This window comes from Impatiens glandulifera, chromosome 9 (genome assembly GCF_907164915.1).
Source record: "Impatiens glandulifera chromosome 9, dImpGla2.1, whole genome shotgun sequence".
Taxonomy (NCBI): Eukaryota; Viridiplantae; Streptophyta; class Magnoliopsida; order Ericales; family Balsaminaceae; genus Impatiens; species Impatiens glandulifera.
In genome coordinates this window covers 32,988,667-33,109,234 of record NC_061870.1, presented here as the reverse complement: position 1 = coordinate 33,109,234, position 120,568 = coordinate 32,988,667, and the positions used below count along the sequence as shown (strand labels likewise).

General features: G+C 34.2%; 25 protein-coding genes across 29 annotated transcripts; 15 read left to right on the top strand and 10 right to left on the bottom strand.

Annotated features, from left to right (window-relative positions):
• The first annotated feature begins 1,837 nt into the window (after positions 1-1,837).
• Positions 1,838-15,618, top strand: LOC124916645. The gene is made up of 2 exons (XM_047457389.1): positions 1,838-2,574; positions 15,490-15,618. The coding sequence occupies exons 1-2, from the start codon at positions 1,873-1,875 to the stop codon at positions 15,616-15,618; spliced, it is 831 nt and encodes a 276-aa protein (XP_047313345.1). The 5' UTR covers positions 1,838-1,872.
• Positions 15,619-17,177: 1,559 nt separating this feature from the next.
• Positions 17,178-18,287, top strand: LOC124916294 (rust resistance kinase Lr10-like). The gene has a single exon (XM_047457019.1). The coding sequence runs from the start codon at positions 17,178-17,180 to the stop codon at positions 18,285-18,287; it is 1,110 nt and encodes a 369-aa protein (XP_047312975.1).
• Positions 18,288-21,783: 3,496 nt separating this feature from the next.
• On the bottom strand, positions 21,784-27,647 carry LOC124914296 (DNA ligase 1-like). Its single transcript, XM_047454810.1, has 5 exons — positions 27,190-27,647; positions 24,944-25,457; positions 23,636-24,841; positions 22,847-22,963; positions 21,784-22,691 (listed from the first exon to the last, which is right to left on the bottom strand). The coding sequence occupies exons 2-5, from the start codon at positions 25,439-25,441 to the stop codon at positions 22,011-22,013; spliced, it is 2,502 nt and encodes an 833-aa protein (XP_047310766.1). The 5' UTR covers positions 25,442-25,457; positions 27,190-27,647; the 3' UTR covers positions 21,784-22,010.
• A 1,072-nt stretch (positions 27,648-28,719) lies between these two features.
• Positions 28,720-30,370, bottom strand: LOC124916293 (RHOMBOID-like protein 1; the record flags this gene model as incomplete). The annotated part of the gene is made up of 6 exons (XM_047457018.1): positions 28,720-29,008; positions 29,091-29,217; positions 29,309-29,565; positions 29,640-29,803; positions 29,884-30,047; positions 30,129-30,370. Coding segments are annotated over 6 exons (1,083 nt in total), but the record flags the coding sequence as incomplete, so codon positions are not given.
• An 877-nt stretch (positions 30,371-31,247) lies between these two features.
• Positions 31,248-33,035, bottom strand: LOC124915473 (respirasome Complex Assembly Factor 1-like). Its single transcript, XM_047456194.1, has 4 exons — positions 32,604-33,035; positions 31,981-32,084; positions 31,657-31,786; positions 31,248-31,568 (listed from the first exon to the last, which is right to left on the bottom strand). Exons 1-4 carry the CDS (start codon positions 32,709-32,711, stop codon positions 31,530-31,532), a joined length of 381 nt encoding a protein of 126 aa, XP_047312150.1. The 5' UTR covers positions 32,712-33,035; the 3' UTR covers positions 31,248-31,529.
• Positions 33,036-39,002: 5,967 nt separating this feature from the next.
• Positions 39,003-42,980, top strand: LOC124914344 (telomere repeat-binding protein 2-like). 2 transcript variants are annotated; one of them, XM_047454871.1, is made up of 10 exons: positions 39,003-39,196; positions 40,100-40,243; positions 40,322-41,012; positions 41,104-41,283; positions 41,349-41,411; positions 41,498-41,577; positions 41,781-42,031; positions 42,133-42,423; positions 42,504-42,567; positions 42,646-42,980. In XM_047454871.1, exons 2-10 carry the CDS (start codon positions 40,163-40,165, stop codon positions 42,826-42,828), a joined length of 1,884 nt encoding a protein of 627 aa, XP_047310827.1. In that variant the 5' UTR covers positions 39,003-39,196; positions 40,100-40,162; the 3' UTR covers positions 42,829-42,980. The 2 variants fall into 2 exon arrangements, with proteins under 2 accessions (XP_047310827.1, XP_047310826.1); XM_047454870.1 differs by having other exon boundaries at positions 39,004-39,196; positions 40,140-40,243.
• A 556-nt stretch (positions 42,981-43,536) lies between these two features.
• LOC124916292 (scarecrow-like protein 30) lies at positions 43,537-45,123 on the top strand. Its single transcript, XM_047457017.1, has one exon. The coding sequence runs from the start codon at positions 43,537-43,539 to the stop codon at positions 45,121-45,123; it is 1,587 nt and encodes a 528-aa protein (XP_047312973.1).
• A 1,525-nt stretch (positions 45,124-46,648) lies between these two features.
• LOC124916291 (scarecrow-like protein 14) lies at positions 46,649-48,250 on the top strand. Its single transcript, XM_047457016.1, has one exon. The coding sequence runs from the start codon at positions 46,649-46,651 to the stop codon at positions 48,248-48,250; it is 1,602 nt and encodes a 533-aa protein (XP_047312972.1).
• A 1,248-nt stretch (positions 48,251-49,498) lies between these two features.
• On the top strand, positions 49,499-51,560 carry LOC124913766 (scarecrow-like protein 14). Its single transcript, XM_047454181.1, has 2 exons — positions 49,499-49,522; positions 49,739-51,560. Exon 2 carries the CDS (start codon positions 49,743-49,745, stop codon positions 51,339-51,341), a length of 1,599 nt encoding a protein of 532 aa, XP_047310137.1. The 5' UTR covers positions 49,499-49,522; positions 49,739-49,742; the 3' UTR covers positions 51,342-51,560.
• Positions 51,561-52,792: 1,232 nt separating this feature from the next.
• LOC124916290 (scarecrow-like protein 30) lies at positions 52,793-54,360 on the top strand. The gene is made up of 2 exons (XM_047457014.1): positions 52,793-53,501; positions 53,642-54,360. Exons 1-2 carry the CDS (start codon positions 52,793-52,795, stop codon positions 54,358-54,360), a joined length of 1,428 nt encoding a protein of 475 aa, XP_047312970.1.
• A 737-nt stretch (positions 54,361-55,097) lies between these two features.
• On the bottom strand, positions 55,098-58,518 carry LOC124916473 (F-box/kelch-repeat protein At3g23880-like). 2 transcript variants are annotated; one of them, XM_047457189.1, is made up of 2 exons: positions 57,244-58,518; positions 55,098-55,672 (listed from the first exon to the last, which is right to left on the bottom strand). In XM_047457189.1, the coding sequence occupies exon 1, from the start codon at positions 58,424-58,426 to the stop codon at positions 57,257-57,259; it is 1,170 nt and encodes a 389-aa protein (XP_047313145.1). In that variant the 5' UTR covers positions 58,427-58,518; the 3' UTR covers positions 55,098-55,672; positions 57,244-57,256. The 2 variants fall into 2 exon arrangements, with proteins under 2 accessions (XP_047313145.1, XP_047313144.1); XM_047457188.1 differs by lacking the exon at positions 55,098-55,672 and adding an exon at positions 56,093-56,223.
• On the top strand, positions 55,224-56,957 carry LOC124916289 (scarecrow-like protein 14). Its single transcript, XM_047457013.1, has one exon. The coding sequence runs from the start codon at positions 55,224-55,226 to the stop codon at positions 56,955-56,957; it is 1,734 nt and encodes a 577-aa protein (XP_047312969.1).
• Positions 58,519-66,176: 7,658 nt separating the features above from the next.
• Positions 66,177-68,867, top strand: LOC124914095 (scarecrow-like protein 11). Its single transcript, XM_047454572.1, has 2 exons — positions 66,177-66,301; positions 66,442-68,867. Exons 1-2 carry the CDS (start codon positions 66,256-66,258, stop codon positions 68,547-68,549), a joined length of 2,154 nt encoding a protein of 717 aa, XP_047310528.1. The 5' UTR covers positions 66,177-66,255; the 3' UTR covers positions 68,550-68,867.
• A 952-nt stretch (positions 68,868-69,819) lies between these two features.
• LOC124915580 (scarecrow-like protein 14) lies at positions 69,820-71,705 on the top strand. Its single transcript, XM_047456330.1, has one exon. It carries the CDS (start codon positions 69,884-69,886, stop codon positions 71,564-71,566), a length of 1,683 nt encoding a protein of 560 aa, XP_047312286.1. The 5' UTR covers positions 69,820-69,883; the 3' UTR covers positions 71,567-71,705.
• LOC124915581 lies at positions 71,451-72,959 on the bottom strand. The gene is made up of 5 exons (XM_047456332.1): positions 72,731-72,959; positions 72,496-72,611; positions 72,219-72,303; positions 72,051-72,133; positions 71,451-71,944 (listed from the first exon to the last, which is right to left on the bottom strand). The coding sequence occupies exons 1-5, from the start codon at positions 72,770-72,772 to the stop codon at positions 71,719-71,721; spliced, it is 552 nt and encodes a 183-aa protein (XP_047312288.1). The 5' UTR covers positions 72,773-72,959; the 3' UTR covers positions 71,451-71,718.
• Positions 72,960-73,270: 311 nt separating this feature from the next.
• On the bottom strand, positions 73,271-75,272 carry LOC124914735. The gene is made up of 9 exons (XM_047455336.1): positions 75,170-75,272; positions 74,775-74,848; positions 74,634-74,699; positions 74,447-74,541; positions 74,324-74,361; positions 74,165-74,252; positions 73,833-74,090; positions 73,612-73,677; positions 73,271-73,529 (listed from the first exon to the last, which is right to left on the bottom strand). The coding sequence occupies exons 2-9, from the start codon at positions 74,830-74,832 to the stop codon at positions 73,377-73,379; spliced, it is 822 nt and encodes a 273-aa protein (XP_047311292.1). The 5' UTR covers positions 74,833-74,848; positions 75,170-75,272; the 3' UTR covers positions 73,271-73,376.
• A 561-nt stretch (positions 75,273-75,833) lies between these two features.
• Positions 75,834-80,759, bottom strand: LOC124913758 (ATP-dependent zinc metalloprotease FTSH 10, mitochondrial-like). Its single transcript, XM_047454171.1, has 8 exons — positions 80,598-80,759; positions 80,271-80,517; positions 80,115-80,186; positions 79,196-79,329; positions 78,255-78,749; positions 76,987-77,754; positions 76,633-76,860; positions 75,834-76,544 (listed from the first exon to the last, which is right to left on the bottom strand). The coding sequence occupies exons 1-8, from the start codon at positions 80,646-80,648 to the stop codon at positions 76,089-76,091; spliced, it is 2,451 nt and encodes an 816-aa protein (XP_047310127.1). The 5' UTR covers positions 80,649-80,759; the 3' UTR covers positions 75,834-76,088.
• Positions 80,760-86,162: 5,403 nt separating this feature from the next.
• LOC124915651 (small polypeptide DEVIL 13-like) lies at positions 86,163-86,957 on the top strand. Its single transcript, XM_047456407.1, has one exon. The coding sequence runs from the start codon at positions 86,451-86,453 to the stop codon at positions 86,877-86,879; it is 429 nt and encodes a 142-aa protein (XP_047312363.1). The 5' UTR covers positions 86,163-86,450; the 3' UTR covers positions 86,880-86,957.
• Positions 86,958-89,099: 2,142 nt separating this feature from the next.
• Positions 89,100-90,743, bottom strand: LOC124914705 (E3 ubiquitin-protein ligase RDUF1-like). Its single transcript, XM_047455304.1, has one exon. It carries the CDS (start codon positions 90,534-90,536, stop codon positions 89,421-89,423), a length of 1,116 nt encoding a protein of 371 aa, XP_047311260.1. The 5' UTR covers positions 90,537-90,743; the 3' UTR covers positions 89,100-89,420.
• An 830-nt stretch (positions 90,744-91,573) lies between these two features.
• Positions 91,574-92,310, top strand: LOC124916564. The gene has a single exon (XM_047457296.1). The coding sequence runs from the start codon at positions 91,612-91,614 to the stop codon at positions 92,032-92,034; it is 423 nt and encodes a 140-aa protein (XP_047313252.1). The 5' UTR covers positions 91,574-91,611; the 3' UTR covers positions 92,035-92,310.
• Positions 92,311-92,743: 433 nt separating this feature from the next.
• On the bottom strand, positions 92,744-94,818 carry LOC124915549 (rRNA methyltransferase 1, mitochondrial). The gene is made up of 2 exons (XM_047456289.1): positions 94,631-94,818; positions 92,744-94,496 (listed from the first exon to the last, which is right to left on the bottom strand). The coding sequence occupies exon 2, from the start codon at positions 94,485-94,487 to the stop codon at positions 92,886-92,888; it is 1,602 nt and encodes a 533-aa protein (XP_047312245.1). The 5' UTR covers positions 94,488-94,496; positions 94,631-94,818; the 3' UTR covers positions 92,744-92,885.
• Positions 94,819-96,597: 1,779 nt separating this feature from the next.
• Positions 96,598-98,083, top strand: LOC124914627 (transcription factor PCL1-like). Its single transcript, XM_047455218.1, has 2 exons — positions 96,598-97,688; positions 97,832-98,083. Exon 1 carries the CDS (start codon positions 96,740-96,742, stop codon positions 97,652-97,654), a length of 915 nt encoding a protein of 304 aa, XP_047311174.1. The 5' UTR covers positions 96,598-96,739; the 3' UTR covers positions 97,655-97,688; positions 97,832-98,083.
• A 905-nt stretch (positions 98,084-98,988) lies between these two features.
• Positions 98,989-101,460, top strand: LOC124913823 (pentatricopeptide repeat-containing protein At1g11290, chloroplastic-like). Its single transcript, XM_047454242.1, has one exon. The coding sequence runs from the start codon at positions 99,209-99,211 to the stop codon at positions 101,102-101,104; it is 1,896 nt and encodes a 631-aa protein (XP_047310198.1). The 5' UTR covers positions 98,989-99,208; the 3' UTR covers positions 101,105-101,460.
• LOC124913824 (D-xylose-proton symporter-like 3, chloroplastic) lies at positions 101,171-105,006 on the bottom strand. Its single transcript, XM_047454243.1, has 13 exons — positions 104,658-105,006; positions 104,486-104,565; positions 103,896-103,974; positions 103,748-103,807; positions 103,597-103,663; positions 103,382-103,506; positions 103,201-103,302; positions 102,750-103,127; positions 102,605-102,652; positions 102,454-102,516; positions 102,261-102,341; positions 102,064-102,162; positions 101,171-101,778 (listed from the first exon to the last, which is right to left on the bottom strand). Exons 1-13 carry the CDS (start codon positions 104,889-104,891, stop codon positions 101,599-101,601), a joined length of 1,596 nt encoding a protein of 531 aa, XP_047310199.1. The 5' UTR covers positions 104,892-105,006; the 3' UTR covers positions 101,171-101,598.
• Positions 105,007-114,345: 9,339 nt separating this feature from the next.
• Positions 114,346-119,851, top strand: LOC124913929 (serine/arginine repetitive matrix protein 1-like). 3 transcript variants are annotated; one of them, XM_047454370.1, is made up of 13 exons: positions 114,346-114,571; positions 114,746-114,835; positions 115,540-115,662; positions 115,953-116,120; positions 116,208-116,294; positions 116,432-116,553; positions 117,113-117,169; positions 117,263-118,042; positions 118,118-118,324; positions 118,410-118,487; positions 118,570-118,731; positions 118,825-119,501; positions 119,621-119,851. In XM_047454370.1, exons 1-12 carry the CDS (start codon positions 114,551-114,553, stop codon positions 119,480-119,482), a joined length of 2,553 nt encoding a protein of 850 aa, XP_047310326.1. In that variant the 5' UTR covers positions 114,346-114,550; the 3' UTR covers positions 119,483-119,501; positions 119,621-119,851. The 3 variants fall into 3 exon arrangements, with proteins under 3 accessions (XP_047310326.1, XP_047310325.1, XP_047310324.1); XM_047454369.1 differs by having other exon boundaries at positions 119,618-119,851; XM_047454368.1 differs by having other exon boundaries at positions 118,825-119,851.
• The last annotated feature ends 717 nt before the right edge of the window (positions 119,852-120,568 follow it).

Here is a 120,568-nt window from a genome sequence, read left to right as displayed (position 1 = left end):
ATGTAAGCATGAGGGCCTTACAGATGTCATTGGACTTTTTTTTTTATCAAATCATTCAAGATAATAAATATTTATTACACTGTCGTCAATCTTTCAAACTTCACTTACGCAATGCCAACGAACTCGCAAATTAGATAGCATACTATTGTCGAGATTATTTTTTCATTGTCATTTTTCTTTGGTTTACCGCACCTTTAAATGATTAAAATAAATTACATTTTGATCTCTCCCTTTTGAGAGGACAAAGGGTTTGAGGGTTTGGTAACAGGAGATTCAGCCGCTCAATCCCGTTCTCACTCAAAAGAGTCCTATCAAATAAACACAAATTCATATTTAGGTAACAACTAGAAATATTTTCAAAATCATATATCAATTGGTCATTTTTAGTTGTTGATGCATGTAACAAATTTTGGCTAAATTAGTTCTGAAAGTAAATGGCAAAAATAGAATATAAAACCAAACACTACTCCCCTCTCAGTCTCCAATTGGTCCCATTTTCATTGTAGGGGCAAAACTTGACATGATTATTATACATTAAATTATTTCGTGAAACCAATTAAAAAGAAATGTTAGTGTAAGTGAAAATGTTCAGATCAAACTTTAGACTTTCGAGAGCATGTAAGGAACGTCGGAACGATCAGTGCAACTTAAAAACTCCTCAAATAGCCAAACAGGAGGGGTCATCCATTTTTTTTAAAAAAAATAGAAAATAATTTACATTATTGAAACGCGTTTTGTTTTTATAAATTTGGTTCAATTCGGTGTTTGGTTACACGTAAGATAGGGTATCGGTGCTATCTCTCACGTGTAGCCGAAGTCTTTACTTAAACCCTTAACCATAATTGCGTCTGACTGTTAATATTTTTCATTATTTAATTCAGTTCGAGAAATTTGACGAAATGACCCTAAAAAGAGGAGTAAATGAGCCGGTGATCAACGCATAAGCTGCTGACCACTTTATACTTTTTTGACGAAATTACCCCTGATCACCGGCTCATTTACCCTTATTACGAGGATCATTTCGTCAAATTTCCCAACATGTCTATAAGTTCATCCCATCCCAAAATATTAGATATTTCTATAAGATTTTTTTATTATTTAAAATATATAATCATACAATTATCGAGGATAGAAAAATAAAATAATTAAAATTGCTAAGTCCATGTAACGTACGGGATCTGAAAATAAAAACCTGAAGAAAAGCACACAAATAAAATTAGAAATTAAGATTTAGGTCCAAACTGATATTATTTTAACACTTTGTCGTAAAGATGGCAATTTGAAACCGCTATGAGAAAATCGAACCGAATTGTCTTGTTTGGGACGGTTTTCCCCAAAATCGAACGGAAATGAAACAAGAATGATATTTGTGTCCCTCACCCCGCCCCGCCTCGATCTCACCCGAACACTATAAATATAATTAAAATATTTATTTATAATAATATAAATTTTTAATATATTATAATATATATTATATTAAAAAATTTAATTATATAATTTTATTTTTATTTTTAAATATTTTATTAACGATGTCCTACCAAAATTTTTTAAACGAAGAAAACCAAACCGAATATGGCGGGAATGATATTAAAAACATTCTCGAAAATAAAAATAGTAGAAAATAAATACATCCCGACTCTCGAGTCCAGTTACCCTCCCACTTCCGATAGAGGAGCTCAAGCTTCTTATTAATTAAAAAAATCTAAGCAAAGCATTTTTGCCTTTGTCCTTGTATTGCACATTAGTTGCCAAGTTTGATTCCAACTTTTAGCCTAGTTGACCATGGCATTGACCTGGTTGACTAGACATTTTTGGAAGAAGAAAATTCAAGTTTGGAGGCTGGGTGTATCATGATTTCGTGGGAAGCCAAAAATGAAGGTTTCAATTGCAATAATCTTGAGCTCTTCTTCAGTACTGATCATCATCATCATCGAACTGATCTCTGCTGGTTCAGCAGCAGGCAAGCAAAACGAAATAGTTAACATCTACCAGCGGTGCGAACAATTCTCTTGCGGCAACATAAGCTTCCCCTTCCCCTTCTCAAACTCCGACACCTTCGGCACTACCGGTCAGTACAGCTGCGGCCTTCCTCTATTCAAGATCTACTGCGATCAGTCCGACTTGCCCAAGGTCGAATTGTCTGGCAACCTCTATGAAATCAAGGACATCTTCACCGACCCTGACAGGCTCCTAACCGTCTTCGATCAACGCTTCACCGAGAGCGTTGAATCGGGATCATGCAATGACATCAGAAATTTAAGTATACCGCTTGGGGGGACCCACACTGGGCTCACCTTCGCCAGCGGAGTCGTCAATCTAACCATCTTTGAATGTCCACTCAGGACCGCCGTCGATGGAATTGCGGGGAGTTTCAAATGCAATGAGGGAAGTTGGGCTTATGTATGGAATTCGACGCAACTTGGACCGGCGGTACCTAAAACGCCAGACGGTTGCCAACATGCGTTTTTTCCTGTTTCTGGTGCGAGCTTGCCTAAGATTAGATTTGGCGGCAATCAATCGACATGGCTTTCGAGTGTTTTGAGGGAGGGGTTTGTGCTGCAATGGCAGAATCTGCCGGAATGGGGAAATTTGATGAAATGGCCCCCATAACAGGGGAAATTCCAAAAAGGGCCCCCGCCCACTAAAGTTGGCAAAAAGGGCCCTTTCGCCCTGCGAAATGTCGGAAATACCCCTTCCGCGCCATTTCTTACGCTCAAAGACGCGAATTACCAATCTCGCGATTCATCTAAATCGCGGTGATTAACTCACGCGATTTAGATGAATCGCGAGATTGGTAATTCGCGTTTTTAAATGTACGCGATTTACCATGCACGCGATTTAATCTAAATCGCGGTGATGAACTCACGCGATTCAGATTAAATCGCGTCCATGGTAAATCGCGTCTTTAGTCTTATATATAATTTTCACGCCCTAATTTTAAACAAAACCTCCCCGATTCTCCCTCCCACTCCGACTGCGGCCGACATCCATCAAGATCATCGTTCCTCAACATCAGCGTTCCTCAACATCATTGTTCCTCAACATCATCGTTCCTCAACATCATCGGGATCCTTCCAACATCATCGTTCTTCAACATCATCAGGTCAGTTTAGGGCTTAGGGTTTAGACTTAGGTTTTGATGTATATTTACCGTTTATATTCATGTATATGGATGTATTTAGGGTTAAAGGTTTGTTTTTGATGTATATTATGCCGTTTCCTATGTATATCGAAGTTTTTGGGTTTAGGGTTAGGTTTTGATGTATATTTACCGTTTATATTCATGGATATTGGTGTATTTAGGGGTAAAGGTTTGGTTTTGATGTATATTATGCCGTTTCCTATGTATATCGAAGTATTTGGGTTTAGGGTTAGGTTTCGATGTATATTCTGCCATTTATATGGATGTATTTAGGTTTAGGGTTTGGTTTTGATGTATATTATGCTGTTTATAATGGATATTGATGTATTTAGGTTTATGGTTAGGTTTTGATGTATATTTTGCCATTTATATTGATAGATATTATAGTATTTATGTTTAGGGTTAGGTTTCGATGTATATTCTGCCATTCATATTCATGGATATTGTTGTATTTAGGGTTTAAGGTTTGGTTTTCCTATATATACTGATTGATTGTTGATTTTCAATTACATGAATATTGTATGGTTAGCTATTGATGTATATTCTGCTGTTTATAATGATGGATATTGTAGTATTTAGATCAGGAGCTGCCGTGTGGTTTTCTCAGTTCGTTCAACAAAATGGTATGTATTAAAATGGATTTTAATAAAATTGTTTTCTCAGTTCGTTCAACTCTTTTTTTTTTATAATATGCAGGCAACAAACACTGTTATGACCTTATGTCCCAATCAATTATCACCTGAAAATAATGTATGTTCTATTCTCTCTACTATGTCCATATTAACTAGTTTTGTATGTAATAACCATTATATTATTGTTTTACACAGTTGTTGATAGTTGAATTTGCTCGCACTTTTGGTGCAAGGGTGTCTCCGAAGTGGAGAGAAGATGTAACTCATGTTATTGCTTACACTGATCCCAATGGTGCATGCGGCCGAACTCAAAAAGTATTGAAGGCAATTCTGAACGGGAAATGGGTCCTTACTATTGATTGTGAGTCTCTGTTAACAAGATTATTTTCATACATATGTCTGTTAAATTAGATTAAAAATTATTTTCATACACATTTGTTTAGGGATAAAATCATCATTGGAAACAGAAAACTGTGTTGATGAGGAACCTTATGAGGTTAAACATGATAATCATGGAGCCCAAGGTGGTCCTAGAAAAGGCAGACTTCTGTTGTTGAATAATGTGAGTTTGGTATTATTCCTCCTATCTGTACTTTTTCTTTTTTTGCATGATAACTGAAATTATCTTCTTTGTTGGTTTTTCAGCGTTCGAAACTGTTCGACGGTTACATTTTTATATTTGTAGGGAATTTCAACACACTTTACAAACAGGATCTCATTGAGTTAATAGTTGCTGGAGGTGGTACTATTAAAGAATCGGATAATCCAGATTATCCATTTGCTGAGCCAAGGGATGCGAAAACTATAATAGTATACTTCGAGATAGACAGCAGGTATCGATCAATTGAAGAAAAGGATTTTGATGTTCTCCCCGACAATTGGCTTTTTGAGACAGCGGCTGCTTTGTCAAGCATATTGGATGAACATGTTGTTCCTCATACAAAGTTGCTTCAATCTGTTGCTGCTTGTGATTTGCAGCATTTGCTTACTTAATTTGGAGTTGTTTAGACTTACTGTTCTTCTTCTATTTATGGCTTATTTTTGATACTTATGATATTTATGGTTTATAACAATACTTAATTTTGATATTTATGATTTATGGTGGTTTATATTACTGAATATTCTTCTATTTATGCTTTATTACTTATGTTAACAATATCATAACTTATCCTCATAACTCACGTGTATTGTGTATAATCAAACAACAAGGAACAATGTTGTTATTCACGCATATTCACCACATAACTCAAACAACAAGGAACAAGGAACAATGTTGCTATTCACGTGTTTCATCTAAAACGCGTGAATAAACTCACGCGTTTTAGATGAAACGCGTGAATGCATTTCACATTAAAACGCGTGAGTTTATTCACGTGTTTTAGATGAAACACGTGAATGCATTTCACAATAAAACGCGTGAGTTTATTCACGTGTTTTAGATGAAACACGTGAATAACAATTCACGTCTTTCATCGTATATATTATTTTTGTGCCCTAATTTATAACAAAACCACGAATCCTTAATTTCCCCTTCTCTCTTCTCTCGCTTTCGCCACTCCGACTCGACCCTCCCCTGAAGAACTCGACCACGAGCAGCAGCAGCGGACGACTACGACGACACCACGATACCCTGAACAACCCGACCACGAGCAGCAGCAGCTTACCCACTACTCTTCGTTCTCGAAATGGGTATGTTTATGTAATATTTAAAATGCTATTCAAATTAAGTAAGGGTAATTTGTGGATGATTGAAATGAATTGTTTATCAATTACTAAGAGAGTAAGAGAGATGAAAGATTCAGATAGAAGAAATGAATTGAATTGAAAGGAAGAATAATATCTGAAATTGTTTATCATCAAACCCTAACCTGTACTTCTATGGCTTGTTTCTTATATATTGAACCTTGGCTTATTTATTAACAATGATGATAAATTTTGAACTTGATAGAGTATAAAGCTGGGTATATATATGGTTTTGGTATAAACAGTCTTTACTCAATCATATTTCTCTTTCAGTTAGTTCATTTACACTTAACAATTGTTATATGTTATTATTTGTTAGTACTGATAGACTTGATTTCATTAGAGTCTTGTAAGAAACAAAGTTTGTTCAATTTGAATACTTATTTGAAGATGTTATTTAGTTGGTGTCTATTTACTTGTATGTGTTGTACCCTTGACTAAATTCTCAATTTACCTATCATCATCCTATGGTTAACACAATAATTATACTAAATTTGGAGGCTTTTAAAATCCAACTTAGAATAACTACTTTTTTGAATTCTTGTGATGTTGTTGAACTGTTTTCAATTGCAGCTCAAGTACATGTACTTCTTTACTTTGATGGAGAGTGGAAAACTACGGACGATCTTACTCATTTTTCTGCAAAGTCAAACAGCGGTATGATTGTTCCCCAAAATTCTACTTATGCCCAATTAGTTGATCAAATTTATTCTGCTACCGATGTTGACAAATCTAGATATGATTTATTGCTTCAAGCCAAGTATAATGCTCCTGGCATGATTGCCAAATTTTCTTATATAACTGATATAAAAAAAGATGTGGATGTGGAGTTCTTTTTACATGAAGCAGTTTCAGTCCACAACCGCACTCCATTGTGTGTATCCTTAGTAGAGAAGTCACTACCAACTCAAGAAAGTGTAGCTGTTCCAGAAATTGATGACCCCGACGTCTTCCCGATGCAGCGTGAGGTTTTCTTTGAAAATGACATTGAAGATGAACATTTGCGTCTGAATGTGGGGGATGATGCTGATGATGATTGGGTTCCTATTACCCAACCTAGTAGTTCTGATTGGGTTCCTAGTACCAATCCAAATCCAAGCGGTTCTTGGATTCCTAGTACACAACAAAACAATGTTGTTGTTCGTACTCAACCAAGCTGCAGTGAATGGGTTGCTAGTAGCATACCAAGTAGTGAAAATCCTTTACATGAGGCAGTAAGTACCGGAATCGGATTGGAAGTCGGTTCTTTGTTTGAGAATAAAAAAGAACTTCAGCTGAGGTTATATAAATATGCCATGACTAATCATTTTGAATTCAAAGTGTTGAAGTCAAAAAAAGAACTTTGGGTTGTGAAATGTTTGGATAAGAATTGCAAGTGGAGACTGCGTGCTGTCAGAGTAAATTCCTCGGAAATGTTTGAGATTCGTAAATTCGTAAAAGATCATACCTGTTCAATTGTGACGAGGCAAGAGAATCAAAGGCCAGCACCAGCATGGGTGTTTGGGGAATGCATGAAGAGCAAGTACATGGACCATCACCATGACCACATGCCCAAGAAAATAATGGAAGACATACAGACTACTTATGGAATAAAGTTGTCTTATAATAAGGCTTGGCGGTCTAGAGAAAAGGCCCTAATGGCGGTGCGAGGAACTGTAGAAGATTCTTACGGTAAATTGCCATCATACCTGTACATGTTGGAGAAGAACAATCCGGGTACCATAACAGACATCCAGACGGATGAGCACGGTCATTTCAGGTATATGTTCATGTCCTTAGGCTGCTCAATTAGGGGTTTCAAAAACTGTTGTCGTCCAGTATTGTGCGTCGATGCCAGTTTTCTTAAGCACAAGGTTGGAGGTCAGCTATTGGTGGCGATAGCATTAGATGCGAATGAACAACTCTATCCTGTTGCATTCGGCGTTGTTGATTCTGAAAATAACAACTCCTGGACTTATTTCATGCAAAAACTTAGAGATGCAATTGGATTGGTTGATGATCTCGTGTTTGTATCTGATAGACACCCAAGCATCGCCAATGCCTTGTGTGCTGTTTTTCCAGAAGCTGACCACGGTGCGTGCACATATCATATCAAGATGAATATTATGGCCAAATTCAAAACCGATCACTGCCACGCCGAGTTTGGTTTGGCTTCTCAAGCATACACAATCTTGAAGTTTAATCAGCATTTTGACAAGATCAATGCTAAGGACCCTCGTATTGCTATGTATTTGGCAGATATTGGGTTTGAGAGATGGAGTCGTGCATTTTTTCCGGGTAAACGATACAATCAAATGACAAGTAATTACGCTGAGAGCTTCAATAGTCAAAGTAGGGAAGCTAGAAAGTATCCCATATCAATCTTAGCTGATTATTTAAGATTCACATTACAAGATTGGTTTAACAGTCGAAGAGAAAAAGCTTCCAATCACAATGAACGTTTATCTTTTTATTATGAAAAGTTCTTACGTGATCAAGCTGAGAAGGCCAGATTATATAACGTTCATCCACTTAACCGTTTCGAGTTTTATGTCCATGACGGTGAATCTGATTATAAAGTTGACTTGAGAGGAATGAGTTGTAGTTGTAGGGTATTTGATGTATCTGGTCTTCCTTGCACTCATGCCCTGGCTGCTTCACGTACCCATAGATTGGATGCCTATGAGTTCTGCTCAAGGTTTACTTTAGATTATTTGCTATTGAATTTATCTAACTAACTTTATTTCTCACATGTTCAATTGTTATGTTTCAGGTATTACTCAAGTGAAATGTGGGTCAATGCTTACGCGGAAACAATATATCCAGTTTGTCATGAAGAGTATTGGGATATTCCAGAACATATCAAGCAACGAGTGTGCCTTAAACCACCTGTTAAGGTTAAGAAAGGGCGTCCTCAAACAAAGCGTAGGTCATCCCAAGGTGAAATTCGTAAGGTGCCGAGAAGATGTAGCTCATGTGGTGGTCAGGGTCACAACAGGGCAACATGCAAATCAGTAATGCCTGCACCCTCTACTGCAAGAGCTGCAAGAGCATCATCATCTCAGCCGCCATCATCTCAGCCACAAACATGAATATTGTCTGTGCAATTTTGAATATTGTCTGTGCAATTTTGAATATTGTATACTGATTATTGTTGTTGGTTTTCGAATATTGTATGCTGATTGAAATTTGTATACTGATATTTCCATACAGGTTGGCCATACAGTGAGTGACTCACGCATATTTGCACAATGCTAATTCACGTGTATTGTAATGTAATTCACGTGTATAATTCACGTGTATTGTAATGTAATTCACGTGTATTGTAATATTACAATACGCGTGAGTTATATTGTAATACACGTGAGTTATGAATCACGCGTAATACAATACACGTGAATTATATTACAACCACGTGAATTATATACAATACACGTGAATTATACACGTGAATTACATTACAATACACGTGAATTTTATGATACCTATTACAACCACGTTAAATATATAAACACGTGAATTCAGTGTTTACAAAACAATATACAACAATAATTCAGTGTTTACAAAACATGTTACAACAATAATTCAGTGTTTACAAAACAATATACAACAATAATTCATTGTTTACAACTTCATGGCTCTAAAATCTGGTGGTACAACCTGACTGCCCACTTTTCTCTATATACTTGCATATTCTTTGATATGCAATTTTCTAGGCCAAGTTTAGCAGTCAGGTACTCTAAATACATTAATACAAAAACGCCACAGTCCCCACTCCATTCTGCTTTTGGTACTTCAGGGTGTGGGATTCTATGAAATCTAAAAGTTTCATTTATCATGTTAGGATACCTGGCCATTTCAACTTCAGACATTGCTTTATGAAGGAAGGGCGGCAACATCTCACAAATGGCTTTCAAGTATTTTCCTAATTCTTCATCATTGAAAATTGTCTGATCGCAATCATAAACATCAATTCTCCATTCTTGCAATCGAATAACACACAGTACCCAGTGTAGGTTGTTGAGGTTGAGGGGGAAGTAAATAACATCAACACTGCTCCAACCGGGCATATGTTTATCTTCTCTACCCCAGTGGTAGTTGTAAAAGACGTCAGAGAAAGTATGGCCATGTGGTTTTTCTGGATCAACCGAGTCAGCAACAAAGTCGTTATAGTATGAAGTAACCAAAGGGCCAAACTGGCAATCTAAGATGGTGAAATGCTCCGGGTACGACTTAGGGTAGGCGACTGCTCTTGCTCTTAGCAGACAAATTGCTGCATTCATCTCCACATCAGTTAGCCACTTATTTAACCTCAGAATTGTAGTGAAGAACTTAAGGTCTCCAGCACCATCAGGGAGTTGAACGTCTTTAAATGTAGCCCCTTTCGCAAATTCTTTCCTGAACTCTTTCCTCAGTTGCTCATTACAAGTCGACATAGGATCCACAACAATCGTCTTCTTTCTTGGCCGAGGGACGACATAGGGACTAAGTACAGCTTTCGACGCCGTCCTCTTTCTCTTAAATAGGATGTGGGATGCATCTTCCAGTACCACCACATCCTCATCTATCCGCTTGTCCTCCTTCTTCTCTACCTTCTTCTGCACAACGAAATGATCGTCCACCTTCTTCTGCACCACCCTCTTACCCCTCTGCACCCCCTTCCTACCCCTCTGCACCCCCTTCCTACCCCTCTGCACCCCCTTCCTACCCCTCTTCACAACGAAATCATCGTCCACCTACAAAGAAATCATTGAATTAGGCAACAAAAGTCTTCAATTAGTCCAAATGCAAGAATTGCATACCTCATCTTCATTATCCTCCACCCTCTGCACCACCCTCCTACCCCTCTGCACCCCCTTCCTACCCCTCTTCACAACGAAATCCTCTTCCACCTCCTCTTCAACCTTCTCTTCAACCTTCTCTTCAACCTTCTCTTCAACATCATCTTCATTGTCTTCCACCTGCTTCTCCACCTGCTTCTCCACCTGCTCCTCCACCTGCTCCTCCACCTTCTCCTCCAAATTCCCAACATTCTCCATTTCCTACAAAAACCAGAAAAGCCCTTCAATTAGTCCAAAGGCAAGAAATAGGTAAAGTGCGCGAATTGCACCAAATGCATGAAATGCATACCTCAGTATTGTGACAACCAACTTCAACTGTCTTCTCAATTTCCAACAAAAGCCCATCCTACAAAAACCAGAAAAGCCCTTCAATTAGTCCAAAGGCAAGAAATAGGTAAAGTGCGCGAATTGCACCAAATGCATGAAATGCATACCTCAGTATTGTGACAACCAACTTCAACTGTCTTCTCCATTTCCAACAAAATCCCATCCTACAAAAACCAGAAAAGCCATTCAATTAGTCCAAAGGCAAGAAATAGGCAAAGTGCGCGAATTGCACCAAATGCATGAAATGCATACCTCAGTATTGTGTTCCCCATCTTCAACTATCTTCTCCATTTCCAACAAAATCCCATCCTACAAAAACCAGAAAAGCCATTCAATTAGTCCAAAGGCAAGAAATAGGCAAAGTGCGCGAATTGCACCAAATGCATGAAATGCATACCTCAGTATTGTGTTCCCCATCTTCAACTATCTTCTCCATTTCCAACAAAATCCCATCCTACAAAAACCAGAAAAGCCATTCAATTAGTCCAAAGGCAAGAAATAGGCAAAGTGCGCGAATTGCACCAAATGCATGAAATGCATACCTCAGTATTGTGTTCCCCATCTTCAACTATCTTCTCCATTTCCAACAAAATCCCATCCTACAAAAACCAGAAAAGCCATTCAATTAGTCCAAAGGCAAGAAATAGGCAAAGTGCGCGAATTGCACCAAATGCATGAAATGCATACCTCAGTATTGTGTTCCCCATCTTCAACTATCTTCTCCATTTCCAACAACAGCCCATCCTACAAAAACCAGAAAAGCCATTCAATTAGTCAAAAGGCAAGAAATAGGCAAAGTGCGCGAATTGCACCAAATGCATGAAATGCATACCTCAGTATTGTGTTCCCCATCTTCAACTATCTTCTCCATTTCCAACAAAAGCCCATCCTACAAAAACCAGAAAAGCCATTCAATTAGTCCAAAGGCAAGAAATAGGCAAAGTGCGCGAATTGCACCAAATGCATGAAATGCATACCTCGAAATTTTCTTCCACATCTTCAACTGTCTGCTCTTCATTTTCATTGTCCTCCCCCTCCCCAACAGTGTTCTTCTCCAAGAGACCAACAATGTCTTTTTCCTGTCCATCCTACAAAAACCAGAAAAGCCCTTCAATTAGTCCAAATGAAAGAATTAGGAAAAGTGCGCGAATTGCACCAAATGCAAGAAATGCATACCTCGAAATTTTTTTCACCATCTTCAACTGTCTGCTCTTCATTGCCATTGTCCTCCCCCTCCCCAACAGTGGTTTTCTCCAAGAGACCAACAATGTCTTTTTCCTGTCCATCCTACAATAAACAGAAAAGCCCTTCAATTAGTCCAAATGCAAGAATTAGGAAAAGTGCGCGAATTGCACCAAATGCAAGAAATGCATACCTCGAAATTTTTTTCACCATCTTCAACTGTCTGCTCTTCATTGCCATTGTCCTCCCCCTCCCCAACAGTGGTTTTCTCCAAGAGACCAACAATGTCTTTTTCCTGTCCATCCTACAATAAACAGAAAAGCCCTTCAATTAGTCCAAAGGCAAGAATTAGGAAAAGTGCGCGAATTGCACCAAATGCAAGAAATGCATACCTCAGTATTTTTAACACCATCTTCAACTGTCTTCTCTTCGTTTTCATTGTCCTCCTCAACAATTTTTTTCTCCACAAGCCCAACATTGTCTTCCTCCTGTCCATCCTACCATAAACAGAAAAGCCTTCAATAAGTCGAAATGCAAGAAATGCACCAATTATACAAATGCAAGGAAATGCAAGAAATACATACCTCAACTTCATTATCCTCCACAAGCCCAACATTGTCTTTCTCCAAAATCAGCACATCATTGTCTTCCTCTTGTCCATCCTACAATAAACAGAAAAGCCTGTGCAATTAGTCGAAATGCAAGAAATGCACCAATTATCCAAATTCAAGGAAATACAAGAAATACATACCTCAACTTCATTCTCCTCCACAAGCACAGCATTGTCTTTCTCCAAAATCACCACATCATTGTCCTCAGTGTTCACCACATCATTCTCCCCTTGCTGTAGTTGCTTTAACATCCCTTTAATGAGAATTATGTCATCTCTCATTTCGGTTTTGATGAGCCTTATTTCATTTCTCATTTCAGTTTTGAAGAGAGTCAGTTCCTTTCTCATTACAGTTTTGAATTCATTTAGCTCCTTCGAAAGTTGATCCAATCTACATCTATCGTGGGGAGTTGTTGCTGTTGGAGTTGGGGGAGAGGATTCTTCGTCTTCGTCTTCTTCTTCTTCTTCGTCTTTTCTACTCGTGGCGCTCTCGACTGAATAAGAGCTGCTGGTGCTGGTGCTGGGGGTAGGGTTGCGGGTTCTTCTTCTTGTGGAAGTTTTGGCTTTGGCTGGAGTAATTTGCCTTTTCTTCCTCATGACAGTTTTTTTATGAGGAACTCCATCGTCAATATCTCCAAATTTCCTCTTTCTGCAGTCAAGATCAAAAAAGACATCATAAACATTACCTCCCATATCTTCAAAGTCATCCCCAGCATATAAGATCTTCTCTTCTTCAGACAATTCCATTTGCTTAACAATCGTGCCTTGCAGGGCAGTTTGAAGATCAGAGGCAGTGCTCTTCCTCTTTGATTTGTACTGTATTATTCTTGGGCAGACAGGATCTTCAGTTTGAAGCGTCGTTTTAATTGCAAGATTGGGGACAAAAGTTTGGATCACCTCATAAGTCCACACTTGTAAGGCTAGTGCGAACCCATATACGGTATAAGAAACATCGACATCTTTTTCTTTGTCTTTGTTCTTCTTCTTCCCCGAGGCGGCATCCTTCTTCTGCAGATACAGCGTCCTGTAGCGATCAAGGTCTCTGCTCAAACCCTTCATGGTTGCTCTAAAGGCCACCTTTCCCCATGGAAAATTGAGGAAGGTGTCGATGTCATCGACCATGCTGAAGAGTTTCATATTTATTATCCTCCTCGGGTCAAGGGCAAAGAGATAATGGGAAACAAGGTATACCAGCCCCAATTTCCATGCATCTTCCCTATCAGAGCAGGACAGGAATTTTGAATGAAGGTCTGCTATTCTAATAAGTGGAATACGTTTAAAATATTTAAGAACCAAAGTTGGAGATTCTTCAACCTGGTTGAAAATTGTTTGCTCATTAGGGAATCTCCCAAAATTGAGACCTGTAACCAATGCAAACTCCCTCATCCCGAAGCAGAGCTCTTCTCCATTCACAAGGAACTTCATCTCCATAGAATTTGAGCTGGACTTCCTGAGGAGCATGTGGTGTATAATCATTCCTGAGAAACGCAGTAACGGGTGCCCTTTGAATAAGAATCTGAATTGGGTTTCCTCTACCCTTTCAGTTAGATTCATCTTGGCAAACTTGGCAGCAATATTTCCCATATTGGTTTTCCAGGATACCCTCCCAGCAAACTCGGGTATTGTAGTGGACTCCATCTACAAAACAAGGAAGAAGATGGGATCACCATGATAATTAGCAAAACAAAATAAGTATTTAATTAAATAGTAAGACCAACAACAAAAATGGAACAGAATAAATCATGACAGAAAATAGTTTGGTCCAGTTCAATCATAGCATCTAGTGTATAGATGCACATATATATTCCCGAGTCATCCACTCATCAAAAAGGATTTTACAATCAATGTATTCAATATAAGAACACTCATCTAGATTCAGCCTCCAATTAAACATATTAACACTTGATCAACTTTTAGAAATGCATTCAATCAAGGTAAAAGTGAAAGATATATTTGCTTCCTATAGCAAGTGCAATATGGTCCAAGAAAGTGAACATACAGTGTGGATCATTTATGGCTTTTGATTCAGCACGGCAAATTAGGAGCACGTGTTGACTAAATTTCTTAATATAACATCGAAACCTGTCTCATTGGCATTCTAATAAGGTGCAGTAAAGCAGCAAAAGTTAAACCCTAACCCTAAATACCATTTCTTCAGAAGCACATAACAAACACGAAACCTGTCTCATTGCCATTCTATTAAGGTGCAGTAAAGCAGCAAAAGTTAAACCCTAACCCTAAATACCATTTCTTCACAAGCACATAACAAAAACGGAAATGTCATTTCTTAAACGAGAAATGAATGAATAAGCGTGAAATGCATGCATGCAGAATAAGAACACTGATACAATACTCGTCATATACCCTAAAAGCATTTACACACATAAACGAAACCAGAACCAAACCCTAAACCCTAAATACATCAATATAAATCAATATAAACGGAATAATACACATCAACACCTAACCCTAACTATTAAGCCCTAAACTCACCGGAATATGTCAAAAAGACGGTGGAAAGACGATGATGTCGAATAGACGGTGGAAAGTCGAAGATGTTGGACGAGGAACGATGTTGAGGAACGATGATCTTGATCGATGTTGAAGGAAGTCGGCAGTTGAGAAGACGTGGTTTTGGAAGTCGGAGTGGGAGGGAGAATCGGGGTGGTTTTGATTTAAATTAGGGCCGAAATATTATATATACGACTAAAGACGCGATTTACCATGGACGCGATTTAATCTAAATCGCGTGAGTTCATCACCGCGATTTAGATTAAATCGCGTGCATGGTAAATCGCGTACATTTAAAAACGCGAATTACTAATCACGCGTTTCATCTAAATCGCGGTGATGAACTCACGCGATTTAGATGAATCGCGTGATTGGTAATTCGCGTCTTTGAGCGTAAGAAATGGCGCCGAAGGGGTATTTCCGACATTTCGCGGGGCAAAAGGGCCCTTTTTGCCAACTTTAGTAGGCGGGGGCCCTTTTTGGAATTTCCCCTGTTATGGGGGCCATTTCATCAAATTTCCCCCGGAATGCACCAAATGTATTACGGACTTTGGTGGACGCTGTGTATACGATGCAACTTCTTCTACAAATAATAATAATAATAATAATAATAATATAGCCTGCTTCTGTGACTATGGCCTCTGTGGGTGAGTTTCTTTTCCCTCTCTTAAATCATAACTCAATTCAAAATCATAATTTAAAATTTGAAGTCTTATTTAAAGAGAAAATTTCAATTTATTACAAGTCATTCATGATGGTTTATATCAAATCAATTATCTTCATTTCATATGATAATTAGACTTGTTATATATATGTTGTACTTACTTGCAGGACAAAACCAAAATCAAAATCAAATACATGGAAGCTCATTATCATTATCATTTGTAGGTATCCATCTCTTCTCTTCCTGTTTGCTTATTAAAAAAAAACATAAAAGATAAAACCAACGAGTTTTAGTATTAAGCCAAAACAAATATTTGTCTTAACTAACGAAATTGAAAAAAAATAAAAATCTCACACACGGAATAAATGAAATGAGTACAACAATAAAAAAAAAAACTAAACAACCGAACTACCAAGAAATCATGAGTTTTCATCTCGCATTAAAATCACAAAGATGGGTGACTTCATTATAATCGATGCTTCAATTTTGACATAAACTCCAATTTTGTTCATTCTTGGGTATTCGTCTCCAAGTACGAAGGAAGGAATTGCAATAAAAAATAATGTTTTTCTAAACTTTATCAACATCGCATCTCACCCTAGAAAATGTCCTTGAGTTTCATTCCGCCGAAACATGGTAAATAATAGACGCAAAACAACATTTGAACTCATTTGTATAGAATTGACTATCCTTCGCTTTTATAATTACAACTTCCTTCATATCCATTCACTCTTTAGGAAAGTTGGAGTGAGTCATGGACTTAACAAATCTACTCCACAAATCCAAGAAAAAATGGCAGCACTCGAGTAAATGACTCAAAGTTTCCTTATTGCCATCACATAAAGGACACTTTGAATCAGGGATGTTCATGAAATGTTTAAGCCTATCACAAGTAAGAAGTCTTTCCCAAAAAGCCGGCCACATAATGAATTGGTGCCTCGGAATAATCTTGTGAGACCAAACAACATGATCGAATGTCTCCTTTGTACCGAATAGTATCCCAAGCCAAACTTGCAACGAACTTTCCATCATGTTCAACCATCCAACAATGAGAATTCCTACAATTATTAAATTGTGAGGCTAGAATAGATTCTATGATTCTCATACCTTATGGGATTCAATTCAAAAGGGTATTCCATTTTCCATTTATGATCTCAACTTGACAATTCCGCCTTATTCGAGCTCTTTCAAACTGTTCCTTAAGAACAATTAGTTTATGCTCAAACCAAGAATCGTGCCAGAATCATCTCTCATTTATATTTTGAACATCATCCTAGCATTTTACTTTAGCTTTTTGTTCAAAATTTTTATATTACCCTGTATCTTAATATAATAATAGTTCAGTGATTTTTAAATAAAAGTTTATATTCTGCCTTTTTTTTAATTCTCCAAAACTATTTGTTTTGAATTTATTTTTTCTTACATTAACTCTATTTTTTTTTTTGCTCTATATCATTGTCTGTAACTGTAAGGTATTGCTGCTGGAAGCATATTGACAATAGTATTTTTTTTACTACTCAATACTAAGAGAAGGAAAGCTCTGGTAATGTGGTGTTCAGCCTATTTCGGAAGAAAGAAACAAGCAAAAGTAGAAGTTAAGAGAAAGGCAAAGGAGTTCATAAAGACATATCAATCCAGCGTATTGAGAAGCTACACTTACAACGATTTGAATAAAATGACCGACGGATTCAAAGAGAAACTGGGAAAGGGGGGCTTTGGAAGTGTATTCAAAGGCACACTTCGAGATGGAACACCAATTGCTGTAAAGATGTTGAAAAACTATGTAGGAGATCATGACCGTAGTGATTTCCTAAACGAAATAACCACCATCAGCATGATTCGCCATTTCAACATCATTCGTCTTCTGGGATTTTCTTGGGATGGATCGAATCAAGCTCTCGTGTATGAATTCATGCCTAACGGATCAATTGGGGACTTGTTAGGTGGGTCTATCGGTCCAATAAGACAAAGAAAGCTGCTTGAAATTGCAACTGGAGTTGCACATGGGATTGAGTATTTACACATTGGTTGTGATGTGAGGATCTTGCATCTAGACATAAAGCCTCAAAACATATTGTTGGATCACAACTTCAGTCCTAAGATATCTGATTTCGGCCTGGCCATGACTTATTCAAGAAATCGGAGTGCCATAACCATGCCAGGGGGTGCTAAAGGGACTATAGGTTACATTGCTCCAGAGGTATTCATGAGGAACTTTGGTAAGCCCTCTGACAAATCTGATGTTTACAGTTTTGGAATGTTGCTGCTAGAAATGGCAGGTGCAAAGGACCGACCACTCGATCTTCAACAACAAGAGGGTAGTTCTAGCAATGACTACTTTCCGAATTGGGTATATGAGAAACTACTTATCATGGAGAATCATAAAGAGAATTTTGTTGAGCTTGATGAGGAAGAGGATATGATGATTAGGAAGAAGATTGCAATGGTTGGATTATGGTGTATTCAAATAAATCCAAGGCATAGACCATCTATGACAAGGGTTGTAGAAATGTTATTGGCCGATATGGAAGCCATTGAAATGCCACCCAAACCCATATCATTCTTTTCTTCTGGGCAGCAACCGTTGGAGTATGAAATTACTTCTTTTCAGAGCGAAGACAGCTCTTTGCCTCTTACTGGTATTGAAAATAATTAGTAATGTTATTCGTGATATTAGTTTTAAGAGATCAAAATGACACACGTTCAATTCTATCGGAAAAGAGTGTTTTAAATTTAAGCAGGAACATGGAGAGTGTATATTAATTCTCTTAATTCTAAATAAAAAATAATTAGTCATGGAATCATGAATAAATTGACCAGAATACCAAATAGGAAGGAATGCATTAATTAGTCATTGATCTCTTAGGGAAATGAAAATAAGTTACCATGTTAATAATAAACTAATTAAAAGATAATTTTGTTTCCAATGTTATTTCTATTGTAAATAATTTTTGTTTCAGATGAATTATTTATTATTAATTATAATAAAGAATTTATAAAATAATATTAATAAAATCAAAATAATAATAATTTAGATGTTAAATAATATGATAAATTAAAAAAAAATATAATTCTAATAAATAATATTTAAATATCGTATAAAAAAAATTTTAGGGTAATTTCAAAAACACCTCTTCTTATATCTTGAATATTACTAACTTGTGATCATTAATAAGTACATTACAATTAATATTTTTTAATCTAATTTAAATATTAATTATTATTAGAAGTATTTTTTTTAATTAGAGAAAGTAAGAGAATTATATATAGAATTTTATTCTATAATTAAAATTCTTAATTATAATTATTATAAGTGTATAGACATATAACTTAATTCTTTAACATTTTCAATTATATTTTTGTGTGGTTGTTTTAATTAATTTACAAAAATAAAGTATCACACATTTTCTTTTCAATAATTCAATTTATCAATTAAAATATTTAAAAAATTCAGCGAACTAATAGCATAACTCATTATAATAAATTTTTAAGAGATAAAAATCACTATTCTCAATCATAAGTTGAAGCCAAACAATTATAATTGTCACATATATGTTAGTTCTTAGATTCAAAAAAAAAAAAAAATTCTAAAACCTCTATCAAGAAAGCTCTATTTTTTTGTGTAGAAAAAAACTAACCTTATCTAATGTTGTAACTCTCATTTCAATTTAAGATAATTTAAATGAGAATTTAATTAAAAATATTTAATATTTTAATAATTTAACAAATTAAAAATTCAAATAACATATTAACCTAACTCAATAACATAACGAACAAAATCAAACACCATTTCATTCCCTCCTCATCCATCGTATCACTAAAATCATTAACTAAAATACTAAAATACTCTATATTTTAAATTATTATTTTTTATTTATATATATCAATACTCTTTAATATTTTTGACCCACTAAGGTAACATAGTGATGAGAGTTGACTTAAGAGATCAAAATGTTACGTGTTTGATTCTATCTGAAAGCGCTTTGAGTTTAAGCGGGGGGCCATTACTGTGGAGTGTCATACTAGTTCTCCTTCATTAAAAAATAATAATAATAAAAAATTAAAAAAAATACTTTTAAAATATTTTTACCAAAATTAATTATTATCTTCTCAAAATTATAAATCTATCCTTCTCTTTTTTTTCACTTCTAAATTTGTTATATCTTCTTTTAATAAAGAAGGATAATAAAGTATGGTCTCCCATTTGAACAGGATACATAAAGATTGTCGAGCCTTAATTACTGGAATTTCGTTTTGATGGGTCTATTCCAAATTTCAAATATATATATAAGACTTGTTACACATTTTACTATGCATTGACAAATGTACAATCCCTTTTCATATTATATTTTGGCAAAAGTGATAAAATAAAAATCAACAAGAAATGTAGCTGGCAAAAAAATGAGTAATCTAAATTTCTTTTGTACTGTTAAATTTTTTGATTAATTTTCACTTTAAAAAATATTTAATTAATTTTTTTTATATATATAAAGTAAATTTTATTTAAACAATTTTAAAATATAACTATAATTACATTAATAATTGTGACAAAATATTATTTTCTAAAATTGCTCTCTATATAAAAAAATAATAATAATATAAATAGATTTAAAATACGCATCAACCCATATTAAGAGTGTTTTAGTCGATTTTTAAACCCTAGACCGAGTTGAAATTTCAGAATTCTCTGCGACTATGGTTCTTTGTTAAGTCGATGTGAGTTCTCCTTCATATACGAGCTTTTATTTGTCATCGATCTCCAAATTCGGTACGAAATCTTGTATTATGTATTTTGTTTCTCTTTCCTTCTTAGTCCGTTTGATTTGTTGTTTACCTTCACTATCTTTCTTATCGTACTAAGTTAAAAATGTTTAGAAAATGTTCCTCGATTGTCTTTATCCTCCACTTAGGTAAGTTATTTTCACGATTCTTACCTAGAGATTGAACCAAAAATTTGCCCCTCACGATTTAGAATGTTCTTTTTGAGATATTTTCCATTCATTAATCGTTCGTGGAAGCAATTTGTAATTATAGTAAACCTAAGTTTGAATTACTTCAATTTTACTTGGTAACATGGTCTCATTGCATTTCTTAGCTACCCAATGTGCTGTTTGTTCTTGTTGTCCATGAAATGTCTTATCTAATTGGTAGACTCTGGTAGTCTAAATTACAAGTCTTTGATGTTCATTTCCTTGGCCATGGTTATTGCAAGTTCTATTAACAATATTTCTTTGTAATGTGCTGAAAATTATTAAAGGAAATGCCCAATTTGTTAAAGTTAATTGAGTGGCCTTCACATATAACCTACCAATAACCCACAACAACCTAGCTATCTATATATATAGAAAGAAGTCCTCCAAACAATGAGAATGATAGACCCTGGTTCAAACACTATATATGGAACACTCAATTCAAATCAGACTAATTTTCAAAAAAGAAAAAGAACACTTTGAAAGGGATACATGGGTGGGGGAGGCCTAGGGGGTGAATTTTGACTTTCTTTTCTTCCTTTTTTGCTAAGGGCTGGTTTGGATTGGCATCCCCATCCAATCATTCACATGGTTGATTGGATCCAGTTAAGAAAGAGTGATGGAGAGGATGACATATTTATTACGTAGCCATAGCTATAGAAGCATGTGGGACAGTCGGTAAGGTAAATTAATTACAAGGGAAACAGCTAGCATTTTGAAAAGAACATATATCCTAGAATGAATCCTTCTCCTAAGTCCTAGCTAATTTAAAGTGATTCACATGAATAAAGAAAGAATCAATACCTTAATTTAGCAAGAAGTCAGGCAGAGATAATGAAACTAATGTCATGACCTGTAGACTATCCATAAAACAAACACTGTTAATGAGTAAGCAACTTTACTACATGCAGAAAATGAAATTAGAGGAGGTCAAAAGTCACACTTATCAATAATAATCATTATGTTTCACTTCCAAGCAATGCTTCTTTCAAATTTCATCATCATTTATATGGGGGGTGTTGTGTGTGGGGAGGACATTCTCTGGCCAAGAGAAGAGTCTTTTTGTTGGGTATAAGTTGTTATTGAAAAGTGTGTTAATTAGATTAAAAAAAAGACATATTATTGATGGGGAATATTAGCCTAACCAATAAATAAAAAAGAAGGGGAATTTGCCAAGGAATATGTCAAAAGATCAAACAGAGACTGGTTATGACATAACAAAAGTTTTCTGAAAAGTTCCAAATCCATGCAACATTCACTTGGGCACTAACTACTGAACCCGCATTGTATGGGAATTCCAATGAAGGGGAAGAAGGAAGGACAAGACAAAGTACCCATGCAAAGTTATACCAATCTTGGTTGACCTATATTTGGAAGATCTAACAACTTTATTCCCCATCAAACCCAAATTAAAGTCTATAAAGATGTCTGTGACGACCATACTCAGATGATAGTGCCACAGGATGATGATGACGATGACGGTAATCATCAGATGGGAATGCAACAGCAGCAGCACCACCACCACCACCACGATAAACACCACGGTATTCTTCCTCGTAAGATTGTCTGGCTGGAGGAGGAGGATGAGGATTTGGCAGAGGAAGACGATGATTTCTTGGTTCATTGACTGCAGAATATTGAAGATGATGATGATACATAGGAAATACTACTTCCTGCCTGCTGTATGGCAAGTAGGATTCATGCCTAGCAATCTCCAAATCCGATCGTCTGCTATATCCGTGATCTTCAATCACTCTGTCCCGTCTATACATATCCAATTCTAGACTTGACGGAGCCAACAGTGGAGGAGGTGGATATCGGGCTACAGGTGGTGGTGGTGGTGACACGTACACCTCTCTTCCATACACAGCAGAACGCCCATCATACCCATGTTGATGGTGGTGGTTAGGACGTACTGCATGTCCTCGTCTCTCCTCATCTGGATACAGCTGTGACCTAATTCTTCGGTCTTGGTCTTGGTCTTGGTTTCGGTTTCCTCTTACTCTGTTTCTTTTAGGTTTGATGTCTCTTGCAAACTCAGACTTGGATTTTCTGCTTTTAGCTTGAAAAAGCTTGCACAAATTGTTCACCTATATGGTGCAGTAGTAGTAGTAGTGAGTAAGGAAGAATGTAATTACAGAAAACAAAATAATACTGACAGAGCAAATTTGGCAATTATTATAGAAAGAAACCTTCTAAAATGATACCAGCCAGATAGGTTAGGGGTAGGGGAATCAAAGCTCACCTGTTCAGAATTCAATTCACCACTGAATTTATTCTTATAATAATAGTTGTCTTTGATGACTTTTTTGAACTTTTCCTCCCCCAGAGGCTCGCAATCATGCTGAATTTTGAATCTGACCTACACAAATATTTATCCAATAAAAACAATTTGGTACCTTACTGTCAGCAAATCATGGAATGAACAAAGCTAAACTATAGTTATATTGCCACCTACGTAAAGCAAAAAAAATAATCACAGATCAGAAACTATGCAACTACTTCAACGTGGCGTGATAATTAAGTTGTTCAAGGAACACAAAGTTCAGTTTCAGGTCACGTGTTCAAGATTATGCTATGCAGATTTGTATTATTAGAAGCCACATTCAAGAGTATTTAATACAAACTTTTAACATTTCAAAAAAAGAAAAAGAATACTAATACTATTTACATTTCAACCATTGAACTAAACTAGCCTTCATATATACATGAAATTTCTGCAACCAAAAAAATGAAAACAGAGAGAATAGCAGTGTTTGGAACCACTACTTCTGATTTTCAGTAAGATTCCCATCAGCTAGTTTCAGCCTTACATATCATAGCTATCCTGGTTGTATTACTTCAGAACTTAAGCATGCACTTCTTTCATGATTCACTTGTCTTAACCAAAACAAAAGGACATGCCAAAAACAGAACATAAGATTCATATATACTAACCCCTGTAACTAAAGCTGATTTAGTTCTTTGGTAGCTTCTTTGACGAGCTACATAAATTAGACCATTGTTGAATAGCTAAACAAAGAAGGTGGTAAACCTGAGATGGAAATGCTGACTTGAAGGCTTTGGGTTCAATGTTGAAACCACCGGGTCCTGCAGCTTTATAAATACCATACATCACCCGCAGATCCAAGTCAAATAGAAAAAGCCTCATCCCTTTGTATATCTTCTGAACTATATCCTTCTTGCCTGCAGGCAATCCAAGAACCTTGTAGCTGTAGCAGTCTTTCTTCGTCTTTGAGCTGCACATAAATATCATCCCCATTTGCTTCGTTTTGCTTGATGTACCTGCTTTCTCGTCTACAACAAACTTACCTTTTGATATATTTTTCTTCTTTGACGAACCTGGCGTGTCTTCTGATTTTTTCTTTCCATTTGACACGTTCTTATTTTCTGACAATCCTGTCCCATCTTGAGCTTCATCCATTATTTTCTGATAAATATCATCATTTTTTGTTATATTGTTTTGGTTTGTGACCATATTCTTGACTAACGGATCTAATCCATCTTTTGCGTCACCTTTTCCCTTAGGTTTATTCTCCTTATTGGACGGTCCTGCATCATATCCAGCCTTAACAATCTTTTCTGCTGCAGTCCTCTTGGGGGGAGAAGATTCTTGCTTATCTTCATCTTTGGGAGATGGTTTATCTGAAACCTTCCTTTTCTTCCCAGATTCTGGTGTTTTAGGATTTGCCTTCGGAGTGGGTTTATTTCCAGTTTCAGTTCCCTTATTCACATTCTTCTTTCCAGATTCTTGCTTACCTTCATCTTTGGGAGATGGTTTATCTGAAACCTTCCTTTTCTTTCCAGATTCTGGTGTTTTAGGATTTGCCTTTGGAGTGGGTTTATTTCCAGTTTTAGTTCCCTTATTCTCATTCTTCCTTCCAGATTCTTGCTTACCTTCATCTTTTGGAGATGGTTTATCTGAAACCTTCCTTTTCTTTCCAGATTCTGGTGTTTTAGGATTTGCCTTCAGAGTGGGTTTATTTCCAGTTTTAGTTCCCTTGTTCTCATTCTTCTTTCTACAATTTCCCCCCAGCTTTTCATCCATCTTACTACCAACAACTACAACTGATTCTTTATCCCTTTTAACTAGTATGGTATTTTCCTCATCAACCTTTTTTTCAGAATTTACATTGACATCTTCTTCGTTAGCATCTCCAGATACTGTTTCTCCTTTGTCCTTTATTTGTGTAGAATTTTCGTCATGTTTACCCTCCTCCACCTCCTCATTCTCTTCAACCTCATCTACTTCTTCAGAGTTATTATATTTTGCCTCTTCTTCTGTTGGGCCTACATCAGAATTATTTGCATTCACTCCTTCCACCTCCTCATTCTCTTCAACCTCATCATTGTCCATGTCTTCAACCTCATCTACTTCTTCAGAATTATTATATTTTGCCTTTTCTTCTGTTGGACCTGCATCAGAATTATTTGCATTCACTCCTTCCACCTCCTTACTGTTTCCCTCAAGCTTGTCTACCACATCTGTTGCAGTTTTGTCAATTTCTTGCCCTTCGACAGCAGTTGTGACATTATTGGGAACTCTTTTTGCATCTTCTATTGTTGCAACTATATTACCATCTGGTCCATCCTTTTCTTCTACATTCTCACAGCTTTCTTTAAGCTTTTCTACCCCATCAATTGCTGTTTTATCGTTCTGTTTCGTTTCAACAACAGTTGTGACATGATTCACAGCCTCTTTTAAAACTCCAATGCTGTTTTCTCCTTCTATTGTAGTTGAATTGTTCTTTATAACATCACAGATTTCTTCCTGCAGTGTCACTACTTGATGTTCAGTTTCATTGCTTTCAGGAACAGTGACAGCTTCTCCAGCATCCATCTTTAAACAAAACCTTCTGCAGTATAAACACATCATAACTCTTAGAATCTGATTGGAGTTAGCAGTGTTCTGATAGCAGCAGAAACTTAGGATAGCTGAGATGAAAGGGGATTTTTTTTTGTGAAAAGATATAACTTATTTCATCATTCCACATTTACCCGAAGGTCACATATCCGTGGTGAAAACAACCCAACAAAAACATTCCAGTACAAGTCATGGCATGGTTTCTAATGAGTAAACGATTCTAGAACATCAAATGAGAAGCTACAAAATGAAAATTAGGTCCCATTAACACTCTAAAACTCTGTATTAGAAGAATTGATGTCAAATTTGGAGCTCGATTTTCTTTGCGGAGCTGTAACTTCTTTTTCCGCTCCCTTAATTTTCTTCGATTTATCTAGAATCTTGAAATTATGAATTGCAATCTTCACCATGTTCTTCTCCACCATCTTCGATAAGTTGATAACTCACTTGTCGTGGGCTCACCGAAGATAGAAAGAGAGAAAGTTGTAAAGGAATGTCTCGAGAATGAGTTGAATGAAAAGATAAGCTTTGATTCTTAGAATCACCCCTTGCTTTGATAAGGGAGGAACCGAGAAAGGAAGAAAAAAAAACGCACAAAAAAGTGCATACCAAAGATTATTTGTTGGGCTCGGTGACACTCAGGAAAGGCTGGCAAGTGGCAACACTGTGTCCTTTGTTCCCGTTTACAATACTTCAAGTATTTGGCCAACTAAATGTGTAATATTTACATTTTCGATTATTCTATAGTCTTTTAGTATTTTTGGTATACAAGAAATGAGAAAAAAGAAATGGATTTGAAGTGGAGTAGGGTCAAAGTTGACCCACATGGCGACGGATAAGGTCTTAAGAACAAGACCCAATCATTAAATTCCGAATGAGTGATGGATGTTCAGATGGATGTCTTAATAGATTTCTTCAAGTGTTGATGATCTTCAATCTCCTGGTGGATTCGTCCCTTGTCTCATATTTCTTCAAGTGAAGTTCTCCACATTTCAGGCTTGGATTGTCTCTCAGAACCCCCCCGAATGTACACTTCGGAGGAGGATGATTTTAGAGCCTAATTCTATATCAAAATCTCAAGTGTCTCAAAAGATATAATCTTAACATTTGTCAATTTAGGCATAATGAAAAGAAATTAAATGACTAGCTTGATGAGGTAATTAAAATAAAGCAATACCCTATAGAATAAATCCTAAAATCGAATTTCCATGTTAGTAGATTACTCAAATCATGGGCCCGATTCAGTTTCGATTTTATTTGTCATTTGAAATATAATACCTGACACGGGGATATCCCAAATGTTAGCGCAAATTGAAACCGGAATCAAACCTTTTTTTGGGCCAAAGACTAGGCCTCAGCCTAGTTTTAAAGGCTTTTTTTCTTTTATAAAGGAAAACAAAATATGAAGCTAATTGAGCTATCCTATATATGCAGACATCTCAAAATTATCTAGCCAATGCTGAAGCCAAAACTTGGCAACATTTCTAAACATACTGAATGATGATCGTGATTCGCTTCCCTATACCCAAAACGAAAGCAATTTCAGAGAAGAAAATATTTAGTAGAACTACTGTTTCACATAAATTAGACATAAACAGAATCAAATGACATTTTAGAAAATATTCCTTACATGAATTTCTAAATCGTTTACATCATTATCATGCGATTAGAATCAAAATCTACATTCAAGTTTGAATAATAAATATGAACATAGAGACTCATACCGGTTGAACTCTAACTGTTAGCCAGTGCCGATCTTCGCTTCTACTGCTGCTCCGATTGGGAGGTTAGATTTAGGCCGCCTAATTCCCCAGATTTCCCTCTCTGATCTCTCTCTTTTTTTTTTTGAATTCGGGATGGAGGCTCGATTTTGTTCTATACCTGCCCCAAAATTAAGCTCGATCTTCGTCAGCAGCTATTCATAGCCTCTTAAATTAGGGTTAGGGCGTGTTCAATCGAGGATAAGCGGGGGCAAAGGGGCAACATCTTGGGGATGTTTGTGGTCCCTTGTGTCGGTCGTGAGGTTGAGCAGCGGCTGCGGTCCAGGCGAATTCAGCAGCTTGTTCTCCTTGTTCAATCACGCGTCGCAGCAGCAAGTCGCGAGTCTCCCCTGATCGTCTCTCTTTGGTCCTTTCTTCCTCTTCGGTCGCGGATTCTGTTGATAACAAACTTTTAAGCCTCTTTTGCGTTTGATAGCCACACCGCACACCCGCCCTTCAGGTCGGGCCGGCTTCATTTGGAAGAAAATAAATAATAGCATAATTAATTATTATTATTATTTAATTCGATTTTTATTTCTATATTTTATTTTTATTTATAATTTGTTTTAAATTATTTGATTAGTCAAATTAATCCATGTAAAAGGTAAAAAAATAAATTAAAAAAATAGAATAATTTAATTTTTTTTAGCCTAAACAAAATTTATATGTTTTTTATCTCCATACAATTTAATTACTCTATTTATCTGTCAATGTCATTTATCGTTTTAATATGTTTGACAAACAAACTCATCAATGAATCAATCCAAAGCTTTAGAATTGCACCTCATAGTATCAAGTTTCTTATAGCCATCGTAATTTATGTTATAATTTCATTTTTTTTCTGTTTCAAAATAAGTTGTCACATTGGAAGAGAGATCGGGCCAAACTCATTTGGGCAGGAAAATAAATTAATAATAAGAAAGATCTTCCATTATTATTTTCTTTTGTAAATTTATACTCGTTTAATCTAATAGTAAGATAGGTGATAGGTGTATCCGATCTAATTATTTCATTTATTAAGAAAAATAAATCTTTTAAAGTAGAGAAATGAAATGGCAAAAAAAACAAGAGGTATAGAAAATGACGTATCATCTTTTTTATCGAATTTAAAAATTTAGAAATTCTCTCGAACATGTGGTGGGTACCCAATTGTCAATATTTTTAGAAAAATATAGGGAAAGCGAGTCTGAAATCGCGACTCGCACAACGAAGTCTTCGCTGTTATACAATAGGGATTTCGCCGACTAAAGGTCCTCTTTGTATAACAACGAGGTCCCTTTTGTATAAGAGGCAAATTCCTTTTGTATAACAACGAGATCCCTTTTGTATAACAGCGAAGAGAGAGGACCCTTCGCTGTGCGAGTCGCGATTTTTAGAGTAGTCATGTGTATCATTTCTCATATTTTTATCTATATCATTTATTTTTAACGTATATACCTTTTTCTTTTCCAAAGTGTTTATTTTATAGCTAAAATTGCAACGTTTTCTGCTTCTCTTTAAATATTGGACCATAATTAAGCATACAGAGGCAACATTAAGAATCAAGCAAGATATATATTAAAATTTTTGATTCATATACATGACATTCATATCTTTTTTTTGTGGTGGCATCTTGCTTGGGCATGTGTGACCGAGATGAAGAGGATTATTCTGATCAAGAACAAAGCTGAGAGCACAATTGGCCTAGTTCAGAAGAAGTGTTGTCTGGCAAGGGCCAATGATAAACCTTAGACCTCCCATTGCTTTTGCATTTTAAGGTAAGTTGTGTATCCGTAGTTATAGACTGCATGCATGCATATATATATATATATACATAAATTATCAAACACAACCATCAATATATAATATGAACTCGATGTTGTTACCTCGCAAAAATATTGTTCACGTTTGCAACTCCATATGGGGGTCGGGACGCAACTCAAGTAGTGGCACCAAGAACAATGGTCATTTCCATTAACTCCTCGAATAAGCAAATAGATCCCGCTTGCAAAGCTGTAATTAAATTGATCAGAAGAATCTTCGAATGAATAATCACATTTATATATGATAATAAACTATGAATTATGTGAGAGTACTTAATTACCCTGTAATTAGAAGCAATAGAGAAATAACAAGAAGTAGGAATTGATACTTCTTATATTTGGACTTGGCCTTGTTCTTGCCAAGAAAACCATCGTGTCTTTGCTTCTCATACGCATATTGTGGACGTAACAAGAAAACAAACCCGAGGAGAAAACCAGAGAAGAATCCCCCAAGATGTGCAAAGTTGTCCACATGAGGTAAGATCCCCACAGCTAGATTAATTATGATGATTGTAATTAGTGTCATCAATGCTGCCAACTGATCATATATTACACAAGTTAGTTATAAACTTATAAGCTAGCTAGTAATGAATTAAGAAATGCTAGCTCTACCTTATTAGCATATATTGTCCAATTTGTGAGGAGTTCGGAAAGCATTCCCCCGAGTAAACCAAACAAAGCACCAGAAGCCCCGACAGAGATAGTATCATGAACAAACAAAGCCGACAACAAGCTCCCACCAATTCCCGATATAATGTAGAGTAGCCCGACTTTCACTATACAAATAATCAATTCAAGATTTTATATATATATATATATATAACAATTAAGTATACTGGAAATTATAGCTACTTACAACAGCCAAACTCTTGCTCAAGTCGAATGCCAACAAAAACCAGACTAAACATATTAGCCATGACATGAAACACCCCGGCATGTAACCACATGCATGTCAACAGCCGCCATACTTCATGTTTCTTCACCACTCTTTGTACATCAAGAGCCCCCATAGACACCAACCTGCATTATTGAATTTCAGTACTCTTTTTCTCTAAAACTTACATATAGAACAACAAACTAAGTTCAATTAAACAAACTTACGTATCACTAGAAGGTCCAAGGAGGGGGTTCACCTTGAGGCTTTGGAAGGCGAAACGACCAAGGGTATTGACACCGATACAATGATTGGAACCATGAGTACTTGGACAGTCATTTATGTACATAGAGAAGATGAAGAGGCCAATGTTGGCCAGAACGAAACAGGGAATCAACCATGGGAAGTGTTTCTTGTACGGCTCATACATTTTTAAGCCGACAAGGAAACTTCTTTCCGGCGACAGATAGTTGTATGAAAATCAAATATCGTCGTCGTTCCCTTGTGCGGCGGAAACCCGGTCCCGTTAGAGGACGACGGTGGAGGAAGGAGACATTGATGCTGGACTTTGGAAGGGGATTCCTCTATTTTGGGTGGGTCAAAAAATGGATGGTCAATGATCAAGGGAAGAAACAGAGACTCTACTTATGCTATATTTAGAGAGAAGAGAGGCACATGCAATTTTTAGATACTTGAACTTTTTTGTAGTATTCTTTCATAAAATATATTCTTTGAATTACTTTATTTATTTGTTGGCATCAGGACGAAGACTTATTACTAAGTACTAACACCCAACAAATAGGACAACAAATTAAAGATATAAATAACAAAGATTTTATAGTATGAGCAAATGAGTACTATGTAGTATTAACCGAGTTTCTGGATCAGTTGACATGATTTGGAATATGGAATCCAACTTCTCTAGCTTGCTAAGGCCAAATGAACAAGACGTGGCTACTAGCTAGGGTATTTGTACAATAATCACCAAGTTACAAAATTTATATTTTATAGTTTGAGGAGAGACCAATAATTTAAATCACCTTTATCAGATAAAAGATGACAACTAAACGATGAAGCCCGTAAAATAATATTTCATTGCAAGTTATGATATGAACTATCATAAATTGTCCAAATGATGAACAAACTCAATAAGAGATACAATTATTAGTTGAATGAAAAATAAGTTATTTGAATTTTTATTTGTTTAGTTATTGTAATGTCTTTTTACATTCAACCTCCAAGTCAATGTCAAGTGTCAACACAGACAGAATCTAGATGTTCAAACCCGTTTGTGTTTTAATCTTATCATGCCGATTTCATGTTTTGATGTTTACATAACTTGCATATATCAAATAGAGAACAGATAGACTTATAAACTAGTCCAACAAGGAACTCTATGCCTCAAATATTGAAGTATAAACCTGAATATGTTTCAGAGAACAGGTAAAAGAGTGTCTACATAAAAAAAATAAAAATCTTCTGATTATTCTAAACTATGATGGAAGAAAAGAAGGTCTAAGCATTTTTCTCTTCCATGCTGTAGAGTGCAAAAAAAATTGAAGGTTCATAAGCTAGAGACACAATTAAAGCGCATCATCGCTGCTTTTAGGAAGATCCCCACTGGCTAATCAGAAATGTGCCAAGCTGTACACCAAGACCCAAACAAGCTAAGGAACACAAAATATAGTTTAAGTTAGCATTGGAATCACTGTCATTTGACTTAATGCAAAAGAGAAGTTTTCAATGTAGTAGTACCAGAAAGAGTGTAAAAGAAGCAAATATGCCTTCTTGTAGGAGAGTTCCATGACCGCCAAATTCTTCTTCATCGATCTTTAGCACCAACGCATAGTAACCATACACTATGCCAGAGGATATAACTAGGAATCTGGAAGAAGAATAAGAAGAAAATAAATACAGTTTACTACTAGTTTTGATCTGATCATTTTGATTTTTGATGTTGTCTATGATTAACAAGGAACATAACATGTCACTCGTTTTTACTCTTCCTTGGTTGGTTAAAATAGACAGCAAATTAAGAACAAATAATATATAGGAATAAAAGGATTTTTTTTAACTTACAGAATGATCCATAGTCCCCCAACTAATGGAATGGTACCCCACAACAATCCACATAGAATTGCCACTACTTGTCGAATCCAATGTAATACATCACCTAATTGATCCTGCACAAAACAAACAATTTGGTTATCCAATATAGTATTCAACTTCTATCATAATCATGATATCCATGTAAATGAACAGGCCATAATATATAATTCCAGGCCAGCAAGAGAACACAGTTTATGAGCCTGGATGAAATAACTAATGGTAGATTCAAAAACAATATTAAATTTCAGATCTTCCTTTTACATCATTGATTCTAAAAATTCAGTAAGGGTTTGTTATCCATAAAATTGAAAGCCATAGATATAATTAGCCAGACATAGCAGACGAATCAAATTTGTTATCCAGCAATAAGTTTTGCCTGAGTAATCAATCAATCTTTCGATGCAGATCAATGTCATAAAATCCAAAAATACCATGATAGGAGGGATTCTGCTACTAGGTAAAGATGTAAATTTGTGAAAGAAAGGAACATAAACTGAACAGACAGATGAATAAACCATTGTATAAACAAGTATGAGCATGGGATTTGCCAATAATGATTAATTATGGAGATAAAACTTTGTAAAAGACCGTACCTTGTCCCAAGAAGCTTCCGGATCGAACAATTTGGCGAACTTGAAAGGAGAGATATGATCGGTCTGATGTGGGTGCTGCTGTTGCTGCTTTGATTTCCTCCCTCTCATGATCGGAACTTGTAGTAGCGAGTGAAGTTGAAGCAAATCTCAGTTAACTGAATTGAGATGAATCTAAATAAGGGTTTGCATTCAAAAGCAGCGAACTTCTGAACGACACATTGAGTGAGGCAAATCCAATGGAGGGTAGAAAGGGAATCGTGGAGGTTTTGCGTAGAAAGTAGAGTTCGATTAAACAGGATGGAGACTGTGAGCCTAATCAGCCTAAGACTACGGTAGGCGATCAAATCAATAAAGTGAGATGCTTTGCTTCCTAGCTAGTTCTATATCCTAGCCTATTGTGGTTGTTGTCGTCCCAATTTGGACTCAGAAACCAGACCTAGAAGTTCCGTTTTATTGTCCGACTCAATCGGATACCGAGAGTAACCCCTTGTTCTGTTCGGGTTTTCGTTATTTTCAAATAAACATATAGGTATTAAATATTTAATACCTCTATGTTTAGATTTATTCAAATAATCCCTAATCAAATAAGCCTAAATTAATAACACGAATAAAATTATTATAATATATTATATATTTTAAAAACAATGAAAATAAATATATTTGTATTTTTAATTATATGATCATTTAAATATTATTCTAACCGAATTGTGAATAACATATGTTAAACCTACATCAACAAAACACAATTCTAACCATTTATTAAACTTACGACAATAACAAAATCTTCATTCCATTTGAATGATTACGATAGTTTCATATGTGGATGAAAACTTGAATATATATGTTAACAAAATTAAAAAAAATGAAATATTGTGTTATTCTAATTCAGTGAGTAACTTATTATAAGTAAAACGTGACTAACAATAAGCTTAGGTGAAAATACCAAATTATTTAGTTAATACTAATCTTGTGATAGTGATGTATATGTGTATATTTAATGCCAACTACCTTTCTCTATAGCATCTCTTTGTTGAACATGATCAGCTTTGCATTTATTTATTGCAGAACATGGAGACACATTATTATTAATTTATAAGTATATGATGATGATTATAATTTGACAATGTCATGTGCATTTAACTTGGGAGCTATTCAAGGTATATCCAGTTTCTCTGGGTCCTTAAATTATAAAAAATTATAAAGCCTTCTTCATTCTCATTTACCTTTCCTAATATATTTATATATATATATATATATATATATATATATATATATATATATATATATATATATATATATATATATATATATATATAAAATTTGAACGTATTATGTAGAATTTGATTTATTAAACACATATTCTATAAATACACTTAACTATTTAACCATACCGTCTTGAGTCTTGAACTCAATCTCTATAAGATATCGAAGATATTCACCACTTGTTGTCTTGAGTCTTGAACTCAATCTCTATAAGATATCGAAGATATTCACCCCTTCTTATCGTAGGCTAAAAGAGAATTTTTTTTAAAAAATATATGTTTTATTTTTATTATTATTTTTTTAATTCATATACATGCGTCCAATCAGGGTCGGCCCTGGGGTAAACCCGGCAAGCACTCGGACTATGACAGCCCATTTAATAAAATATATAAATATTTAAATAAGTTTATGAATGTTTTGAACATAAAATATTGTAGCTCAGTGACAAATTTCGTCAAACTCGGGTCCAATCGAAGGCTAGTAAGAAATTTCACTTTAATAGATTTTCTTATAATTTTAAGGAACACATTCTAATTCTAAGACAAAACTCTTATTTAAATATTAAAAATATTAATTTATCTAATTATAATTAAAAATAATAAAACTTTGTTGTGCATGTATGAGCTATTTTTTTCTTTGAATCTGTATATCTCATTTTTTTTTCAATTATCAAATTATTTACTTCACCAATCAAAATATTAAAATATATTTATTTTATTTTTATAAAATTTAAATTTTAAATAAAAAACATTATAATTTTAACCAGTTAAAAATTTAAATAACTTAGTTTTCCATCAAAACAAGATTTTTGATGCACAAAAATAAAAACTATTAAAGTGCCCAAAATAACTCATATCAAACAAGCTTAGTGTTCCTTGAAGACCCTTAATTAGATGTGATTAATTATATTATTTTGTTTCTTATATTAATTTTTGATAAAAAAAAAGAAGATAAAAGCAATTTTTATTTAGTTATAATTTAATAGAAATTTAACATAATACTTTTGTTAATGGAAAAATAATGCTCTCATTTTAATTATTCTATTTAGTTTTAAAATGTTGATTTATGATAATTTTATAAAGGAGATGTGTTTATTTATTTAGTAAAAAATAAATAAATATATTAATATAATAATATATTTAAAAAAATAAAAAATATTTTAATATTTTAATTAATAAATTAAATAATATAATTAATAAAAAATATATAGAATAATATTTCATTAATAACAAAATCATCTAATTATAATATAAATAGGTAATAAGACTTTTCTATATTGGTTATTTTAGAACTGAGATTAATAAAGTCATGATTATACAAGTTAACTTTTTATCATATTTAAATACTATTTTTAAGTTTATTATAATTTTAACATTGCTTTTTAAAAAGTATATAGAGTAAATTTAAAATTTCAAAATAAAATATATAAATAAAACATCACGTCTCAAACTTTAATGTATTTTATTAAAAAAAAAAAAAAGCTTGACTATATCCTGTTATGTGGACAGGTGTCAGTATGAGTTCTTCGCAAGCAGTTTACGCTAAGTGTCTTAACCGTCAGGATAACGTTGAACGTGGTTGTCGAAAATGGACGGTTGTAGTTACTCCATATAGAATATACTGTTCTCCATTCCTATGTGGCAACGGATATAAAAGTGTGTTCTTTATTGGCTCTAGGATATGAGAGTGTTTAAGCAAAGTTTGAACTTATTTTTTTTTCAATTATTAACCATTTAATTCCTTAATTAATTATCTGAAATAAATTTTCTTATTAATTTAAAATTAAAATAAAAAAATAATAATTTAATTTATAAAAAATTCTAATAAGTTTATTGAATAAAACATTATATTTTTTCCAAAAAACTCATAAAAATCTTTAAAAAATAACTAAAATCAAGCAAACTTTTAGTATTTATTTAAAATGAGATAATCACATATTAAAACAAAACATTAAGAAAATATTTCACTTTTTTATTTTATAACATTTTCATTATTAAAAATATATATAATTTATTAATTTTTATAAAATTTCAAAAACTATAAATACTCTGTCAAATAATATTTTTACATCAATAGATTTTTTTTCATTTCAAATAATACCAATAATTTTAAATGTGAGTTGTAGGGTGTACCTAATTGTTCATGCACGTGTTGTTGCATTGATATATGTGTCGTGCTTTGTAGTAAACCAAGACATGTGCAAAATTTGTGTATCTTTGGCAGGTTTCTTATAAATTAACTCACTTTGCTTGTTTTTTTAATTATTGTTAGTAATAATTTTTTTTAAATGGAAAATAGTTCAAATAATAAAATTTTTAATGTCAGGACATAAAAAGTTTTAAGAGACTACTGAGATATTAGTCTCATGTTAATTTAAAAAATAAATAAATAAATAAAACAATAGTACTCTGTACTCTGTAGTATTACATACATGTACATTTTTTTAACAATATATAACCATTTTAGTAGTATTTAAAAAACAAATTCTTTCATAAACCTTGTATAAATTTTATACAAAGATTGTACTTTATAATTGTACATATCAAATTTTAATATAAGAATTTTAAAAGTGAATTTTTATAATGGTAACCATGCATTTTGTCATGTTAGCTTATTATTCATGTGGGTCATATATTATACCATTTGTATATAGTTTTTTTTTAAGTATTATTTTTGCATTTACTGTTTATTATTTATATTTAATATAAAAATATTTAATATTCTCATATTTAATAAATAATATTTAGTGTGATATTTTAGACTATACTAACTGTTGATTTTATTAAAATATAATAATATTTAATGTTAGATATAATAATTAATTATTATTATTTTCAAACACTAACTATTATTTTCATTATATTATATTATATTATATATATATATATATATATATATATATATATATATATATATATATATATATTAAAAAATCAATATATTAAAAATGGTAAAAATCGTTTAAACACAACGACAAAACATGATACGAAAAAAAACGTTATTTAATAGGTTATTGAACTTGTAAGTCTCCGATAAAAACGATTAACTCCCCCGACGAAATTTATTGACTTTCCAGAACGAATCTAAAAAATTATTATTAGAAATGATACGCATCAGTTATCAAATGACTACGATCATTAAAAGTTTGACGATTTTTCTCCAACCAGATAATCCACCAAAAAATAATTGGAATGATAACATAAAAATGTAGGTGTACCATATAAGTAGCATCAATCCAAATTTCACAGCAACTACTAAAAGACTCAGGCATCACCAAATGAATCTCAATAATACTGCACAAAAGACCCCAAATATTAGTCACACATCGACAATGTAATAGTAAGTGAGTTGCCGATTCAACATTCTCGTAACACGTACATACGACAACGACTAACCATAATACAATTTTTTTCATGCAAATAACATCCGTAAAAATTATACCGTGAATAACGCTCAATCAAAATAACAAAATCTTAGATTAATCTTTGACTCCCAAAATTTATCTCAAGAAAAATTATATGGAATCGTCTTAACGAATAACTTGTAACAATGTCTCATGTGAAAACTATTCAAGTCCTGTCAAGGCATAACGACTTGTTTGTGTCATACCAAAATAAATCTTTATTATGAGACGAACTCTGCATAATGTTTAATCTCTTTGTATATTTAATTAAGCTAGCGAAACCACTAGATCAATGATGAAACATGTCATTAAATTTTACATTTTTACCTATAGCAATATAAATAAGCTCAATATACGTCGCAGTTAAACTTTTGATACTACACAAAATGTCGTCCATCAAAGAATAATCACTGTAGATTATTTTTATGGAGACAAAGACTATTAGACTAATTAACTATTATTATTATTACATAATAAAATACAAAATAATAATAATATATATTTTTATAAATAAAACAATTAATTACTTTCGTTCCTTATAATTTTAATTTATGAAAATAAATAGTTAAATAATGATATTAAATAATAATAATAAGAATATGGTATAATAATTAAAAATAATTATAATTAAAATCAGTTAAATTAAATAACAATAAAATATCATTATTATATATAATAAATAAAATTATATATTTATATTCTTATATTCTGTGTTACCAAACATTATAACTAATATAAGATACTATTTATTTTTTAATATGTGTTAAAATATAAGGGTGATCTTACGAAATTAGTATGAAGATTAAATGAAGTTATATATCTATATTAAGTTAAATAGAAAGAATAAGGAAATAGACTATACAAATATATTTTCGTATAATTGAATGTGATTTGATACTCTAATATTTGTTATCAATTAATATGAGATGAATTGTTCAATTTCATAAGGAACAAAATTTTTAAAAAATATTGTTTGGTAAAAAGTTTGTATCTAAATTATTTTTTTTCTAGCATAAGTTACAAATTTAATATAAAAAAATTCATATACTTTTACTTATTTTTATTAACTTTTCCCTTAAAAAAAAGTTTGATATATCTTAATAATATTTTCATATTAAATACAAATATAATCATTTTTAACCTTTTACCTTTTTTTTATTTATTTATTTAAGTATTATGATTTTGATAAAGATTGTGATAATATATCATTTAAAAAAAAGGAAGAAGAAAAGTTAACATTGATATAGCCAAGATGTATTGTATTTATAGAGCTCATTTGATGTGTTTTTTTTTATAAAGTATTTTTATTTAAAATTCAGTTATCTATATATTTTTAATAATTAATTTTTTTAATTTAGTAAATAAAATATCTTATTTTATTTTATAAAATTTAAATATAAAAAATATTATAATAATTTAATAAAAATTGGATGATGACTAGCAAAGGGATAAAAAATAAAATAAAATAAATTTTGTTTAATAAAAGTGATGGACTATTAATACAAATAGGTTGAAACAAAATATAAAAGGCTAAAGTTAAATTGTTGTTGACTAAACATAGAGATCAAGCACGAGTGATCTCTGGATTTTACACGTGGCGAGATCGAAACAGGCTGTCAAAGCCGTGGGTCACCAGCACAAGCAACACCAGCCATTGGCAGTTTGCTAGACACCTGCTATAGCCGGTAGCATTATGGGTCTTTACCAGGCAAAGTGGTCAAAACTGATCGCTGGGGTTTAAGCAATCGTCGAGTGGTTTTCAGAGGGGTTTTAGCTTAATCTCAATCTCAGTCTCAAAGGTGGGTGTTGGATAGATAGATAGAACGATCATCGCAAAGAGAGAGAAACATCCGATAACGTTATTTGTTTTCAGATTAAAGGAAAGGCTGGGTTAGGCAGAGAATTAGGACCGATAGTGTCGTGATCGGTAAGAATTCTGATTCTCCCGAGATCTGTTCCTTGAATTCTCCCATCTTTACTTGTAAACTTTATGCAAAACGAAGAAGTAATGTCTTTGAAACTCAATTTCGCTAAAACCCGGGAGACTATTGCGATGGTTGCCTTTGGGTTTTCGCTCTGCAATTTGTTACATGATCGAATTCCATATCGCCAATCCTCGATCCATGTTTTGGAGGTGTAAATTTGAGAATATGTTGTGGATCCGTGATATGAATGATCCAAAGTATATATTTTTTTTCTGCTGCATCTACCTTTGAAACGTTTGATCATTCTAACATCTTTGAAGATGGATCTAGTTAATCATTATCTGACTTGTAATAAACGATTACTTTCAACTTGTCTGTTTGGTTCTTGGGTAAGTTGTAGATTTTCCTTTAACAAATAATATTATTTCCCTTCAATACTAGTGGATTTATATAATTGGGTTCGCCATAATCTCTCCTTACCATAATCTTTCAAAAACATAAGCCTTTGAGAGGTTGTGTCATATTAGTAACGCGTGTTTCTTCTACCGATCTTCTTTTTCTTGATTTGATTTCTTATTACCTCTTGAGGTTGAATTAGATCTTCGTGTTGATCAGATATCCTGTTAGCTTGGATCATACTTGCGTACTTATCATGTGATCTGGAGAAACATATGAAAACCTGTACTAGTTGATAAGAATTTCTAAGGTTTGATTATAGTAATTACAGGCTTATTCTTCTTTGATGTTCATGTAGATGTAATAGTTTACCAAGCATATGGTTTGAATATAGTAATTTCTCTCATAAATGGTTTGAAAGCAATGAAATCCCTTTTATGTCCTTAAATCTTATTTATACTTTCGTGCATTTTTCATTTCTCTCATAAATGGTTTTGTAAATTTGGCAGGTGACAATTAGGCTTATTAAAAGTACTTTTTTGGTTGCAGACTTCTTGAAATGTTCATAGGATATGGTGTTGCAGAAGAGAATAAACTATGGATTTAGTGGCTATCAGCCTCCTCCAATCCCTCAAGCTCCCAGATCAATTAGGGTAACTATATTGTCTACTATCCGCGAATCAGTTATCCTTAAACGTCCATTTATAGAGTTCTTATTTGAATTATTTCAGAAGCGGAAGTTGTTCAAGAAGCCTATTATTGATGGGGACCAAATGTGCGCCTTCGACCTCTTGGCTACTGTAGCTGGTAAGCTACTGTTGGAGAGAGAAACTCCTTGTTCCGAGATATCAACTGAGAAAGAGAGCTTCCATAACTGTTGTAACGAAGTTTTACTTGCTAAAGGTGATATAGGATCTGTGGTTACAGCTGGTACTGAAATATTGATTGATGATGAGAACATTCAACTGGAAAATCTGGCAACTAAAGTAGAGACGGATGATGTCTTTAGTTTACAGGTTTCTAATAGTAGTATAGTAGAAGGAGGGATGAAGACTGAAATCGAACAGTTGGGAACTATACATGTATTGAATAATGAAAAGGTAGAGTTGTGTGATGCAGACAATAATGAAGCTTTAGACGACAACAACAACAATAAGAAGGCCCTGTCTGTAGGTAGCTTAGATAATAATAGTATGAAATTAGAATGCATCCAAAATGATTCTCCCTCTGCCCTTTGGGGTGATGTAAATTTAGGTGTTAGAGATGATGACGAAAAATTTTCTGGGTTTCCTCAACATAGGACCAGAATTAAGGCCTGTAGGCCATTAGTACGTTTAAGAGATAGAGGAATTAAGAAGCTGTCGGCGCTCAGGTATTGGAAAGTGAATGCGCAATTGAGGAACAAGGAAAACTTGAATGATGGTGAGTGTCTGGACATTCTTTTTTTATATATATCTATAGTGTTTATTTTGGTGTAACACTTCCAATCTCAAGTTCTTGTTATTGTGGCCAGATGTAGGAAAAAAGCCAATGATTTGTAACGGGAAGAATTTCTATAAGCTCAATAGGTCTCGAAGCGATTATCCTTACAAAAAGAAGAAACATTTCTTCAATAGGTCAAAGATTAGATGTCATGGAGGAGGGATTAGGAAGGGGGGCATCTCAAACTCCCATGGGAAAGCCAATGGTGGAGGTATAACTTCATTTACTTCAGTTTTTATTCATATATTCAATGTTTTCACTCATTTGTTCCAACAGCTTTTGGGAAATCAGCTTCTGCCACAGGTCAAAACGCATCATTCAAATCCAGGGACTCTCATGGTATGGGAGTATGTTATATTCTTTTGACGAGATTGTTTTGTTTCCCGAAACATAAGTTCTTAAGTGAGTTTTTTTTTTTCACTCAGTGAGGCTTAGGATCAAGTCTTTCAGGATTCCAGAACTTCTGGTTGAGCTTCCAGAGACTGCAACTGTTGGTTCCTTAAAGGTATGAGAAACTGACAAGCCTTTTGGATGTTTTATATGTGAGAAAATTTATTAAAAAAAATAGAGAATCAATTGCAGATGGAACTGATTCCAATTGGACTCAGTGAAAATAATAAGATATTGGATTTAATCGTCCATCTATATTTAAATGATTTAATTTGATATTACAGAGTGCCTTAAAGCTAATAATTAAATTTCACACAGAGAACTGTTATGGAGGCAGTGACTGCTATACTTAGTGGTGGATTGCGAGTTGGTGTAGTTATGCAGGGAAAGAAAGTAGGAGATGACAGTCGAACCTTACTGCAGACAGGGATAACTCATGATGACAAAATTGATGCTTTGGGTTTTACATTGGAACCAAATCCTTCTGAAACCACTACTACTACCACCGAAGTTTCTTGTGAAAATACTGCATTTCAGAACTCCAGTGAGACAAATCTTTCCATGAAAAGGTAAAGAAAACAATATTGCATTAAGAGTTCATTTTCAATATTTTTCTTGATTCTTGTGATGCCAATGAGCTTGGGTCAATGTGATTGCTTGCTTCCTTTAGGATCTGTGATGCTCCTCCAATCCTACCCCCTTTAATGAAGAAGTTTGGAGACATTGTTGAAAGTGACTACCACATGGTATCCTCTACACCTGATATGTTATCAGAAGATAGAAGCAAAGAGGATTCGAGACTGGTCTCTGTTCCACCACCCATGAATGTGGAAGCACTTTCTGTCATACCCATGACTAAATCCAAGCGGTCCTTGGCGGTGCAGCGTCGAATACGTAGACCTTTTGCAGTTTCTGAGGTGGAAGCACTGGTCGAAGCTGTGGAGAAGCTTGGCACTGGAAGGTATGGACAATTTTTTTACTCCTCTTGTATCATGTCGGTCAACCTATATTTGAAAAAGGATGTTCTTTAATTTATTGCAGATGGCGTGATGTTAAAATACAAGCTTTTGATAATGCCAAGCATCGGACTTATGTGGATCTGAAGGTAAGTGACAATTAGTATTGTTATTATTAAGTATTATAGATAGATTAACGAGGGAAATTTGTGTTTTGTGGGTTTTAGGATAAATGGAAAACTTTAGTGCACACGGCAAAGATATCACCCCAGCAAAGGCGGGGGCAGCCTGTGCCGCAGGAGCTATTAGATAGGGTTCTAGTCGCCCATGCTTATTGGACACATCGTCAAGTCGGACATCAACAACAGAAAGAGCAGCCAGAGTTCTTTGGTTTGGTGGGGGGTTTCTGAAGTGAAGGGGGGACATCACCATAGCTTTGATCCAAATTCTTTCCCTTTATTTATAAGAGAGGACAGGAGATTGCTTTGATTTGCTTGCTTGTAAATGCTGAACATATGATATGATCATCATCTAACTTGTAATTTTTTTTCATTTTCGACCATGTAGCAACCTAATTCTTTATGTTTTTTACTTGTCCATTCACACAAATTTTCCACCACCAAGAAGAAAAAGAGAAGAATTTACTTTTATACTTAAAAAAAATAAATAAAAATAATACCAAACACTAGTCCCTATACTATAGCCTTGTGGATTGGGTTGACCCATAAGGAGTCAATATAATAGATATTTCCATCATCACCACAGAAACCCCTTAAGAAGTTTCTTATAATAATAATAATAGATATTCATTGGCTAATCTAATTTTCAGACAGATTGCTCGGTTTATGTGGACTGCCTAGAGGTGCGTTCTATTATCACTTCATCATTCTTCCAATGTTTTATTAAGTAGTTAATTTTGTTGATTGCTAATTTCATGATTTTTTTGTTGATCAGTTTTCTCTGTTTTCCATAAAAAGATATATATACTTCAATTTTCTTGATTTCAGGACGAAAGATGATGTTTTTTCTTTGTTGAAATGGTCATCAATATTTATTTCATTCATTTCAAGCGAAAATGTTGATCTGAGTGTGATTGTTTCCCTGTAGATATTAGCAGCATGAATGATGAGATCCTTGATGATAGTTCGGGCAGTCAGCATTTTTCCAACAAGTCATCATGTGGAGGTCTTTCTTGCGAAGATGTTTCATCTGAAGCTGCTTCCTTCAAGTTTATAAGCCAATTATTAATGGAGGATGATGACGACCTAGAGAATATTCGTACCTGCATGATTCAAGAATCCACACTTGATGCCACTGAAAAATCTCTCTACAATGTCCTCTACAACAATAGTATTGATTTTCCATCTGCTGAAGCACTATCTTATGATGATGATTTGGGAGATTTGAGAAATGATAACATGTCCTCCTATGATGCTGAGCCCTGGCTTGTCGATCTTTTTAATAATGCAATGTCCCTCTGTGACCCATCATCATCATCATCATCCATGGATTTGCATGGGAAAAAACAATCAACGAGATCCACTACAAAAGACAATTTCCTCACCAGGAAAAGGAAAAAGGAAGCGGTTGATTTAAGGGCTCTCCTGCTTAAATGCATGGAATATCTATTAATGAAAAGTGATCCTCAGGAAGCCAAACATCTTCTGAGTCAGATACAACAACTGTCTTCTCCTTCTGGCAATGGAACCCAAAGACTAGCTCATTATTTCGCTATCGGTATTGAGGCACACTTAGACTCAAAAGACCTATTGAACAAGAACCTTCCTCTTTCCCTCAATTTTGATAGATTAAAAGGTTACCATAAGTTATTTTCTACAATTCCGTTCTTTAAGACGGCAACTTTCATGGCAACAGAAAAGATCGTTGAAGTAGCTGACAAAGCAGACACCATTCATCTAATCCATTTTGGAGATGTTATTGGCCTTCATTTGTCCCCAATCATTCAACGCCTGTCAAAAAGACCTGGGAGACCTCCCAAGATTCGGATTACAGGGATAGATCTTTATGAGTCTGATCCCAATCCAGGTGTCAAACAGATAGAACTCGTCCTAGAGAAGTTTTGTGAGAAGCTTAATATTCCCTTTGAGTGCAATGGGATTGCACTAAATTGGAAAACTTTATCTATTGATGATCTAAAGATGAAGGGAGGTGAACTCTCGGTTGCCGTGTGTTTCTTCACCATGCACTATGTACCAGATGTTACGATTTTGGAAGATGATAGCCCAAGAGATGGTGTCCTGAACTTAATTAAGAGGATCAACCCTGATATCTTTATTCATGGAACATTGAATGGAACATATAATTCCCCATTCTTGATATCCAGATTCAGGGAGGCTCTTTTCTATTTTTCTATCTACTTTGATATGTTTGGTACTATCTTTCCCATTGATGACCCATATAGGACGTTGTATGAAGAGACATTTGGGAGGCACATTTTAAACGTCATTGCCTGTGAAGGACTTAAGAGGGTTGACAGACCAGAGACGTACAGGCAATGGAACTCTCGGATGTTGAGGAAAGGGTTTATACAGCTGCCTCTGAACAGGCAGAATGTGGAGAAAGTTGCAACTTTGGTAAAGACCAATTATCATAAAGACTTCTTTGTGGAAGAGTCCTGTCAGTGTATGGTACAAGGATGGAAGACACGAGTCTTAATGGCTCTCTCTTTCTGGAAACTGGCATAAAAGATTTCTGGATACAATTTCTTTCTCATTTGGGGTTGAATTCTTGTCATATTATATACAAGTTTATAGAAAATGCTAGTTGCTTTCTCAGTTGGGGTACACTCTTGACATATTATATAATACTAGATTTGTTATTTAGATAATGAGAGAGGTGAGATAGAGAGATGAAATCATGGGTGGATTCTTAGGATTCATTATTATGATTTCTAGTGTCATTAGATCATTACTATTATATTGTACTTTTTTGTTATTATTATATATGATATACTTAACATAAGGATGAGAGTACTTATACAAAGGGTGCAAAAAAAAAAGGTGAACTTTGTTATAAGATTGAAGATTTTGTGTTTTGCTGAAAATATTTTTTTTAGAACAAAACGATTAAAGTGTTAAACAGAACCTTCAAAAAGTCAGATCCAATTCAAAACAAATCTTGTTTCATATTCAAAATTCTTCCTGCTTTTCATTTTATTTTGTGATTATTTCCTTTATATTTGTTAACAAATTTATTTGATTCCATGAATAAGGTTGACGATCTTAAAACTGTCAATCCTTGTTTGTCTTTTTCACCTATTGTAAAAATAGGTAAATTGAGTCATGCAATTTATTAATCATGTCAACAGGTAAAATCATTCATGTAATTGATTAATCTTGTCAACAAAGTTAATAGACCAAGGGGATGGCCGGATGGGTAATTTGAAAGAGAAGTTCTGTCAATAACAGTCACATGTAGGCTTGGTTCTTGTCGGTGTTTTTCACAACAATCAGCCAGTATGTATTTAGGACTTTAATTTTTTTCTGTTTGCTGGTTCATTTTGCCTGGCCTTGGTTGTGTACATATTGTCATTTTTTGTTGTTCTGAGTGGGCTTAATTAGTTTGTACTTTTTTGGAATGAGAAGTTGTGATTCTTAAATGGATTTTTTTATAGTTGATAAGCATAGCTTTCAATTGACCAAGAAGACATTGAAAAAGGTATATATATATATGTTCTTATTGGCCATTTTGAGACAAATGTCTAGGCAAGATGATTTGCATTCACATTTAATATTGTATGGTTTATGTTCCCTGATTAGTCGCCATCATGAGAGAAAAATCCAGGTTCATTATTATTATTATTATTGGGTAGAAACATGACTCTTACTTTTCTTGGCAATATTTTAATCACCACCATAAAAATCCCTGACTAAGTTTCTTATAATAATATATATTCATTGAAATTGCTCATTGTCTGCTTGGTTTATGTGAACTGACTGATTAGAGGTGCGTGCTATTATCACATACTCCTCGATTTTATTAACTAGTAAATTTTGTTGCTTGCTAATTTTATGGTCTTTTTCTTGATCTACTTTCTATATATGTTTTTCCTTGAAAACATTTACTTCAATTTGATTGAATTCAGGACAGAAAGCTCCATCTGATGATTTTCCTTGGTTGAAATTGAAATAATCATCAATATTTATTTCATTCATTAAAAGCGAAAATGATGATCTTAGTGTGACTGTTTCCCCTGTAGATATTAGCAGCATGGATGATGATATCCTTGGTGATGGTCCAGACAGTCATCATTTTTTCAACCAGTCGTCAAGTGGAGCTCTTTCTTGCAAAAATGGCTCATCTGAAGCTGATTCCTTCATGTTTATAAACCAAGTATTAATGGAGGATGATGACGACCTAGAGAATATTCGTACCTTCATGATTCAAGAATCCACACTTGATGCCACTGAAAAATCTCTCTACAATGTCCTCTACAACAATAGTATTGATTTCCCATCTGATGAAGCACTGTCTTATCATGATGCAGATGATGATTTGGGAGAATTGAGAAGTGAAAACCTGTCCTCTTATGATGTTGAGCCCTGGCTTGTAGATCTTTTTAATAATGCAATGTCCCTCCGTGACCCGTCATCATCATCATTATCATCAATGGATTTGCATGGGAAAAGCCAATCAAAGATATCCACTAAAAATGGCAATATCCCCACGAGGAAAAGGAAAAAGGAAGCGGTTGATTTGAGGGCTCTCCTACTTGAATGCATGGAATATCTATTAATGAAAAGTGATCATCAGGAAGCCAAACATCTTCTTAGTCAGATACAACAGCTCTCTTCTCCTTCTGGCAATGGATCCCAAAGACTAGCTCATTATTTCTCTATCGGTATTGAGGCACACTTAGCATCAAAAAACCTGTTGAACAATAACCTTTCTCTTTTCTTCGATTTTGATAGACTAAAAGCTTACAAGAAATGGTTTGCTGCACTTCCTTTCCTTAAGACATCAAATTTCGTGGCAGAAGAAAAGATTGTTGAAGTAGCGGACAAAGCAGGCACCATTCATCTAATCCATTTTGGAGATAATATTGGCCTTCATTTAGCCCCAATCATTCAACGCCTGTCAAAAAGACCTGGGGGACCTCCCAAGCTTCGGATCACATGGATAGACCTTTATAATGAGGGTGGTCCCAATCAAGGTGTCAAACAGACAGAACTCCTCCTAGAGAAGTTTTGTGAGAAGCTTAACATTCCAGTTGAGTGCGATGGGATTGCACTGAATTGGAGAACTTTATCCATTGATGATCTAAAGATGAAGGGAGATGAAGTGTCGGTTGTCATGTGTTTCTTCAGCATGCACTATGTACTGGATGATACGATTTTGGAAGATGATAGCCCAAGAGATAATGTCCTGAACTTAATTAAGAGGATCAACCCTGATATCTTTATTCATGGAACAATAAATGGCACATATAATTCCCCATTCTTGATATCCAGATTCAGGGAGGCTCTTTTCTATTATTCTATCTACTTTGATATTTATGACACTATCTTTCCCATTGATGACCCAGATAGGACGTTGTATGAAGAGACAGCTGGGAGTCAAATTTTAAACGTCATTGCCTGTGAAGGACTTAAGAGGGTTGACAGACCAGATACGTATAGGCAATGGAACTCTCGGATGTTGAGGAAAGGGTTTATACAGCTGCCTCTGAACAGGCAGATTGTGGAGAAAGTTGCAACTTTGGTTAGGACCAATTATCATAAAGACTTCTTTGTGGACGAGTCCTGTCAGTGTATGGTACAAGGATGGAAGACGCGTGTTTTAATTGCTATCTCTTTCTGGAAACTGGCATAAAAGAATTTTGGATAAAGTTTCATTCTCATTTGAGGGTGAATTCTTGTCATATTATACACAAGATTTGTTATTTAGATACTGCTATTTGCTTTCTTATATGGGGTACATTCAGATAGAGAGATGACAATGGATTATTAAGCATTATATTTGCTTCGGTTGATGCTGTGCTTGTATATTAATTTGTTCTTGGCTTTGCTAGTTCTTTTTGCTCCTTGTTATTTGCTTTGTGTCTGTAACTGTTGTAATATTCTCTAATAATAATATGTGTATATTTCTACAAAAATAATGCAAGTTGACCGAGAAGACTTTGAAAAAGTATATCTTTTCTTATTGACCATTTTGAAATCAATGTCTAGCTATGTAATATGATTTGCATTCACATTTGAATATAAAATGTCTTTGTATGCTAATTTTTTTTCTTCTATATAAGATTTCTGTGATTCTTTGAAATTGCTCATTAATAATGGCTTGTCTTTGCCAGAATGATCATGGTTTTTTCTTCTATTATCTCATTTTGGCTGCTTTTTCCTGCTTCATCGTCAAGATCATAACTTTATCCCTTGCTCGTTTCATAACTTTTTTCTTTTTTCCTTAAAGATGGATTTTAGCTAAAAGAACAAATCCTCTGCAGTATCTGGTGAGCGTGATTCATCTGAAGCTGATCCAAGAATCCACACTTGATGCTACTGAAAAATCTTTTTCCTCAAAGTCCTCAACAGCAATAATAGTATTTATGTCTTGTCTAATGAAGTACTAAGCTATATGGCTGCTGAAATCTACCAGTATAATTCTTTTCATGTTCCAAATCCGACCTATGACCAAAACCCTTTTTCCTTTTCTTGCCTGTGATCCACTTGTTAATAACATGGCCATGATCCATGAATGGGACATTTTTTTTTTGCTTCATGAATGGGATATCTGTTTGTAACCCAAAAGGATCAATGCCACCTAATATGTATACAGGTATAAACTTATAATTCAAAACAAAAATGATATAGTCAATACTATGGAAACATAGCCGCTTTTGTGGATTCAGTTTACTGATAGAGATAGAGAGTCAATTTACCATCATTTCCCTTAGCCGCCATGTTGAGAGAAAAATCCAGGCACATTATTATTAGGTAGAATATTGACTTTTACTTTTCTTAGGAATATTTCAACCACCACCACAGCAACCCCGACTAAGTTTCTTATTATAATAATAGATATTCATTGAAGTTGTTCTTTGGTTGCTCAGTTTTTGTGAACTGACTGACTGACTAGAGGTGTCAGGTGTGTGCTACTAGCCTACTACTATCACTTCCTCGGTTTTATGAACTTGTTAACTTTGTTGATTGTTAATTTCATGATCTGTTTTGTTGATCTACTTTCACTGTTTTTTAGTTAGAAACGTATACTTCAATTTGCTTGATATCAGGATAGAAATTCTCCAGCTGATGTTTTCCTTCGTTGAAATTGAAATGATCAACCAATATTTATTTCCTGTAGATTCATGGATGATGATGTTCTTGGTGATGGTCCAGACAGTCATCATTTTTCCAACAAGGCATCATGTGGAGGTCTTTCTTGCGAAAATGTTTCATCTGAAGCTGCTAATTCCTTCAAGTTTATAAACCAAGTATTAATGGATGATGATGACGATCTAGAGAATATTGATACCTGCATGATCCAAGAATCCATACTTGATGCTACAGAGAAATCTCTCTACGATGTCCTCTACAACAATAGTATTGATTTCCCATCTGAAGAAGCACTATCTTATGCATATGATGATTTGGGAGAATTGAGAAATAAAAACATGTCCTCTTATGATGCTAAGCCCTGGCTTGTAGATCTTTTTAATAATGCAATGTCCCTCCGTGACCCGTCGTCGTCATCATCATCAATGGATTTGAATGCGAAAATTCAATCAAAGAGATCCACTAGTCAGGGCAATTTCCCCACTAGGAAAAGGAAAAAGGAAGCGGTTGATTTGAGGGCTCTCCTGCTTAAATGCATGGAATATCTATTAATGAAAAGTGATCACCAGGAAGCCAAACATCTTCTGAGTCAGATACAACAACTGTCTTCTCCTTCTGGCAATGGAACCCAAAGACTAGCTCATTATTTCTCTATCGGTATTGAGGCACACTTAGAATCAAAAAACCTGTTGAACAAGAACCTTTCCCTTTTCTTCGATTTAGATAAATTAAAAGCTTACAAGCTGTTCTTTGCTGCATTTCCTCTCCTTAAGACATCAAATTTCGTCGCAGCAGAAAAGATTGTTGAATTAGCAGAAAAAGCAGGCACCATTCATCTAATCCATTTTGGAGATCTTATTGCCCTTCATTTGGCCCCAATCATTCAACGCCTGTCAAAAAGACCTGGGGGACCTCCCAAGCTTCGGATCACAGGGATAGACCTTTATGATGAGGGTGGTCCCAATCTAGATGTCAAGCAGATGGAACACCTCCTAGAGAAATACTGTGAGAAGCTTAATATTCCATTTGAATGCAATGGAGTTGCACTAAATTGGAGAACTTTATCCATTGATGATCTAAAGATGAAGGGGGGTGAAGTGCCGGTTGCTATGTGTTTCTTCTGCATGCACTATTTATCGGATGAAACGATTTGGCATGCTGATGATAGCCCAAGAGATGATGTCCTGAACTTAATTAAGAGGATCAATCCTGATATCTTTATTCATGGAACAACAAATGGCACGCATAATTCTCCATTCTTGATAACCAGATTCAGGGATGCTCTTTTCTATTATTCTATCTACTTTGATATTTATGACACTATCTTTTCCATTGATGACCCAGATAGGACGTTTTATGAGGAGTTATGTGGGAGGCACATTTTAAATACCATTGCATGTGACGGACTTAAAAGGGTTGACAGACCAGAGACGTATAGGCAATGGAACTCTCGGATGCTGAGGAAAGGGTTCAGACAGTTGCCTCTGAACCGACAGATTGTGGAGAAAGTTGCAACTTTGGTAAAGACCAATTATCATAAAAACTTCTTTGTGGACGAGTCCTGTCAATGTATGGTACAAGGATGGAAGACACGAGTCTTAATGGCTCTTTCTTTCTGGAAACTGGCATAAAAGATTTCTGGATAAAATTTCTTTCTCACTAGGGGTGACTTCTTGTCATATTATATACAAGATTTGTTATTTACATACTGCTATATCTGGGGTTACATTCAGATAGAGAGATGACATCATGGGTGGATGGATTATTAGGCATTATAATTGCTTTTGTTGATGTTGTGTTTGTATATTAATTTGTTCTAAGTTTTGCAAGTGCTTTTTTGCTCCTTGTTATTTGCTTTGTGTTTGTAACTGTTGTAATATTCTCTAATAATATGTGTATATTATAAAAAAAAATAATGCAAATTGACCAAGAAGACTTTGAAAAAGTATATCTATTCTTATTGGCCATTTTGAGACCAATGTCTAGGCAATATGATTTGCATTCACATTTGAATATAAAATGTCTTTGTATGGTTAATGTTTTCTTTTTTCTTCTAGATAAGATTTATGTGATTCTGTGAAATTGCACATAAGAGGTTTGTCTTTGCCAGAATGATCATGATTTTTTCTTCTATTATCTCTTTCTGTCTGCTTTTTCCTGCTTCATCATCAAGATCATAACTTTATCCCTTGCTCGTTTCATAACTTTTTGCTTCCGTTTTTCCTTAAAGATGGATTTTAGCTAAAAGAGCCAATCCTCTGTTGGATCTGGTGAGAGTGATTCATCTGAAGCTGCATCGGTTGATCCAAGAATCCACACTTGATGCTGTTGAAAAAACTTTTTATGTCCTCAACAACAATAATAGTATGGTTGCCGAAATCTACAAGTATAATTCTTTTCATGTTCCAAATCCAACCTATGACCAGAACCTTTTTGCCTTTGCCTGTGATCCACTTGTTAATAACATGGCCATGAATGGGACATTGGGTTTTTTACTTCACTGAACCAATAGAAAGAATTGAGCGATATCTGTTTGTGCCACCTAATATGTGTATAAGGGTATAAACTTATACTAAAAAAACTATGAAATAACTTGTACTATCTCAATACTTTGGAAACATAGCCGCCTTGTGGTTCAGTTGACTGATAGAGAAAGAGTCAATTTAACATAATTTCCCTTAGTCGCCTTGTTGAGAGAAAAGTACAGGCACATTATTATTAGGTAGAATATTGACTTTTACTTTTCTTAGCAATATTTCAATCACCACCATAGGAACCCCTACTAAGTTTCTTATAATAATAATAGATATTCATTGAAGTTGTTCTTTGGTTGCTCGGTTTTTGTGAACTGATTGACTGACTAGAGGTGTGTGCTACTAGCCTACTACTTTCTCAATTTTATGAACTTGCTAATTTTGTTGCTTGTTAATTTCATGATCTGTTTTGTTGATCTACTTTCACTGTTTTTTTCGTTAAAAACATATACTTCAATTTGCTTGATTTCAGGATAGAAATTCTCCAGCTGATGTTTTCCTTCGTTGAAATTGAAATGATCAACCAATATTTATTTCCCTGTAGATTCATGGATGATGATGTTCTTGGTGATGGTCCAGACAGTCATCATTTTTCTAACAAGTCGTCATGTGGAGGTCTTTCTTGTGAAAATGTTTCATCAGAAGCTGCTAATTCCTTCAAGTTTATAAACCAAGTATTAATGGATGATGATGACAATTTAGAGAATATTGATAATACCTGCATGATCCAAGAATCCATACTTGATGCCACTGAGAAATCTCTCTACGATGTCCTCTACAACAATAGTATTGTTCTCCCATCTCATGAAGCACTGTTATATATTCAAGATAATGATGACTCATTTCATACATGTTTGAATGGTGAGGGTGACAACTTATTACTTAAGGAATTTGACAACAGTAGTGTTCAATGGAATTATATTAATTCTCTTGATCATGGTCAAAACCCATCTGAGAACCAGAAGGACCATTTACTGCCTGTTGAATTGATAGAGAATGTCAGCTATGATCTTCACCAAGTGGAAGATAATGATTTGGGAGAAATGAGAAATAAAAACATGTCCTCTGATGATGCTGAGCCTTGGCTTGTTGAGCTTTTTAGTAATGCGAAAAGTCAATCGAAGAGATCCACTAGTAAAGGCAATTGCCCCACTAGGAAAAGGAAAAAGGAAGCAGTTGATTTGAGGGCTCTCCTGCTTAAATGTATGGAATATCTTTTATTGAAAAGTGATCGTCAGGGAGCCAAACTTCTTCTTGGTCAGATACAACAGCTGCCTTCTCCTTCTAGCAATGGATCCCAAAGACTAGCTCATTAGGTATCGAGGCACACTTAGCATCCGAAAACCTTTTGAACAAGAACCTTTCTTTTTTTTCCCTCGATTTTGATAGCTTAAAAGCTTACCAACAGTGGTTTGCTGCATTTCCTCTCCTTAAGACATCAAATTTTGTCGCAGCAGAAAAGATCGTTGAAATAGCAGACAAAGCAGACACCATTCATCTAATCCATTTTGGAAAATTTTTTAACCTTCATTTGCCCCCTATCATTCAACGCCTGTCAAAAAGACCTGGAAGATCTCCCAAGCTTCGGATCACAGGAATAGACCTTTATGAGTCTGGTCCCTATCCAGATGCCAAACAGATAGGACACCTCTTGGAGAAATACTGTGAGAAGCTTAATATTCCCTTTGAGTGCAATGGGGTTGCATTAAATTGGAAAACTTTATCCATTGATGATCTAAAGATGAAGGGAGATGAACTTTCGGTTGCCGTGTGTTTGTTCAGCATGCAATTTGTACCGGATGATACGATTTTGGAAGTTGATAGCCAAAGAGATGGTGTCTTGAACTTAATTAAGAGGATCAGCCCTGATATCTTTATTCATGGAACAATAAATGGAACATACAATTCCCCATTCTTGATATCCAGATTCAGGGAGGCTCTTTTCTATTTTTCTATCTACTTTGATATTTATGACACTATCCTTCCCATTGATGACCCAGATAGGACGTTTTATGAAGAGATGGCTGGGAGGCACATTTTCAATAACATTGCATGTGAAGGACTCAAGAGGATTGACAGACCAGAGACGTACAGGCAATGGAACTCTCGCCTCTGAACGGGCAGATTGTGGAGAAAGTTGCATCTTTGGTAAAGACCAATTATCATAAAGACTTCTTTGTGTACGAGTCCTGTCAGTGTATGGTACAAGGATGGAAGACACGAGTCTTAATGGCTCTCTCATTCTGGAAACTGGCATAAAAGAATTTTAGATAAAGTTTCTTTCTCATTTGAGGCTGAATTCTTGTCATATTATACAAGATTTTTGTTACATTCTTGGCATATTATAATACAAGATTTGTTATTTAAATAATGAGAGTTGAGAGAGATTAATTCTTGGGTGGATTCTTAGGATGATTACTAACTTAAGTGTAACACAACGATTCAAGTATTAACAGAATTTTTGGAACATGGTTCAAATTCAAACCCTATAGTTGTGGGAATGAAATAAATCGAAGGCGTTAATATTTGATAGATCTATTCCCTCTTCTAGTCTAGCGATAACGACAACAAGACGTGGATATCCCCAGCTTTCATGAGGTTCTGGATTCGAGTCCGTCAGGCGATAAGTTCTGATCGCCTGATAAATTGGTTAAGTGTGTTTGTGGGTTATGAGTTTAACCCGCGAAGATTAGTCGCACTCCGAAAGATAAGCGGAACCCAGCATTCTAAAACATAATAATAATAATAATAATAATAATAATAATAATAATAATAATAATAATATATTTGATGGATTTATCATTTAGTTGACAAAGAAGACTTTGAAAAAGGGTGTATCTATTCTTAATGGTCTGTCTGCCAGATTGGTCACTTTTGACTGCTTGCCTCCTTCCACAATCAAGATCATAACTTTGTCACGGCTAGTTTCATCTTTTTTATATGTGCTAAAAGAATCAATCCTCTGTAGACTTAAGTAAGATGGATGGAGTTTTTGCTGCTGGTGAAAGTGATCCATCTGAAGCTGCTCTGAAGTTCATAAACCAAGTATTAATGGAAGATGACCTAGAGAACGAAGACACCTGCATGATCCAAGAATCCACACTTGACGCTGCTGAAAAATCTTTTTGCGATGTTCTTCTCGACAACAAAAATAGTGTTGACTACAATGTTTTAAATACTACCCATGACCAACACCCTTTGGCCTTTGCCTGTGACTCACTTTCTTTTGGTCATCTAAATCCCTTACCTGATATACTTGTCAATAATATGCGCAGGAAAAAGCCATTGGATTTTGTGCTTGTAACCCAAAAGGGTCAATCATTTCCTACTGAAGTGAAAGATGATTTGGGTGAAAGGAGTAAGAAAAGCTTTACTTCTTATGTTGAAGACCCTGGTTTTGTTGAACTCTTCAATAAGGCAATGGTCCTCTGCAATGAAAATGGCAGATCAACAAATTTGCATATGGGAAGGAAAGAAAAGAAACAGGTGAGGAAAAAGGAAGCAATTGATTTGAGGGCTCTCCTACTTAAATGTATGGAATGTTGGTCAGAAAATGATAATTGGAAAGCCAATAATCTTCTGCAACAGATACGACATCATTCGTGTCCTTCTGGCAATGGATCACAAAGAGTGGCTCATTATTTTGCTAACAGCCTCGAGGCACACTTGGCAGCTAAAAACCTGTTGAACAAGAACCTAATGCTTTATACAGATCTGAATGTTCACAGACCTGATATGCTTAAAGCTTACAAGCTGTACCTTACCGCATTACCTCTCTACAAATCGTCAAATTACGTTGCGACAGAAAAGATCATTGAAGTAGCAGAAAGAGCCAGCATTGTTCATCTTATTCATTTTGGGGTCAATCACGGTCTTCATTTACCACCCATTATTCAACGTCTATCAAAACAACCCGAGGGACCTCCCAAGCTTCTTAGGATTACAGGGATAGAATTTCCCAATTACGGTCTTCTCCCAGCTGAAAGGGTTAAACAGACAGGAAAACGCTTAGAAAAGTACTGTGAGGAGTTTAATGTTCCGCTTGAGTACAATGGGATTGTAGGAAATTGGGAAGATTTGTCCATTGAGGATCTAAAACTCAAGGGCGATCATGAATTGTTGGTTGTTATGTGTTTCTTCCAGATGCACTATTTATCGGAGGACATGATTTGGGAAAATAAGTCAAGAAGAGATATTGTCCTGAAGTTAATCAAAGAGATCAATCCTGAAATCTTTATTCATGGAACTGTAAACGCAACATATAGTTCCCCATTCTTGATATCCAGGTTCAGGGAGGCTCTCTTCCATTTTTCTGTCCTATTTGATATGTTCGACACTATTTTGGCAGTTGATGACAAAGACAGAATGGTGTACGAGGAGCAATGGTTTGGGAGGCAGATTCTAAATGTAGTTGCATGTGAAGGTCCTAAGAGAGTTGATAGACCAGAGTCGTATAAGCAATGGAACGTTCGGACAGTGAGGGCAGGGTTCAGACAAGTGGCTATGGATGGTGAAGTTATGGAAAGAGTTAAAGGTTTTGTGAAAAAAAGCTATCATAGAGACTTCTTTGTGGAAGAGTCCTGCCAGTGGATGGTACAAGGATGGAAAGGCAGAGCCATAATAGCTCTCTCTTTCTGGAAACCTGTGTTAAGGTATGAGGAGAAGAAGAAGAAGAAACCACGGGTGGTAGTCTCTTCCCAGATGAATCTTTGAATTGAATGTGATTAGCTCCATCTAATTCATGTTCCCGGATGGAATATAAGATCGTCAATATGTATTTAGAGTTGTTTTATATGAACTTCATAAATATTTACATAATATTAATTAACTGTTACAAAATAAAGTGAACAGATACTCTTTCTGTAAATCAGCTAAGAAAACTCAAACTATAGTTGATCTTGCAAGATAGAATGTCAGAATAAAAAATGCATAGTACTTTGCCTGACAAAAACACTTAAACCATAGTTGATCTAGACAAATTAAAGATACAATATCAAACCTTTCATTACACATCACCTTCCAACCGGAGTCAGTGTCTCGTAATAGTTACAGGCTTGAGATATGTCCCAGTTAGAATCATACTCAACATGCTTAATACTTTTCTTGCTGGAAGGCTCAAACAGCATCAGATGATTCCTTTCCCTCCATTTGCCGCCCAAGATAACTTCACCATTTATCCAACTACCCAAAAACCATATATTCATGCAATCAGCCCCCCCAAAAGACATGACTTTGGACCATGATTCAGAATTCCCATACTCTCTCATAACCCATATGTCAATCAATGTTGACTCTCTTGAGGTTGAAGATGCTAGTGCAAGTAATCCATTAAGCTCCAAGATTCTGAGTCGGGAATCAAATGAAACCGAAAAAGCATCCGGCATTTGTATCTCTCTGAACAACTCATGAACCATATCAAATGAGATTATCGAACCTGTGTCGTTACTATGGCTTGCAGAAGGAAAGAAAACTGGCCAATGCAAAATTCCTTTAACAGCCACACCAGATGAATGAATCATAAACCTCATGGAATGCATGATGATAGGACAAATTGACCCAGTATCAATTTCTCGCCAAGAATCTGATTGCATTGAATACACTTCAACCCTTATGGAAAAATCTCCATTCATCCCACCCAAATTACCGCGAGAGACTATTCGAACTACCTTATAATCCTCAACTGATGATAAATAGACAAATCCATAGTCAAGGAGCTGTCTCTCAACAATAATTGGTGTAGGAAGCTCTCTGATTTGCTTAGTTGCAGGATTCCATATCACAACCCTATCGACATCCCTGTTCGATTGAAAAACCCCAATGGGGAAGATACTTATAGCGACCAATCCGTTACAGGAACCAATGACAGACCAGTATGAACTGCCGTCGAAGGAGGAAGGGATTGAAGCGGGAATTTTCACTTCTTCTGCCACGGCGAGGGTGTCAGAGTGTAGAAGAGTAAGAGAAAAATTTAGGGTTTGTAAATTTGCACGCTGAAAGAGGAGAGGACCAATCCTATTGCGGCCGCAGAGTGAGGCTGACCGGTACATCTGGTGTTCGACGAATTTAGGGCTGTCGATCACGTCGTGCCATACCCTACAAACAGATCTGCACCGTAAGAGTGATTTTACAGGTAATCTGGACAGTATTTCGATCACCATTTCATCTGGAATATACATTGACATTGCGTGACTGCGAAAAGAACGAAACCTCTGGATTTGCTCAAAGATTTCAACTTTCAGGCGAAATCGAATCAAGAGAGAAAGAGATGGAAGAATTAATCGATCATTAAGAAGACGAACAGCAACACATGTATTTTAATTTCCTGAATTCTCCTTTTATTTAAAATAGCTCCCACATATCTTCAATTTCTTTAATTTTACCCCTAAATTTATTATTTTGTTTAAAATTCCTGCTTCTTCTTAGTAATACGTCAAATTTGTAGAAAACGTGCTAATATTTATAACAAAGGTAATATATCTTCTTAATTAGCACCAAAATAAGTCAAAGATCTAATCTAATTAGTACAAATATTTGATGAATTTAGTAATTTAAATTGATATTTTTTAAATTATTATTTATTTTGCTATTCATGTTTTTGATAGTAAATCAATTTTAAGAAAAGGCAAATATATCTCATATAGTATAAAGCATATGGTAAGTATAGATTTTATCACCTTCAAATTTATTTCACTATTTAGATAGCTAGCTACCTCCGATGATAATTCCAAGATAAATTTGTAAATCACCGTGTATAGTCTGTTAAGTTCGGTATGTCCACGGCCTGTTAAGCTCGGTAAGTCCACGGGGCTAGGGTAACCCACACTCTAGGGAAGTCATTTAATATTTAAATTTTTTAACATAAAATATATAACTTAGTCTTATAAAATAAAAAATTGTATCTTTTTTATTTGGTTATAATCTCATTTGCAAATCTTCCTCTCCTTGGAGGACAGGGCGCGGGAGAGGTAGCCTAATTTTTGGGATTATATATATATATATGGAGTCTCATTTAACTCGGTTATAGAACACTAAATAAGAGTTCATAAAATTATGTTTTTAAGATTGCATTACTATTTAAAACTAGTATGTATTCCGTGCATTTGCACGAATAATATAAAAAACTGTAAAAAAAAATATTACGGTAAAATTTTTATAGGCGGGTTAACTCACAATTCGACTCAAGTATCAATTTACTCTCACATATATCCAAATTAACCACAGCTCTCGACCCGGCAATCCGAACACTTTAAAAATTAAGCACCATTATATATATATATATATATATATATATATATATATATATATATATATATATATATATATATTTTAAATATGTCCGAAAATGATTAAATTTAGTGTGTTTAAATTTATTAAGAATATGGCAACATTTTTCTTTGCGACTGTAATGAATTTCTTTTTAATTTTTAAAAATTATTTTATAAGAAAGCATTTTTAATATAAAAAAAATCAAATATATGATAATATTACTAAACTTATCTTGTATCAAAATAAGTACATTTATGTAACAGTAATGTGAAATATATAAACAGTAATAATTTAATAAAACAAGAATCTCAAGTTTGTGGAAAAATGTAAATGACCGTGTCCTTGCCGTCCACCACAACTTAAATTATATGATGACGACATGCATGAGACAAGTCCTATGAATCTCTATAGTTTTTAACTTTTTATTTTATATTTTGTTTTTTATTGAATCAATAATAAATTAAAAGATCAAATCAAATCAAGTACTTTGCCAACACGCAAAAAATAAATACACCCAAGTCCCTTTTCAATTTTTGTAATAAAAATATATTATTAATTTAAAGTTTTTTTTATAAAAAAAATAATAATAATTTCTAATTAATATATTTTTAGATAAGGCTGTTACAATTCCCTGTCAACACAATCTTTTATTTTAAGTATTATTAGTGAACATTTATTTCATATTATTAGATAAAGACATTTTCTAGTTTAGATATGTAGATATATTTTTATATATTGGTAGACAAATTAAGTAGATTTTTTGGTGAATTTATTTTGTATACCAAATAACTGTATATAGTGATATTATCAACTGTGAAAAGTAAATTAAATTTTCAATTATACCAACATCACTTGAGAGATCAACCTAATTGTTTGAGTTTGATTGTTTAGTCTGCTTGAGATTAGTCAATGTTTTATAAGAACGTTTAAATTGTTTAGATAAAAAAATTAATGTATCAAAATAAATAGAAACTGTTAGTTTGATTTAATTTATTTGTCAAAAATTCTGATATATTTGATTATATTAAACTTATTTGAATTGATAACGTTGTGTGTTTAATATACATAATATTTTGTTGACTTGTTCTTTTTGTTTGCCTAAATTATCTATTTTTGAGTTTAATTTTATTACTTTTCGATAAATCAATCTTAAGCAATTACGATATATTCATTCATATATGTTAATAAACTAAACAGAGATTATGCTCACATTATTTAGCTCAATTATATATTCCTTTAGAAAAGTAGAAAGAAGTGATGTCATGCACTAATAATTATGTGCACTTTTTAATAATTAGGTGTTGCATTAATAAATTAGCATTGCAATGAGTGCCACTATAACATGAATCCAACATGAATCCCATGTTTTGTGTTTTATAAAAATAAAAAGTAATTGGGTAGATTAGTATTATGATAAGATTATATTCCGGATATATTTGGATTACTAGAATTAAAATTGAATACATGGGAATTGATATTGATTTATCATTCAATTTAAATATTTAAAAAAACTATTAAATTGTAATTTAATTATAATTCTTATGTTTGAGAAAATAATATAATAAAATTAATTTTAATATATAATTTTTATTTTATTAAAATGTTTGTTTGACACAACTAATGGATAGCTAAGTTTTTTTTAAGTTCCAATTTTTATTAAAAAAAATATCGGTTCGATATGTTATCTTCATATATTAAAAAAAACTAGCATGTATCTCGTGCATTTGCACGAGTAATAATATAAAAAATCGTGAAAAAATATTACAGTAAAATTTGTATGGACGGGTCAACCCACAATCCGACTCAAGTATCCATTTACTCTCACATATATCCAAATTAACCACAACTCTCGACCCGGCAATCCGGACACTTTAAAAATTAAGCATCATTATATATATATATATATATATTAGTTAGTTAAAAAGTTGAACTTATATTTTTAAAATGTCACGCGTTTATCAAATTTTGGGTTGAATTTAAAATATAAATTGTTATTAGCCTAGTTGGTTAAAAGGTTGTACTTGTTTTCTTAGGTTGCAAGTTCAAACCATACCTATAGCTTTTTTAATTTTATTTTTAATCGTTTTAAATTTATGGGCGGGTCAACCCACAATCCGACCCAAGTATTCATTTACTCTCACATATATCCAAATTAACCACAGCTCTCGACCCGGCAATCCGGACACTTTAAAAATTAAGCATCATTATATATATATAGATATCGCTTAAAAAATTTAATTTTTTAAATTCAAAAACAAAATATTGGTTTCATATGTTAATATCTTAAATTAAAAGAAATATATATGGGTTCAAAATGATAACGTACTAAATAAAAAAATAAAAAATATCGTTTTGGACATCCTAAATTAAAAAATATACATTAATGATTGAAAACATTAATTATGTTTTAAATTATAAAATAATTTTGTTTGAAAAAATATAGAAAAATCAAATTTAGAATTACAATAGAGTGGAACGGAGTTGAGAATTATACAATTACACTATTGAATTTCGTTGAAATTATAATTCCAATTCTAATTCTAAATATTTAAAGGTCTACCTAGGGGTGGTCGGTACGGTATACCTTAATTTTTTATACATATTTTATACATTTTCTAAAATTTTAGTATAGAAAATTTTATATATTACCTTACCTTGATTTTAGTATATACCTTAATTTTGGTACAATATCAATATTATACATTTATATTTGATATCTAAAAATTATATTAACTTAAACAAAAAATAATTTAATATGATTACTACATAAATTAAAAACTAAAGATATTTATCATAAAATAATATATATATATTTTTTAATTTAACATTCTTAAGATTTAAATTTAATTAAAAAAAATTAGACTTAACAAAAATAAACATAAGTATAATTTTCAAGTTAGACTAAAGTTGAACCTTGAACTGATTGAACCGAAAGAGTATTTTGTATTTGAGATTAACTTGATAACACATTTGATTCTATTAAATTTATTTTGAAAAAAATAAAAAACACTTTATAATGAAATAAAATTAATTTTATATTTTATAAAATAGAATGCCTAGTTGTATCTATCGTACAATTATATTTTAATTTGATTTAAAAAATTAATATTTTCATAATTAAATTAATATCATATATATTTGTTTCCTTATATTATTTCAATATTTCGGTATATTACCTAAATTTTGAAAATCTCATACATTTATCTTACCAATAATTTTGATATCAGTACCATACCTTACATTTTTTTCGGTATACAAAAAAAATCAATATTTTTGATATATTACAGTACAATATTTTCGATATATTTATAATATAGGTAATTTTTCTCACTGCTAGTCTACCAAATCTTAGAATTGGTTCAATTCTAATGTTAATGTCAATGCCAATTTTAAGATTACCAAACATACCCCTAGAGATATTGTGATAATATTTAAAAAATATTAAATAATAATACTATTTAATAAAAAAAAAATTGTGTAGCTTTGTTAATAATTAGTGAAATTATAAAATTTTCTTTAAATTTTAGTTCTTTTAACATGATTATTTATTATATTAAATTGGACTAAATTTGTTATTCACACAAATTAATTGAATTATTTTGATATATATTTAATCATCAATGATATAAAATTTAATAATTAAATTGGTGATATTAATCTTTTATTTACTTATAAATGTCACAACGACAATAAGTTGACTATAATACAAAATCTTATGTATATAATTTTAATAATAAAAACTCAAAATTGTGAGATTTGAAAGAAGATGTATAAAATCTCAATTGTCTCCCAATAAAGAATCACAAATTAACATTTCGGCCAATAAATAAAAATAAAAGATTCAATTCACTAATTTAATTACGACTCTAATGTCAAAACCTTTGATTCGTTGAATTTGGTAGTTAAATTAGAGACATTGGTATTTTATTTATTTATTCATAAATGTCACCTAGATAATAAGTTAATGATGTGTAAAATCGTTAAGACAATTTTATTTATTTTTTATTTTAATAATAAAGAGCCCTAAATTGTGAACTTTGGATAAAGTGCTCTGAAATTCCAATTGACCTCAATATAAATTTCAATTTGAACCTCCTAACTATAAACTTAAGTTGAATATGGCTCCTTTTAATTTTTATTTGCTAGGCCATATGTAAAAATATTTGAGTATGTGATTTAGAGAGCATCTTTTTTATAACTAAAAGTATTCTATGATATTTTATTTTGATTTTTTATATTTATATCTCGCACCAAAATATGTAAAGAGGAAAACCTCGATCATTTGCGCTATGGTGTGCAAATGGTAAATTCAATCCATTTTACCCAACCAAAATTAGATTTTGTCAACCTATTATTCAATTTATATTAATGAATAATATGGGTTGGGTAACCCAAATTAAAATTTAGTTTATAACACATTTATTACGCTTTTGACTCGTTTAATATTTAAAATATTTTTGTCACGATTAACATATTTTGATCCATTTAACAATTATTTGATTTGTTTTACCTAATTTAATAGGTTTTTGACTTATTCAACCCGTTTTTAACTCGTTCAACTAATATTTGATTCGTTTGACCTATTTTGACTCGCTTAATACATTTTTAGTTTTAATAAATAACTCGTTTTAATCAAAATCACACGTTTTTTTACATGTTTAACACATTTTTGAGATGTTTAACACGTTTTTGAGACGTTTAACACATTTTGACATGTTTAACCCAATTGCGACACATTTAACATTTTCGGTCCGTTTAATTTATTTTTTGCTCTGTCTAATATGTCTTTGACATTATTATACGTTTTTTTTATCCACTTAACATAAATTTAATTTGTTTGAAATTATTTTGATATTTTAATTATTAAATTAGTTAAAGAAATAATATGTGAGATTAATATGAATTATTTAAATATTAATACTTACTAAATAAAGTCTTGAATATGATAACTTTGTTTATTTTTAAAAACAAGTTAATTTCATTAAAGATAACTTTGTTTATTTTTAAAAACAAGTTAATTTCATTAAAAAGTTTTAGAATAATAGTGATATGTTAGTTATGTATGGCTAGATTATAATTAAGAAATATATTATTAATGAGTTTTAAAATTTTTAATTATTTTCTATTCGACTGTAATTAAGATAAATGTAGTAAAAATAAAAAAATATATACATATTGAAGTTATAAAATAATTAGTTTATATTAGATTGATACGAGAGAATTAAATTAAATTAATTTAATTTGATTAATTCTAACTTAACCTGAATTCAACACAATTCAAATTTAACCCAAATTAACTTACATACATTAATATTTTAGGTATCTAACTTGTGCTGAAATAGATAAGATTAAGATGTACAAAGGAGATGTAAATGACTAAATATGATGAAATAAGAGATCAGGATGAGTGTGAATGGAATCTTACAAATATTTGTCCGGTTTTGACAAAAACAAATATTTTTCTTTATTCTGCCAAAGGGATGTTAAAAGACATTCTAGTCCTGTTCTAGATATGCCAAAATAAATACCTCATCACAATATTAAATATTCAACACTCACCTTATCAAAAATAAAAATTATGTATATATTCAACCGTGACAGTAATTTATACATAAAATAATTATATCCTTATCAAAGAATTAAAAATAAAGCATCTATTTCCTACAAGAGAGTGGCACGTATTGAGCTAGTTAATTATCCTATTTTATTTTATAATTATATTTATTATATAAGTTGTACTACTTAAGATAAGTTATTTTATTATAAAAGTTATAAAATTGTACTATTTAAGATGAGTTATTTTATTATAAAAACTTTAATGATAACAAACAATTTTTTAATTTAAAATTAAAAGTATTAATACTTTTTTTAAGTTGCTTTTAAAAGATGCAGAATCGTTGAAGTATAATATAAAACAATACATGAAAGAATAAAAAAAATTATAGTCAATGAGTTATTGAATTCGTAAAATTATCAAAAATAATGATTAACTCACTATATTTTTCTGAACCAATCTTAGAAATCGTAGTATTATATATTTGATGAGGTGATATGGGAGAGATTGTGAGTAAAAAATGAGGCCATCAGGGACGAAGGCATGTAGGGGCTCGGGTGGGCTGAAGCCAACTCGAATATATATATTTTTTTTAATTTTTTTTACGATAAAAATATGACATTCCTTTTCATTTTTTAAAAAAATTTAATATAATTCATTTTTTTTTATATAATTATTAAAAAATGGTAAAATTTTACTTTTATATATTTGTTTTTTTCAAAATTTCCTCCTTATTATTTTAAGTTCATTCTAAATTTTGTTAAAGTCTACCCTAATTCGAAATCCTGGGTCTGGTCTCGGAAGTCATCAGGTTAGAATGAAAAAAGAGAGAGAGAGAGAGCAGAAAAAGTGTGTTAATATGAAAATTGTATTATTACGAAGTATTAATATTATTTATATGAAATTTAATATGTTTATTTTGATAAAGGTTATTAAATATGAAACCTGTAAGAAACTTGATTTACCTTTATCATGGATGGATTGATCGCCGGTCCTACCAGTAGCCGGTGATGACTGGACCGAGTGACCGACGATTGTTCTTCCACGCGGTACCTTCCGGGAAGATACACACAGCAAATATATTATTATATATGTAAAAACTGACATATATTCTATTTTCAACACAGGCACAGCATAAGAGAAGAAGAAGAAGAAGACGAGATAATCCGAGCAGAAAACGGAGTTATTCGCATGCCTTTTATCTCTCTAAATACAAAAAGGATCTCTCGCTCTATAGGTACACACACTTCCAGTCTTCTTCTTCTTCTTCTTCAATTACTAGAGTTTGATTTAATATACTCTAAGTGTTCTGATTGCTTTAGCATCGAATCTCTTCGTTATTCCGTTGAATAAGTATATTCTGTGTTGTTTCCTAAGATCGGATGGATGCTCTTGTACAAGGATATGAATTTTCTGGATCAATTAATGGTTTGAAGTTCGACCATACGTTGATTCCAATATTTTCAGATCGAACTATTGCAAATGGATTGGAAGTAGGTGATCTACGTGTAGATGATGATTGCGAGATTCTTCTTCCTCAAAATGAACTGAATACTAATTATCATCAGAATTATATTGATGATAATGATAATGATAATCCTGATGATTTGTCTCCCTCATTTGGGGCCACTAATTTGCACGAGGAAGGTGATTTCTCTGATGCAACCCTAAAATACATAAGTCAGATGCTTATGGAGGAGGAGGATTTGGAGTACAAAACTGGTATGTTTCAGGATTGTTCGGCTCTTGAAGCTGCTGAGAAATCGTTTTATGATCTTATTGGAGAGAGATATCCTCCTACTCCTTTAGAGAACGAAAGTGTTATCTCTGTCCTTTCTCCAAACTCAAGCAGTCCTGATGATGACTTTGTTAAGACTATTGGAAGTTTTCCAGAATCTGGTCATGTGTGTTCCATGGTTCAGGAGTTTTGCTCACTTAATAGTGGCTTGTTTGATGTTGTGGATGGGTCAATTGACTCCCAAATCCTCCCACAGTTTGGGAAAGAAGATTCAAATGAAGTTCTTAACTGTGTTTGTGGAACAGACAAGGTTGAAAGTTGTCAACCATCAAATGGATTTAGATTGAAGAAGAATCATTTTCGGGAGGATAATGATTGCCTTGAAGCGAACCGTAGCAGCAAGCAGATAGCGAGTTCGATTGATGATTCTGATGTGCAATCAAATATGTATGACCAGGTCTTACTCTGTCACGGTTTTCATCCAAACATGCAGCCGGACTCAAACTGTGTTTCAGACGATGACTCCCCCAAGCAGAATAGCCTTTCGAAAGGAACAAGGCCAGGCAGGCCAAAAGGTAGTAATAAGAAACAAGGTAAAAAGGAAGTGGTTGATTTAAGAACTCTCCTTACACAATGCTCCCATAACGTTGCTAGCAGTGACACTCGAGCTACAACCGACCTGTTGAAACGAATTAGGAAACACTCTTCTCCACATGGAGATGGTATCGAGAGGATGGCTTATTTCTTCGCTAACGCCATTGAATTAAGGTTAGCCGGTACTGGAACGTACACTTCTCTAGCTACTACAAGAATCTCGGCTGCCCAAATCTTGAAAGGATATAAAGCATATGTGACTGCTTGTCCTTTCAAGAAACTGACAAACTTCTATGCAAACCGGTCCATTGCGAGATTAGCGAAGAACACTGATAGGCTCCATATAATTGACTTCGGGATATTATACGGTTTTCAATGGCCCTGTCTGATTCAACGGCTCTCTGCCAGAGCTGGCGGGCCTCCTAAGCTTAAGATAACGGGAATTGAGCCTCCCCAGCCGGGTTTGAGGCCATCCGAACGTGTCGAGGAGACTGGAAAACGGTTAAGAAACTACTGCGAGAGATTCAACGTTCCGTTCGAGTACCATACAGTGACCAAGAAGTGGGAAACAATAACTTTAGAGGATCTCAAAATCGAGAAAGAAGAGCTGCTCGTGGTGAACTGCCTCTACAGGTTAAGAAACGTGAACGACGAGACCGTGGTCCCAAGTAGTCCGAGGAACGTGGTGCTGAAACTGATCAGGAGTATAAACCCGGACCTGTTTGTTCACGGGGTTGTTAACGGGACATTCAACGCCCCTTTTTTCGTGACGCGTTTTCGTGAGGCGCTTTTCCACTTCTCGTCGCTTTTCGATATGTTCGACGCGACTTTGCCGAGGGAAGACGAGGCTAGGATGCTATTCGAGCAGGAGGTTTTTGGGAAGGATATAATGAATATAATAGCCTGTGAAGGAACGGAAAGAGTGGAGAGGCCGGAAACTTACAAGCAATGGCAAGTGAGGAACCAGAGAGCTGGGCTTGTGCAACTGCCGTTGCAGAAGGAGATAGTGAAGGATGTTATGAATAAGGTGACGAATGGGTATCATAGGGATTTCGTTGTGGATGTTGATGGCAATTGGATGCTACAAGGATGGAAAGGGAGAATTATTTATGCCATTTCCTGTTGGAAACCCGCAAAGGTTATTAGTTTGTGAAATCTAAAATAATTATCGAGGGACAAAAGTCTCGAAAAGGTCCGTCGTCCTTCGGTATTACTCCTATTTATGGGTTGTCGTGATAGTTTCCCCCAAGGATTTAGTCGGAGTTGTGCGAATGGCTAGCATCCGAACTAGCTCGGTTGCCTGGTTCTATTGTTAGCACGAAAATTTATTGATTGCTTGCTTATCTTTATTTTGGCTAATAGGTTTTGGTTTTGGTTTTGCTGGTCATATAGTTTTATTTGGTTAAATGTTGGAATTTCTATGAATTAGTTATATAAACAATAATATTCTAGTACAAAGTGTTGAGTCCATGATTCATTCATGTAGGCACGTAGAATTTCTTAGCATGTTGTCTAGATAGAAACTTCTATTTGACTATAGACTGAAAAATCACCAACGTGATATTCATTTTTCATTTGGTGTAAAATTTTTGTTTGAATTCTCATCCAAATATCTTTTAAATTATTATTCATGAATAATTGAACATGCATGACGACTTAGGGAGATGAATCTATCAGGTCTATATCATCCTCGTGTTATTTATTCAGGACCACAATTAAATTTGCTTTACAGAAATCTTGAATGTATAATGTTATTACTTTGAATACACTAATGTTAAACAATTTCAAAATAACGAATCTTCTTGTTTTTTTTTAAGGGATTTTAAAGAGTGATTATATAAAATATTTTAAAACAAAATCATCCAAATTAAAATTATTGATAAAAATGTCACAATTATTTTTAAATTCATAATTAAACATGTTAAAATTTATTTAAACTTCACATAAAAATATATTTTTATAAAAACATATTTAATCTATATTTTAATGCAATAATACTAAAATTACACACTATTACAGATCACCGTCTAAATTCTATGAGCTTTTACGGACTTGTTGTTTGATAATTTTTTAATATATAAAAAATAATTATAAGTTATTCAATTATGAAATCAAAATGTTAAGTTTTATTTGATATTTTTAATACTTTAATTATTAATTTAATTAACCAAGCTGGCGAATTACCACTTTCGCATTTTTCATGTAAAACGCATATAATAACTCACACGTTTTACCTGAAGCGCGGATATGGTAAATGGGTTAATGAGCGGGTGGGCACGAAAGGGACCATCACATGGCGAAAATTCCATTTTTGCCGGGTTTATGAAGCATAGATCATTTTTCGAAATAGACCGGTGATTTCGTCAAAGTTCCCCTTCTTCTACTTCCCTGGGATAGCTTTATTTAACACAGATAATTCTTTTCTCCCCGGGAATTTACATTGACCTAGTAGATTCGATCTGGGAGGGAAGAGATCGAGCTATGTAAATGGATCTCTCAGAAGAGAGCGACGCAACTCTCAGATTGATCAATCAGATGCTTATGGAAGAAGAGGATTTAGCCAACAAGCCTTGCATGTTCACCGACATCCTCGCCCTTCATGCCACTGAGAGATCCTTCTACAATGCTCTCGTCTCCTCCAATCAAGATTCCAAACCTCCCGGTTGGGTTCCGGACGAGACCAATATCCACGATTATGTGTTGCAGACGGTTTTGAGGACTTTCTCCTCTGCCAACACCATCTCGCCGCCGGTGGTTCGCAATTTTACTGGAGGATCGAGCAGAAGGAGATCGCGGGAACTAGACGATAGCGAAAACTTCCGTCGTAGCAACAAGCAATTGGCGAGCTTTCCGGATGAAACAGACGACGAGCCGCAAGAGGCATACGATAAGGTGTTGCTCTGTCCAATTTTGAATCCACACCTCCAGCAAAACTGTGATCAGTGGTGCCCTAATCGATCAGACAATTCGTCGAACAGGTCCAAGGCACGAGTTAAGAAGAAGATCGGAAACAAACAAGAAATAATAGACCTTAACACTCTTCTACTTAACTGCGCTCAAGCTTCCGCCACCTTCGATCTCCACAACGCTTACGATATCCTAAGGCAGATAAGGCAACACTCCTCACCTCAAGGTGACGGTACGCAGAGATTAGCTCATTACTTCGCCAACGCTATTGAAGCTCGCTTGGCCGGAAACGGGACGACGGCTCATTCAGCGTTTAACTCCAAAAGAAGACCCGCCGCAGATATCCTGAGAGGTCATCAGCTTTACGTCACAGCCTCCCCTTTCAACAAGGTGTCGAATTCGTACGCGAACAAATCGATAATGAAGTTAGCTGCTAACTCAAACAGCCTTCACATAATTGATTTCGGCATCCTCTACGGATTCCAATGGCCTTGTCTCATCCAGAATCTCTCTGTAAGACCCGGTGGACCCCCAAAGATTCGCATCACCGGAATCGACTTCCCTCAGCCAGGTTTCCGTCCGGCTGAGAGGATTGAAGAGACAGGACGTCGTCTGGGAACTTATTGTAAGAGATTTAACGTCCCGTTTCAGTTCACACCCATAGCCAAAAAATGGGACAGCATAAATCTTGAAGATCTTCACATCAAGCCAGACGAGCTCCTAGTGGTGAACTCAATGAACCGTCTCAGGCACATGCTGGACGAGACAATAGTCATGAACAGCCCTAGAGATGCTGTGCTGAAACTGATAAAACAAATAAACCCAGATTTGTTCATCCATGGAGAAATGACTGGAACTTATGGCGCGCCATTCTTTGTCACCAGATTCAGGGAGGCAGTGTTCCATTTCTCTTCAATGTTCGATATGCTGGATACGATTTTGCAGGGAGGAGAGAAAGGTCAGGAAGAAAGGTTGGTGTTTGAGAAGGAGATAATGGGGAGAGACATAATGAACGTGGTAGCATGCGAAGGGTTAGAGAGAATAGAGAGGCCTGAGACATACAAGCAATGGCAAATGAGATTGGAAAGGGCAGGATTCCGTCAACAGGGTTTGAACAAGGAGATAATGGAAGAGACAGTGGAGAATATTAAGAAGAACTATCATAAGGAATTCACAGTAGATAGAGATGGGGAATGGATGCTACAAGGATGGAAAGGAAGAATTGTCTATTGCATCTCTTCTTGGAAGCCTAACCTACAATAACTTTCTTTCTGGGAAATTTATCTATCATTCATCATAAAGTTTAATAATAATAATAAACACACAAAAATTGTTTTTAAATAGAATTAAAGATTGTGAAAACCTAATATGGCAAAAAAGCTACAACATAAATTTGTCTGAAGAAGAAGAGGAGTTCAATTGGTTCTTTTGGAAGGAGGCCTTAATACCTTCCAGTCTAGCTTGTCGCGCTTTTTTGAAGAACTGCTACTATGATTTTTCTGTTGATCAATCTTTGGTGATTTTTTAGGGTGTTCCAGTTCAGACACTTCTCCTCCTACTTCGATTTGTTTCCTTTTGAGTTCGCCATTAGGTTTCACCTTCTCCTCCATATCATCATCCTCATTATTAGTGTTGTTGTCTCTGTAGTAATAGTAATAGTATTAGTATTGAAATTGAAAATTGTACAACCATAACAGTAAATAAAAGCACCCACAAATGTGGCATATGTCGGGTTCAATTTGCTTACCCTTGGTGGTGGTCTAAGGTTGTTCTTCCACTTTGATTAACAGAACTGGGGACGGCTGCTTCTGTTGGTTCTTCATTCAATTTCTATTATTAACATGAAAAACCTAATTTAGATAGATTGTCTGGCATCATATATACATATATATATTCTGTGATCACTACTACTCACATCTATTGTTGGATTAAAATTTTGAAACGACATTCGTCCTTTTATAGACCCAACTGGATGAGGATCCCCTTCTAAAATCACAATACTGCACACATAATACTAACAATAAGATGATCATATCATATATCAGATTGAATCAAACAAAGACCCAGTATAGATATGAATCTTGCAAGTATAATGTGAGTAATTTTGTTTAACCCTATCTGATTAGCTAGCCGACCGGCCTGTGTTCATCAATCATCTATTCGCCCTAAACAAAGAATGTTTAAAAGCTTACCACTTTCTGGAAATAGCAGGGGAAGAAGAAAGGGTAGCGGAAGGTTGTACATCTTCTTGATCTACTACGACTACTTTCTTGGTTTTCTCCTCTTTCAGAGCGGCTCTTTGCATGAACTGTAAAATCACATGTAATAGCAAAACACCCATTCCCCATTCCTCATCAGATCCGATCTTAAAACTAGGCAATGATAATTAAACAAGGGGTTCAGAAGAATCGGAATTGAGTTCTTTACCTTCAAGTTCCTCAAAGTACTCGACAGCTCGCGCTTCTCCATCGTATGGAATATTCAAGAAGCAATTCCTCCGCCGTCTCTCTACTCTCAACCCTAAACCCTGAAATACTCAAGCTTTCTCCTTTCCGGCCAAATAAAAACAGATGATGAAGATGACCGGCCGAAACTCAGTCTTGAAGCAGCCCGCTCCCAAGGGTTTTGAGGTAGACAGACAAAAGAGTATGTTCACACAAATTAGGGTTTTGTTTTATTCAAGGGTTTATTTGGAAATAACCCTAATTTATCAAAATTATTTTATTTTATGAAAAAATAAATAAATTAACATGTTTTTTTAATATTTTAATTAATTATTTAATAATATAATTATGTTGATGAGATCTATTATTTCATATTAATCCAAATAACCCAATATCAAAACTTCAAAACTTATTATTTTCTTACAAAGTCTATTTTTTTTAATATCTTCTTGCATCACATTATTTATGGGGGTAGAGTTTTTTTTGTTCTTATTCAGATGGAATGGAAAAGAACACAACAGTATCATCCAAATAAATCCAAACATTAGATTAACTAGAGGATTTTTCTAGCTATAAAATCTTAATAATCAAAAATCATTGATTCTAATGTTAATAATATGATATGTTTGCTAAGCCCCAACATAGGTTTCAACAGCAACTTTTTCTGAGCAAGGCATAATATCTCTTTCAATAGCTTCCCAAAGCTCAGGCAATGCTTCCTTCATATTATGTATGCTTTCTAAAGCATGATCAACCCCATTTGTTCTTTGAGAAGAACCCACCTAAATACCAAGAAAACTGAAATGTTCAACATCAAACTTAAAGAAAATTCAATTCTATAAAGATAGTGTTTGCTTAGCTTACCCAAACAGTGTGGAGGCCCAAGCTTTTTGCAGTCTGCAAATTTCGGATGCTGTCATCGAAGAATATCTGACAAATCCAGAGAAAACGAGTTATGCCTTTGTTTTGTTTGAAGAATTTCTAAAATCTGGATATGGGTTCTCATTCTTGATCATAGAACTTGTCTACAATGTCTAGAATCCTATAAAGAAAAGAAAAAAAAAAGATCTGAATCTTTTGCTTACTGTTTTTTGAGGGTTGATGTTAGCTATCTTAAAAGCTTGTTCATATGCATCCTCAAACGGTTTACATATAACCGGAGTACTTGGAAGCATTGGGTTGGGCTTGTGAGAATCATCTTTGATTTGATCTTCAGTTTTGGCAACACCCTTAGCAGCAGGAGGATTAAGACTCTCAAAGCAAATCGAATCATCGAAACAGTCCTCTATTCCAAGCCTACTAATAACTCTGGCAACATGTTTTTTATCTGCATTCGAGAAGATCTTGCCAACAACATGTACAAAAATCAATGGAAACACACGGGATTTTAGTTTAAACAAGAGAAGAAGAAACTTACAACTTTCCGGATGGAAATGCTATGGAGAAGATTTCTCAAGACTGGGTCCGGTTTCAAAAGCTCATAAGGTAATCTCCCATGAACAAAACTGCATATGATTATAATATCAGACCAAATTGGTTCCAAAAACAAAATTTGTATGGGAATATGAAATCCGACCTGTGGTATTCATCATAGTCAAAATTATAGCCAATAGCCTGATCAAAAACAATGATTTAATCTGGTTACTATATGTATATATATCAATCATGGTCACAAACAAGAAAAGACATGAAAATATACCCTTAAACCCGCCATTGTCGTCCCATATTCCTTATACAATTTAGCACACAATTCCCGGACATTGTCCACTATGCCAAGCTTGTTGATCATATATTCTAGCGAACCAACAAAGTAGTGTGAAACAAATACATTATGAAGGAGGAAACCAAATCCATGAATTTTGAACAATCAGGAAAAAATGTTGTACCCTCAATATTCTTCATGCATTCAACAGCTATACCAGATGACTTTGCATAAAGGGTGTCATCAACATCTGAAGAACAAATGCAAAAGAATCTTTAAAGTAACCATTATGAATTGAAGAAGAAGATGAAAAAGAAGAACACACCTAAGAGAAGGCATTCGTATTTTGGCTTTTGAACATGTTGGCCCTCTTCATAGTCCATTTTAATCTTGGAAGTTCTACAGAAGAATAGAGAATGGAATTCAAAACAAGATCCTTCACAATGTCATGAAAATAACCCCTCTAAAACCAAGAGATAGGGTTAAGGATTCCATTCAAATTCAACAACCCTCTTGCAGGATCATTAGTGATTACATAATAACCCCCAAATTAGTACTACATTAGAAATGTGATGGGTTAGGAGATCCAAACCGGAGATAACGGAAAAACCAGGATTAGTTCCGTTCAAAAAAAAAGTGGAAAAAACATTTGGAGAACCCAAAATCTTATCGATGGGTCTAGAAGATAATGTACTAGGAGACAAACCCAGAAAAAATTACCTGGTGGGTGTGCTTACTGAAAGAGGCGAATGAATGAATGAATGAATACCGATAATAAGAATTGAAAAAGGGGTAGATAGAAAAAAGAAGGCTTAATAAATATTGGAAATGAGGATGAGAATGGTGCGGCCATTAAAGTGACGACACACCCATATATTTATTACATTGGGCCCAGGCTTACCTTTAAACGCCATAAAATCCACAGCTTCTCTCACTGACGAATCAATTCATTCATTGTTACTGATTGGTTGCCTGGGTATTATCAGTTGTGTTGGTAATTTCATTACTTTTTAGAAGCTGGAGTTTATACAATACAAAACAATACAATCATTGAAGTGATTTAATAAACCAAACACTCTTAAATTATTCTTCAAAGTTGCAAGAAATTGCCCACATTGAGGATGATAAACAATTTTTAAGGTTATCCTTAATCTGTTTTTATTGTAACCACTTCAACTTTCAACTAATGCCATAAATGTAGAAAAGTGATAAGGTTCCAAAAACCATAAATAAGGTTAAAAATATTCATGGGTATGTCCCAATCAAACAAAGGTTGTTGCATTTTGAAGAGAACTTCAAATAGAACTACATTTTAGCAGTGTTATATTCCAAAACAGCATAAATAAATAAATAGATGATGCAAATTGGAATAGAAGAAAATACTATAACATCTCAACTCTAACGAGATTCATAAATATAACACCAACCACCTTCAGTCTCATCTTCTTTTTCTTCATGTTCTCTATTTAATTAATTAATGTACATGGACGGACAGAGCTTCAAGTGGATAAAACATGCAAGACATTGTTAAGCCAAGGCATATTAGAAGAAGTTGGATTCAAGATCATCCACCTCCATCCATATAAATACATGAAGGCTGAAGCAATCAGGTCATTAATCTTTTTGACTAGAGTCATTTTTAAGTAGGAACAACTTCGGGTGATGACACATCAACATTATTGTCATCTACCTTCAGGGCTTCTTGATCTTGGAAACCCATTTTGAATCTATCGTAGTTTGTTGGTTCTTCTGATTTGAAGGGACGCTGACCCAGAACTTGGATCATGTCGTCTTGATGAAGAACTTCCTTCTCAAGTAAGAGCTCAGCAATTTTAGCAACTTGGTCCTTGTGTTTCTCTACAAGCTGAACCGTGCGCTCGTATGCCTTTGCCACCCACTCCCTTACTTCATTGTCTATAATTGCTGCAGTCTTGCTGCTGTATGGCTTCGACATCTCAAAACCTTCATCCCTTTGAGGGAAGGAAAGAAGACCCACCTTCTCGCTAAACCCATAAACTGCCACCTGGGCATACGTCAGTTTTGTCACCTTCTCCAGATCATTTTGAGCCCCAGTTGAGATTTTACCTATCAACACCTGCCATACATACATACATACATACATACATACATTACAAGAAGAATTATTTAGATAATTCTTTATTTATTCTAGATAAGACTTTTACCTGTTCAGCAGCCCGACCACCAAGGGTCATGCATGTCATATCAAACATTTGTTCTTTCGTCATCAGGAGATTCTCATTTGGCACATACTGGGCAAACCCAAGAGCTGCAGTCCCACGAGGAACTATAGTCACCTTCAGCAATGGCTCTGCATGTTCCAGGAACCACCCAACAACTGCATGACCTGATTCATGGTAAGCCACTGTCCTTCTCTCAAGTTGGCTAATCACCTGCTTTCAACAAACAATCATCTTACCCGGTTAAAACAAAATGTTTATATTTTTATTTTATCATAATCGTCTTAATTGACAAGTGACTGACCGTAGGCAATCCAAAGAGAAAAAACACATGATTACCTTGTTCCTTTTCTCCAGACCACCAATAACTCTGTCTATAGCCGACTCAAAATGTTCCATTGTCACCTGTGCTCCCTCGTTCCTTGCAGCAATCAATGCAGCCTCGTTACAAACATTTGCTATATCAGCTCCAGCAAATCCAGGAGTGAGAGCAGCAAGTCGTTGTGAATAGAATGAAGGTTCATTATCAAGTTTGATTCTTTTCAGATAGATCTGAAATATCTGATCACGGCCTTTAATATCAGGTTTGTCGATAGTAATTTGTCGATCAAACCGACCAGGCCTTAGTAGAGCTTTGTCTAAGATATCAGGCCTATTAGTGCCTGCAAGGACAACAACACCAGCTGTAGTCCCAAATCCATCCATCTCCACAAGCAACTGGTTAAGAGTACTTTCCCTTTCATCATTGCCACCTGAGAAACCCCCTTTACCCCTTGCTCGACCAATTGCATCAATCTCGTCAATGAATATAATACTTGGAGCACATTGTCGTGCTTCCTGGAATAAATTCCTCACCCTAGATGGTCCAACACCAACAAACATCTCCATGAAGTCCGAACCTGATATGGAAAGGAATGGCACAGCAGACTCTCCAGCTGTTGCTTTAGCCAAAAGTGTTTTACCAGTACCTGGAGGGCCTACCAGAAGTGCACCTTTAGGGATTGTAGCTCCCAACTCCTCATACTTCTTAGGGTTCTTCAGAAAGTGGACAAATTCCATAATTTCCTGCTTTGCTTCGTCACAGCCAGCAACATCTTTGAAGAAAACCTTGATCAATAAAAAGCCATGTAGAAGGTTAGAATACCTTCATGCAACAATGTTACAATGATAAAATAATAACCTCACACAGTAGTAAATGCAAATGCAAACTGACTTAATTGAAGTATGAACAACTATATATTTGTTTTCTATTAAACAAATTCAGACTCCTTAATTACCTTGCAAGAAGGGGAATAGCGAAAACAGTTAAACAAACATGAACATATTGTGCACGATGAAATCTCTAGATCTAAGTAATATTAGCAAAAAAATGTAAAAAGAAATTTAAGTATGGCCTTAAACAACTAATTAAACAAACTAACCAATATACAGTTTGCTGAAAGAAACACAAGATGTTTTCCCTGGGATCAGCATTTGGAACATCAAAGATTTTTTATTTTATTTTTCGTTCCACTTTGTAGAAGAGCCTATAAAAGAAGAGTTTTCCTATGTTCTAGTACAGTAACTAAAGAACCCATAACTCTTCATCAGGATAAGGGAAAGCTCACCTTGTTCTTAGCATTTTTATCCAGTTTTGTGATTTGTGCTTTCCCGATGCTGAATATATTCCGGCCACCCTTTCCACCACCACCTCCAACACCAAGTCCACCTTGCATTCCTCTGGCCATGAACCAAAGGGAACCCAGCAGTAATAGAGTTGGTCCAAATTTCAATAACTCTTGGAGCCAAACAATTTCAGATTTGTAAAATACAGGTACAAAATCATGAGGATCCATTCCCAGAGATTCCTGGGCTTCCTGCATTTTGTCCTCAAAAGACTCTACACTGCCAATATTAAAATAAAATTTGTATTGGCTTTTGTTGTTTCTAGACGGGGTATTTGTTTCAGTTCCTTCAGTCATTTGTCCGTCCACAACATCTTCACCTCTTGAAGTGCGAGGTGAACTCCTAATGTATACCTTAGCCACAGATTTGTTAGTAACAACTATATGATCCACTAACCCTGGCTCAAGGAGCTTGGTTTTGAACTCTTGGAAACTTATCTGCAAAAGAATACCCATCATACAAATTATATTACCAAAATGTCTCAATAAAAATGATGGTCAAATAAGTGATAAAACAATAAACAATCTTCACCCAAGAATTCCACAATTTAAGGCCTTTTTTTCACTTTTTTCCCCAAAGAAGAAAATAAGGCAATCATACCCTGACTCCAAACAATAGACACCTATGAAAACACAGACTTCTAACTGTCACCATCTTCATATGGAACTTAAACTGTCCATCTCAAGCACCGGATACTTTAATAAACAACTATATTTTTGTTACAATAAACTAACGAAAAGGCTATTAAAAGATTATTATAAATATAACTAGCTGTTCAGGTATAAACTACAAATTACTAAAATTGTAACAGAAAACCAATATTAGACGTAAATCGTAATGATAGACTGTAGTAGTCCAAATATACACTGAAACATTAGTTTACCTGTTGCTGCTCATGTGGACCAGAAGATAATGATGAAAAAAACAGCCCTATAACTAATAGTGGAGTGAGCAGATTCTGGAAATACTTCATGAAAGTTTCCTGGAAATTGGCATTATCACCTGCATTTTTGTCCCCTGCACCCAAGTGAAAAGGATTAAAATTCATGTTATTAAAATTAATAAGAAACACAAACCAAATTCTCTAGAAAACATATTTTAAATCATACATAAAGTTCATTTGTCTGTTTGTACAATTATTATAACTACATCACTTTGGGAAGCATAATTATTGTACAAATAAAACTTTCCTTCAGAAAAGAAACAAAAGCATTCATACAATTATATTTTTCATTTGTATAATGATTAGAAAACACTACTTCTAATTAAGGGACCTCCAATGAGAAGTGATAATTAAATTTATCCTCTGAATTTACTGAAATGCACGAGCTAAAAATAAGCTAGTTTTGGAAATGAGCTCCAATGGCTGCACATAGGCTGCACATATCTATAGTTCATATGACTGAATATGGAAGAGTTTGCATGTTGTACCCACGGTAATATAACTGTAATGCACTTCGCATTAGATGGAAAACATGAGGGGATGGATATATATCCTACAACCATCTAAGAATCATGAAAGGAGGGGATGGATATATATCCTACAACCATCTAAGAATCATGAAAGCGGAAGTCCATGACAAATAAAATAACTTACATAGAAAAACTAATCAACATTTCACAATACTCAGATTAATGAAACTTGGTTAAAACCAGACCATAATATAACAAGAGGTAATGCAGCAGCACGACAACATTAATTATTCAAGCTGAGACACAAAAAATTACTGAGGTAGAAATGAACAATGATAAATCAGTGAAACACATGACCCTAATTTCAAGACAGGAAGTCACTAACTTACCCTTGGATCCAGATTTTTGCTCATCCCGACCAGGGTTTTCCTTATCTTCCTTTGGATAAAAGTTCTCGTAATCTGGGATACGCAAAACAAATGAGTTTAAAAACTGCACCAGAAGCATAAACGACTAAAAAGCTTGTATTAAAGGAGCGGTCTTACTCTTCTTCTTCTTCGGGGCTTCACTTGAGAAAAGCCTGTGGAATCTATGGTTAGCAGCAACATAGTTGAAATCTGACAAATAGGTCTTCGATACAAATCCTTTATTATCCCCTAGAGAAGATATGTATCCTCTGCAAAACCCTAATCTCTCGTGGAGCCGACCAAGTGTTTCAAAAACTTGATCTTCACGTATATATGTATCATTGAGAATAGCTGATATCCCTCTACTACTCCCTTTCAATAAATTCTGCCCAAGGAAATAACAAATAAACAAATCAATTCATTCAAACAGCATGTAATGACAGATAGAGCAGAAGAGAGCTTTACTCTAGAACGAGATGAGCGCGACAGAGAGCGGCTGATCAATGAAAATGCCATTCTACGATCGATCCAAACCAGGATGAATGAATGAATGAAGCAGCGATTGAACGAACGAACGAACAAACCCCTACGAACAAAGATGTCTTCAAAATAATGGATTGAAATTTAAGACTCCCCCACTTGCAGAATTTATCTATGGCAATTTATGACCAAAACTTATAATCTTATATTTTTAATTACTTCCTAATTTAAATTTTGAATATTCTAATATATTAAATAGATTAATATAATAATACATATAATTTTAATTAATTAGGCACATTTTTTAATGAATTTTTTTTCAAAATATATCATCAAACTAATAAAATTAAAAATATATAATTTATTCAATTTTCAGATATATTAACTGGTAGGAAAAAAAATGCCAAAGAAACTTGGGAAACAAGTTATATCTGTGTATTGTTGTATCATGTATGACTATGTTTTTTATTAATAAAGTTGAAATTTAAATTAATAAATTATTGTGAAACTTGTAAGACTTTTTAAGTATAATAATAATAAAATAGAAAGAGGGAAAATAAATAAAACTTCAACAATTTTTTCATATAAGTTATGATCATATTAAATTAAAATAAACACTATGTCATGTCATTATGTAACTAATTTCATAATTAATATTTGATATAAAAATAATGATATATATATATATTGAAAAAAAAAAAATGTATAACATAAAGTAGGCTTTGATGTAATGCATTAGCCCATGGTATGGTATATTATAAGCTGTGGACTTGGCCCGTCCAAATATGTGGCCGCCGTGGGATTTCTTATACCATATGTCAATTTATCAATATTTTCAATGCCAAATAAAAACAAATTAATTAGACAAATTTATTTATGCATTCGGTATTCCTATAATTATGTAGATCTAAAATAATGTTATTTTAACTGTCTCAAATAAACAATTTGTTTTTAAATCATTATATAATATAAACTTTTTTAAAATCATGACTATATAACTATTACTTAATTGATTTTATATATTTATAATAAATACTAAATATGAAAAAAAAAAATATTTGAATGATGTTGAATACTAGTCACTTTACACGGTCGTGTGACCTTTTCTTGAACTTAAAGACAATATTAATCTTAAAAAATAAGAATTTTATGGGTAACTAAAATAAGGAATTGGTCACTTACTTTGAGTCATTTAATTATTAAATAATTAAATTGAGATCTAAGTTTTAAGACTCTTAACCAATATATATTAAGATGCTAATTAATTTAATCTTAGTTATGGTTGGGTTTCATCCTCTGAATTTTTTTTTATAGAGACGGATTAGTGCCAACTGTCGTCCCGATAATTGGACTGCCCCAACCTACAGTAGAAAAACGTAAAAAGAATTTAACTATCCTAATTTTATTTTTTCTAACGGTTAAAAAAATTATTTTTTGGTGAGATTGAACCTAAAACTAAATAAAAATCTTATTTTTCATTTTAAACCATAACGTTATACATTTTTATGTTATAACAATTAATAAATTTAACTAAATAACCTAATTATTTGTATAAAATGGGTTGCCTAGTACGTGAGCTTGCTGCCGCCTATGAGACGTAAAAAAAAATTACCGTAAAAATTTGACACAAGCCTATAAAAAAAATTAATTTAATTCATTGCTTGCTTATCTAATTAAAAATTTCGACAAAACTCACATTTATATACTCGTTTTATCTAATATTATATCCATAATTTCCTTTAATTTTATTAAGTCCAGCCAAATATATTTGTTGGATTCGTCCCTACTTAGAGACATGCAAGATTCTTAGTTAGATTATCTTCTATTTTAACAGTTGATTAGTGATAACTAATCAACTAGCAAACTAGGTTTAATATGCTTTTTAGCTATTACTTTGGCATAGATTGTCGAGCATGCCTAAATTATTAAGATAAAGATTAGCTTAATCATTATGTTCTTTAAGCCACTTGCATGCTCTAGCTAGCAAAAAAATCTTTGTAAAGGGATGCCCTTCTCTCTTTTCAATTTATTACTTATATTTCCATCATTTCTTTTCAATTCGTCAATATCAATCTTTTGACTTTTTTAAGAAAATAAAATACTACAACAAAAAAGTGTTTTTATGATTAATAATATTTGGCCCACATCGATCAGTTTTATTAAATTTATAGTTTCTATTACATGATACATATTTTATTTTTGTCTCAATATTTCATCACAGTTACTTCTGTAACATTCATGTTGATTAAAATATTGTATTCTTCAAAAAAAATAAAATAAAATAAATATTATTATTAAAATTTAAAATTACTAAGTGCTTTTTTGATTCATCTTATTCTTAGCCAATAATTATTATACAGTATATACTAACTTCAGACAAATAATTAAGTCATGTGAATAAGCATAATAAAAGTTTATCAAATATATCTCTTATTTTTCTTTTTATATATATAATAGTTAATAAGCTTGGAATGAATAAGGCCCCGAGTTTTGGGATGTCCTAGCCCCGATAAAAAATGTTTATTTTTTTTTTTGTTTTATTAGATTTAGTAATAAAAATTGATAAAAAAAAAATATTGTATTTGGTGGGATTTGAACTCTTAACTTAAACAAAAATTTAAGTTTGTATATGGAACCACTATACTATAATATTATACGTTTAAGGATCATAAATTTATCTATATATCATATATATTTATCTATATATAAATTATATATTTTATTAAATGGGCTGCCCTAGACGGAGGGCTTGTCGGGGCCCTGTGAATAATTAAATATTATTTAATAAGTTAGTGAATAAGCTTAACCAAACCAATTGTATCTTTTCACAATTTTCCCTGTTAATTATTATTTTTATTTATTTATTATTTTTTAATTTTTTTTTTAAAAAATAAGGGTCATTCCATAAACTTGGTCATTTAAACTAACTATAAACTAATTAAATCAGATGAATGTTTTACTTATATTTCATTTTTATATGAAGAAGGTATATTATCCACACAAAAATATTAAAATAAGAAACAATTTATTAATTAATTGCATATTCGAATCCTAGTTCATGACCTATAGTTCCAAAATTGTGACCTAATAAGCATCATTTTATAAGTGCCCTCTTCATTTGTATTTTCTGCCTCTAATAATCTAAATGTATGTGATCGTGTGTAGGATCTTTAATTAATTAGTTTTGTTGGATTAAATAATTAATAATTCATGGATATATATATATATATATATATATATATATATATATATATATATATATATATTTGACATATGTGGCCATGCGTATCTACCTTTATTTTGATTCTTTCAACTTTAACCATCATCATAATCCTTTCATTGTTATCTTTCTTTTCCATTTTCAGTCCAAATTTTACATTTTATATTCAAATAAGTCCCTATATTGAAAAAGTTACAAATTGAGAAAGTGTAATAGTAAAATATTAAAATTAAACACTTTGTCTATACACATAGGAGATATATTTTTTATACATTTTATTATTACACAAATTGTCCATATATATTAAATATGATAAAAATTGTTTAAACACAATGAGAAAGAGAAAATAATAAAAAAAAAGAATAATATAATACACCAACGTTACCAAATAGAGAATCGAACTTATAGATCTTTCAGAAGAAAGAATAACTCCCCCAACCGACTATACCGTTTTTTCAGAATGAATATAAAAAAAAGCGTAATGATGGTAACATTAAACATTTTATTAATAATGGTGTTCTATATTTAGTAAATTTAAGAATTGATGGGACAAGGGTTGATATGTATATTAATTGTAAGTTAGGGACATATTTATGAGTTTGTTTTCAAAATGATTTATATTTAAGTGGGGCGGGATCATATATGAAGAATCATCAATCTCTTTGAGCCAGATATATGAACGGGCAGTCAATGGTTGGGGCTGCATCATCATCAAGATTCACAACTAAGCTAGCTTAGAATAGAAATATATATATATTTAGATGGATCTTATAATATAGCTATAGCTAGCTAACCATCAATTGTGGTCATCTTCTTCCATGAATCTATCTGGGAATCTTGATGATGCTGCATCACCAAACATATGACTAATTCATTCTTCTCTTGAAGCTCATGCATGCATGCAGAAACACAACCCGAAGCTTTAATCGAAAGCACTAATTCACAATCTTCAATTCTCAGGTACTATCACCATATAGCATATGATAATTGAAATCGAACTTGTGACTATTATTTTCTAAGACAAGATTCTTACCCTTTGAACTTATTAACATTTTACTTCTAATTTGTATTCATAAGATCTTGAGTGAAATTTAAAAGATTCAATAAATATATATATATATATATACATGGTTTGATTATTAAAAAGGGATGCAGTGTAAAACAATAATGAATTTGTTTATAATTTGAATGATGAATGAACATATAATATTAGATGTGAAAGTCAAATGAAACAAGGTGGGAAACAAAGTTGGTTTTGAGAAGAAAAAGAAACATTTGCAGTTGCAGACAAATTAATATGCCATTCACGTGCATCTGTTGGATCTCTTTTTCTCTGAAAATGAGCAGAAATTAATAAAGACCTAACCCACAGACAAAAAAATATTCACCAAGCCAACTCTCTCACCCATTCGTTCAAACTTTTCTTACTTTTTTCCGTTACAAACATGTTTTTCCTAATCGTTATTACCTCGCCTTGAGTTTAACTTAAGATGTTTTTCCTTCTCCTCATCATCTTCTTATTAGATGTTTTTACTCATATTTATAATTTTTCCCCATCTTTCAACTTTTTTATTTTACTTTTGAATGAAAAAAGAGAAAAAGGTTTGAAAGCAATAAGTATGATGGTCATGGTCCTAACACTAATAATAAGACAAGAGCAATGAATCAGAGTCAGCAGCAGGATTAGATAATTATCTGATCCTACTATAAATAAATGAATGAATGAATAATTATCAGTGCAGCTTAGGATCCTATTGTATGTACGATCGAACCTTTCTCACCACGACTAATATTATTTGACCAGTCAAATCGTGCCCACATTGATGGTCCCATTTAACAAACCTCCACTCTGTTTTTCTCTACTTTTTAATTAATATGTTTCAGTTAAAAGTTAGGTCTACTCTACTCAACATAATAACATGCAATCAAATAAGAGTATATAGGTAAATTACTATATCAAGTTAAAACATTTTTTTACTACATTAAGGCGGTTGTTTGTTTCTTACCGTTATTATTATTACACGTGCCCCTTCAGCCGACCTCTCTGCCCTGCACTGCAGTCTGCAGCCATCATCAAAATTAGTAAATATTATATCAAGTTTCATTCTCTCTTACTCTCATTTTCTTTGGTCGGTGAAGAAGACCATGCAAGAGAAATTGGAGAACAACCCATTAGAGTGAGGAGTTTTAAAATTAAATTGAAAATAATAATTGAATAGAATATTGAAAAAAAAGGGTGGTGATTATCGATGTTTGTGGTGTAGAGAAATTATTGGAATATAATAATAGTAATAATAGAGAGTGGGTAAGAAGAATTGATGAAATGAAAACAGGGAAGAAAAGCATACATAGATAGATAGATAGGTCGCAGGGATGGGCATGGGCATGTGGCAGTGGCTCCCAAAGCCCATTGTCTGAACGCGGCACGCACGCACACACATTTTCACCACTTGCCATCATCTCCTTTCAATCTTCACTATATATACTGTTATTACTACACTACCCCCCACATTCCATTACCATTACCATTACCATTACCATTACCAATTACCATACCCCCTTTTGCTTCTTCTTCTTCTTCTTCTCTTTCTTTCTAAGGATCAAGAACTGGCTAAACAATGGCCAAGGGTGATCATGAGTTCTATCCCTATTATTATGCTTCTTCTTCTTCTTCAACTACTACTTCAGCATCTACTCTAATGAGGAGTATTTCTCAGAAGACATCCTCAACTAATTTCAAGTCTCCTCTCATGAGGACTTTTTCACACAAGAACTCATCTTCATCTTCTTCTTACAACTCCATTCTCACCCCTCATCCTCTTTCAAAGGATTGTTTGCAGAAAAGCTCTTCTTGTTCTTCTTCTTCTTCTTTGTCCAGGCAGCGTGTAGTATCATCATCAAAGAGATCTTCTTCTTCTTCTTCAATGAAGTGTTCAGAAATTGCCCATAAATGTACCAGACTTGTTAAGGAGCAGAGAGCCAGGTTTTACATCATGAAGCGTTGTGTCAAGATGCTTGTCTGCTGGGGCAAACATGATGGATCTTAAGGATTCTAGATTTCTAGATTTATTTTTTCTTCTTTTTCCCCTCTTTGGAGAGTGTTGTAATATCAGTAGTAGTGAGTTTTAACATGCAGCTGGCTCTACCTCTACACCATATATACATTACATTTATAAGAAATTATTGACAGAGTCTATACAATTATATATATATATATATAGGTGTGTGTGTGTGTGTGTGTGTTTGTGAGTGAGTTCAGATCCAAATACCTTCCCTTTTCTTTGTAGCAGGGGGACTGGAGGCTTTAAATTTACAACAGCTTCTCATTTTCTCAAAGAAAAATGCATAAACAGATCAACGTGTAATGTTAATCATCCATTTATGACTCTAATGGAGACAGATTTTCCTCTTTCCTCATTTGTGATTGGATCTGAATTGGGAAGGTACACATGCATGTGCGCCGCAGGAGACAAATGAAAAATCATCAGTCAATATTCACTTTTAAATAATATGAAAGCTCACAAAACAATGTTCTAAATACTACTACCACATTATAAATCTTTCATATAACAGTATTATTATTATTATTAAACAAATTGCAAGACATAATTAGTCAATCATTACACAAACTAGAGGGTCATATTCCAAATCATTTGTTGCTTCGGATCCTCAATTTAACTAATTCTTGGTCAATAAGTGTAAGCTCAATTGTGAAGAAGATCACATGGAATTTGTCTCCAAAAAACTAAGTTTAATTTCAAATTGCATTTGAATCAGAAATAAATGTATTTCCAAATGGGACCAATAAAGTCAAATATCCTGTTAAGAGCATTCTGTAACACGCATGTGCAAGGCAAATAACACAAGTCAAGGAGCTTTATTACTTCCTTTGACAATAACTACTTGTCAAGTACAAAATTAATAGGTCTTCCCCTAAATACATTTAAAGATCAAACTATCTGTATATAAACTATTAGCAATGTAAATCCTGAAAAGTACCTAAAAACACCAATTTCTGTAATGATTTATCCATGGAAAAGGAAATAGATGGTATCTGGACTTCAAAGACAGCAAGGCATTAGGAGATGTGGATGAGTGTTTAACTCTCTAACTGTAAGCTTCAACAAGAATGTTTAATAATAATTCATAGAGAAACAAACAGCTTATGTAACAAGTTATCATTAGAGGATCCTCTAACAAGAGCTGATTTGGGCCATACCTTATTTTGTTGTCTATAAAGCATATTGTGCCACCTCTCAAGGCATCTTTGCTCTATCTGTGGACAGTAAAGAAAGCATCTTTAACTGATTCATTCTGTCAAAACATGTCAATTCTGCAAAATGCAACAGGCTAACTACTAACAAATGCAACAGATATAGCTACCAGCACATAATACCAAGCAATTATTTAATAACAGAACTTTTTGTACAAAGTTTTAACATAATGGAAGGCTATGTCAAAAGAAGAAGAAAAAATCTTTTAAAGGTTGTTCTTGACTGAACTAAGACCACAGAAATTAATGAATCTTCCTTTTTAGAATAAGTATAAAAGACATGGAATGGAAACCCACTTCATAATCTTTAATCTTTTTCTCCATCAAGATAGTTCGATTCATATCAAAGTTGGCTGCATATATGCTTACCAACACAAATGACAACTTTTAACACTGAACTGTTATCTCTTTTCTCCAGTGAGTGATGATCAATTTCAGAAGCTTTTCAGTGATAAAGAAAATATCTCACCTTTTACAGGAAGCTGCAACTTGCAGAATCAAAACATATTATGATATAGGGGGAGGGGGGGACACCAAGCATCATACCAAAAGGCAAAATTAAAAGCTTTCCTAAAAGTAAGGCATGGCAAAAATTCATTGGGTTGAAGAAGAAGCAGAAAGGGAAAACTGTTAGAAACTTGCACGTCTCCAGTGAACCACTACCTTCAACCTTATCCTGGAGAATAAAATCTTTCCTATGTTGCTCTTCCTTTCTCATGACCTTTAAGCAAAATCTATATCATTATCATCAACTTTGTTCTTGAGAGCCAACAAAAAGAAACAATCTAGCAAGTTTCCAAAAGTGGCTATAATCTAGGTTTTCCAAATGGATGGAATTTTATCCACTCTGATGTTGGTATCATGTTAGTTAAAGCATTTCTGGTCTACCTGCAAATAGGGCACTGCAACCCCACCCCGCCCCCCATTTCCATGCAGTTGATATGTTAAATGAGTTTGAGTGAGCAAGATAAATTGCAACAAAACTGAAGTATTGGTGTTGAAATGTACTTGATAATGAAGAATATTACAAATTCAGGAAAGAAAATAAAGAATAATTTAACACATTACATAAAAAGGACCAGTTTCAACATCGAAGAAACTGTACCCAACCAAATGTTTTGATCGACACAAGCTTTAATGCTTTGAGTAAACAACTACATTTGACCGCTCCACAGTCTTGCACTCAGTCATTTGAATTGTGGAAATTCTAAAAATTGAGGATTGCATTCTTAAATTTCTATATGCTACATTTTGCAATTTATATGCTCAAAGTGAACAACATCAGACCAGGCTCACTCACAACCTGACAATTCCGTTAATGTTCATCCAAATCCAAAACTAATGTTCTGCTCCTTCGACTTATATTTCTGCTGAAGATTGATCGAGAGTGAGAGTGGCTTCTACTGATACTAGAATTTGGTTGGGTAGATTCCAAACTCCTAGAATGATGCAATAAAGTGGAATTTGATGATCTAAACCTCCCCATAAACGATACCAGATTGCGAAATATCCTGCCCAAACCACTTCCCCGTCTAGAAGTCTCTCTTCTGGATGCCCAAGCAATCCTTCTTGGAGCCCCACCACTGTTACTGAATCCACCATCCATTTCTGTGTATACAGCGGGAAGCTCATGCTCCCCAGCTCTTCTCCCTCCTGAGAATCTCCCCACGGCAAACCCACCTCCGGGTAGCCTCCATATGGTAAGACCCAGATCAACTCCATCAGGCGAAGCCCCACGGGGGATGTTATCTATGTCTGAGACTGAGGAGGCATCAGTAGGAAGCTCATGGCGGCAGACAGGACACGAATTGCGAAGAGATAGCCACGGGAGTATACAATCAGAGTGGTAGAGATGCTTACACGGCATTTCACGAGCTTCAGAACCTAACTCAAATTCTTCCTTACACACCGCACAATGCAATTCCGAATCTACTTGACACTCACCAATTTCAACAATTGGCATCGATTCAACAGCTGACTTTGAAGCTGGTGGCTGTTCCTGTCGCATGAAACCGTTTATATCAATCTGCGATAGCTGTTCAAGTAACCGATCAAATCCAGATCCCATTAGAAACTCCGATACAGCAGGCGGAAGCGGTCGAATGCCAGAACCGGCTCCGTCATCGTAGTACAACTCGAAGCTCCGTTCACCTCCACCATCTTCTCCTCCGCCGCCACCGGCTCCATCAACCGCACCGCGTAGAACAATAACCGGATTAAAAGAAGGGCGGTCGTTACCCTGGTTCCTTCGACCACGTCGAAATCTGAGATTCGATGACCGCACTGGAGAGGAGACATGACGCGGCGAGTCGATCGAAGGGGTGGAGTCAACCGCTTCGACGAATCCACCATCGCAATAAGGACATACAGCAGCGGTGTCGGATGAAACCCTAATAAATCTAGTGCACCTATAGCACCAGTAGGACGCCATGGATGGATGGAAGAGAGTTGGGTCTTCTTGTGTAGAAAACACAGATCTAAGAAGTGAAAGAGGTTAGAAAGCAATCGCTTACAGTTGGTGAGAAGAGATAAATATGGAAGCCACCGAAATTGAAGGCGTGTTTGGTCAAGAGCGTTTTAAGAGAGAGAGAAGAAGAAGAAGAAAATGTGTATGCTTTTGAATCACGCGTGATGATGAATGTGAAAATTGGGAGAGATATTTAACGGACGGACGGATGAGATGAGAACAAGGAAGGAGCGTTTGTCTTTGACCGGGTTTTATTTGGGTACGCCCGACTCGACTTCCTTTTTCTTTTCTTTTCTTTCTTATTATTGGTGTATTGATGTCATCACCTACTTTAACTATTTCTTTTATTTATATTATATTTATATATAAGTGGACATAACTTTCTTCAATTAATTTATCTTTCAATTATAAAATTATTGAATAATTATAAATGATTGATCTTTATTGTTAGTTTAGTTTTAGAAGAAATAACCTAAATCCTAAATCTTGTGACCTTATTAATTAATACTTAAGATTTTAGACTATATAGAAGATAGAACTGGTTCAAGTGGAAAATGTTGTTTTCTAGTCTTATTTAAATAGGGTTTATGATTTCTTTCTTTTTATATAAGTAGGGTTTGTACTATTCTTCTTCTAACAAAATAAAATATAATATAGTTATTATTTTTATTTATAAATTAAAATAAAAGTTGTAGACTTGGAGGTAAAGAAAATATGGCTGAAGTTTTTATTTAGGTCTGGTTTGAATTGGTTTTTAGAAAATTAAAAAAAGGATGATTTTTGATGAATTTTAAGAGTTATTGACTATTTTTGATAAAAAAAAATTAAAATGTATTAATATATATAAATTAATAAATAATATTTAATATTTTGGTTAATAAATTAAATTTTAAAATGTGATTGATTAAAAAATTAATTTTTTTTAAAACTCAGAACGAGGCTTAGGGTTTTAAAAGAGGGTTTAATTAGGAAGGTTGTAACCCTAAACTCGAGAAGGTGAATCGTTTACTTCGCATTCAGACAATTGGACGCCACAAAAATGGAATCGATCCAAACCGAGGCCAAAACCAAGACCCTAGATCCGTCTTTGGATGCACCCTCTAAATTCGTGGAAAATAAAGATGAGATCGATGGCGGCGATTCTGTAGAGGAGGAGGAGGAGGAGGAAGAAGGGGAATGTGGGTTTTGTCTGTTTATGAAAGGAGGCGGGTGCAAGGAGAGCTTCATTGCGTGGGAGAAATGTATGGAAGATGCGGAGAAGAAGAATGAAGATGTCGTGGTGAAATGTTTTGAGGTTACTGGAGCTCTGAAGAAATGTATGGAAGCTCATAATGATTATTATGATCCCATTATCCGTGCTGAGAAGAGGGCGGAGGAGGAAGCTGTTAATCAATTAGAGAAAGAGAAAGATAAACAAGAAGCAGCTGTCGTGCCTTCTTCTTCTTCTTCATCAGCTGATTGATTAGCAGGGCGATGAATAAAACTAGCCTTTTGTTATTATAGATGAGGGATCTTGAAGGTATTATTGACTGATAAGAATATTGGATTGATTACATTCTTAAAGCTTTGATCTTTACTAATTAGGAAAGGTTAAAGATGATGAATTTTAACCATGACTTTGATTGATTATAGCTGTAGCTTTGTCTTATTGTTCTTGTTGTTTTCTTGTTAACAGAACACTACTAAATATTATTATAATGCTTTTGCTTATTTTATTTTATCAAAGAAATAGTCTCTTTCTTTCTCTTCCATATCCAAATAATTCACATCAAACAAATCTTCCAAATGGTTGACTAAATTGAAAAATGGACTATAATTTTAATTTAGCCGATTAAACTTGCACAAAAAGTTTTTGACCATCTCTCAAATTGTGATTTGGTAAACATATAATCTATTTCCGTTTTTTGCAGTTTTAGAAAACTTGCATTTCCTTCTGGAATTTAAATAAAGTATTAGATAAGTTTACCCTTATCATTTCAGATTTCAAAATCTCTTAATTTAATATCAGGAAGATTATGATAATGGTAATGCATGTGTTTGATCTTTAGAACCACAGGATCTTTCACTGGACTAACCAAACAGCTTTATCATCCTTATCAGGTTTTAATGATCATGTTGAGCTATCAAAGTATAAGCAAATCAATTTGAATGAAAGAAAAAAAACAAAAACAAATTCTCAAATTTCTTAGCAATAAAAGAAAATTAAGACTGTAAGCATGAGGTTTAAACAACAACAGTTTTGTTAAGAAAAATGTTGTCTACATTAAATCTAGAAACATGAACTAGAGATGATTTTCTTCTAACTACCTTGTTCTAAGTAGTTGAGTTGGTTCTTCCAATGAGATGATGTAGAAGCACACCTGCTGCAACACTTACATTCAAGCTTTCCACAGCCATAAAAGAATGGAACTCTTGACCACTGTCTGTTGTTTCCCTGTTATGGCCATCTTCAGTAGCAGTAGCCATGATATTCCCATGAATTCTAACCAAGTGAGTACAAGATCTCTCCACCAGTGGTCTAAGTCCGGTCCCTTCACTTCCTAGGACAAGAATCGTGGGTGCGCCCGGCTGAATCGCATTCAGTGAAGTGGCTTTCTGAGAAACTGAACCCCCAATAACTCTCCATCCATTTTCGGCAGATGATGTCAGGAATTGCATCATGTTTTTACAAGATCTAAGCTCCATGAACTCCAATGAACCGGCACTTGCTTTGCTTACAACACCGCTCAATGGGGCAGAATTCTTTGCGCACATCACAACTCCCGAAGCTCCAAAGAAGTAAGATGACCTAACAATTGCCCCGAGATTCTGGGGATCGGTCACCTCATCCAAAGCAACCCAAAGCGGTGCTTTTCCCTCTTCATCGTCTTCATTGTCTGAAAAAGGGTCCAGTTGTTTTATGTTCACCATTTCAAGCGGGGAAGCATCTAAGACCAGACCTTGATGAGGCCGATTATCTACAATCATATTTAGGTCATGTTTCGACACTTGTCTCTCGCTTAAACCCATTCTTTCAGCTATCTTTAAGACTCTCTCAAATCCTTTCTTGTCCTTTTTCTTTCTATTATTGCTGCTCAAGTCAATTCCTTCTTGTACATACAACCTATAAAACTCTCTCCTTTCTGCCAATAATGCAGCTAAAACCGGGCCAACCCCATAAACCCCTTCCCCAACCATCTTTGGAATTGACGATTCTGTAGCAGCCTCATTCCATGTCTTTCTACCCCACGTTTCGCGATTGTTCCACCTCTGTTGCTCATAACTGCCAGACCTTCGATTCATATCACCACCAATTCTGTTGTTGAACCTATCCTTTATCTTATCCCATCTTGGATCAACATCTCCCTCCTCTTCCTTTTCCATTTCCACTTCCTCTACCTTCACCACCTCATCTTTTTCCCTATGATTGTTTGACCAAGTCTGAGAGACCTTTCGATGTTGTTCTTCTGTTGATGAGCCAGTTTTAAGGAACTTATCAGCTGACTCCTCCCAAGAAGATCGAATTTTCTTTAAACCACTACTTGATCTATTCAATTTCTTAGCTTCCCTAAATGCATTTTTTTCCAACCAAGGAAGTGTTTCACCTTTATCAACAACATTATCACTACTGTCATTAACTATTTCCTGAGCATGAGAGCTCGAGAAAGTTCTCCCTCCTGTCAGTGAGTTGTTCTGTTGAGCACGTATAAAGCAAACCCCATTTCCGACAGACATCTTATAGTTTGCATAACTAACAAACGGGAGCTTCCCAAATTTCAATGAATCAAGACTTACAGAGCGTTTACGACCACTAGGCGTACCATCAGCTAAAAGTTGCGGCTTTGTTATGAGGCATGTCTTGAAGCATCTCGGCGGCTGTGAAGAAACCCTAATAGCCAGGGGAAATGCTTGACTCTTTGTCAAACTTGAATACATAATCGCTATCTGCATACATACAGATAAATAATACCAGTCAGTAACACTGTTTTTCTACTTGTTGACTGAGATTCATTCAAATACTAGACAGAAACGAGAATCATTGGAGCCAGATTCCAAAATGGATGATACTGTCACTTCACCTTTGAGATAATAGAAATAATACGCAATTAAACAAGCTTGAAAGAGATGTGTAGACGAAGGAAACGGTCCCTCACTAATGCTTTTGGGCTTTTTCTTCCATTCTCATTTGAAATAATCAAGCTTTCTCGCTCTCTGTTTCAAGGCGGCCAACCAAATTATCCAAAGCTTGAAGAAGATGGAAGAAAAGAAAACCCCTAAAGGCATTAGATTGAGAGATAACATAACAAGGGAAATTACTGTTATTATTATTTAATTAATAATATTATTGTAATAAACTACATTAAGGGTTTTTCAAATTCTACTTACATTCGTTCTTTAAGTATATATTTTTAAAAAATGACCAAATTGTTAGTGAAACCTTGATTCCGTAGTTAAATGAGTTACATTAATTTTCTAATTATAAATATCACCTTAACCTTAAGTTAGACGTTTGAAATTAATAAAAGAAAACATCGTTAAGAGAAAACATTATTTTCTAAATAATAATTCATTATTATTCCCTCCTTATAATAACGATCTTTATTATAATTTATCTTTTTTATTTTTTTCTTTCAATGAAGGTGATGCCAAGTCATTTCCTATCTCTATCACTCCTCTATATATATAATTATAAAATATATATATATATATATAAATTAAATTAAATTAATTAATTTAAAATATTATTAATTTAGTTATTTAAAATATTAAAATTATATTGTTAAAAATGTTATTCGTTATTAATTTTAAAATTTAATTTAAAATATAAATTATTATTAATTTAATTGATTAAGATGTTGAACTTATATAACGACATTGCAAATTATATATATAAATAACATATTTAACCTATAATAATAAATATATATAATTTTAAAAATTATTTATAATAATTTAATAGAAAATAAGAAAGTAAAAAAAATAAATTATTATACATTTGTGGTGATATATAGTCTAAATTTTAAGACTTAGAAAATTGTCTACTTATTTCTAGCAACCTATTTATTTACTTAATTTGAATTATCAATTAAACTAATTTTATTTTAAAAAAACAAATAAATTATATATTGTTATTTTTATTATATTTTTTATTTAAATAATCTTAAACAACTTAATTACTTTAATTATTTAAAACCCTACATAAAAAAACTGCATAAAAGTTTTATATTCAATATTTCAATTTTTTTTTTCTAGGCTGTGCAGCCTGTGCCAATCTGTCAGCTACTAAGATATTTTTATTTTTTAATATATATATTAAGAGACCTCATATATTAATAAGATAGTTAAATTATAAGGGACAATAGTAATTTAGTGATAAAAAAATATATTTAAAAAAATATATATTTATATTATTTAATAATTATTTTTAACAAAAAAAAATACAAATAAATTGATACAAGTTAACTAATAAAATCCATATTTTTTTTTCTATTAGCTTTGTAAGTTATGTTTTTAAAATTTCCAATTTCTTATATTTTCTTAAATAAAAAATTCAGTTAATTTAATTATTATTTTTGAATTCCAAATTTTTAAACTTATTATCTTATATCATTTACCCAAACTAAAAAAACTAATTTACTGCTAATAAAATATAAAATAAAATAATATTAAAATAACTAAAATTAAAAAATTAATTAAAACACTAAAATTATTTTTAAAAAAATATTTAAAATAAATTTTAAAAAAATCAATTAATAGAAAAATGATTAAAAAAGTATAATAACGATTCAATTGAAAATTAAATTTAAAGATAAGGAATAATATATATTTGATTTTTTTTCTATAAATATATAAAAAAATATATATTTGATAATACTTATTTTAGGGAAATATCAAAGACTTTACGAAAAAGTTGAGGAAAAAAAAGTAAAATATCTTGATAAAAGCGGCAATTGAATAACTCAATCTATTCGTATATTTTACTTTTAACATTTTTTATTCTTTACTTTATCATTTTTTTATTTATCTCTCTTTGTCTGAACGAATCTGAAGAGGCTAAAATATCTCAAATAATATCTCCACTTTCTCTCTCTTTATCTGATATTGATTATAATTGAATCCTCATCTTTATCATCAAAGACTTCAAATTTGTTTAAATTTTGGATTGACATGTGAATTTGTAGTTGTTGATGAACAAGATGATCCAATATGATGCAGCCGATGAAGATCTCAGAGTTATGGAATGGGAGGTCGGTCTTCCCACAGCAGAAGACCTAACTCCTTTGTCTCAATTGTTAATCCCGCCTGAGCTGGCGTCTGCCTTTAGCATAACGCCAGAACCCTGCCGAACCATGTTAGATGTGAATCGAGCGTCACGAGATACCTTATCTGGTCTACGCCAGCAGGCTCCGTCGTCGAATAACTTCGATCTCATGCCGTTTGACGAAGTTACGGCGAGGAACAGCGTGGATGTTGAAGAAGATGAGGCGGATCTCGCTGGCGATGGTTCGGAGTCTAGGAAGCTGAGGAGGATTGATTCTGGAGTGGAGGAGGCGGATTCTTCAATACCGGCGGAGAATGGAGGAGATGATCCGTGTGGGAAGGCTTTGAAGCGGCCGAGACTAGTTTGGACGCCGCAGCTTCATAAAAGGTTTGTTGATGTTGTGGCTCATTTGGGGATCAAGAATGCTGTCCCTAAAACTATTATGCAGCTGATGAACGTTGAAGGTCTGACTCGGGAGAATGTGGCGAGTCATCTTCAGAAGTATCGATTGTATTTGAAGAGAATGCAAGGGCTGTCGAATGAGGGACCTTCATCATCTGATCATTTGTTTGCATCTACCCCTGTGCCGCAGAGCCTGCACGAGTCCAGTGGGCAATCAAATGGGCAAATGATGTCAATGCCAATTCCGATGATGCCTTATCCACCCCAAATGATGTCAATGCCTATGATAAGTCATGGTCATGGTCATGGTCATGGTCATATGGGCATGACTGTTGGTAATTCATCTGTTCCTGGTCCTTACCAGGGAGGGTTTGGATCGTATCAGTATGGTATGATGGCTCATAAAGATTGGTCAATTGGGAAGTTTGGTTCGAAATGAAATCACATCTCTTAAGCCAGTCCTCAATGAAGAGGTAGCTAGGTTCTTTGTTGAACTGATTAGTTTTCTTTCATAATTGATAGTATTTGAGATATTGGGGGGATTTGTATAGGGGGAATCAATTGATTAGAATTTCATACTTGTTCTTTATTGGGATATTATCATTTATGTCTTCAGGTGATATACATTGAATGCCATGAGAAACTCAGCTACAAGTGAAGTGAGCTTCAAATTGTGCAGAGACAATGAAGAAGAGTTGTAGAGATATCAACCAATCTTTCGGATATATAGATATTTTGTCCATGTACAAGTATCTAATACACATCCTTCATTATCTATATAGGTTATGCCTATTTTTCTTGATTGCTATGATGAGTTTGGGATCTAACTTTTATAATAAGCCATGTTCTTGTCTGTTTCTTGCTGATTCATATGATTCTCAATGCACTTTTTTTTGGGTATCCAATTCTAGATTATCATCATCATTACCATGTTCACTGTTATTGTACTTGGTAGATCTTACATAGCCTTTTGTTTTGGAAATATGCTTCTTGTTCTTAGCTCAATTGCAATTGGAATAAATGCAAAGTGACAACAATCAATCTCCAGTTTGTTTTGGTGCAGTAAAACTAACTCATGGTTATCTTTTTTACGGATCTTTTTGTTTTTATTTTGATGGGTTATAACTTATAACCACTAATAATTGAAAAGGGATGGATAATAAAGTGTGGTACAATTAGATATAATTGTGGGCAAGGGTTTTAACTTAAATTTGGTTGTCTTAATGAATGAAAAAGACAAAATAAACCTAACTAACAACCAAACAAGAACAATTCCTCTACCAAAAATTTAGGAAAAAAATGGAATTTAAGAATAATGAGATAGAGACTCATTTTAACACATAAAATTATTTTCAAAATTATTTTTGTTAGAGTTTGTATCAATTTAATATCTATTTAATTATTCTGTTTGATTTTTGAAGCCCATCAACCAAAAGAAGCCCAACTGGGGTAATAATATATCAATTAAACAGGCCTCAATTTAGTTTAAAGATGAACCCTGTAGAAAGGGAAATTTGACGAGGAAGAACTAGTGCATAAATTTAATTACACAAATGACCGGATGAAATTATTCCGTCGATTGCGTAACGCGAAGGACAAAATCATCTTGTAGGGTTTTTTTCGTGACACGGTTTTGCCCATCACATTTCGCTACTAGGTTAGAATATTTTAAAATTGTCATTTACTTAATTAAACTCATGCGTTTTTAATGGACTTTTTAGGGTCATTTTTGTCAAATTTGCCGGTAGAGAAAAAGAAGAAGAAAGAAACAGATATAAGTGAAAAGAAGAAGAACAGATGCCGCGAAGAAGAAGAACGCATTCGATCAGCCTGAAATTAAGCAAAGGCTTTCGATTTTTGATGAGTATTGATCTCATATCGATTTTCTAGAGATTTCGGAACCTCCATTGCAACTATAAAAGGGACTAGCATTCACATTCCAAAGCACATTGCAACGAAGCCGCTATCCGTCTCAGGAACCAATGGTGAGGAAATGAGCTTACTAAAAGTATCCTCACTTTGCCTCCTCCTCCGCAGTTCAAGGACCGCGTCGCAATCAGCTAACCTCATTCTCTCTCGCTCTCTGTTCACACACCAAGACTCATCATTAATTTCAGAGGACTGCTCTATCTTGTCCATTGGCCAAGCCCTCGACCTCATCGTCCGCTTTTCAAGCTCCGAAACTTATGATCCGAGGCTATTCGCGAAGTTACAGTGGCATGGCTACCTCCATAATCCTTACATCCTCACCAAAGTTGTCTCCTTTTGCGGCAATTCTTGTTTACGTTACATGGGCGTTCAGGCTCATTCCGTCGTTGTCAAGACGGGACTCACTTGCAACGTATTCATTAACAGTGCACTTATAGATATGTACGGTAAATGCTTTCCTGCTTCTTACGCCCAGAAAGTGTTTGATGAAATGCCTGAGAGAAATGTAGTTTCATGGAACTCGTTGATGTATGCATATCTGCACAGCGAATTTCCTCATATTGGGATTCAGTTGTTCGTGGAAATGTTGAGGAATGATATAGCTCCTACACCTTCTAGTTTCTCGAATGTTTTAGTCTGTTGTGGCAATTTAGAAGCCGAAAAACTGGGTACTCAAATGCATGCCATGTCTTTGAAATACGGGCTTTGGTTAAACCTTATTGTGGGAACGAGCTTAATTGACATGTATGCAAAGTGTCTAAACATATGGGATTCAAAGGGAGTATTTAACCAAATGCAGGACAAAAACATCGTTACATGGTCTTCCATGGTGTCTGCATTTGCTAAGAATGGCCAACCTGAGGAAGCCATTGATTTGTTAAGAGAAATGAAGAGCTCAAGTCTGAAACCAAATACAGTGACTTACAGTAGCTTATTGAGTTCTTTTTCTTCCCCGGATCATTTAGACCATTGTTTGCAAGTGCATTGTTGCATCACTAAGGAAGGGCTCGAATCCAATACTCACATAGTCGCTTCATTACTAACTGCGTATTCAGAATGTAGAAGCAGCTTCAACGACTTCGAAAAAATATACGCTAGTGTTGTAGTATGGGATCAAGTCACATGGAATGCAATAATCACTGGCTTCTCTAATCTTGGAAGTGGCGAAGATGCGCTTATGTGGCTTTCTAGAATGAGGTGGGCAGGGTCTCGTGGTGATGTATTTACGTTTGCAAGCATCTTGAAAGCTACCACAACTATGGCTAACATTGAATCTGGTATACAAACGCATGCCCTTGTTTGTAAGATGGGTTACGCTTCAAATTTGAGTATACAGAATGGGCTACTTTCCATGTATGCAAGGTGCGGTAAGATCAACATAGCAAAGAAAGTGTTCTCGTTTATGGAGAAACACGACATAGTTTCATGGAATTCTTTAATTTCTGGATGCGCCCATAACGGATATGCTGAGGAGGCTATAGACGTGTTTGAAGATATGAGAAAAGAGGGTCACGTAAGACCTGATCTAACCACCTTCCTAGCTGTTCTATCGGCTTGTAGCCATGAGGGGTTATTAGATAAAGGATTAGAGTATTTTAAAATTATGAAATCTGATGGCTCAATTCCGCCACCTAAAACTGAACATTATGCGTGTGTTGTGGCTCTTTACGGACGAGCAGGGTATCTGAACGAGGCAGAGGCACTTGTGAATAGCATGTCGATGGAGCCAAGCATTTCGGTTCTTAAAGCACTTCTTAGTTCTTGTAGAGTCCATGGGAACTCCGAAATTGCTGCACGGACAGCAAGGAGGCTTGTCGAACTCTATCCTGATGATCCGTCAACTTATATACTTCTTGCAAGTACATTAGCTAATGAAGGTAAATGGAACAAAGCTGCAGCAGTCAGAACCATGATGCATGACAGAGGAGTGACAAAGAATCCTGGGTTAAGCTGGATTTGATGTGATGAAGATGAACCAGGCACTGTATCCAAGTTAAAGAAACAAAAAACAGAAACGGGTAATGAATGTTAGTCATACCTTTCTTTGATCATATAAACATGGCACAATCATCAACTAATAAAGCCTGGATGAAGATTTTCTCCTTAGTGGATACACAAATGCTTCACTACACAATGATACAATTTAGACTTGATACAAAATGATATACAAGTGTTCTTCTGATGAAATCTACCACAAAGGAGACCGACAAGCATCAAGTTGATAGCGTCGGCAACAATGATTTCTGTACTTCCCAGCTCTCATTTCAAGATTTTAGATTCAATATCCTCCAAGCTGAGTCCTTTGGTCTCGGGGACTATTGCTACCACAAATGCAAGTGATGCCAACGCAATTATCCCAAAAAGGAGAAAAAGATTTTCTGCCCCAAGCAATTCCTGTAAATTTGGGGGCAAAGGGAGTGATTTTAAGATTGGTTACACCAGAATCAACCATTTTCAGATTCTACTACTTGTTAAGCAAGAAATTAAGACTGTCACCTTCAGCGGCGAGAAAGCAAATGTCACAATGGCATTTGTGCCAAAGTTGGTCAGAACCGCCAGGCTAATCCCTTTCCCTCTTGTACGAAGTGGGAATATCTCCGATACCATAAGCCAACTGATTGGTCCAAAAGATATCTGGTACACGCCATAGTAGAAAAAGAGATCGAGATTAAGAACTATCAAGAAGATGTCTTATGTTTGAGAAAAGTTTTTTATTTTAATTTTAAAGGTTGTTGAGAAAACTTATTAATGTATCTCTTTGCATTTTACATCATTTTTATTTTTATTTATCCCTTCATTGTAGATTCAGTTTGGTTTGTACATCTCAATTTCCAAAATCAAAACAAATTACCCAAATTAATTGATAATTTTCGGGCAGGTGAGAAGGAACTTAGGAGTGTTAAAAAGGATATAGTGTACCTGATAACACCCAACATATAGTAGAAGAGCTCCTACAGCAACAAATGGAAAATCTCCCAGGAATTTATAATAAGCTGAAAGGAGAAACAGAGAGATTGCCTGCCACAAAATGTAAGAAATCAGACTTGTTCAAATTCAATTTCATTTGTCTTTCAACTAAACCAAACAATATAAAAAACAAGAAAGAAAGAACATACAATTCCACTGACGCCACCAATTAATAAGGGTCTCCTTCCAAGATCATCAACCCTTAGTACAGCTACACCAGTCATTAACAGCTATAGGGAAGAACAATTTGTTATCAACACACAAAAATCAGCCCGGAAAATGAATAGGTACAGTAACCATCATCGAGATCAACACATATAAAAGAGAAATTACTGAACACACCTTAAACACTCCAATTAAAACAGAAACTCTAGTAGCATCAGCTGCAGCAGAGAATCCTGCAGTCTTTAGACATAACAATAGTGGAGATATCAAAAAATGTTCAAACATGGATAAAAATAATTAACATGATTTAGTTTTAGTTTTAGTGTACCTGAAGGATTTGACCAGCATAATAAAGGACACTTGGTTGCCCGGTTATCTGTGATGGTGGATGTAAATTTTTAACACCAGTTAGTTACATTCAAACTTCACTTCATTGTAAAAGTTGTTTTGCGTCTTAAAGGAAAGATCAATACCTGTTGAAAAAGGACAAGACCTCCACCGATTATGAATGCCTTTAGGCTTGGTCCCTGGAATATTTCTAAGAAACTTCCATCAGATTTTTCATCCTTATAAGCAGACCTCAAAGAAACAAGAGTATCTTCAATTTGTTTCTCGGATACTGAGTCTCCAGCAGGACGCCCTCTCAATTTGCCCAAAGCAGCGATAGCCTTCTCTTTGAATTCTTCTAAAGAAGCTTTACCTTGCACCGCTCGGAGAAGCAACCAGCGTGGAGACGGAGGAAGACTCCACATACCTAAGCCCATAATCACCGCAATTGGGATTCCAAACCCAAACATGTAGCGCCAGCCTCCCACTGCATTAATCTGAAAGCTTCCCACAAAGTAACCCAGCTGCATTTGCATTCATTTTCAGGTAAGCAGATTATTAACAACACTGTCAAAAGATATCAACCTCAATACAAACCAAAATCCCAAGAACTATAAAGAGCTCTTTCAGTGATATGAGAGTTCCACGTATCTGGGATGGACAAGTTTCAGCAATATACAGAGGAGCTCCATGCATGGCCTGTGGAAGAAAAAACAATTTAGAAATTGTGTATAAACATGTTAAAGGTGGAAGAATAAAGAGTTGGGAAGGAACTCACCATACCAATACCAAGCCCATACAGAAGCCTTCCAACTAATAGCACCCCAAGGCTTGGTGCAGAGAATGTGACTAAACTACCAAGTGCATATAAAACAGATGCTATGATGAGCTCCCGTCTCCTCCCTTTTCAAGTTATCCATGAAATTGCTCTAATAAAACTCAAAGATATGACATTTTACTCTGTGTTTATATTCCACACACAAATATACATACCAAGGAAATCTGCTATTGGGTACACCAGGATAGAACCTAAAAGAGCTCCATATAGAGAACCACTCACCTGTAAACCCAGAATGAGAAAACAAAATGCTGATATACGGGAGAAGTGAAACTAATAGTTAACATGATTAATTGTCAACTGTACCACAAGACCAAGCTCAATGGCTGACAGGTTGAACCATGTTATGCCACTAAGTTCAGGTGACTGCAGTTCAAAAGATCAAGATATGGTCATGAGCTTCAGAAACAATAAGATCCAACTAAGGAACAGGGCCAGTAAACATATTATATACCTGTAATGAGATGGTGGCACCTGAGGTGGCACCTATGTCATATCCAAACAACAACCCTCCTAAAGCAGGGAAGACAAAGCTGAAATAGTAAATCACGCGAGATAATGAATGCAAAAGCAAGGCAATTATTCCTTGAAGGAAAAAAACAGATAATAGATCAAGGATGATATTCTATTGAAGCTGACATACAAAAGTGATTTTCAAGTTGGCATTTTCACCCAGTTTTTCTGTAGTGTAATGTATGAGGAGTGGTGGTGATCCCTTTGTTGTTTACTCAAAAGTCGATTTTAATAAACAAAAATACTTACTTACGGAAGTGGATAATTAGTTTGATCATGGTAATTCAATCAATAAAGTGTGATCAATAAGCTAAGTCATCAGCTAGATTGTTAGTTTATGTCAAAAGAGACCCCTACAAGGAATACAATAATCAAGTCTTCATCATCAAAGGTTCCTATTTGGTTTAACAGAATTGAACCCTTTGAAGCATTTTGGAAAACTTTTCGAAGCTAATCAAACAAATTAAAGAGACGAGAATATGATCCACGAGAAATATGCGCATCAATAACAAGACAATTCTAGTGACATACGGGACAATTACAGAAGCCCACGAGAAAGTTTCTTCAGGTGTCAATTCAGAAATAAGCGAAGTGGAATCTTCTTCTGCGGCCTGTTTTCACATATAATAAACTAATCCAGATAAAGTAAAAGCAACAGAGAGAAGCGCAATTTGGAGAAGAAAATCATTAATATGGTCCTTGCCTTCATTCTTCCGCTGGCAGTAGAGAATAATGATCGTTTCGAGAAACGGAAAGACATAGAAGTTGGACCTCCGCCCGAAGAGTAAAATGAAGTTATCGTCGAAGTTAGATTGGTGTTGGGGATGCGAGGAATAGATAAAGGAGTTACATATTTGGTGGGTTTATGAGATAGTGGCGAGTGTGGACGAGGGAATTCTGCGTTTAACAGAGGTCGGATCGCTACTCCTCCGGCCATCCGTGAAAAGCGGAACAACAAGCTGAGAGAGCCTGAGAAAGAGAGAAATGCAAGGCGGGAGAGACGAAAGATATTTTATATAATATGCATCTCTCATTATCCGATCTTGCCCATATCCCATGGACCCATACACCCTTCCAACTCATATTTACATACATACACATTTAAACGCTGAATGAATGACTTTTAAGATTGCTTTAGCCGGTGATATATATATATTTTTTTTTACAAAAATGTTTTCATTCCGAGACGTCCACAAATGCCCTGTAAAAAGTCTACGACCGCGAGACGCAATCCCGGTTGCGAGACGTAACCAACATTCGCGAGACGCAATCGGCATTCGCGAGACGAATTTCTTTATTTTTTTTCAAAAAAAAAATTCGTCTTGCGAATGCCGATTGCGTCTCTCACAACCGGGGTTGCGTCTCGCGATTGTGCACTTTTCACAATGCACTCAGTTGTGTCTCGTAACAGAAGCATTTTCGTCCAAAAAAATAAAAGGTGTCATCACCGCATTTAATTTTATGCGTTGATTAAAAAGTCAAATAAGACCATCTTTAGGGTCATTCTGTCAAATTTCTCCATTTAAACAACATATATATTCTAAAGATAAATTTTTATGTTTTTTTTATATAGATAAATTATTTTATATAAAAACTAAAGATGTCGTACAAATAAAGAGCTCTTAAATTAAAAATGTTAGAAAAGATAATTCAAAAAAATTACAATATTTTGTGACCCATCTAATCGGACGATTAGTTTCACAATAACTAAACTTTGAATTGGGGATTGAGCGTGAGAAAAAAACGAATGTTTTCGAAAATTGAAAACATATGATATTAGTTACTGTCTTTGCGTTAGATTCAACGAAAACATTATTTCAAGACCTTCCGTTTTAGAGTTTTTATTATAAAAATTGATCGAATTTATACCAAAATGGACATTTTTTTTTCAGGTTTTCTGTATATCATGATCTCTAAATATATATATATATAAATATATATATATATAATAAATGTGTCGAGTCCATGCGAGCAGGGACGAATCTATGTAGGGGTTCGGGTGGGCTGAAGCTCACCCCGAAAAAAAAAAGAATTTTTATTTTATTTTTTTACGGTTAAAATGTGAGATTACCCCTTATTTTAAAAAAAATCAACAGAATTCACTATTTTCTTTATTTAATTATTAAAAAAATGGTAAAATTTACCTTTATTTACCCGTTTTATCCAAAATTTCTCGTTTTTTATTTTAACCCAACATAAAAAAATTTTAAGCCCACCCCATCATCGAATCCTGGGTCCATCCCTACATGCGAGGAGACAAATAAACATATTCACCCCGAGGTCTAGATCAATTACCGGTCAAGTAAAACAAGAGAGTATCAAACAAGACCAATTCAAAACAAACTATAATTATCCTCCTTACTATCAGGTAGGGCATGCAATTTTTGATTCAACACAAAAACACATGAACCAAACAAAAAAAAATCAAGTTATAATCATGTATTTTTGGGTTTGGATCGAAATTAGGTTGACCCATTTAATTAATAAATTATTAAAATCGGGTCGAGCTAAAATGATCAAAAATAGACCTGCTAATCTGATTACAATTTTCTTAGTAGAATTTTGTGTTTGTCTTTTCTTACTATTTTCTTACATAGGATATTTTGTAAATGAATTTGTGATTTAAATTTATTCTTATTTTGTGTTGATGTTATTTTAATTTGAAATATAAAGATGTGAAATTAATTAAATTGGGTTAAATCATGTTGAGTTCGAGTTTAGTTATATTAATTGGGTCAAACAAGTTAGATTTAGGTCAATTACAAATAAATAAGTCAGATTCATGTTAGATTTTATTTTTATTTATTTTTGTTGTTTTTAGAAAAAACGACTTAACCTCATTTCATTAAAACCCAAAAAAACATGAATTTTCAAGGCAAAACACACCATTTGTCTTGATTAAAGAAAAAAACAAGAAAATGAGAGTTTAAATACAAGGAGAAATCAACCAAAAATATACAAGACACACCTTGAAAGGAGTAATATTAGTGACTTCACCAAAATGAATGCTCCAATTTTGGTTAAGGATCCAATTTTGTTCATTTGTGGGAATCCGCTTCCACGTCTGAGTAAGAGAGTTTCCGTCCATGACAATATCATTCAAAATTTGATCCATCGTCCTACGAACTCAGGTAAAAACTATTGCATTCCTTTCATCCCAAAAGTGGTAGATAATGGAGTTGGAGAAGCATATGAAAACATTAACATTGAACGTGTTTCCCCTATCTTTAACAATAGCGCCACTTATTTGAGAAATTGAGGAAAATCATGTAATTAGAAAATTTGTCCCCAAACATAATTTTAAAATACGCGATTTGACCGACGGTCTAGTCGGTCTGACCGATAGTCTAACAGGTCTGACTGCGAAACGGTTGAATAGGCGGTCCGACTTTTGACTTATATACGGTAACTTTTCAAAGCGGTCAAAATCTGATCCTACCGGATGGTTCGACCGGAAATCAGAGCCTTACCCATTATTCTAATGGATCTGTGAGGAGATCCCGACTTTGATTTCATCTTTGATCGTTTCTACATTAAGAAGATCATATGTTATCACTTCGTCTGATCAAATCTGTTCAAGGTTAGTCGATCATCTGTCGTTCAAGATTAGCCGATCCTTTATCTTCCTCTATATCCTCCTTCGTCTGATCGGATCTGTTCAAGGTTAGTCGATCATATGTCTTCCACCGTGTCCTCCTCATCTAATATGATCCTCCGTCTGATCAGATCGGTTCAACGTAATTGTTTAGAATTCATAACTAGCATTTGAACATTAAAGAAATTGTTCATTATGTATTTCTTAATTTAGTTTAAATGATTGATACAGAACTTAAACAGTAATAGATTAAAAAATAGAAGTCAAATAAAAGATGTTAGAATAAAGAGAAATTGTATTAGAATGATATATAATGAATTACATAAGTTATGTCTATTATATAGACATTACATTGAACTTATAAGGAAACTAATAATATAATATAATATACTAATGATATTATCACAATTTATAATATTGTGATAATATCTTACATTATATATTATCTTATATTTTAACATCTCTCCTTAAACTCAAGATGGAAAATGTTTGATCAACTTGAGGTTGAAGACGAGATGATGAAATGTTGATGTTGTATTCTTCAAACTTCAAAAATTCGTGAGCTCCATCCAGTTAAAGGATAGCAGTGTGTTGACGGATAAACCAACGAAGAGGTAGAACCCCATGGGAATAGAATACTGGGGGTGAAACAACAACTGAATGAACTCCGAAGTTATTCCCGAGTCTCAAAATCCATCCAACGACGGGATGACAGTGTGTTGCATTAAAGAAAACCAGCGAAGAAGGTATGTAGAATCCCATGAGAATAGAATTTTAGAGTGAAACAACACCTGTAAAACCCATTCTAACGAGAGAATGACAATGTGTTGACTAAATAACCAGTAAAGGAACACATATGATTGGATTAACACCAAAAAATATGGCATTAACTACTGGGATAAAGCAACAACTGAAAACAAACTCAGAGAATATGATTGTCGAAAAAAATAAGAATATCAACATAATTATTTGAAAGAAGAAAATATTATTAAGAGATGGTAATAATAATTAATAAAGTATTATTAGAGCCCTCCATCAATGACTAAAGTAACCATTAATGACTAAAGTAAACATTGATGGAGGCAACAGAAGAAGACTATCACTTGATTGACTCAAGAACGATAACAAGGCTCTGATACCATGTTAGAATAAAGATAAATTGTATTAGAATGATTGTGTATTGAATTACATAAGTTATGTCTATTATATAGACATTAGATTGAGCTTATAAGGAAACTAATAATATAATATAATATAATATACTAATGATATTATCACAATTTATAATATTTTGATAATATCTTATATTTTAACAAAAGACATGGAGATTGAGTCTTCGTCTTACCTTCCCTGGAAGATGAGATAATATGAAACCGTGAATTTTCAGCTACAAAGTGATCATTGGAGAGACAATAAATTGCAGGTTAAAAAATAAACATGATTAAGTTAAAAAAGTAAAGGTCGAGTATTCCGCAATTGTTATTTATTACTTTCAAATAATCTTTTTTATTTATTGGTTTCACTTTCACCTGTACAAAAATTAAATTCCGGTCCAACCAGTGGTTTAACCGGTTGGACCGATCGGACCGAAGTTCACTCGAAAAACCAGGTTGATGACCGAAATAGTTTTCAAATAATGCTCCAAAGAGTATACGCAAAATAACATTTTCCGAAGAGATGATTAATGCATTCCTCTTCCTCCATGCATAAATGACATTTAGAATCGGGAATACTCATATACTTTTGAAAACGATTCCTTGTAGCTAATCTTTCACAAAAGACAAGCTAAATGATGAATTGATGTCTATGAATCAGCTTTGAGGACCAAACAACATTATGCCAACCAACCAATTGACCCTTAGTTCAGATAAAATCTCAAGTTAGACTAGTAGAGAATTTACCATCATTTTCAATCTTCCAAACACAAACATATGGTCTTTCCCTAAATTGCAAACCCTCACATAATTCAAAATTCTCATACCTTCTAATATACGCCTCAGAAGTGATTCACATTCCCTTTTAGAAACATCACAAACCGTAGTTACAAGACACTCCCTACGGATTTGAACTCGCTCAAATTCTCCACTACCATCACCGAAGACAATCTCTACCATATGGTAAGCCTCTTTCTCAGATTAAGAATTTTCCCGAGCGATCATGACATATCTTCCTTGATTTTACACGTCTATACACTTGTTTATCTTTTCATGAACCTAGAGTGAACCCAACGAACTCATAGTAAATCAGATTTCTTTTCAATGTAAGCCTTATTCCAAACAACAATTTGATATTCAACCCGCCTTCCTCCTTGGACAAGCACAGATGTTCCCACTTAACATTCTTTCCACCCAACATTGACTACCCCAAATAAAATCACACATAATGTGATCAAACTCTTTCATCACTTTTTTTTGGTAAAAGAAGTTGTTGCACAATAACTAATGATTTCAAAAATAACTCTAGTAATCAGCTTCATTCGTCCCACATAAGTGAGCCTCTTAGTTGCCATCCCAAAACATAATTCTTCACTTTTTCAATAAGTGACTGACAATGAGAAATATATAACTGCTTGGAAGACAATGGAACACCAAGATACCTAACCGGAAAAGAACCCTCCTTAATACCCATAATTTGAAAAATGTTCTCATTAATTTGCCCCTTTAACACCTCCATAAAAAGTCAAACTTTTTTCCTTATTAATAAAAAACATGTAATACTATAAAAAGAAGTTAATGCATCTTTAATAGTAGTGACACATACCACATCAACATGAGGAACAACATATAGATCATCCGCAAAACAAATGTGAGTAATAACGTCCTCCTTTCAATGTGGTGAAAGATGTATAAGCGATTTCTCAACATTGTTTTAAAACATAGTAAAAAATCTCTATGACGAGGATAAAAATGTATGAAAAAAGAGGGTTCCATTGTCTAACCCCATTTTTTTCTTTAAATCAACCTTCCTGAACACTATTAACACAAACAATGAATTAATTAGTAGAAACACATTGCATGATCCATTCAATGAAAATAATTAGGAATTCAGAAGTAGAAAGGAATTCACGAATTTCATCCCATCGTATCGAGTCAAAAACTTTATGAATATCAATTTTAAAGTCACACGAGGTGAAATTGATTTTTTACCACACCACTTCAAAAGACCCTGCATAAGGAGGATGTTGTGTGAAAAAGAACGACTAGGGACAAAAGTTGATTGTCCAAGACCTACGAGTTCCACAATAACATTTGTTATTGTGGATGTGACATAATTTTAGAAATGATTTTGTAATGAATATTACAACATGATATGAGACATAAATCATGTATTCTTTCGGGAGTAAAACTCTTAGAAATCAAGTTATGAACAATAACATTTAATTATTTGAGCATTTTCCGAATCCTAAAGAATTCAATAACAACATCACAAATGTCTTTATTGACAACCTCCCAATTTCTTTAAAAAAATATAGCATTGAACATATTATGCCCCATTTTTTTGTTTGAGAAAACGACATAATGTAATTAAATAAAAAGACAAAAAAGAGTAAGGGATTACAAGAGTTCAAGATTCAGGTAGATTAAGTCTTTGCCAAAACTGAATGAACAAACAAGATAAAAACATAAAAAAATAACCAGAATGAGAACAAAAGGGAAGGACACAAACGATAACATTTCGTGACAAAAGTTTACATTTCCAACATCACAAATCAGAACCCTACTGTCATCATCATTAAGACTCTTATGAATAATTTGATTAAGAGACACCAATTAGTATCACTATTCCTTTTAGTACCGATCATATCTCTAAAAAAAGTTGATAGTCTCCATGTGAATTTGTTTTTGCCCTTGTAAAATTTGACCATCAACACCGATTAAGCGAATCACCTAATTCCTAAAGCATCTCGATGCTCATTTCTTATAGTAGAAAGTAGAGTTATTATCACCCAGAGTGAGTCAATTCTCTCTAGCCTTCTACTTAACAAAACTTTTCTCTTGAGACTAAGATCCCTGAACTTGTTGATGCAAGTTTCTCCTCATTATGTATTTAATCCGAGCACTAAGGGAAGATAAATTTTAGTAGATTCAACTCTTTTAAAAATGTTGATGTATCTTTTTTTTAGCAAAATTGTTTGAACGCCCTTTGAGAAGCCTTAGCTTTTCACTAACACGAAACAATTTTGTATCAAAAATATCAACTCCCAAATATCATGGAAATCATAATGCTTCATCTAGAAATTAAAGAATTTAAAGGGACATTTCCCTTTCTTATCCTCCCCTCAGAACAACATAATCGAGCAGTGATCCGAGATCCCTGGCTGCATTACTACTTGAAAAACGAACGATCCAAACTTTATTAACCAACCCCTATCGATGCGACTTTTCCTAAAGAGATCAGACCCTCTTGTGGATGACCAAGTGAATGGGTTACCAGAATTAGATGGTTCAATACACCTGATCTCTCTAATGCATTCGCTAAATACAATCATATCATGAGAGATGCCTGATTCTAGACTTCTTTCGTGGCTAAACCTTGTAACATTAAAATCACACATAATAGTCCAATGAGAAGAATCAACCATCAAATTCTTTAAACAATTCCACAAACTATTTCTTTCACCGTCAGAGTTACTTCCATAAACCACCGCAACCTAAAATTTAACTAGAGAAGTTAGACAGTTAATCTCAACCATCATGACCTGAGTTTGCATAAACTTTCTAATCTCAATCCTTCCTGTATTCCACTGAATCTAAATTCGACTAAGTTGACACTATCAGAATTATGAATATACTGTCAACCATCACCAAAACAATCTACATCAGCCTTCTCAATATTAACATGAAAAATTTCCGTTTCAAGAATTCCTGAAATATTTTGTTTCTCATAACTCTTTTGATTTCCTTTATCTTAAAAGGGTCATTCAACCCTCTAATATTTCAGGTCATTTTATTCATTATGACTATTAAACATTGAATTCCTGCTCTTCTCACCATCTATGATATCCCGACCAGCCAACCCTTTTCTCAATTTTTTCGTTTCTTTATGGACTTCATTATTTTCGAAGTTTGAGAAACCTCAGCATCCTTAGATTCCTCAAACAATTTCTGCATATTAAGGGTATAAGTAGGAAGTTGTTCTCCTTTATTCATGATTGGTGATTGAACAATATTACTCGAAGATGAATGCTTAAGGATTTCCATTTCCTCATTAGAAGACACACCATAAGTACAACCTTCTTAACACACCTCAACTGTATATTCTGCACTAAACCATCACACTCAACATTTCTATCAGGCCTTTCAGCTTCCTTTAAATTCATAACTTCATTGTCAACAACTTGCCACTTTTGTGATTCCGCAGCCACATTGATATTATCATTGCACATCACCACTACTTAATTCACACACTGGCTCCCACTGGCTACGGTTATACTATAGCCATGCCATTCAACCAAGACCTTCCCACATCAACATTTACAGTTTTAACAGCATCATCATTGATCAATCCAATATGATAAAATTGATCAAGATCAGAATCGGCTTGAAATGAGGAAGCAAGATTCCTAAACAAGTCATGTTAATATCGTTTAACCCACTACACTAATTAATGAACCTGAACCCGATAACTCGATCTGAATTGTCACCCACTAATTTATAATTTTGTTTAAAGAAAATGATACGAAATATTAAATATATATAACTAATTTAAAAATATTAAATAACACATTGTTTTGTTTATAAAAAAAGTGTAACCACAAAAGACTTACTTCCCTTCAAAATCATTTAATATTTGAAATCACAATTATTAATGTGGTTAAGCGATCAAAATTGAGAGTTTACGTAAACTAGTTGGCCAGTTATAAACTCGTAAAATTTATAGTTTACTTGAAATCGTAAGAGTTTAATTTAAAAAAAATAATAGTTATATATTATTATTATTATTTATATATATAATAAAATATTTTTTTGAGAAAATATAATAAAATATTTTATATTTAACTAATTAAAAAAATGTATATATTTAAATATAAAATAAATTAAAAAATAATAATAAATAAATAACACTATTCAAAAATTATCCTTACAAAATTAATTATATTAATTTATTTATTGAATAAATAATAACTTTATTTTTTAACGAAAAATCGTAAAATTAAAATTATTTATAATCTTATTGTCGTAAATTTAAAATTATAAAAGTTTACTCATTTAAGAGTTACTTCAAATCAAACTCGTTAACATTTGTGAAATCGTAAAATCGTAAGAGATTTTATTAGTCTTGAATGTGGCCATTGGTACAATTTGTTGACTAACAAGATTTCATATAATTTTTATTGGGATAAACTTTAAGAGTAAAATATTTTATAAAAATTCATGTTTTAGATAAATAATTATTCAAGCTGAAATTTTTACAGATTATATAGAGGAGTGAAGAGTGTTTTAAAGTATTATTGAGATTCCTCAATAATGATGTCCTTAATATGTTGTTTTTATTTTTTTTTAATAATTTTAATTATTCTCTAATTAAGATTAACTAATTAATTGAATTGTAACTCCATTTTTTTATTCTCATTTCCTATTAATTTTTTTACAAAATAATATATTATTTATGAAAATCAATCTAGATAAAAAAATATGAAAAATACTCAAGGGCATAATTATAAGTTATTGCAAATCTTAATCATTATATATTGTAATAAAATGTTGAGATTTTAATTAAATGTGTGAAAACAAAAGTAAGGCGGTCAGGTCAGTATATAGAGAGTGTATATGTATAATGAAAATGAAGAGGATACGGTAGTGCAGAAGAGCTAGGGCATGCGCGGCTTTTCAAGGCAGACCTGAAGAGAAGAGAAGACGCATTAGTCGCGACCTCCTCTACAGTCCGGCTCATTCCCTTCAAGTGCACGCCGTGATTCCTCCTCTCTCCCTCTCTCTATAAAGCTCACTTGTATCAGAAAGGGATTATTCACATCGCTGGATCCGCTACAACCCTAGGAGATGTCGGGTGGATTCTTTCGAGTACGTCTCTCTCTCTCTCTCTCTTTCTCTCTACATCTGTCCGTCAAGTACTGTTAAATGTCGTGTGAATCTCATTCAGCTGTTGGATGATGAACAATAGAGTTGTCTCGTCATGTTTTTAGCGTTTTTGCTTCCGATTTCGTTGTCGGTACTGATTCAGAGCATCTTGTACAGGGAACGTCGGCCGCACAGGACACTCGGTTCTCAAACAAGCATGCCAAGTTGATGAAATCGCAGAAGTTCCATCCGGAGTTGGATCATTTGGTTAGTTACGTGTTTTATTGTATCTGTGAAATCTGATTTATAAAATGAAAAATTTGCTCGTTCACTTATCTTCTTTTGAGAATAACTCGTAGCACTAGAATTCTTTGATGGAGAACTGCTTGTTAGTTTCAATGGTTTTCTCTAGAAACCTTCATTTTTAGGTTTGCATTAAAAGGTAAAATGTGTAACAACCCTTAAACCACGCATCAAAAGCTAACAGTGAAGTTATTTAACCTCATACTTCTACTTCCTAGATATTATCCGTTTGGGATTTATAACAATCCAAGAGAAGTATGGTGGTCCAGCGTCCATTTGTGTTGGCTGTTCGCTAGCCCTCTTGGCCTCCCACAAACATTTTAGTTACGGCAAATCTCACTAGACTAAATCTATACCATCTCCTGGGCAAAGTAATATGTTAAAAAGAATATAATTGTCTTTTATTTCAAGGCATAAATCGACTTTGATTCTCTAGAAGCTAGTAAATTGTAATATGGTTGTTGAAATTGAGGTTGAAGAACGTAAAGGGTTAAACCCACACAAAAATGAAATACTCTCAATATAGGATCCAGTTCCATACTTGTACCGATTGGGTCAAAACAAAATGATTCAGATAATCAAGTAATAATTTTTTTAAGGGGTAATTAAATAAACTAGTTTTCTCTTGGTCTCGATTCAGATTAAGGTCTTTTTTCTTTTGTTTTCAGGTGGATATCAGAAAGGTGAAGATGGATGTCATGAAACCATGGATTGCCACCAGGGTGACTGAGTTTCTAGGATTTGAGGATGAAGTTCTTATCAATTTCATTTATGGTCTTCTTGATGGAAAGGTGAGTTGCTATGTCTCAAGTGTGAAATGGTCATTGTGTCATCGGATTGTATGGAAGTTAGATAAACATCATAGTACCTGCTTAATATTTGTTATAGTGCACATCCACTTTCCGTTAAAGGGAGGAAATAATAAAATGATTCAATTATGTGTATTTATGTATCACAGATTAACTTCCTGTTTATTTAAACTGCTAGGAACTATCAGTTATTGCAATGTGCAATACTGTTGATCTATTGACTTAGTATGGTCTCCCCTCCCACTGTGTGTTTGTGTACTTTGGGACTGCAGGAAGTTAATGGCAAGGAGGTTCAGATTCAACTAACTGGATTCATGGAGAAAAACACTGGAAAATTTATGAAAGAGCTATGGACCCTTCTTCTTAGTGCACAGCAGAATTCTAGTGGGGTTCCTCAACAATTTCTTGATGCTAAAGAAGAAGAAACTAGGAAGAAGAAGGTATGTTGTGTTTAAGAGATGATATGTATCCATCACGAATGATGTGCTGCCATCATCTTACATGTCTTGCCCCCTGGGTCAATGCAGGTTGAGACAGATAGGATAGCTGATGAAATTCAAAGGAAGAAAGAGTTGGAGAAAAAAGATTCAGAGCCTGAGAAAAGAAGGAAGCTGGTTTGTACTATTTTTTCCATGCCAAAATTAGTCTCTCCATAGTTGACCTTTTGGTTTTAACTTCTTTTGTGTTTTCATGAATTCAGCTTGCTTCTGCATTATTTGGGTTCATTCTCCTTTACCTCAAACTACTGTAGGAAGACGAGGCTGATTTCAGGGAGAAAGATGATCCAAGGTCAAGGCATGAGAAGCAGGAATCAAGTGCCCACTTTGCTGATGAAGAGTTCAGTAAGAGGAATGGCTCAAGAGGCAGGAGCAGGTTGTTAATGAAATTTCCTTTTCTGCATTATTGTGATAACCTGGCTATGTTCAAGTACTGTTTTGATTTTTTATTTTATTTTTTACATTCATTTTATGTCATCATTTTTATGTTCTGGATAATTATTAAGAAAGTTATGTGCTTTATCTTTTGCAAACATTATATATGGCAATTCGGCAATGATGTTATAGGAGTCTTTCCTAGAACATGTGCATTATTATAGATATTGGATCTTGGAAACAAGCAGCTTTAGTTACAAAAAAGAATCTGTAATTGAAATCACTAGATCTGTATGACATGCGATATTGTTGTCGAGATTTCTGTCATAACATGAGAAGAAGGGGGCAAGAGAGGTTGGAGGGATAGTACGAGTGAAGTACTGGTTGATATTCTCTGGACATCAGTATGAAGTATCATTTTTTCTTTCAATAAGAACCCATTTCCCTGTATTTGATTAAATCTCTCATGTACTTATTCTTCCTGCTAAATGGTTCGGACTGGATACAATTTGAGGGATTTCATCTTTAACATATTAAATTCCTATTTTGTTCATTTGCAGAATCACTCGTACCAGATCAGTTAGCAAGTCTGTTTCCAATTCCAGAAGTTACTCAGGGTATTTGTCATTAGTTTAAGATATTCTTTGTGCATGTTATTGTTATATGCTCATTTTCTTCCATGCAACTCATCCACTCAAATTTGCGTATAGGGAAAGACAGAGACCAAGAAGCACATCTAAATCCCCTCAGCCCAGAGGAAGATCCATTTCCTCTGATAGGATGCGTCACTCTAGGCCTAAGGGGAGATCTATTACACCCCCAAGAAGGCCCTCATCACGCCGCTCTCGTTCTCCTATACGCAGAAACTCAAATTCTAGGCAAAGATCCTCTTCACGATCAAGGCGTAGATCACGTTCTCCTCCAAACCGCAGGTTGCGTTCTCCTCTGAGGCGCAGATCCAGGACTCCTGTTAGATCAAGATCACCAATCCGCCGTAGATCCCGAACACCTGTTAGACATAGATCTAGGTCACCAATTAGGCGCAGATCACCATCTCCGGTTGACAGTAGATCAGCTTCTCCTGTCCGTCGTAGGTCACCTCCTGTACGCAGGAGAACACCACCCTCTCCCTATAGACGTAGGTCTCCACCTGCTTTTAAACGGAGGTTGCCATCTTCTCCATATAGGCGTAGGTCACCATCTCCAGTGCAACGTAGATCAATGTCTCCACCAATGCGCAGATCACGATCCCCTGTCAGACGTAGATCACCGTTGCCTCCTGTGAGGCGACGTTACCAGAGATCTCCTTCTAGATCTAGATCTCCAATTCATTATAAATCTTCTGTCCTAGTCCGTAGGAGATCGCCTAAGTCTTCCTCGGTTGAAGGAGATAGTTCGCAATCTCCAGTTCGCCACATGTCTAAATCACCTATCAGGAGGAAATCACCAAGACGTCAGAGATCTCCCGTTCAAGAGAGAGAGACAACCAGGTACTTTTTCTCTAAGTCAAACTCTTCTTTTTGCTTGAATACTTCTAATTTTATGTTTTACAAATTCCAATACAGGGCTAATAGGAAGTTATCTCCCAATCATAAAGGACACGATTCTGCTAGGAAGGTACCTATTTCTGTAAGATCACCCCAGAGAAATGTGAGGGACAAAGAATTTTCTCCTAGGAAAGCACCAGCTCCCTTGCTTTCACCAGACAGTTCCCCATCTCGTTCAGGATCTACTCCTCCCACTAGGAGAACTTCCAGTGAAGATCCTCCAAGGTAGTTTCTAGCCACCAGTTTCTTTCTTTAGACAGGTTGATTCTGTAGTGTTTGCATGCTCTTATTTCTGATGATTGTACTATAGTCCTCATGCCATTCCTCTGAAGGACCATGTCCAACGTTCAAAAACTGGAGTAGAGGAAGAAGAAGCTAAGCATGCCAGGTTGGTTACCTTTAACATCTCGTCTCTTTTGTTCTTTATTGGAGTGTTCTTGTACCGAGTCATTGATTTTGTTTGCGTTCAGGGAGTATGTGCATCATAGGAACAAGCCTGTGGAAAGACAACCATCATATTCAATTGCCACCGATGATCACAAGAAAACTTTAGAGAAGGATGATTTAAAAGGTAGCCGGAGGCATACTGAAGCACAAAACCCTTCCAATGGAAGGGAAGAAAGGAAGAACAGGTTTGTCTCAATGGTATCTGCATTCATTGTGTAGCTGTTCTTGTGGACTGCTATTCAAATTTCCTATTCCAATTGTTTTCTTCCTTTTTATAGGGACAATGAGAAACCCTCTAACAGAGATTTTAGTGACAATCAGCCAAAGTCTCCAGACGTTGATAAAGATGGTAGGCGTCAAGAGGGTAAAGATGCTGATGATGCCAAAGGAAGTTGGCGCAATGGATCAGAAAGTAACGTGAAGTCAATTGGACAAATCGATGAAAAAGAGAGTAGTGGGCCCATGAATACTTCTGGACTGCAGGAAAGTGATAAACTTCAACCTGAATTTGAGGGAAAAAGGAAAGATGGTGGAAGGTCAAGGAGGAGGGATGATTCAGATTCAAGTGATAGCTTTGATTCTGAAACTGGAAGGAAGGAATCCGCCAAAAAGAGGAGAAGGAAGGAAGAAAAGAAACAGAAAAAGGAAGAAAGACGCAGGAGGAAGGAGGATAAGCGTAGGAGGAGGGAAGAACGCAGTGATGAGAAAAGGAAGAAAAAGCTTGTTGATACTAGTACTAGTATCAAACAGCTTTCATCGGATAATGAGGAAAGTCGCGACTCTTCTGGTTCTGATTTCGAACACAAAGCAAAAAAGGCTTCCTACAGGAGTGATGGAGGGTTGTCAGAATCTGAGCAGCAGAAGAAACTAGAGATTGAATTGAGGAACAAAGCTCTGGAATCACTTAAAGCCAAGAAAAAGCGGTCTGTTCACTAAATTTATATCCATGAGTCAGGTCAGGACACAATCAACTGTTACTTTTTGTTTTGTTTTGTTTTGTTTAATCTCGGGTTCAAAAAAGGATGGAGACTTTTTTAATAGCTGCTTAATGTTGTCTCTCTTTCATTATAGCAGCAGAAGTGGATTAATGAGGATTTGCTGAGTGTAGTATGCAGACATTGCTGGTAATATTTGTTTCCTGTTGGTTTCTTTTATATAGACTCTGCCAGCAATGTTTGCATGTTTAAATGAATTTATTATGATACAATGGGACCCCGCAGTGTTGACGATTGTTCATTTTTATCCCCCGATACATTGGCTTTGTTTGAACTTTTGATGATATAAATATTCGGGTTTGTTTGTTTGTTTGTGGTATTTTAAGAGCTTGTTTTATCTTTTTCTGAGCTTTTTATATAACAAACTGATTATTTATGATAATCAGTTTGCTATGAAAATAAATAATACTACTTCCATGTCATGTTAGGTCTTGTTTGGTCCTTTACCTAATCCAGTAAAAATGCATGTTATTTCATTATTTGAATGGATGAGGACCTAACTTTATTGTAAAAGAACTAGAATCATGCGACTTTTCATTTGAGTTTTAAGACTTCCCAACTTGTTTTTGTTTGTAATTCATTTAATTTTTATATTTTTTTAGTGTAAGAAGTTAGTATGACAAATGGTCTCTAATTATGTAATTCATTTAATTGTGTGTTTTGAAACAAAGGCACTTAATTTTGTTAACACAAAATTGGTATGTCTTATTTTGATGGAATTGAAATTACCCTTGGATAAACTACATGATTTTATATTGTTTGATTTAGAGGAGGGTGATTTTAGAGCAAGCAGCATGTTTTGGAGACATGGATAAGAATAATAATGTATGTAGTGCTAGAATCTAGATAGAACTTTAAAAGAGCTTATGATTTGATATTGTGGAAGACATGTATATCCTTATGGAAAGATTCATAGAAATACAACGTTAAATAATATGGTTAGGATTCAATTGGAGGAGTATCCTTAATCGTGTAAAGTCCTACATGATTTATGAACAAATTTTGTCTTTTGGTTTAAATGGAGTGG

Bases quoted from the DNA above. Each gene is read 5' to 3' on its own strand.
- LOC124916645 (XM_047457389.1), top strand. From the start codon at position 1,873: ATGAAGGTTTCAATTGCAATAATCTTGAGCTCTTCTTCAGTACTGATC. The intron at 2,575-15,489 runs CCGGAATGGGGA...ATCAAATTTCCC, and splicing joins TGCTGCAATGGCAGAATCTG to CCGGAATGCACCAAATGTAT.
- LOC124916294 (XM_047457019.1), top strand. From the start codon at position 17,178: ATGTGGTGTTCAGCCTATTTCGGAAGAAAGAAACAAGCAAAAGTAGAA.
- LOC124914296 (XM_047454810.1), bottom strand. From the start codon at position 25,441: ATGGATGCTGGAGAAGCTGTCACTGTTCCTGAAAGCAATGAAACTGAA. The intron at 22,964-23,635 runs GTTTACCACCTT...ATATTTGTGTAG, and splicing joins AGTCAGCATTTCCATCTCAG to GTCAGATTCAAAATTCAGCA. The intron at 22,692-22,846 runs GTGAGCTTTGAT...TGCACCATATAG, and splicing joins GTGAATTGAATTCTGAACAG to GTGAACAATTTGTGCAAGCT.
- LOC124915473 (XM_047456194.1), bottom strand. From the start codon at position 32,711: ATGAGAGGGAGGAAATCAAAGCAGCAACAGCAGCACCCACATCAGACC. The intron at 32,085-32,603 runs GTACGGTCTTTT...TGTTTTGTGCAG, and splicing joins CGGAAGCTTCTTGGGACAAG to GATCAATTAGGTGATGTATT. The intron at 31,569-31,656 runs GTACTACTACAT...TGTGTTCCTTAG, and splicing joins CTTCTTTTACACTCTTTCTG to CTTGTTTGGGTCTTGGTGTA.
- LOC124914344 (XM_047454871.1), top strand. From the start codon at position 40,163: ATGGTGTTGCAGAAGAGAATAAACTATGGATTTAGTGGCTATCAGCCT. The intron at 41,013-41,103 runs GTGAGTGTCTGG...TATTGTGGCCAG, and splicing joins CAAGGAAAACTTGAATGATG to ATGTAGGAAAAAAGCCAATG. The intron at 42,424-42,503 runs GTATGGACAATT...AATTTATTGCAG, and splicing joins GAGAAGCTTGGCACTGGAAG to ATGGCGTGATGTTAAAATAC.
- LOC124916292 (XM_047457017.1), top strand. From the start codon at position 43,537: ATGAATGATGAGATCCTTGATGATAGTTCGGGCAGTCAGCATTTTTCC.
- LOC124916291 (XM_047457016.1), top strand. From the start codon at position 46,649: ATGGATGATGATATCCTTGGTGATGGTCCAGACAGTCATCATTTTTTC.
- LOC124913766 (XM_047454181.1), top strand. From the start codon at position 49,743: ATGGATGATGATGTTCTTGGTGATGGTCCAGACAGTCATCATTTTTCC.
- LOC124916290 (XM_047457014.1), top strand. From the start codon at position 52,793: ATGGATGATGATGTTCTTGGTGATGGTCCAGACAGTCATCATTTTTCT. The intron at 53,502-53,641 runs GTCAGATACAAC...ATAGCTTAAAAG, and splicing joins GGGAGCCAAACTTCTTCTTG to CTTACCAACAGTGGTTTGCT.
- LOC124916289 (XM_047457013.1), top strand. From the start codon at position 55,224: ATGGATGGAGTTTTTGCTGCTGGTGAAAGTGATCCATCTGAAGCTGCT.
- LOC124916473 (XM_047457189.1), bottom strand. From the start codon at position 58,426: ATGTCAATGTATATTCCAGATGAAATGGTGATCGAAATACTGTCCAGA.
- LOC124914095 (XM_047454572.1), top strand. From the start codon at position 66,256: ATGCCTTTTATCTCTCTAAATACAAAAAGGATCTCTCGCTCTATAG. The intron at 66,302-66,441 runs GTACACACACTT...TTGTTTCCTAAG, and splicing joins AAGGATCTCTCGCTCTATAG to ATCGGATGGATGCTCTTGTA.
- LOC124915580 (XM_047456330.1), top strand. From the start codon at position 69,884: ATGGATCTCTCAGAAGAGAGCGACGCAACTCTCAGATTGATCAATCAG.
- LOC124915581 (XM_047456332.1), bottom strand. From the start codon at position 72,772: ATGGAGAAGCGCGAGCTGTCGAGTACTTTGAGGAACTTGAAG. The intron at 72,612-72,730 runs GTAAAGAACTCA...GTGATTTTACAG, and splicing joins GTACTTTGAGGAACTTGAAG to TTCATGCAAAGAGCCGCTCT. The intron at 72,304-72,495 runs GTAAGCTTTTAA...TTATGTGTGCAG, and splicing joins CCTGCTATTTCCAGAAAGTG to TATTGTGATTTTAGAAGGGG.
- LOC124914735 (XM_047455336.1), bottom strand. From the start codon at position 74,832: ATGGACTATGAAGAGGGCCAACATGTTCAAAAGCCAAAATACGAATGC. The intron at 74,091-74,164 runs GTAAGTTTCTTC...GTTGTTGGCAAG, and splicing joins GCATTTCCATCCGGAAAGTT to ATCTTCTCGAATGCAGATAA. The intron at 73,678-73,832 runs GTAAGCAAAAGA...TGGATTTGTCAG, and splicing joins ACATCAACCCTCAAAAAACA to ATATTCTTCGATGACAGCAT.
- LOC124913758 (XM_047454171.1), bottom strand. From the start codon at position 80,648: ATGGCATTTTCATTGATCAGCCGCTCTCTGTCGCGCTCATCTCGTTCT. The intron at 79,330-80,114 runs GTAAGTTAGTGA...ACTTGGGTGCAG, and splicing joins GCAAAAATCTGGATCCAAGG to GGGACAAAAATGCAGGTGAT. The intron at 76,861-76,986 runs GTAATCATGTGT...TGTTGAAAGCAG, and splicing joins GTCTGGAGAAAAGGAACAAG to GTGATTAGCCAACTTGAGAG.
- LOC124915651 (XM_047456407.1), top strand. From the start codon at position 86,451: ATGGCCAAGGGTGATCATGAGTTCTATCCCTATTATTATGCTTCTTCT.
- LOC124914705 (XM_047455304.1), bottom strand. From the start codon at position 90,536: ATGGCGTCCTACTGGTGCTATAGGTGCACTAGATTTATTAGGGTTTCA.
- LOC124916564 (XM_047457296.1), top strand. From the start codon at position 91,612: ATGGAATCGATCCAAACCGAGGCCAAAACCAAGACCCTAGATCCGTCT.
- LOC124915549 (XM_047456289.1), bottom strand. From the start codon at position 94,487: ATGTATTCAAGTTTGACAAAGAGTCAAGCATTTCCCCTGGCTATTAGG.
- LOC124914627 (XM_047455218.1), top strand. From the start codon at position 96,740: ATGAACAAGATGATCCAATATGATGCAGCCGATGAAGATCTCAGAGTT.
- LOC124913823 (XM_047454242.1), top strand. From the start codon at position 99,209: ATGAGCTTACTAAAAGTATCCTCACTTTGCCTCCTCCTCCGCAGTTCA.
- LOC124913824 (XM_047454243.1), bottom strand. From the start codon at position 104,891: ATGGCCGGAGGAGTAGCGATCCGACCTCTGTTAAACGCAGAATTCCCT. The intron at 103,664-103,747 runs GTACAGTTGACA...CTGGGTTTACAG, and splicing joins CCATTGAGCTTGGTCTTGTG to GTGAGTGGTTCTCTATATGG. The intron at 102,517-102,604 runs GTACACTAAAAC...TTATGTCTAAAG, and splicing joins ATGCTGGTCAAATCCTTCAG to ACTGCAGGATTCTCTGCTGC.
- LOC124913929 (XM_047454370.1), top strand. From the start codon at position 114,551: ATGTCGGGTGGATTCTTTCGA. The intron at 114,836-115,539 runs GTTAGTTACGTG...TTTTGTTTTCAG, and splicing joins ATCCGGAGTTGGATCATTTG to GTGGATATCAGAAAGGTGAA. The intron at 117,170-117,262 runs GTATTTGTCATT...ATTTGCGTATAG, and splicing joins AATTCCAGAAGTTACTCAGG to GGAAAGACAGAGACCAAGAA.